The 124,001-nt window shown below is 38.7% G+C and overlaps 11 protein-coding genes, 4 long non-coding RNA genes and 1 pseudogene across 20 annotated transcripts; 10 read left to right on the plus strand and 6 right to left on the minus strand.

Annotated features, from left to right (window-relative positions):
* Positions 1 to 10,075: 10,075 nt before the first annotated feature.
* On the minus strand, positions 10,076 to 21,946 carry LOC112182868. Its single transcript, XM_024321427.2, has 9 exons — positions 21,386 to 21,946; positions 16,330 to 17,434; positions 15,747 to 16,025; positions 14,593 to 15,657; positions 13,839 to 14,510; positions 12,449 to 13,294; positions 11,759 to 12,340; positions 11,051 to 11,674; positions 10,076 to 10,943 (listed from the first exon to the last, which is right to left on the minus strand). The coding sequence occupies exons 1-9, from the start codon at positions 21,889 to 21,891 to the stop codon at positions 10,302 to 10,304; spliced, it is 6,321 nt and encodes a 2,106-aa protein (XP_024177195.1). The 5' UTR covers positions 21,892 to 21,946; the 3' UTR covers positions 10,076 to 10,301.
* A 4,551-nt stretch (positions 21,947 to 26,497) lies between these two features.
* LOC112183643 lies at positions 26,498 to 29,562 on the plus strand. 3 transcript variants are annotated; one of them, XM_040513038.1, is made up of 2 exons: positions 26,498 to 27,416; positions 29,285 to 29,562. In XM_040513038.1, the coding sequence occupies exon 1, from the start codon at positions 26,644 to 26,646 to the stop codon at positions 27,385 to 27,387; it is 744 nt and encodes a 247-aa protein (XP_040368972.1). In that variant the 5' UTR covers positions 26,498 to 26,643; the 3' UTR covers positions 27,388 to 27,416; positions 29,285 to 29,562. The 3 variants fall into 3 exon arrangements, with proteins under 3 accessions (XP_040368972.1, XP_040368971.1, XP_040368973.1); XM_040513037.1 differs by having other exon boundaries at positions 29,320 to 29,562; XM_040513039.1 differs by lacking the exon at positions 29,285 to 29,562 and adding an exon at positions 27,571 to 27,863.
* Positions 29,563 to 29,800: 238 nt separating this feature from the next.
* LOC112198948 lies at positions 29,801 to 31,805 on the plus strand (annotated as a pseudogene).
* Positions 31,806 to 40,212: 8,407 nt separating this feature from the next.
* LOC112180310 lies at positions 40,213 to 42,070 on the plus strand. Of its 2 annotated transcripts, none has more exons than XR_002928192.2 (4): positions 40,213 to 40,644; positions 40,753 to 40,804; positions 41,239 to 41,426; positions 41,901 to 42,070. It is a non-coding gene; the product is annotated as an uncharacterized LOC112180310 (long non-coding RNA). The 2 variants fall into 2 exon arrangements; XR_002928191.2 differs by having other exon boundaries at positions 41,904 to 42,070.
* A 216-nt stretch (positions 42,071 to 42,286) lies between these two features.
* LOC112180302 lies at positions 42,287 to 45,318 on the minus strand. The gene is made up of 2 exons (XR_002928188.2): positions 44,850 to 45,318; positions 42,287 to 42,796 (listed from the first exon to the last, which is right to left on the minus strand). It is a non-coding gene; the product is annotated as an uncharacterized LOC112180302 (long non-coding RNA).
* Positions 45,319 to 50,057: 4,739 nt separating this feature from the next.
* Positions 50,058 to 50,756, plus strand: LOC112198957. Its single transcript, XM_024340037.1, has one exon. The coding sequence runs from the start codon at positions 50,058 to 50,060 to the stop codon at positions 50,754 to 50,756; it is 699 nt and encodes a 232-aa protein (XP_024195805.1).
* A 21-nt stretch (positions 50,757 to 50,777) lies between these two features.
* LOC112198966 lies at positions 50,778 to 51,395 on the plus strand. The gene has a single exon (XM_024340044.1). It carries the CDS (start codon positions 50,778 to 50,780, stop codon positions 51,393 to 51,395), a length of 618 nt encoding a protein of 205 aa, XP_024195812.1.
* A 4,557-nt stretch (positions 51,396 to 55,952) lies between these two features.
* Positions 55,953 to 57,892, plus strand: LOC112198973. The gene is made up of 4 exons (XR_005807687.1): positions 55,953 to 56,021; positions 56,107 to 56,893; positions 57,387 to 57,577; positions 57,666 to 57,892. It is a non-coding gene; the product is annotated as an uncharacterized LOC112198973 (long non-coding RNA).
* A 145-nt stretch (positions 57,893 to 58,037) lies between these two features.
* On the minus strand, positions 58,038 to 61,155 carry LOC112174934 (probable RNA helicase SDE3). Of its 2 annotated transcripts, none has more exons than XM_024312726.2 (4): positions 61,006 to 61,155; positions 60,003 to 60,892; positions 59,423 to 59,653; positions 58,038 to 59,154 (listed from the first exon to the last, which is right to left on the minus strand). In XM_024312726.2, exons 2-4 carry the CDS (start codon positions 60,597 to 60,599, stop codon positions 58,180 to 58,182), a joined length of 1,803 nt encoding a protein of 600 aa, XP_024168494.1. In that variant the 5' UTR covers positions 60,600 to 60,892; positions 61,006 to 61,155; the 3' UTR covers positions 58,038 to 58,179. The 2 variants fall into 2 exon arrangements, with proteins under 2 accessions (XP_024168494.1, XP_024168495.1); XM_024312727.2 differs by having other exon boundaries at positions 60,959 to 61,117.
* Positions 61,156 to 63,791: 2,636 nt separating this feature from the next.
* On the plus strand, positions 63,792 to 67,503 carry LOC112175060 (EEF1A lysine methyltransferase 4). Its single transcript, XM_024312734.2, has 6 exons — positions 63,792 to 64,053; positions 64,177 to 64,290; positions 64,397 to 64,465; positions 65,098 to 65,187; positions 65,275 to 67,022; positions 67,373 to 67,503. Exons 1-4 carry the CDS (start codon positions 63,864 to 63,866, stop codon positions 65,100 to 65,102), a joined length of 378 nt encoding a protein of 125 aa, XP_024168502.1. The 5' UTR covers positions 63,792 to 63,863; the 3' UTR covers positions 65,103 to 65,187; positions 65,275 to 67,022; positions 67,373 to 67,503.
* LOC121051980 (eEF1A lysine and N-terminal methyltransferase-like) lies at positions 63,829 to 73,811 on the plus strand. Its single transcript, XM_040515746.1, has 4 exons — positions 63,829 to 63,847; positions 73,151 to 73,361; positions 73,485 to 73,568; positions 73,660 to 73,811. The coding sequence occupies exons 2-4, from the start codon at positions 73,172 to 73,174 to the stop codon at positions 73,785 to 73,787; spliced, it is 402 nt and encodes a 133-aa protein (XP_040371680.1). The 5' UTR covers positions 63,829 to 63,847; positions 73,151 to 73,171; the 3' UTR covers positions 73,788 to 73,811.
* Positions 67,203 to 70,378, minus strand: LOC112174908 (probable RNA helicase SDE3). 2 transcript variants are annotated; one of them, XM_024312723.2, is made up of 5 exons: positions 70,272 to 70,378; positions 69,940 to 70,158; positions 69,157 to 69,853; positions 68,561 to 68,791; positions 67,203 to 68,308 (listed from the first exon to the last, which is right to left on the minus strand). In XM_024312723.2, the coding sequence occupies exons 2-5, from the start codon at positions 69,945 to 69,947 to the stop codon at positions 67,334 to 67,336; spliced, it is 1,911 nt and encodes a 636-aa protein (XP_024168491.1). In that variant the 5' UTR covers positions 69,948 to 70,158; positions 70,272 to 70,378; the 3' UTR covers positions 67,203 to 67,333. The 2 variants fall into 2 exon arrangements, with proteins under 2 accessions (XP_024168491.1, XP_024168492.1); XM_024312724.2 differs by having other exon boundaries at positions 70,225 to 70,365.
* Positions 73,812 to 79,716: 5,905 nt separating the features above from the next.
* Positions 79,717 to 89,943, plus strand: LOC112174981. The gene is made up of 4 exons (XM_024312729.2): positions 79,717 to 81,586; positions 88,776 to 88,880; positions 89,104 to 89,275; positions 89,392 to 89,943. The coding sequence occupies exon 1, from the start codon at positions 79,777 to 79,779 to the stop codon at positions 81,214 to 81,216; it is 1,440 nt and encodes a 479-aa protein (XP_024168497.1). The 5' UTR covers positions 79,717 to 79,776; the 3' UTR covers positions 81,217 to 81,586; positions 88,776 to 88,880; positions 89,104 to 89,275; positions 89,392 to 89,943.
* A 205-nt stretch (positions 89,944 to 90,148) lies between these two features.
* Positions 90,149 to 91,183, minus strand: LOC112175029 (germin-like protein subfamily 1 member 7). Its single transcript, XM_024312733.2, has 2 exons — positions 90,977 to 91,183; positions 90,149 to 90,848 (listed from the first exon to the last, which is right to left on the minus strand). The coding sequence occupies exons 1-2, from the start codon at positions 91,119 to 91,121 to the stop codon at positions 90,295 to 90,297; spliced, it is 699 nt and encodes a 232-aa protein (XP_024168501.1). The 5' UTR covers positions 91,122 to 91,183; the 3' UTR covers positions 90,149 to 90,294.
* Positions 91,184 to 93,120: 1,937 nt separating this feature from the next.
* LOC112175074 lies at positions 93,121 to 95,265 on the minus strand. Its single transcript, XR_002926297.2, has 2 exons — positions 95,019 to 95,265; positions 93,121 to 93,801 (listed from the first exon to the last, which is right to left on the minus strand). It is a non-coding gene; the product is annotated as an uncharacterized LOC112175074 (long non-coding RNA).
* A 16,405-nt stretch (positions 95,266 to 111,670) lies between these two features.
* On the plus strand, positions 111,671 to 114,201 carry LOC112174997 (quinone oxidoreductase PIG3). The gene is made up of 6 exons (XM_024312730.2): positions 111,671 to 111,993; positions 112,190 to 112,369; positions 112,705 to 112,786; positions 112,913 to 113,020; positions 113,137 to 113,295; positions 113,790 to 114,201. The coding sequence occupies exons 1-6, from the start codon at positions 111,742 to 111,744 to the stop codon at positions 113,984 to 113,986; spliced, it is 978 nt and encodes a 325-aa protein (XP_024168498.1). The 5' UTR covers positions 111,671 to 111,741; the 3' UTR covers positions 113,987 to 114,201.
* The last annotated feature ends 9,800 nt before the right edge of the window (positions 114,202 to 124,001 follow it).

Here is a 124,001-nt window from a genome sequence, read left to right on the forward strand (position 1 = left end):
ATTCATTGATGAGAGAAATTGGATTTGAAGTGAAATCTAGCATCCCATTTAGGTGAAAGAGGAAGAAAGGTTTCATTGTGAGGATTGGTACTCCAATTCTTCAAGATGCCTTTGTCTTTCTTAGAAAACTTTAGCTTCAATTCTGGATGAAGCATCCAACATCTATCCTTTGTGTGACCAATGCCACTACAGTGCATGCACTTCAAGTTTGGACTCTTTCCCTTATAGACTTTATCCTCAGCTTGCTTATGATTTGAAGCATACGCCCTTGTATCTGCAATGTTGGTCTTAAATTTTAAGTTCATCACTTTCCTTCAAAGTCGTTCTTCTATCTGAATAGTGCCACACACACTTTTGAAGGAAGGCAGCTCGGAGTTCATAAGGATGTGGCTTCTCAAGTCTTCATATTCTGAGCTTAGATTTGCGAGAAGTTGGAAAATATTGTCTTCTTAATCCCTCTTCAATAGGACATTAGTATCTATGGTGTGAGGTCAATATACATCTAACTCATTCCACATACTTGTTAGGCTTCCAAGATATTGAACAAATGACTTCTCCTCTTGTTTAAGGCTAGCAATATCTTTCTTAAGTTGAAAAACACGAGCAGAGTTGTTTTGGTTTCCATACATCTCCTTGCATACATATCCTTGACATGCTTCCACATATGCATGGATGATTTTGAGTAGCTAAAAATTTCAGCAATCTTCGGCTCCATGGGGTTGAGCAACCAAGACATAACAAGCTAATCTTTGCAAAACCAAGCATCAGAAGCGGTGGAGTTGATTTTAGGAATTTGTATGAGTCCATTGATATATCCAAGCTTTGATCTTCCTCCAAGTGCCAAAGTGACAGCTCTAGACCAAGGAAAATAATTGTATCCAGTTAATAAAACTAAACTCAAACATTGATTGGGATTACCCTCAACTTCATAAACACCTGACATGTTTGGATTGGAATTGGTAATGAAAGGATTAACATTATCAGGACCAAAAGAAATTTCTTCAGCTATCTATAGCCTAAAGAAATGAAATCAATCCACAAGAAGGAAAGGAAGAAACAGAAAACAGGATACTAATATTCCTGCTCTGATACCATGTAGAAAAACATAATTTGATGGAGCAAGTTTTCTATTGTGATGAACCTTTACAGGAATGAAAATACATATAGACAAAGGAAAGAGAAAAAGATCTAATAGAATTCAAATAGGAACAAACGTGAAATGCAAGATGGCAAGATGCCATATCTGCATCAAATCTTCTCTAAATTTTCTCTGTATCAAATCTTCTCTAATCATATCTACGCCAAAACTATACCAAATCTTCTCTAAATCTTCTCTCTAAACGTATCTACACCAAAACTTCAAAAATATCTACACTACTTAAAACTTCAATAGTATCTTTTCTTCTTCTTTGACTAACACTTGTCTCAATCTCCTAAAAGTCCAACTTGATTGATGACCAAATTTCCTCTAATATATATATATATATATATATATATATATATATTATACAGATCCTATCCAGAGCGATGCCTAGCTCTGAAATTAAAGTGTGAGGTTGAAGTTTAGGGTCACTTTTCTGTCTCATATCCACATCTCGACCGTTCAATTTTTAGGTACTAATGTATAGATCATCTCTGCAAAATTTCAGCCAAATTGATGGTCGTTAAGGCATTGATAACTGCCTTAAAGCTAGTACGGTTCAGGTTGGACAGATTTAGTTTGTCTATTGGTTTAAGCAAGTTAGATACCTTAAAGAGCATTAATATATTTGGCTGAAATTTTGCAGAGATGATCTATACATTACTACTTAAAAGTGAATGGTCGAGATGTGGATATGAGACCGAAAAGTGACCATAAACTTCAACCTCGCACTTTAATTTCAGAGCGAGGTATCGCTCTGGATATATATATATATATATATATATATATATATATATATATATACACATATTCTATCCAGAACGAGGCATCGCTTTGAAATTTCAGAGCGAGGTTAGGGTTTAGGGTCACTTTTCGGTCGCATATTCACATCTCAACCGTTCAGTTTTTAGGTACTAATGTATAGATCATCTTTGCAAAATTTCAACGTTAAGGTATCTAACTCGCTTAAACCAATGGACGATATGAATCTGTCCAACCTGAACCGTACTAGCTTTAAGGCAGTTATCAATGCCTTAATGACCATCAATTTGGCTGAAATTTTGCAGAGATGATCTATACATTAGTACCTAGAAACTGAACGGTTGAGATGTGGATATGCGACCGAAAAATGACCCTAAACCCTAACCTCGCTCTGAAATTTCAAAGCGATGCCTCGCTTTAGATAGGATCTGTATATATATATATATATATATATATATATATATATATCTATATATATATCTATATATATATATATATAAGAACTTAAATGTGTTCATGCTTAGGAAAAACTGCTTCAAAATTATGTACTTCCAAACAATTCCAACAAGGCTGAAAATTTCTCTTCCTGCTTGCCATGACTTATGGGGATCAAATCTTAGAGCTTCTTATTATTATTATTATTGTTTAAAAGTCTAAAAAAAAAAAATTATTGTTAAAAGAATTTAATCTCTTTTTTTTTTTTTGAGGGAAAATGAAGATATATATATTCCTGTGATAAAAAATCATAATGACCATATAAGGTCAATCTAGGGTCTCCGAAGATCACCCATTATATTCATTGCTTTAGTTAGGCAAACTTCCTAAAGGAAGATGCAAAAACTAAACTCCAAAAAGGAAAATGCAAAGAAAAACAACTAACAATTATATTATTCCTATACAACCCTAGTTCTCCCCATCTGCCCTGACTAACTTAGGGCCTAAGACCTCTTGGTGCACCCTTCCACTCTACCCGGTTGTGAATAGCTTCAAAGTAGAGTTGTGTTGAGTCCCGTCCAAAATAGGCTCGCCAAAGGGCCCAGCAACTAATCCAGCCCAAGTCAAAGAGAGGAAGGAAAGTTGCCTTGACCCAATAGGCCCAACCCACTCCGACTACCCTCATCCTTGAACCCAAACCCAATAGAATTTAATCTCTTTTTTGAAAGAGATGTTGGAAATTAAATTTCATTAAATGAATGATATGCCACATCATTTGGGATGCAAATTTGAATCCATAAATTTGGGATGTGTAACATCACTCATAAAATTAATACAAATCATATATTCAACAAAGTCCATGAAGTTTGAAAAGCTTACGCACAATCTTTTAAAATGTGAATTTTTTTTTTCCTTTTATTAAAGAGGATCAAAGGATTTCACTCATACCATATGGTGACCTCAAACCCTAAAATGTGAATTGTGTTGAAGGAAAATCAAGTTTAGTGTGCCTTATCAAACTAGGAATAGGAATAGGAGAGAAGGTTCTAGATTTCCCAATCCTACACGGATTGGTATTCCTTGTAACATTAGATTATGCACTTTGTAATCCCTATATATAGGGCTCCTATTCTCTATAATGATATACACTTCTCTCATCAATCTCTCTCAATACCAATATACTTAAACACGTTATCAGCACGACTCTAGCCACAAAAACAGAAAACTAAAAACCCTAAAAAAAAATTCTTCTCACCGAAACCTGCCGCAAGCACTTGCCTGCAATTCTCTGCCTACCTGCGTGCCTACTGCCCCTGCAGCACCTAGCCCCTTGCTAGCCCGCCTGCTCCTGCAGCCCTCTCGGCCTGCCTACCTGCCAGCGAGCCCCCGCGCCCAGTTCGCTGCCCTGCAGCTCCGCGCCCGTGCGTCTACCCCACGCTGCCCCTGCAGCGTCCCCGCACGCACACCTGCGCACACCTGCGCCCGCTGCTGCCCCGCGCGCACACCTGCGCCCGCTGCTGCCCCGCGCACACCTACGCACCCTGCTTCCCTACGCACACCTGCGCACGCTGCTGCCCCACCTACTCACCCGTGCACCTGCAGCCCTACACCACTGCTGCTGCTCCTGCAGTTTGCCTCCGCTGCTCCTGCACCACTACTACCACCGCAGCCCCTGCTGCCCCGCATTCGCTGCACGCCTCTACTAGGATTGCTTCGCTCCATCACGCCTGCATCGACACGCGCGTGATCCAAATACAAGTAAGTATTCAAAAGAGTAAGTTTTTTGAAGTTCCTATAATTCGGAATTTATATTTCTTATTCTTTTCTCGGGGACTTGAAAACCTCCCTTCTTCTACATCCCACCTTTCTTATAACGTGGGTTCGATCTTTGAGAAAAGCGGAATCGTGGGGATTCACGCAATTAACGAACTAAGAGCGTTCGTAAGACTTCGGACTAAGAGCGTCCGTAAGCATCGATTAACGACCATATAAACATCATTGTTTCGGTATAATCCAATTATTCTTGGAAATCGATTTCTTGGTAGCATAGCTCGGAAATCTTATTATTTAGTTGTCGTGGAAGCATTGGCTCTGAAACTAACTTGTCCCTGTTTCATCTCTCGGGATGTCAAACATGAACAAACTCGATTTTGTTCCATTGGATTATGCAGGCAAAGGATATTTATACTGGGCCATTGACATTGCGACCCATCTTACTGCCCAAGATTTATTGCATACAATCCAAGAGCTTTGTCCTATAGAAACAGCTCCAGACCCTCAAACTGAGAAAGATAATTCCAAGGCACTTGCCTTTATGAAACGTCACATGGATAGTGACCTCCAGTTTGAGTTCATAAATGAGGATAGCGCTATAAAGCTTTGGCAAGCGCTTCGCGAACGATATGGCAATATTCGTGACTCCATCCTTCCGAATACAGAAGCAGAATGGAACGATCTTCGCTTCTCTGAATTTGACACTGTCATGCAATTTTATTCAGAAGCTCTCAGCATCAAAGCAATGATGCATCTCTGTGGAAAAACAATCACAGAAGACCAATTGATTGAGAAAACCCTCAATACCTTCCCCGTCTATGCTATGAGGTCCTCTGACTTATTCCGGACTCATGTAAATGCAAGACGGATCACAAGTTTCCAACAGCTTATTGCAGCTATGGCCACTGCTGAAAGACATGGCAATGAACTTGTGAAAAGAGAAATTGATAGGCTTCAAGATAGCTATCAAGAGCATCGTCCTATGGCTAGAGAAAGTCGCCATCGACGTCATGATCCATACGATCGAAATGCTCAAGAAGGTAATCGCTCAAGGCGACAATCCCACGACCGTAGGAGGCGTGATTTTGAGGGAAATAGGGTTGGAAACCATGGAGCCAACGTTGGCCATGGGCACCACTTTCCAACGCCACCAGTCCTAGGGACTATGCATATTGCGCCAATGCGCCTCAATCAAGGGAGAATCCTCTTTATGGTGTCTATTTCTGATATGGAACGTCTGATCAATGGACCTGAATTTGCAATGTACCTACGAAGGTAGTCGCATCATGGTGATCAAGACTTCGAGTTCACAAAGACTTTAAATCTGGCGATGAAGACAAAATACCGCAGATTTTTATTTATAGTCTTTTATTTTTCCAAGAATCATGTAATGGCAATTATGCCTTAAATCAATAACATGACTTATTGTATTAACTTTTTCCCTCTAGGCGTACTCAAGAGTACTTGTGATGTCTAGGCAAGGTTTGATCTGAGAGAACGGTTTTAAAAGTGAGCAACGCTCCACCAAAATCTCACCTTACCTTACCTGGTCACAACAAAATTGAAATTACCGAACGGATTAAGTGACTACGATTTGTCTACTATTTGATTTTATATTGGATTAGATTTTAGTCAAGAAACTTTGATGTAATCATTGGCTATCATTAATAAAGTATCGACTTATTTTATTCAAATGTCTTGGACATATTCTAAATTCGAACTTTATTATTTTTCAGTATGTTTCCCGGAGAGCTCGAATGCCTCGTGGATAGTGCCACTACACATACCATCCTTCGAAACAGGCAGCTATTCCTATGGATGGCGCCTACTCGATCTTCTGTGACTACGATGGCTGGACCATCTCAATTGATTCATGGTCGAGGACCAGCTCAATTTATGTTGCCTAATGGCACTACTTTGAATGTCACCGAAGCTCTTTATGCTCCTAGGGCAGGAAGAACCCTATTGAGCTTCAAAGATATAAGAGCCAATGGTTTTCATGTGGAAACACATTGTGAGAATGGACAAGAGTTCCTTTGCATCACCTCTAATGACTACGGACATAAACGAGTCTTAGAGAAACTTATGTGTCGCTCTAGTGGGTTGTATGCAACCACTATTCGAGTCATTGAATCCAACCATGTCATGAGAGATGATTTATGGGATTCCGACACATATAGGCTTTGGCACGACCGTTTGGGACACCCAGGTCGTGACATGATGATCCGTATATTAAAGACTTCACACGGACATCCCTTTTTCAGAACGAAAGGAAGTAAAAATCGACATTTGGATCAAGGAAGAGCACCTGCGCCTCACGGCGCCTTCCCCCTTCAAGTCCGGCCACCACTAGCCGGCGCCGCCATCCCCCTGCGGCTCCAGGGTGGCTTTGACGCCACCCCTGCTCCCCTGACTCCAATTTCTGCTTCTAAAGTCAAAAGTGACTTCATGGCTCAACCAAAATCCTCATTGGTTATTTCTAAAGCCCATTATTCGTTCTGCAAAGCCTGCTCTTTAGCAAAGTTAGGATCGAGACCATCCTATGCAAAGGACACCAAAGAAAATATACCATTCTTGCAAAGAATCCAAGGTGATATTTGTGGACCTATTCAACCACCATGCGGACCATTTAGATATTTTATGGTGTTGGTTGATGCATCGACATGCTGGTCACATGTCATGCTATTGTCCACAAGGAACGCTGCATTTGCTAAACTCCTAGCACAAATAATTAAGTTACGGGCTCACCACCCTGATCATCCCATTAAGTCTATAAGATTAGACAATGCTGGGGAGTTTACATCGAAGACTTTTGATGATTATTGCATGTCCATTGGGATTGATGTTGAACATCCTGTTCCTCATGTTCATACCCAAAATGGTCTCGCAGAAGCCATCATTAAACGACTACAAATGGTTGCTCGAGCATTGGTGATGCGCACCAATCTCCCTATTTCTGCTTGGGGCTATGCAATATTGCATGCAGCTGTGCTTATTCGTCTGAGGCCCACTGCCACCCAACCCTTCTCTGCGTCCCAGATGGTTACTGGGTATGAGCCTGATGTCTCACACTTACGCATATTTGGGTGTGCAGTCTATGTGCCTATTGCGCCGCCACAGCGCACCAAAATGGGTCCTCAAAGACGATTAGGCCTTTATGTTGGATATGATTCTCCAACGATTATCCGCTACATAGAACCCTTGACAGGCGATCTCTTTACCGCTAGATTTGCGGATTGTCACTTCGATGAGACAGTCTTCCCATCGTTAGGGGGAGATAAGAACATCAATGTTCAACAGGAACGACCGGAATTGTCGTGGTCTGTCCCCACTCTGTCTCATCTTGATCCCCGAACCGCACAGTCCGAAATTGAAGTGCGGAGAATTCTCGATCTTCAGAACGTAGCAGAATCGATGCCTGATGCGTTTTCTGATATCGCTAAAGTGACGAGATCACACATACCTGCGGCAAACGTGCCTGCAAGGATTGATGTCCCTAAAACTAGAGGACATGACGCTAACTCAAGAGGATTTGAGCATGGCGCCAACGTCCCCCCTCACAGTGATGGTGACGTTGTGGCTAGGCCCATGGCTCCTGCCAGGAAGCGCGGGAGGCCTATAGGTTCGATGGATTCTCGCCCAAGAAAGAAAGCGAGTTTGGCACAGAATAATCCATTAATCATCGATATAAATAATCCATCTCATGAGAATATTCCGGATTATGGTTATGTCCAAGAGACATCATTGGGGGACGCTCCAATGTCAGAACCAACTCCAGAGAATAGAGAGATCTCCATAAATTACACTAGTGTACATGAGATGATGGATAGAAATTCTATGGCGATTGATGATGCATTTGCATATCATATTGCAAAAGGAATTATAGAATATGATGATATCGAACCTCGCTCTGTTGAAGAATGTCAACAAAGAGCGGATTGGCCTAAATGGAAAGATGCAATCCAGGTTGAATTGGATTCACTAACAAAGAGACAGGTATTTGGGCCTGTAACGCAGACACCCCCAAGTGTAAAGCCTGTTGGCCATAAATGGGTCTTTGTTAGAAAGCGTAATGAGAAAAACGAGGTTGTTAGATACAAAGCCCGCCTTGTGGCGCAAGGTTTCTCACAACGCCCTGGAATTGACTACGAGGAGACATATTCTCCCGTAATGGACGTTATAACGTTCCGCTACCTTGTCAGTTTGGTAGTTTCCGAAAAACTTGACATGCAGCTTATGGATGTGGTTACAGCATATCTCTATGGGGATCTAGATTCAGAGATATATATGAAGGTTCCAGATGGACTTCAATTACCCAAATCAAGTGGCTCTAAACCACGGAGCGCGTTTTCAATAAGATTAAAACGCTCACTATATGGATTAAAACAATCCGGACGGATGTGGTATAACCGTCTAAGTGACTACTTGATTGGGAAGGGATATATTAACAATGAAATATGCCCATGCGTGTTCATTAAAAGAACAAGTTCCGGATTTGCAATCGTAGCAGTTTATGTCGATGACATGAACCTAATTGGAACTCTAGATGAGTTAAAGGAAACTGCTAATTACTTGAAATCCGAATTTGAGATGAAAGATCTTGGGAAAACACGGTTTTGTCTCGGTTTAGAACTCGAGCACCGTAGTGATGGAATCTTGATCCATCAGTCTGCATATACTCAGAAAATTCTAAGGCGCTTTAATGAAGATAAAGCAAAGCCTGCAAGTACTCCCATGATCGGCCGTAGTCTTGAGCCCGGAAAAGATCCGTTTCGTCCAAGGGATGAGGACGAAGAACCCCTAGAGGCCGAAGTGCCCTATTTAAGTGCAATAGGCGCATTATTGTACTTAGCTCAATGCACAAGACCGGATATCTCATTCGCAGTGAACTTGTTAGCTCGACACAGCTCTGCGCCAACACGCCGCCATTGGATTGGTGTAAAGACCATCTTTCGATACCTAAGAGGTACGATTGATATGGGCCTATTCTATCCCTACAGAGAGAAAAGGAATGACGGAAAATTGGGATCGGACCCAAAAAGGCAAAACGCCCCCGTCCATGGAATGGCCGCCGGCCATGTTGCCGGCGCCGGCGCCGCCGCCGCTCATGGTGGCCGGCGTCCTCCTATCTCCCTCCATCAAAACGACAATGATGTCTTGATGGGCTTTGCTGATGCAGGGTACCTCTCTGACCCTCACAAAGGTCGCTCCCAAACAGGTTATGTCTTTACCATGGGAAGCACTGCGATATCTTGGAGGTCTACGAAACAGACCCTTGTTGCTACTTCCTCAAATCATGCAGAGATTATTGCTCTACATGAAGCTGTACGTGAATGTGTATGGTTAAGGTCTGTAATTCGACACATTCAAGGAAGTTGTGGTTTGAAGTCTACCACAGATGACCCTACATGCATTTATGAGGATAATGCAGCTTGTATTGAACAAATGAAGTTAGGTTTCATCAAGGGCGACAACACCAAGCATATATCGCCTAAGTTCTTTTATAATCAGCAACAACAATCACTTCTAAAGATTGAAGTGAATCAAATCCGATCAGAGGATAATGTAGCGGACTTATTCACTAAGTCGTTACCTAAATCCACCTTCGAGAAACATGTGAAGAGCATCGGATTGAGAAAGTTATCCGAACTCCCACGATTGTAGCAATCAGGGGGAGATATCGACATCAGGGGGAGTTATGATGTCTACATGTTCGATCTCGAAGAGTGAAGGACGTGTTGTGCTCTTTTTGTCCTTCGACCAGGATTATTTTTGTCCCACAGGGTTTTTGTTACCTGGCAAGGTTTTTAACGAGGCAACGGATGAAGCGTCACTACCAAGTTTGAGCGGCACAAGGGGGAGTGTTGAAGGAAAATCAAGTTTAGTGTGCCTTATCAAACTAGGAATAGGAATAGGAGAGAAGGTTCTAGATTTCCCAATCCTACACGGATTGGTATTCCTTGTAACATTAGATTATGCACTTTGTAATCCCTATATATAGGGCTCCTATTCTCTATAATGATATACACTTCTCTCATCAATCTCTCTCAATACCAATATACTTAAACAAATTGAACCTGAATGAATTGTATCTTAAAAAAAAAACCTAAATTGTAGGGATGACTTGCCAATAATTAGAGGACGAGTTGTACAAGTAACAAAATCTGCCAACCAAATGCAGGAGCAGAAGTTATTCCAGTATTCGTTTACCCTTGACATCATTGAGCACTCTTTCAATGTGAGGGAGTTCCTCAATGCTGTTGTCTATTTTGCTCGATGATTCCGTCTCACCGTGATGGTATTGCTTATTTTTCCCTTTATTATCTGACGACAACGCCATGTAGTGCACTAGGGTCTGTTTAAACTCTTCCTCATCACGCTGATGCATAAGATGAAGCCCACACATGTGCACACTAAATACTTTGTGATCACTTGCAATTGAAGCCGTCAGAACACCGCATTCATTCAAATGATCTGAAAACCACGCTCGTGGTATATAGGATAGCCAAATGAATCCTCCAAGATGCAACCACATGAATTCTTCATTGGTGGTGCAGTAGTCATGGAGAGACTCTAGACTGCCTCTCTCTGATTCCAAATGACATATCAGGTGGTGGGAAATTGCTTGAATGTCCAAAGTGTCAAGGTCGTCAATCGGATGCTCCATGACCGAGAAGTATGAACATACAGCCAATCCTATCCAATCACTATCTCTGTTTAGATTTGGTGGTAGCGGGATTGTCACGGTTGAGCCACTTCTTTGATCGCCTAACCACTCTAGATTTATGCTTGAAGGGAAACAAAAATTGAATATTGAGTGGCGATCAAAGTGCTGTAAAAGAGGACAGATAAGTTGTCAAGGTGTATAGAGAGAGAGAGAGAGAGAGAGAGAGAGAGAGAGAGAGAGAGAGAGAGAGAGAGAGAGGGAGTCATACGTACCCCTTTCTTGTAATTCAACCATTCTAATCTTTCAAGATGAGGTTCCACAACGAAGCTGCTAGGAATGCTTGATGATCCTGCATCACCTGCAGGGCATTGCTTGTCATCTCCTTTATTGCCAGGCAGCGAGGTCATACAGTGCAATATGCTCTGCTTAAACTCTTCCATATCATGCTGATATACACAACGGACCTCACAGTTATGCACCCTAAAGCTTTCATGATCACTTGCAATTGAAGTCTCGAGGACACTGCATTCATTCAACTGATCCAAAAACCAATCTCGTGGTATATAGGATACCCAAATGAATCCTCCAAAATGCAACCACTGGAATTCTTCATTGGTGGTGCAATAGTTATGGAGAGGTTCTATACTACCTCTTTCTGACTCCAAATGACATATCAGGTGGTGGGGATTTCCTGAATGTAATTTTTCAAGGTCGGCAGTTGGATGCTCCACGACTGAGAAGGATGCACATAAAGTCAATCCTATCCAATTAGCATCACTATGCAAGTTTGGTGGTAGTGGGACTGTTACTGAGGAGCCATTGCTTTGATGCCCAAACCACTCTAGAGCTACAGTTGCAGGGAAACAAAAATTATGTACCGAGTAACGATCAAAGTCCTGTGAAGGAGGAGAAACAAGTTGTTAGATATATATAATAGGCTTATCATTAGGCTTTTCTAATATTTCAAGATGAGGTCTTACAATGTAGCTGCCAGTTCTAGGAGATGATCCCACCTTGCAGTCCTGGAATTGCTTTTTTTTCCCTTGATCAATATCAGACAAGGAGGTTATGTAGTGCATTATGGTCTGCTTAAACCCTTCCTCATCTTGCAGATATAAAAGACGGAGACCACACCTATGCACACACAAGCTTCCACGGTCACTTCCAATTGAAGCCTCCAGGTGGCTGCGTTCATTCAACTGATCTAAAAACCACCATCGTGGTATATAGGACAACCAAATGAATCCTCCCATATGATATAACCACTCAAATTCTTGGTTGGTGGTGCAATAGCCATGAAGAGACTCCAGACAACCTCTATCAGTTTCAAGAAGACATGTAAGGTTGTGAGAAATTTCTTGATCCAAATTGTCAAGGTCGGTAGTTGTATGGTTGAGGACTGAAAAGTATGCACATAAAGCTAGTCCTGTCCAATTGGGGTCATCATACAGATATGATGGTAGAGAGATTGTTACAGAGGACCCACTGCTTGGATGCCCAAACCACTCTGCAATTTCATTAGGAGGGAAACAAGAATTGTATTTCAAGTAACGATCAAAACCCTGCAAAATGAAAAATATACAAAAGACGTACGTTACATTAGAGAGAGAGACAGAGAGACAAAGGGAGACAGAGATAGCGCAAACAGTCAAATTAAAGCTTTTATATACCAGGATCTGATTATCCAAGCGCATGTTATTGAAACGGTCAAAGGAAGGGCCAAAGTCCGGTAGCTGAAACTTGAAATCACCAATTGCACTTGTTTCGTCCCCATGAACGGGCCTTCTTTCTCTTTCATGTTGGGAGCCGTCAGCAGGAAAGAAGATAGAACCTCTAAAAGTCAGAGTAGTCTCACCGGAATCTACAGGCCCCAAAGCCACAGGAAGACGAACTTGGCGTAATGACCTGCCCTCACTGGATTTAGCTGCCTCGAGCAAATTCGTAATCATAGCTGTCATTCCAGCATTGTTACCTAATTTCGTGGCAACTGTCAAATCACCAATTCCGTAGTAAACAGGCTGACTAGTCACAGCGCAGTGGGCAATTGTTTGGACTAAGCCGTTCAAGTCTTGGTCGTATACTAGATGCATCCCACATATATCAACCTGCACACCTAGAGTGGTGGATCCAAATAAAGCTTGAATGCAACGACACCGGTTCAATCGTTCTGGAAAACGTGCTCGTGGTACATGAATAAGAAGGAGTCGATTTGACCCCATCAAATTGTCATCGAAGGGGGAACGTAACACTAGGCGATGTATCAATTGGTTCGGACCCACGGCTTCATTAGATGTATGAAATTGACACTCAAAGAATGATAATCTGTGGCTAAGGCTAACACCTGGAGGCAAAGTGCAAACAACATAGAGAGCAAATCCTACCCAATTCTCATCATTATGCAGCTCTGGAGGAAGAGGGGAGCTCACTACACAACCAGTACCTTGTTCACTAAACCAAGCTAATTTTTCTCCCAGAGGCAAAATAAAACCATAATCATAGCGACGTGGGTTGCCCCCCTGCAAGCAAAGACATACATACATTAGTAAACAGTGATTTTTGTTTACTCATGCGTCATGACATTAGTAAATCAGCTGTCTGATCTGGATACTATTCCCTAGGTTCCTAGTGTTGATGTTAAGTCCTTCTTACTTCAACTATGAAGTATTAAAGAATCTAGATATTTTGGTCTGTAATCAAACTATTAATCTGGTTTAGTAGCGGATCCTTGATGACCGCAAGTTGGTTAGGTAGGGTTAATTTGTGTATGTACTATATAAGGGATAACCTTATCTTGAAGTGGTAGAGAACTAGATACGAGATTACAAGCACCTAAGTTGGCTGCACTCTCTTCTTTCTTGATTCAGTTGACTTCAACATAAACTCCTATATATGTTGTGTTTGTGATTGTGGTGTGCTCATTCATATCAAAAATATCAGTTTTAACACCTAAACCAGGAAATTGCAATGGATGTGCATGCGTGGTTTTGTGTCTGTGTATGAGAGAGAGAGAGAGAGAGAGAGAGAGAGAGAGAGAGAGAGAGAGAGAGCCAAACATGATACCTCAAATAGTTCTTCAACCAACGACACCACGTTTCTTCTCAATTGTCCTACAAGCCTGGCAGAAGTGCTATTAGTTTCTTGTTTTTGTACTTCTGGTTTAGTTTGAATCCTGCTCGTCGAAGGAATACTTCCCATTGCATCCACTAGATACCTATAACCTTTATTGCAATTGTCATGGTGAATATTCATTTTCTGGACAAATTCTGCCACTTCTTCCAAGTATATTAGACTCGCGGCACACCCTGTCACCTCCACCTCTGGGCTGCCTGGTACAATTGTAGCTCGGATGAAGCGTTTATTCGAAATTTCTACAAAATCACTTCTTGGTGTATAGTTCCAGTGCATAAATGATCCAACCCAATCGCAATCAGGGTAATTATGCACTAGGGGACGTTCAAGAGGATCTTCCGTTGTATAGAAATGAATACGGAAATTGCGATTCAAGTTTATTTGCGTTTGGTCATCAAGGAAGACATATGTTGTATCCAGAGAATCATGATGCTGCGTTACACAAGTAAAACACAGAGCAAATCCCATCCATGTACAGTTATCATCCAAATCCGGAGGCAGTGGGATTGTTATAGATGATCCAGTACTCCGACGGCTCAACCATGCAGGAGTATCCTTTGATATATAACTGTATTCAAAATTACTACCGCGATAAATTGCACCCTATAAAATATAAGGAAAGAAAAATCAGCAAAAAAGAAGAACTTAAATTAGTACAGTAACAAGAGGGAGATAGAGAGACGACCTCGAAGAATGTTTGACAGAATGGCCTCCGAAGATGTGGATCAGGTAAGTCAATCCACTGAGGCTTGGCTTCACCACTTTGGCAATTTATAACACTAAATCCTGCAGCAGTGGAAGTCCACACCGTTAATTTATTCGAATGTGTTCCCTGTAGGAGAGGACAATTCTGTGCCGTTACAACTCTTATACTTGATGGAAGTCTTGGCAATGATTGAAGGTTGCTACAATTATCCAATACAAGGTCTTCAAGCTGAGAAAGTTGAGAGATACTTTTTGGTATGGTCATGAAATTGTTTCCACTTAAATCTAGATACTGCAAAGAGGATACGCTTCCAAGATCATCTGGGATTGATCCTTCACACAGATTGCAGTTGCGAAGGTTTAATTTCTTCAAAGAGCATAAACCAGATGAAAATGAAGCAGGCAACTCGAAACCCACAGAGGATGGCAGTCCCTTACAACCAGCAAAAGATAAAACTTGCAGGTTTTTCAGATGTAGAATGGAGGAAGGAAATTGTGGTATAGCACTCCCACCTGCATGAAGCTCCTCTAAGTATTCTAAACACACCAAGCTTTCCGGCAACAAGGCAAGATTTGAACACCCTGAGAGGTTCAATATTTGAAGTGATGTCAAAGCGGTACAAATGACCTCTGGCAGACAAAGAAGGTTCTTGCATTCTTTGAGATTGAGCAGAGTAAGGCCAGTCAAATGTTTCATTGATGTTGGTAGCTCTTCTATAGCTGTCCCATTTAAGTGAAGTTCCCTTAATTGTTTCATTTCTTCCCCAAATTCTGGAAGGTTTTTCAGTTTGGAACATCCCGAAAGAATGAACTTTGTGAGAGATCTCAAGTTGATACTGTTGGGAAGAAGAGTAGTAAGGCATTCACAACCTTCCAGATTCAGCAAAATGAGCCGTTGCAGCACTCCAACAGAGAGGTCGACCTCAGACAATCTGGTACAACCTTTGAGGATTAGCCTCTCAAGCTTTGGCACTTTATCAAAGTCAGGGGTCTTGATCAAGTATTCACAGTCAGTAAGGTTGATTATCACCAACTTTTCCAAAGGCTGTAAAGAAATGGACAAGAAAAGTAGCAGGTAAATAAAGTGGATATAATTAGCATTTCAAGGTAGACATGCAGGATAAATAATCTTACCCTCTCAATTTCTTCCCACAATTGCTCTATTTCACTCTGATACAAATTCAGTTCAACAAGTTTATCAGGTTCAAAACATGAAGGCAGAGATTTTAAAGGATATCCGTGCCATTCCAAGAAGCTTAACTCATTTGAAAGAAACTCAAGGCATCCAGAAAATATCACATTGTAAATTTTCAACATTCTTAGACTTTCCATGTTTGCGAAGGGGTCTGCCTTCAAGTGCACGTTGTCTTGTTGAGGCGAGCATAAGAAGATACCTTTGACAGCATCTGTCCCCTAATAGACACAATAGAAACAACAATTTTCAAATGTGAAGTAGAAGCATCTTTGACAAGTCATTTCAGCAATAAATTGATGAAGGACCAAAAAATAAAACCGGAACCGAAATATACTCTTACTTAAAAAATTTATAACTAAAACAGTTTAATCTATTAAATATGAAACATAGGCATAACTTGAAACCAAAACCCATGCATGCTTTCTCAAACTTCATGAAATATTAGTAGCCACTAGCCACAAACTACAACATTCTGCAGTATAAGGAGTATTGTACTGAATGATTCTACGATATATTTCTCACCTTATTATTCCTAAGTAAAGGAAGGGCATCTGTATGAAGCCACAATCTGCTGCGCTTTCCTGGCTTTTGGGACTCTCCTCGAACAATTTCTCTGCCCATTTCTTGAAGTAAATCATGCATCCACAGTTTTCCTCCTATAATACTCACTAAATATCTCTCAAGGAGGATATTGATACTGATGTCCGGATAGTAGCCACAACTCTCAAATATCTTTTCTACACGACATGCATCCTCGCCTTTGAAGAAACATGCAGTGTCTAAAAATATTTCCTTCTCTGCTTGATTCTCTAATCCATCAAAACTGACTTTGAGAATATCAATGATTTTCCTCTCACCAGAATAATTGTAATCTTTCAATCTATTAAGCTTACTAGACCATTCTTTTACACTTCTTTTGAATAATGAGGAACCCAAAACTACAAGAGCCAAAGGAAGACCATCAATATAGTCTACAAATTTGTAAGCCAGCTCAGCAAATCCATCCAAAGGATGGTCTTTCTTAAATGCTTTCCGACAGAAGAGCAGAAGAGCTTCATCTTCAGTAAGTTTCTCAACCTTGTATATTTTGGGCTCATAGTTTATCAACAACCTTTCATCTCTTGTAGTTATGATGATTCTACTACCAGGACCGAATCGATCATACAAATTATCACCACTGCCAGCTACAGACTCTATTTGTTCTAATTCATCCACGTTGTCAAGAACGATAAGCACTCGTTTGCCACGCAATCTCCTGCTTATGACTTCATTGACATTCTTTATGTTTACTTTTCTATTCAACAAGTCATCACAAAGTTGTTCTTGGATATGAAATAAACTTTCACTCCTAGATATTTCTCCAACCTTAGAAATGAAACTAAAAGCTTCAAATTGATTGCGGATTCTTACAAAAAGAGCTTGTGCAACGGTTGTCTTACCAATCCCTGGCATGCCACAAATCCCAACTACACAAATTTCTTCCGACTCCATACACAAGTTCAATTCAATTTCTTTCACACGATCAATACCAACAAAGTCCTTCAAATCATTAGAGAATATATGGTTTGTGTAATTCAATGCACCAAAAATGCGTTCAACTATCCTTTGAATCACTTCTGTTTCGTGCCTGCAAAATGGATATAATATCATGTAAAGTATCGTGGCGAGTGAACTAATGCTTAAAGATGAAGAAATGCAAAAGTTACAATCAGCAAAATGATACATGCATCTGTTTCAATTATCCCAGGATACTAGGGATGGGAATAAGGTGAGTTGGAATACCATCCTCATCCCCAAGTTCATTCTCTGCCCCTTCTCTATTAAGGGAATAAGACCTCCATACCCGCCTTAATCTCTAATAAGAATTTAATTAATCAAACATTGTTTTTCTTATTTTCTTATCAAAACTTAAAATCAAGATACATAAATTTTTAATTTTAAAATACATACCAAAATGGATCTCGATTTGACCAAAAAAAATATTTTTATTATAACGTTAAATTACAAAAGAAAATGTAGGCACAAAAAAAAAGAAAAAAAAAAGATAAATTATTATTGGGGCCATTTTGGGGATGAGGATCAAAATATCATCTCTGCCTCATCCCTGATTTAAAAGAAAAAAAAATGGAGATCGGAAATCTCTATCCCTATTCCCCAATTATCTCCAAATTCCTCCCCCATTAGGGTCAGGAATCCAATGGAGATCCGCCAAGATTGTGAATTTTTTCCATCCCTACCTAGGACACAAAGCATCTAAAATGGTGCATAATATTTAGAAGGGAGAATATCACAAATGGTCACTTAACTATGACCCATTCGACACTTTGGTCACTCAATTTTCAAATATATTACTTTGGTCACTCAACTTTAATTTTGTTATTCACTTTAATCACTTCATTAATGGTTTTCATTAAAAAAAAAATATTTGCCACAATATTAATGATATTTTCATCCAACCAATTGTGAAAAATTGAGAAATCTGTATTAGAATGATTGAGAAAAGTGATTAAAATGAGATAAAATACCCTTTGGCTGACTAAAATGATTGACAGAGTAATAGTTGAGTGACCAAAGTGATATATTTGAAAATTGAGTAACAAAAGTGTCGAATGGGTCATAGTTGAGTGATCATATATTTGTGATATTCTCTCTATTTGGAAAATTAGAATACCCACAGGATTTTGTTTTTGACATATACTATACAAAGGGCCTTTCCACAAAACATCTTTATTTTTGGTCCTTTTAAGAGATTTTTTGTGGGAGTCATTAATTTTCGGGTCCTTGATTCAAAGCACTCTTACTTGCCCCAGCAACAGATTTTTATTCCCACTAACCCAATTTCAGAATTTAAATGACAAATCTATCCCCAGCCTAATTAAATAATTATGCAAATGCGACTCAAATTCTCTCTCCAACCAGCATGATGCATTCTCTCTCCTTCGATCTGAAAAATTATCTCTCTCTCTCTCTCTCTCTCTCTCTCTCTCTCAGCCATGAAGGTGCAGCCGGCGACTAGTTCGTGCAGCGTGCTCGGAGTTCCGGTACGTCACCTCCGTGCAGCTAGCTTGAAGTTCAGGTTCGTGCACCGAGCTCAGAGTTCGAGCCATCAATCATGCAGCCAGCGGAAGTCGGTTCCGGGTCTGCATCCAGAAAGAAGGGAGAAGAGGATGTGGGTGCCCAAATCAATTTTTTTAATTTTTTTTTTTAGTAAATTGAGGCAGATTTTTTTTTTTGGGTAAAATGGGGGTAGAAGGAAAGAAAAATGAAAAAAAAAATGTTAGGAGGCAATAGAGGTCTGTTAAATGTCTATTGGGGGGTAATAGACGTCTATTGGAGGGTAATATACGTTTTGAATTGATGTAATCTCTTTGTTTTTTTTCTTTAATCAAAGTTTTAGTTGTCTAATTTTAGGGAGATCGACTAGTTCATATTCCGGTAACCGAAAGTTCTATTGGGGGCAATAGACCTTTTCGGCGACCTATGTGATCTCTAACGACTTCTTTGGGGACCTTCGACTACATTTTCAGAGAAGTCCGGTGGGCAGCGACCAGTGACCGGAATCCGGCGGCTTGTGACCGAAATCCGGCGAAGTCTCCTATGGCTTCTCTCTCTTCCATTTCTCTCTCTCTCTCTCTCTCTCTCTCTCTCTCTCTCTAAGTAACAAAGAGGTGAGGGTAAAATAGTCTCAAAAAAATAAAAAAATAAAAAAAAACTTAATGGGGTATTAGGGAAGACTTTCTTAGAGTGCTTTGAGTAAAAAGGGAATTATAAAAACCTTAATGGGGTAAATGGGAAAAGAAATCCCTAGAAATGGGTAAATGGACAAATACCCAATTTTTCTCATTTATTTATTTAATGAAGAGGGACATAAATGGAAGGTTGATGAAAAAATGAGACAAGAAAATATACGGGATATTGACCATTTACACAATTTGAGCCTAAAAATTATCCACTTACTCCACTAAAAAGTTTTTAATCTCATTTACCCAATTTAAACATCAACGACAGTTTTGTTCTCATTTTAATTAACAAACTACTCTCTCTCTCTCTCTCTCTCTCTCTCTCTCTCTCTCTCTCTCTCTCTCTCTCTCTCTCTCTCTCTCTCTCTCAGTTCATTGCAGGAACTTCGCCGGCCAAGACCCTATGGTTGAACTACTCGGCCACAAAGTCCGATTACGTCCTTTGCCATCTCCAAGTTAGATTACTTCCTTTTCTTTATCTTTCTCCGTCTCCTCTCTGCCCCTCAATCTCTGACCGGCGGTGTGATGGATTGGTTGTCGTCGCCGTTGACCTTAACTTCATCTTTGATTTCGAGCACCACCGCCACGCGAAGAAGATGCAAGAAGAAGAGGATCGTCGCAATTGCAGCCTCTGTAAGTCCTAGAGTTCAGGTCCGGGTTTTGTTCCTGGTCGGGGCTTGCACCGGCATCTGTACGAGACCTCACGCCAACCACTTTAGTCTCGATCCAGCCAGTCCTTCAACCTCATCGCCCAAAAGTCGTCCTTTCCGACCTTGCTTCCCTATTTTCGTCGCCGACAAATTCAGCGTCTGCATTGCAGGTTTCGACATTTTTTTTCTTTTTCTTTTTTTGGTTTGAGATCGACGGCGTCTACACCATTATTATTATTTTTTTTGGGCAGACCACATGCTACAAGTTGTCTAGTATGAGAAAATATGCAGAAAATATGTTTTAATTCCTGTTATGTACTAGAATAACATCTATTTTGTAGATTTGTAACTGAATGTACTAAGGATTAACTGATATAATTATTTTGTTGGGGCAATGAACATTTTATTGAGAGGCAATAAATATATTATTAGGGGGCAATAAACATTTTATTGTGGGGTAGTAAACATTTTATTGGGGGCAGTAGACATTTTATTGGGGGCAATAAACTTTCTATTGAGGTTTATTGGGAGGCAATAATATTCTCCGGTGATCTATGAGATCTTTGACAACCTATTTAGGGACATCCGGCGATAGTGAAGGGATTTCGGCGATCTTCAATCAGAGTCTGACAATTACTGCCAGAATTCCGGCGACGGTGACCGGAATCCGGTGAAGTCTTTGTTGACTTAGAGAGTAACAAAGAGAGGGAGGGCAAAATTGTCTCAAAAATATACCCAAAAAAATAAAATAAAAAATACTTAATTGGGTATTAGGGCAAAAAATATGTAATTTGTTGGGTAATTGGGAAATCTTATAAGATACTTGGGTCAGTGGGGTTAATGTAGCTCAATTTTGGGTAAATGGACATTTTCCTGAAATATAAGAGTAAGCATTAAGTAATTAAGGCATGTATTTAAAATTTCTCAACAAGCATGCCCATTCAAAAATTGTGGCGAATTTTCAATTTAGGTTGAAGTCTAGTCAGGCTACTGTGTTACGAACTATCTATCTATTATCTAATAAAACCTGTTGAGACTGAAAATTTATGAGTATCAGTTTTTTGAAAGATGGACAAAATATGCCATGAATATAAAACTGTACTGACTAATGAATGAAAAAAAAAAAAAAAAAAAAAAGGAAAAAGAAAGAAAGAAGAAGTAACAGGGCAAAGGGCCGGGGAACCTTACCTAAAATTTCTTAAATCATATCCGGAGAGGCCAGCGACTTGAATCAAAGATTTTCTCCATCTTGTCACCTTTCCTGTGTCCCCTACGAAATTGTGTTCATGTTGAGCGAACGCTTCTTCAAAAGAATCTCCGGTCTGCTCTCGTACTTGAGATGGTGTCACGTCATAGAACACAGGCAAGATTATGAGTCCCCCGGGCTCATCCATGCGTTCAACCATTTCCGCTAGTTCATCTAGGCACCATGTTGAGGTTGCATAGTTTTTTGAAAGAATGATGACTGAAATTTCTGATTCCCGAATTGCTTTGGTGAGTTCCAACGAAATGGGTTTCCCACTCTCAAGTTGTTCATCATCCCTAAAAGTGTGGATTCCATTAAGAAATAAAGCCTTGTATAGGTGGTCAGTAAAACCTTTTCGGGTGTCCAAACCTCTAAAACTCAGGAAAACCTCAAATTTCCGTGGACGAGTGAAATGGGGCAAAGTTGAGGAGGTTTGAGTGGTGGTCATGGGAGAGCCACTGGTAATGGCAGGTTTGGCAAGTTTGAAAATAGTGTTTGCAGAACCAGGTAGCTGGGAATGATAACTAATTAAACTGAGTAATGAGAGCAATATATATAGGGCAAAAATTTGTATACCTTGTTTATTGTTTATTTGAAAGCATCTTGCTCTGATTGGTGCAAATTGCATACGCTGCACTTGAAAACAGCACAAACCCTGGTCTAAATCAATATTGTTATTTTATCAAAGTGCTCGGAATACTATAGCAAACAGCCAAAATAGCAGTAGGCGATCAAAAAGACGAGAAGAATAATAGCAAACAGCCAACAGTGTCGGTCGATTAATACAGAAGGAAATTAACGAGTAGTTTCTCAGTTATGCTACTTTCAAACCTCAATTATTATGAGTAACATTATTTTTGTATGTGATAACCATAAAGTTAATTTTATAAACTCAACTTGGCTGGCATTCTCATGTGAAAACATCGTCTGAAACCGTGTGGGGCTAGAAGATTAATATACAAAATAAATCAAGTTAAGATGCAATCTACCTAATCTTAAATTGTATTCTACTATTCTTTATTGCAAATTTATCAATTATTAATTCATTATTAATACTATTGGAAGAGACTTTTTCTCTATCTTGCTCTGAAATCGATTTTTTTTTTTTTGTTACAAAAGGAACCCACAGAGGCCCAAAGAAAAATGAAAGAAAAGAAAAGCTAACTAGGGAGCAACAATAATCCCAGTTCTTCTAAGTCTAGAAACACCAGCTAAGTCATCCAAGAAAGCATTCACAGCATGAGTAGGAGGATCCTCAAAGATTATGAGACCAGGAGCATGCTCAATACTCCTTTTGGCTAGAGCATTAGCTGTCATGTTGCACTCCCTAAAAATATGGCTAATTCTAGAATTGTCCAAGGTAGATATGAAATGATGACAACCCTCCACAAGAGATCCAAGAGGGTGCAGAGATAGATCAAATCTTTGCAAGAGATTAATAAGGATGGCAGAATCAGACTCAATTTCCAGATTGGAGATGAGCAGATTTCTAGCAGTTTTGAGACGATAGTAGAGCCCCCAAGCTTCAGCATCAAGGATAGCACCAATACCAAGGTTAATTTGGAAGCCAGCAATCCAATTGCTAAGATGGTCTCTAATAAGTAATAACACCATCGGCACCAATTGAGCCAGAAGAAGCAATTCTAGTGCCATCATCGATTTTTAATCATTCTCAAAGTTTTTTTTTTTTAATGAGAAATGACAACTCTTTTATTGATTAGCGGAATTATATATAACGATTTACGTACGTGGGGCTAGCTAATAAAAAAAATCATTACCTAAACAATTCAAGATTTTTAAAAACAATGAAGCACATCCAAACTTCGTTCAACATCAACCATGAGACATCAAAATACGCACAGATGAAGTGAACAATCCCTAGCGTCATATCTCAACAAAAGTCGAGCTTGGTGCCGTTGCAAAGAGCAAAACAACACGAAACATGGACTAGGGACAGGTCCCAAAACCATCATCCAAGCAGCCCAAACAGTTAGCCTTAGGGTGCCCAAACGGAAGAGCCCAAGCTCGAGGCCCCGTAGTATTCCAATTGTTATGGACACCCAGCCGCAGCTGGGCACACCTCCAAGCTGACTGATGCCCAGAACTCGACCAAGCTGACTGATGCCCAGCTAGAATCAAAAATCCAGATCCAAGATCATATCCCAATCCAGTCTGCCCGAGCGCATAGAGAGCCGCCGCGGCCATCCCGGCTTCCAGCACGCAGTCACAGCTCAGAAATGACCAGAACCCCGCCGACCTCTCATGGCCGCACACCAGAAGCTAGATCCCAAACTCCTTCCACGAACTGCCACTCACCCTTATACACTGGCGACGAAAGCTAGGCCTGGCAACGTGCTGGTATAGTGCGGGTACGGTGCGGGTTCTTAAAGGGTCGTGTTTTTAACGGGCCGACCCGGTAAGAACCCGTTAGCTTAACGGGTTTCGCGGGCCAAACCCGGCGGGTTTGCGGGTTTTCCGTTAGAACTCGTCAAAACCCTAAACATTCTTTTTAATTTTTTTTTTTAACTTTTTATCCAAGCAATTAAAACCAATTAAGACATATATATCCCCTTCATTTGCTATTTTCTCTATATGAACTTTTTTGGTTTTCTATTTTGAAATTTTTTATTTTCTGTCTTTTTAGATTTTTTTTCCTTTCCTTTTTTGACAAAAAAATAATTCACAAATCACAATTATACGACGATCCAACGGTCGGACCCTCACAGATCACCAAGAGGATTATCTTTACCGATTTATACGATGATCCAACGGTCGGATCACCTAAAGGATCATCTTTACCGATTAATACGATGATCCAACGGTCAGATCCTCATGGATTGCCCTTAGTTTCATCATCTCAAAATTATACGACGATCCAACGGTCGGATCGTCCCGGATCGCCCTTAGAATCATCCTCACAAAATTATATGACAATCCAACGGTCGGATCCTCATGGATCTCCTTTTGAATCATCTTTGCACAATTATACGAAAATCCAACGGTTGGATTGTCCCAGATCACCTTTAGAATCATCCTCACAAAATTATACGACGATCCAACGGTCGAATCCTCACGGATCTCCTTTTGAATAGTCTTTTCACAATTATACGAAGATCCAACTGTCATCCTCATGGGGAATAAGAAAAATTATAAAAATGCCTTGGTTGAAAAAACAAAAGAAAAAAAAAAGGGAACCCGTATGAGTAATGGGAAATGGGTTTTTGGAAAGGATTTTTAGTTAACGGGTTCCAATGGGTTTAGCCCGCAAAACCCGTTAATTTGCGGGTTTTTTGAGTGCGGGCTTTTTTTAGCCCGGATTAATAAACGGGCGGGTTTGTGCGGGTTTTTAGCGTGCGGGTATAGTGCGGGTTTGCGGGTTACGGGTTTAAATGCCAGGCCTAACGAAAGCCATGCTCGTGCGATAGACCACTCGGAGCTCCAACCCTGGCCACCAGAAGAGAAACTTATGTTTTTTACTCTTCTTTTGCTTATGATACGAAGAGATTCAAATTTGCTCACCACTATTATTTAAAATGGTGTTTATTACCATTCCATAAAAAGCTATCATGTGTGATAATTCTTTATCATGGCTAACCATAGTTAACTTAATTTATTATTAATTAATAATAATTATTAATTGCCATAAAGCTGGGCATTATTAATTACCTATATTTCTATACCTAATAAATCAAACGATGATCCCGGTCAAGAGATAGTGTTTCTCTCTCTCTCTCTAATATCTTATCCTTTACAGAAGTAGATTCTTCTTAAATAATTTTCTCTTAAACGGATGTTCCCATTTAAAGATCTAATCGCACCCACCTTAATAAATGTTAATACAACTTTAAACCACGCTTGGTCTCCTAGTACATTCAAGAACACCACTTTTTAACCCTTCATTACACTATGTTTAATCCTCCAGCACATTCAACGACTCTAATAAATCTGTATAATTTAAAACATAAATTAATAACTAAATTTAAAAAGAGATTCTTGAAATGTTAAATGATTCAACGGAGTTAACCCCTCATGCACTTCATCACAGTGTCAAAAAGTTGAACTTCTAGAAGAGAAAAGTTGCTGAAACAAAAAGCAAACAATGAATGGGAACACCATGTATGGATGCACACCAATTGTTTAGCCTTCATTTCAGATTTTACGGCGGTGGACCTTCCGGTTTCCAAAACCAAATTTCTTTTTCCATTTTTGGTCTAAAGTTTTCAAAAGCTGAACGCACAAAGATGTCTGTGAGTTTTTTTTTTTTTTAATATCTTATTGTTATTATTATTATTATTTTTTATAACAATGTCAGTGAGTTATTATGAAGAAATACAACACAACAAATAATTGGCTGATGGGGCTGCTAGCTGTACTCCCTAGGACATCTTCACCTACGCGGGTATCTTAAAAAGGCTAAAGAAAAAAGTGGTTTATGGCCTAAACAAAAAAAAAAATTTGATTGATGTAGTCGTATTCTACGCTACTATCACCTTCTTTGAAAATTTTGAGCTGGGCCTATTTCGTCAATGAGTTGACGAATTTGAAATTAAATTATGCAATGCTGGAAGATTGGTAGAGAATCAATCCATTCTTCAGAGAGGACAACACCATAATGGTTATTTAAATTAGTATACACAACACACCACTTTACTGAATGGTGGAATTGTAGGTTCTTGAGATTTTTTGGTTTTTTTTGTTTTTTGAGATTTGAGAAGTTGTGAGTTGAAAGGCTCAGCTTGACCATGACTAAGAACTCTCGCGCGTGTAAGTGGATATTACAAAGAAAATATTTACCTAGGATTCATTACGGTACATTAATATATTGATACAATAAGTGACCAATCCAATTAAGATCTAGATTAACTCTATGCATTAGAGACTAGTTTGGGACTGCTCCACCTTTGTATCAAACTAAGTGTATATGCGAGAATTATTCAGCGCACCGACGGTGCAAGTGAACCTACAGTTAATATGCAATCTCAACCATTCATTTAATCCGGCCGTTCATGTGACACTAACCTCCACACTAACGCCGTTAAGAATTGAAACCCAAAAATATTGCTGGTTACCATGGTAGAAACAGAGATAGGTAAAAAAAACTCTCTCGTCCTCTGGAACCCTAGGAACCTTGCCTTTCACTTTTCTCGTTCTCGTCCGGCTGCGCCGCGGCGCTGGCCCCTGTCTCTGGCGGCGCCGGCGCATGATAGATGCGGGTGGACGGGATATCTGGTTTGTGAGAGTATCTTTGGCTCGGAAGCTGCGGTCGGAGAGGGATTTCATTTGCCTCTCTTGGTGTACGGAGGCGGCTGCATCTGGGGTTGGGATCAGATCGGATTTGGATCCCGTGGTGTCTTGCGGCGGTTGGAGGGGAGGTCAGGCTCGATGGATAGTAGGATCGGATCGATGGGTTGACGGGTTGGTGGAGGGAAACGGAGCGGAGGCGGATCTTTATCGGATCGGAGTGGGGATTGCTGGGCGAAATCACGACGGTGGATTGGGTGTAGCAGAGCCATTCCGGATTGGTGGATCGGGATCGCTGGTTGGTGGTGGGTTGGAGGAGGGCGGTCGTGCTGGCCTGTTTACTGGATTGGATTTTCGATCTGGATTTGGGCCATACTGGTTTGGGAGTTTGATGGGGTGTGGGATCCTTCGCTGTTGGTCCATCAGCGGCGGGATGGCGTTGGTGGTGAGGGTCCGACCTTGGGGGAACTGCGGCGGCGGTGGCTGTGGCGAGGTGCAGCTGCTAGCTTGGACCGGCGGTAGCTTAGGCTTCTTTATCCTCTCTTCGTTTCAGCAATTACACAATGCCATAAAATTTTTCTCTTCCGTGTTCACCTCTCTTCATTTCGGAAATACCGTCTTCATGACTGTGGTTTCATCTCTCTCTCTGACTGCCTTCATCTCGCCTCTCATCGGTGTTCGAAATCGAAGCCTCAATCCTTGATGGCTGGCTGCTAGGCAATTTGATTCAGGGTTAGTCTTGTATCTATTTCAGTTTTAATTTCTTTGAATTTGATGAATGTTTGAGATAATATTGTTCTGGGTTTGACGGATATGAGATCAAATATGCTTGAGTATAGTTCGTTTAGATCAATTATGCTTGGGTAATGAATCAATGTGGGTTTAGGTTGATTTGGGAAAATGGGAACCAAATCGAGCTGTTTTCTTCCAGTAGCTTCAATTTCTTCTTCCTCTTCCTCTCTTTGTTCACTCAATTCAAACATGCCCGACTCTCCCAGAAGTGGAGGATATATGGGAATTGGAGATGTGATCTCAATTGAAGCTGCTGAGAGAAGTGGAGGATATTATGAATGGGTGGACATCTACTGGAATTTAGACTCATGAACTCTCTGTGTGGTTCAATTTTGGTGCTGACATTTATTAACTACTTCAAATGTTGTATATGCAGTTCATTCTGAATATGTTGCCTATGATTCTGTTCTAGAGTTCAAAATACGTGTCATATATGCTTGCATTTTATTAGGTTCATGTGGTTTGACCTCTATTATATAATGTTAATGATATATATATATATATATATATATATGATCATCGTTTTTGATGTATGAAATGTATAAAAGTACAGGCATATAAGTTGTTCTGTTGTTGCATTCTGCATATATCGTACAGATCGATTCCATTGCTTAACTCTCTACTAGTACCTTAAGTCAGTAGGTTATGCTCAGAATGTTTTTGTGCGATTGATTCGACAATTCCTCATGCATGGCTTTAGCCAAGATATCATATGTTGATTTCTCACTCAATTGTGGGTTCACTTGGTCACGTATTCTTCAAGTAAGATGTGATCAACAATTATAGTATCCATCTTTTTTTTTTTTTTTTTCCTTCCTTTGGAAAAGAGAATGTAGTGTTGCTTCTGTGTCGCTTAAAATGAAGATCTAAGAGGCGTTTCAGCTTAACCTAATCCCTTCGGACCTACTACGTTGGCTATCTAATCAAGTTCAGGGAAACTAATCAGACAGAGATCTTCTAAAAATGATGGAAATGCAGTTATTGAGAACTTTGAAGTGATGCTGCGGGTGATGTTTGCACTCCTAAGGATGCTAGGGGTCCTGGCATAAAACTCTGCATATTTGAAATACAGCCCTTACGAATAGGCATATGTGGAATATGCTAACTGATGACGTTGGATCAGAAGCTATTTTCTCAATGGCAAGAGTTTCTGGTCTATCATTTCTGCACACTATAGGCGATGGTAGGAAGACTTTACTCTAGCATGATAGTTGGCATCCTTTTGGCGCCTTAATTATCTGTGTTTTAGCAATGGGTTTTTGGCACCTTAATTATATTTTTGTATACCCAAAACGAGTAGCTAGGTTTTTGTTTGAATTTGATGTGGAAATTTGGGAGTTATGATTCTTTTGGAATATGAATGATGTGTTACTGAGGTTCCATGAGCACCATGATATTTCTACCATTTCCTTCTCTTACACTTTGGCCAATATGAGTTCATTATCCTCATTACTGTACTCGTCTCTATCATAACTTTAGTATGCTTTTTGAAAATGAAAATGGTGATTTTTCACGGATTGCATCTTCTGGATAACAACCACTCTTTCTAAATGCAAATTCTTTGGGATTGGGTGTTTAAGAGGATGAGGTAGAATGCCATGACGTTTACAATTTGTATGGAGAATTGTTAGAAATGGTTCCAAAGCCTGTACTTGCTGTGCTGTTTCTTATCCTTTAACCCCTACGGTTTTGAATCTCCCTCCAGTTTATTATTAATTCTTAACTTTGTGGATGGCTATCAATATTTTGTTACACATTTTGAAAGCATACTTGTCTCCTGATTTGAGGAAAGTTTGAATTCTTTGAAGGACTAATGAAGTTGACTTGATGGTGTTTCAAATAGAAATAACTCAAATGGAGTCAGGAAATTGGAAGGACAAGATGTGCAGGTGTTTCTTTGTGCTTGCTGCTCTCAAGTTCCCTCCACACAAGTGGCCTATAGAAGCAAATATATGTGCATATCAATTTCTTGTTAGGAGCCACAAAACAAAATAATGTATCGTTGTTTTCTCTGTGTGCCAACTACAGAGACTGATCTACACCTAATGATTTTTGAGTAAATATGTGTAAATCTCATGCTTGTCAATGACAATTTGTAAAATAGTTAATCATGATTCTTACAATAAGAGTATTATCTAACATGTAATAAACCTTCTCTTCACTCCGGCGGTCTGGCCATACTCTTTGCTATCATCACCTAGAACCTATCTTGTACATGTCTAGGAACTAGTAATATGCGTACCTCCACTTCGTCACAAGCACTAAAGGGCCAGAAACTCCCCAAAATCCTGTTTTGAACCCAAATGCAACAGAAACATAAAACTATGGAAATTGATGCTCCATCTCTACATCTTAGGTGTTCATATCAGGTGTGTCAATCCCTTAGTTGTCTGACACTTTTGGAAGTGTGGCACCAGAGAGTTTCAGATCTTCCTTAAACGCAGAAACACTAAAACTTTGGAGATAAGTACTTGATGAGTTGGATGGTTCAAGTGGTGGGATAGAGATGGATAATGATGTAGAAAAAGAATATCATGGTCATGGACTCATGGTGCACAAGAAATAGAAACAATAAGAACGTGGACATTTACAAAGTTTAGAAACATTACTCAAAGTTTGATGAGTGTGCGTAATAACGTGGACATTTAAATATGTCCATATATTAGTACAATAAGAAATAGAAACATTACTCAAAGTTTGATGAGTGTGCGTAATAACGTGGACATTTGAATATGTCGTGATATTTTTTGTGGTTACTTGGTTCGAACTAGAAACCAATTGTTATTAATGTTACTAATATATTTGTCTAAGTTATTTTTCAAATTATACAATATTAATCATATGGTCACCATGATTTATAAAAATTGAAAGTTAACAAAAATTAATAAGGACATAATAAAGATTAAAAATAATAATAAGAGCATTTGAACAACATTGTATTACCAAACAATTAAGGCAAAATAATCTCTCATGTCCAATTTAGTCATTCTACAAAAAAAAAGCACAAGCCAGTTTGAGTTTACCAAACACTTTACCACTGCTTTTGCCACTGACAACACCTATAAAAAGCCAGTTTACCAAACACTCAGCTACTTTGCTTTTCAGCCACTTATTCTCAGAAATAAGCAGAAGCCAGCTTTTCTTCAAAGCACAGCCATACCAAACATAGCCTTAGAACGTCAAGAACATTGAGAAAGGTCCTTACTTTCCCATGTTCCTCTATTCAATTTCTGCTTAATTCATTATCATTTGTTATATATTGCTTATACCATCGTTTTTTCTTGTAAATTTGTATTGAAAATGGACTATAATGTTAGTAAAAGACCCATTTCATAGTTATATTGAATACTCTGTTCGGGTGTTGTAAACTTGTAATGTATATATTGAAGTAAGACTTGTCTAGGGATTCAGTAACTTGTGTTTGTTATATTCGAATTGCGTTCGTGTCAATCAATGTTATGGTTTTAATGAGCTTGATAAGCATGATACTTGATCAATTACTAATTTTTCTTATATTGGACATGGTCGAACTGAGGTTTTTGCAAATTATTGAAGCATTTTTTGGATGATTCTGCGCAGTAGTTGTGTTGATTATGAAGTTTTGTTTGTTTGAGTACTAGTTTTTAGCCTGTTGTTTTGATATCTGTTCTGTTTGATAGTTTGTGCTGATTTGGTTCGCTGTGCCAAGGACAGGAGGCTCAGGGTGAAGGGACCAGTGAGGATGCCTACCAAGATTCTGCACATTACCACTAGGAAGTCACCCTGTGGAGAAGGTATGTTTCGGTGAACAGAGCTTTGGTTAGCCTATGGATTCATATCTGGTTTACTGCATGCTAGATAGATGATGCTTATGTCTCAATGATGTATAGCGAGTGTTTCTTCTTTTTTGGTTCTTCACTCAAAAAGTAGGAAGCTTTCTAGTTTATGATGAGTTAGAGAAGTGTAATTTGTTTTTGATGTTGGTCTTTTCATACAATCATGGTCTCTACACTTGCTTGTTGGCATTAACTGTTTGTTTGTGATTTGCAGGTACCAACACATGGGACAGATTTGAGTTGTATGGGCATAAGCGTGTTATTGATCTCTTCAGCTCTCCTGATGTGTGAAGCAGATCACCTCCATTACAATTGAATCTGGTGTCGAAGTGGAGGTCACAATTGCCAACCAATAAACATCTCACCTTAAGATTTGGTCTAGTTTTCCTAGTTAATTGGAGATGTTCCATCCATGATGTTGTTCTTTTGTTATTTTAAAGTTGGAGACTTGGTTGTGTACGCATGCAATGGGACGATGGTTTTGATATGATGCAATGGGATGATGGTTTTGACATGGGCAAGTACATAAAAAAATTACCGAAAATTCTTCCATGCTCCGAGCTTGCCATGCTTGGGCACGTCAGCATAATATGGACCGCTGGATATCATATCTGAAATCTAATGGTTGAAAATGTTCACCGGGTAACCTGCTCTCCATGGATACAAATTTGGTTGTCATCTTCTTCTTCCTTTTCCTTTGGTACCGACACCCAGCAACAACTGCAACTTTTATTATTTTTCCATCTTCATGCAAACCCAAAAGACCCAAGAAGAAATTGACAGAAACTCATTTCAAGTCCAAAGAAGCTTTTCCAAAGCTGCAATCCAATCTTGAGAGATGTTTCTACAATTTGATTGACATTCAAAAAAATAGGCAGACAACCCAGATTTCTCTTCCACCTTGAATTCAACTCTCAAATTCAAATATGATCATCATTGTCGTCGTCCTCTGATAACCCATCTTGCCATTAAAACCAAGTAAATCCACACTGCAAGTCTGCAACTGCACTTGCCATTAATCGAATTTCAATTAAACTGAATTTATAGTCCAAAACCATGCATCCGTCAAAAATCTCATGTAAAGGAAGAGTGGAACATGACCCATTTAGTTTTTGCTGGGTGTATTTATGAAGATGAATTTCTTAAAGATGAGATTTTGATGGTTTTTTTTTTTTTTTTTTAGAATAAATTTTGATGGATTTGGTTTGCTGGCTTCCGTCAGGAAAGAGGAACTGATTTTCTCCTTTCCTTCATTCTCTTTCATCATTATCATAATTATTTTTTTTTTTAAAGTTTTATATAGTTAACTATGGTTAAATTATTCTCAAAAAAAAAAAAAAAAAAAAACTATGGTTAAATTTAAAGGACATGTGGCATTAATTTAGAAGGTGGGCAAAAGTAAAGGTTCTAAAGGTTGGCTCGTCTGGATCGTCCGATCTGACTTGGCCCTATTTATTGGCCCGAAATAAGAATTCATGGACGGTTCAAATGAAGAGGTGCTGAGATCAAAGTTCCAGATCGCACCATCTAAAATTTCATTTTTATTAAGCTAATTTAACAAGCTTCAGACTTCTGAAAATTATATATAAAATTTAGTTCAGGTGTCCGAAAAAATTCTCGAAAATTTTTACTAACTCATCGTGCAGCGTACTTTATTATAGTGTCTCAAGCCTTGTATTTCGGTTTCTCGGTCAAATATAGTTACCTTTATAACCCTATATTTATATATCAAATTTCTCAAAGGACAGCCTCATCAAGGCATACAAAAATGGGGAAACAGATAGTAGGATGAGAAGATTTGAATATTTTATGCTTGTTGTAAAAAATTCAACCAATTTCATTATTGTTTCGACATCGATCCATTTGGTCAACCGATTATACGATTACACTTCCCCAAGGGAAGCCGAACCACGAGGGGATAAAATTTTCTAAATTTTTACATTGATTGATATAGCTCATACTCGCGAGAGTGTAAGAATTGGCAGCTCGGAAAAAGAAGTTGTAAATGAGCGGTTATGTGCATATTAATTTTATGTGGTATTTAGGGTTTAAGGTTGACCTAGAAAATCGAGACCCAAACAAAGAGAAAAATAGCTGAAATTTTGACTACAACAATTTCTTCTTGTCATGATAACATCAAACGGTCAATTTAATCAATTCTATTTCCTCCACATTGTTACTCACGGAAGATGCATTTTTTTATACAACTAATAAACAAGCTAGACCACATTAGTAGACATATAAAGATTTTGTGCGATCCAAAAAAATAAAAATTGGAAATAGATAAATTTGACATTACCCATCTATTTATAGTGTATTAATAGGTATTGTGTAAAAAAATTAATCCGATCCGCTGTCATTTCGACATGAAATAAACCAGTCAACTCTTTAAAAGTTTTTACTTCCCTAAGGGAAGTCGACCCTTGAGGAAATAAAATTCCCGAAAATTTTACATTAGTTGATATAGCTCCTCCTACCCACGAGAGTGTGAGAGCTAACAGATCGAAAAAATAAGTTACGAGTGAGCTGTTATGAAAAATATATTTTTATGTAGTATTTAAAGTTTAGGGTTGACCTACTAGATCGAGACCCAAACGACACTGAAAATAGCTGAAATTTTAACCATAACTATTTATTCTTATCATGATAACATCCTACGTTTTATTTTGATAAAGTCTATTTCCTACACATTGTTGCTCATGGAATTTATACTTTCATTACAACTAATAAACTAGTTATAACATTAGTAGACATAAGAATTTTGTGCGATCCAAAAAATAAAAATTGAAAAATTGACAAATTTGACATTACTCATCTATTTATAGCGTATTAATAGGTACTGTGTAAAAAAATTAATCCGATCCGCCGTCATTTCGACATGAAAATATGAAATAAACCGGTCAACTCTTTAAAACCTTCTACTTCCCTAAGGGGAGCCAACGCTTGAGGAGATAAAATTCCCGAAATTTTTATATTAGTTGATATAGCGACTACCTACGAGAGTGTGAGAGCAGACAGAATAAAAAAATAAGTTACAAGTGAGTGGTTATGAGCATAAATAGTTTTATGTGGTATTTAAGGTTTAGGGTTGACCTACTAGATCGAGACCCAAACGACGCCAAAAATAGCTGAAATTTTGACCATAACCATTTCTTCTTATCATAATAACATCCTACGGTCGATTTTGATAACGTATATTTCATACACATTGTTGCTCATGGAATGTATATTTTTCATCACAACTAATAAACTAGTTATACCACATTAGTAGACATAGAAGAATTTTGTGCGATCCAAAAAATTGAAATTAGAAATCGATAAGTTTGAACTTACCCATCTATTTATAGCGTATTAATATGTATTGTGTAAAAAAATTAATCCAATCCACCGTCATTTCGAGATGAAATAAACAGGTCAACCATTTAAAAGCTTCTACTTCCCTAAGGGGAGCCGACCCTTAAGGAGACAAAATTCTCAAAATTTTTACATTAGTTGATATAACTTCTACCCACGAAAGTGTGAGAGCTAGCAGATCGAAAAAATAAGTTACGAGTGAGCAGTTATGAGCATATTAGTTTTATGTGGTATTTAGAGTTTAGGGTTGACCAAAGAGATCGAGACCCAAACGACAACGAAAATAGCTGAAATTTTGACCATAACCATTTCTTCTTATCATGATAACATCCAACGGTCAGTTTTGATAAATTGTATTTCCTCCACATTGTTCCTCATAGAAGGTATATTTTTTCAATACAACTAATAAACTAGGTTAAACCGCATTAGTAGGCATAAAAGGATTTTGTGCGATCTAAATAATCAAAATTGGAAATCGATAAATTTGACATTGCACATCTATTTATAGTGTATTAATAGGTATTGTGTAAAAAAATTAACCCGATCCGCTATCATTTAGATGTCAAATAAAGCGGTCAACCACTTATACACTTATAACTCCCTAAGGGGAGCTTAACCACGAGTAGATAACCTTTCTGAAATTTTTATATTAGTTGATGTACGTCATAGCTATGAGAGTGTGAGAGCTGACATATCGAAAAAAGAAGTTGCGAGTGAGCGGTTATGAGCATATTAGTTTTATGTGGTATCTAGGGATTATGGTTGACCTAGTTGATTGAGACCCAAACAACTTCGAAAATAACTGAAATTTTGACCACAATTATATGTTCTTATCATGATGACATCCAACGGTTGATTTTGATATAGTCTATTTCCTCCTCATTGTTCCTCATGGAAGGTATATTTTTCAATACTACTAATAAACAAGTTAAACCGCATTTGTAGGCATATGAGGATTTCGTGCGATCTAAATAATCGAAATTGGAAATCGATAAATTTGACTTTACCCATCTATTTATAGCGTATTAATAGATATTGTGTAAAAAAATTAACCCGATCCGCCATCATTTAGATGTCAAATAAAACGGTCAACCACTTAATACACTTATAACTCCCTAAGGGGAGCTTAACCACGAGTAGATAAACTTTCTGAAATTTTTACATTAGTTGATATGGGTCATAGCCACGAGAGTGTGAGAGCTAACAGATCGAAAAAAGAAGTTGCGAGTGATCGGTTATGAGCATATTAGTTTTATGTGGTATTTAGGGTTTAAGGGTTGACTTAGTAGATCGAGACCCAATGCATGATGAAAATACATGAAATTTTGACCATAATCATATCTTCTTATCATGATAACATCAAACGGTCGATTTTGATAAAGTCTATTTCATCCACATTATTCGTCATGGAAGGTATACTATTTGATACAACTAATAAACAAAGTTAAACCACATTAGTAGACATATAAGGATTTTGTGCGATCCTAATAATTGAAATTAAAAATTAATAAATTTGACATTACCAATCTATTTATAGCGTATTATCATATATTGTGTAAAAAAATAACTTGATCCGCCATCATTTCGACATTAAATAAAACGGTCAACCTTTTATATGCTTCTACTTCTATAAGAGGAGCTGAATCACGAGGAAATAAACTTTAAAATTTTTTTACATTAGTTGATATAGCTTATGCCCACGAGAGTATGAGAACTGACAGCTCGGAAAAAGAATTTGCGAATGAGTGGTTATGTGCATATTAATTTTTTGTAGTATTTAAGGTTTAGGGTTGACATAGTAGATTGATACCCAAACAACGACGAAAATAGCTGAAATTTTGACCACAATAATTTATTCTCATCAAGATGACATCCAACGGTTGATTTTGATAAATTCTATTTCCTCCACCTTGTTGGTTATGAAAGGTGTACTTCTTCATATAACTAATAAATAAGTTACACCAAATTAGTGGGCATATAAGGATTTTTTGCAATCCAACAAATCGAAATTAGAAATCAATAAATTTGACCGTTGAATGAGACTAAGGCAATATTCTACGCTCATAATAAAAATAGTATCGGCTTTCGACTTTGTTTCAAACTCGTTCCACTCAGTCAACCACACAATGATTTTAATATAACTAACGATAAACCACAATTTCCAATTCTATCTCAAATACTATGAGGATGCTTTTTATGACCATTTCTTATAAGCACTAGCTTCAGCTCTGTGATACATGTACAAAATCTAGAAATTTTTTACTTCAACCTCATAGAGAAATTAATTTCACACATTTTTTCAATTCTTTTTCTTTTTATTATGTCACTAGTGTAGTCTATTTAGAATAATAACGGATAACTTTGAGATCACAAATACTATTAATTAAATAAATTATCAAAAAACAATTCATTAAAATTAAAAATACATACACTAATAACTAAAATGACCCTTAAAAAAAAAAGATAATAATAACTAAAATAACCAAAAAAAAAAAAAAAGCCAAGTCCAAAGCAAATGGCCAGGCCCATGCGTTTTTTTTTTGCTCTTCAGAAGAAAAAAAAAATCTGAGAATTGCTGCTAACTTGCTGCCAAGTTCAAATTCAGTTCCACCGAGTTCGCAGTACAAGTTCACAAAAGATCAGTTTTCTCAACTAATCATTGTTCCTTATGGAGATAACAAAACTCAATTAGACCAAAATCCTGGCTGCTGTAGAATTCACAAACCTTAAATCTCAGGTTAAAATGTTGCCGTGAATGCGAATTGCCATTTTTGCTGCTTCCGATCAAGGATTCGATTGCAATGATATAAATTGGAAGCATGTAATTGCGACGAAACTCGAGTCAGACAAGATCTCAATCCCTTTGACATAGACCGTCTACTAATTAAGCTTTTGGGGGATTGGGAAACTGGTTATTGCTTTGGAAATTCCTTGCTCAGTAATTCAAATCTTGTTCAGATTGGGTCTGGTGCTGCTTTTGCATTTTGCTAGGATTGAATTAACCAATGAGCTTTGAAATTTTACCCACCCCTTCTTTCTACCTCTTGATGGAACCGGACACCGTCTATGCCTTTCCCATATACATTTCCCCTTAATTAATTGACACGTGCACCTCACGTGTGTGGCCCCAGACAAGACGAGCATGGGAAGCTCGGAGCATGGAAGACGTTCTCAAAAATTACTAGTTTTTAGTGTAATATAATAATAAGAATGGATGGGGATATGACCGCCAGCCGTGCCTAGCTGCATGGGTTCGAGTAGGCCTCATCAAAAAGTCTGCAGATCAAGTGGGCCAATAGAGGTCCGACTGCTCATAGAACCAAAAGCCGGCCTGGTCAATCAAAAAGCCCGCCTCGGTGGGTAGAGGGCCGGCCAGTCAAAAAGCCCGCAAAAATCCAGCCCAGTCCCCCTAAAGCCTGCTAGGCGCAGCTAGTAAAAGCCAGCTAAGCCCGGCTCGTAAAAGTCCGTAAACTATTATGTGTGTGCGTGTGTGTATATATTTATCTATAAACACACATATATCTATATATGTATATATATTTATAAACACATACATACATATATATATATATATATATATATATTTATAAACACACATACATCTATATAAGTATATATATTTATAAACACACACACACACACACATATATAAGAATGTGTGTGTGTGTGTGTGTTTATATATGTGTGGAAGTTTTGATACTTCTATATAAAATATGTGCATATAGACTCTACATATCATGACGACGGTTGACCAATTCGATCGGATTCGAAAATACGGTGAAATTAGCTAAATTTTTTACCACACTCATAATTTACTGTAATAATCTCATCCAACGGTCGGTTTTTCTATTTTCTTTGAATTGATAGAGGTTGCTCTCTGGAGTATATGATATATAAATATAAGTTTATAAGAGTAACTAAATTTGACCTAGTTGATCAAATTAGAAAAGAGAACCAAATTAGCTGGATTTTTTACAATCACCATAAAACATTACAATCTCTCCATCAAGCTGTTGGTTTCTCTAAATTCATTTTTCATTTCATGGTTGCTTTGGAATGAACCTCAACAATTTAAATGTAATGTACAAGTCATACAACTTTAGGAGGCAAATTGATATAGGCCAACATCTTTGTAATTAAAATTGAAATTTTTATCTTATGCACACGCACATTCATCGATGGGATATTTACAGACATGATGTGAAAAAATAAGCGGTCAAGCCATCGGTCAATCAATAAGACATACAAGTGACAACGGTTGACCAAATCGATCGTATTCGAAAATATGGTGAAGTTGGCTAAATTTTTTACCACACTCATAATTTATTGTAATAATCTCATCCAACGGTCGGTTTTTCCATTTTCTTTGAATTGATAGGGGTTGCTCTTTGGAGTGTATGATATATAAATATAGGTTTATAAGAGTAACTAAGTTTAACCTAGTTGATCGAATTTGAAACGAGAACCAAATTAGCTGGATTTTTTACCATCACCATAAAACATTACAATCTCTCCATCGAGCGGTTGGTTTCTCTAAATTCATTTTTCACTTCATGGTTGCTTTAGAATGAACCTCAACAATTTAAATGCAATGTAAAAGTCATACAACTTTAGGAGGCAAATTGATATAGGCAAACGTCTTTATAATTAAAATTGAAATTTTTATCTTATGCACACTCACATCCATCGATGAGATATTTACAGACGTGATGTGAAAAAATAAGCACATTTCGCGGTCGTCAAGCCATCGGTCAACCAAGAAGACATACAAGTGACGACGGTTGACCAAATCGATCGTATTTGAAAATATGGTGAAATTGGCTAAATTTTTTACCACACTCATAATTTATTGTAATAATCTCATCCAACGGTCAGTTTTTTCATTTTCTTTGAATTGATAGTGGTTGCTCTTTGGAGTGTATGATATATAATATAGGTTTATACGAGTAACTAAGTTTGACCTAGTTGATCGAATTTGAAACGAGTACCAAATTGGCTGGATTTTTTACAACCACCATAAAACATTACAATCTCTCCATCGAGCGGTTGATTTCTTTAAATTCATTTTTCACTTCATGGTTGCTTTAGAATGAACCTCAACAATTTAAATACAACTTTAGAAGGAAAATTGGTATAGGCCAATGTCTTTGTAATTAAAATTGAAATTTTTATCTTATGTACACGCATATCCATAGATGAAATATTTATAGACGTGATGTAAAAAAATAAGTACGTTTCGCGGTTGTCAAGCCATCGGTCAACCAAGAAGACATAGAAGTGACGACCGTTGACTAATTTGATCGGATTTGAAAATATAGTAAAATTGGCTAAATTTTTTACCACACTTATAATTTATTGTAATGATCACATCTAACTTTTAGTTTTCTCATTTTTTGAAATGATAGAGGTTGCTTGATATAAAAATATAGGGATATAGTACTTGGGCGGGATATTCAAATTTTCAGTCTTTTTGGGGGGAAGTTTCAATTTTGGGGAGGTTTCACAGACCCGGTATATAAATACAAATTTAATTTCTTTAATATTTCACTTTCCTTTTTGTGGTGTTCTTGGTCCCGAGTGCCGACTTAGTCGCCCATCGCAATCCCAAATCTTGCTATCTTGATTTCGAAGTGGCACCGCCGTATCCCTAATTGGAAATCGCCACTAAGGCCCATATCTCAATTTCAATTTAACTCATCGATTTTTACTAACCTTGCCCAGATGCAACATCGTCCTAACTCCTAAACCTCATGCCTCGCATCTGCCTTCGATTTCTTGCATCTGATTATTTCGTATCCCGATCGCATACATTTTAAGACTTTCAGGTTTAAGATTTACATGTATAGGCTTTCTGTTGAACATGGTTCCAACCCTCATAAGAAGGAGATGGAAATAGGTACTTGTTCATTTTTGTTTCTGATTTTGTCTACAGTCCTGTATTTATTAATAGGTTGAATGAATCAAGGTCTGTGCTGCTTGGATTTCAAGGCTTGAAGGAGGTAAACAATCACCGAACACAAGTATTACTTCTTCTTGTTTTTTTTTTTTTTTTTTACCCGAGTCTGGTTATTGATATATGTGTTTGTTGAATTGGTTTGTGTTGTAAGGATTTGCGAACTTGGAGGTCGAAGAACGACTCACGTTGAGGTCTGTTGCGATGTAAGTGTTTTTATAACGTTTTACACACTTCAAAAGCATGCATTTGGATTATGCTTCCATTTTCTATACTGCACATTTTTTAGGTTTTTGTGTGATCCATGCTTAATTATTCGGATGAGTAATGTAGGCATTAGTGGTTCTTTTGGCATTTTTCATTATCAGTTATTTACTGTTGTTCATTTTCTATTTCATTTCGTGGTTGTTGATTTAAGGATTACTTCTGTTCTCATAACCTGCCAATCCCCTCCTCCTGAATGTATATGCAATAATATCCCTTACTTTTATTGTGATGTTGTGTGTATAATCTTGCTGGGAAAATTGAGTTTTATGAACTTGTCACATCAAAATTTATTTAATTGGGATTTTATTTTCTTTACATGATAGTGATTTACTACCTAAGTTTTCTCATTCCAGCTTTTGGTGCCTCTTGTTAGCTCATACAGGTATGAGGAGGTGAGGTGAACATGAGTGGCAAAATCAAAGGCTAAGCTGCTCCATGAAGTGATCTTGGGGCAGGAATACAGTCATCTGGGGATATCAGGATATTGGCTGCATGGAGCAACGAACAGATCAATGCAACTCTGAATCATTACAGATATGACTTTGGGAGTGATATAACAAGGTATACAAATCTGTTGTATAACTATCCCTTGCTAGGTATCCTTAGATTTCTTGTCCTGGTCATGATTCCGTAATCAGCTTAGCAAAATGCCTTTGTTCTTCTTTTTTTGATCCTCGATTGAATTTGGGACAGCCTATTGTATTTGGGTAGTATGTATTATGATAAACCCTGAGGTTTTATATCCTCGTTTGACTGTGAATGACGTTGTACTGTTGTAGTTACTATGATGGTAAAATTTTTACATGCTTTTATTATTTATTTGGAGATGAGTCCTTATTGGTTTGCACCCAAGCGAATTTTGATCTAAAAGCAACGAGATTGTGTTTGAACACATTTATTTTTAGGCAGATTGTGTTGTTTCAGTCTTTTGATCCTCTGTTTTGGTGCCCTTGGCTACTTTCTTTTGTTGTTGTTTGGTGTTTTGCGCTTTATGCGGTACTGGAAGATCTAATCAAGCATCCAAAATTATTGTAGCAGGATCTTTGAGGTATTGTAGCTGTATATTATATGCAACCCAGATGATGCGCAAACTGAAGACACAGAGAGAACAGTTTCAGACCCTTACATAAGGAGGTGTTCTTTTGGATTTTTAAATTTGAATTTTTTATTGTCGGAAAAAAAAAAAGAACCTTGTACTGCGGAGAGAATAGAAACCATGCAATAGCCAGACATGAGGCACTTACTGGTTTAGCGGTGTCCAGAAGAAGACACGTTTCGCCACTGTTTGTTTCATCAGAGCTGGAAATTTTTTAGGGTTGAGGGTTTAGCAATGTCTGGGGTTAGACATTATCACCTCAAATTCTGATGGTTACCCAAACTAAATTGAGATTGGAATTCACTCTCACCTTTTCTTGACTCTGTACTTGTATCATGGTCTATTGGTTGGTTTTCAGGGAATATGCCAATATGGTATGAAAAATACTAAATGCTGAAAGCAATTACACATGGCACAATCTTTGATTTGTTTACAGTAAGTATTCTACACCCTGGTCAAGGTGAAATGCCTCCACATGTGCCTAAGCTCTCTTCAACATCATACAATTCTACAGACTTCCATGCATCTCAAATCTATTGAAGGAGCACACTGATTTGCTTAGGCAAATTACAAATTTAGAAGCAAATTACAAATTTAGAAAATTTGTTATGTACAATGAAGCACAATAGCTACATGCTTTACGAAGCAAAAACTGAACTTAGGTACAAAAAATTTGTAAAAAGGGCTTCAAGTAACTACTCTGTGCAGCAACAAATAGCAGGACACTTTGAACTCATGTAGAAATATTCTCACGTGTCTAGCCATTGCCATTGTTCCAAATGCATTAAATAGAATCTGCGTTGCAAAGTAGGGGTCACTTTTAATGACCAAACTCCTGTCAAAACACAGATGCCACATCAATATCAAAACCACTGCAAGATCATTTCCAGTTATATTACTGGATGAAGATCATAATTACATACATCAATGTCATCTATTTCACTTTTCATATAAGGTTTAGTTCTATAGGTTTCGGGTTTCATCAAATCAATCAGAGATGCAACTAATCAGCAGAAAGCCACAAAGGAAGGAAGAACACCATCACTGGAACCTTGAGAGCTATGCCACAGTGCAGTAATTCAGAACATGAACTATAAGGCAGTAATTCACTATAGTTGAAAGTTATGATTTAATCAGTACCTTCATATACAAAGGCAAGCACTTGAACGATTTTAACAAAAGCAGTCCATTTTGGACGTTTAAAATATTGTCATATTCAATTACTGTTTTCCCACCATACCCAACAATTCTTATCCACCAACCAATGGAATGTTGTTAATACATTTCCAAAGTTTTAACACTTCTTGGGGATGATGATTTGCTACATACATAGCGAAAGCTCATACAATATTGGACCTGTACAAAAATAAACCAGTAACTTTTGGCCTTTTGCCTTTCCTTGTGAGTTTTATTTTTAATTTTTTTTTGATAAAAATCACTTGGTTATCAGTTTCACAGCTATACAATTATTTGAATTTGAAGAAGCAATTCATCTAAATGTTCGAAGCCAAAATGTCTGACACGCTATCTTCTTTTGGCATAATGAATTGACTGAGGTTACAACATAACAAGAGTAGCCATACTGTCAAAACGAATTATATATTTATATAAAAACACAACCCAACAAGTGACTTAATCACTGAAGCAAAGGAGCATAAAGTATAATCCGTCACATCTGTATCTGCAGCTGAGCCAAGATTATGCTAAATATGGTATTATACACAAAATATGAAGCCATGCAAGACACTTTGCCAATCCTATCTAACAGATTCGCAAGCCTTAATGGACAAACTGAGAAGGGGCCACTCTCATTGTCACTTATCGATCACACAGACTGGAATGACTTTGTTAATACGGTCATAGCCAGTTTCCTAGAATACCCCCATGTTCAATGCTAATTTTTTAAAGCTTTATACTGGATTGCAGGACCAGGACAAATCCATGTTCAACCAGTTTCTCTTAGTTTAATAACCCTCAAATGACCCATACAACTCTCAAAGCTAGGAGATGTTGGAGAGCCAATGAAACAAACAACGCATGGGTTTACCTGAAAGTCCTTAACCTAGGAGCCTAGGATAGTTGAAAAACATATTCTATCAGTATCTTAACCCACTAGGTTTCTTCCTTATTCTTCAGCTAATCAAATACAATCATCATTAGAACCATATATGCTCCTGAAAGTCATTTAGAACTAATGTTCATGTCAGCTGACTCAACTCACCTTCCAAATCATCATCTAGGACATTTTATGAGAGGAATCATACCAAGTTCACTACCAAAAGACTAAATGAAGAGAATGAAATGTCCAACTTGGCAATTATATAATGAATGGTTTCCCTAAAAAATAAAAAGTAGTTGCACTAAAAGGGTCCCAAAGATGTCACTTAAGAATTCTTTCTACTTACAGTATATGCAGAATGCAACCTTAAATGCTCAACAAAGCAAAACACCCATTTACAGAGAAAGGCCTTTTCTTTTCAAAGTGGTAAACTTTCTCAGCAACCAAATAGGCCATAACAAAATGGAAACAAGTTATAGCTAAAATTCTCACAAAATTGAATATGGGTTTGACTCCAAAACCCTAGATTAAGCCCTAAAACCGAAAAAGAAAACTGGGGTTTTGAACGGAGAGGGAGCTCAGCTCAAAAGCAAAGAGCTTTTTCAAAGCAACACGTCACCATCACCACCTAAACCGAAGTCAGTTTCCATTTTTCAAAATCGTAGTTCACAACCCAGCCTCAAAATCATTTTCAGAATCAAAATGCACAAACTCAATTATATTGCAACCAGAAAATAATTCTTGTATGTCAAATTTTATTCACCGATCAAGAAATCACCTGGAAAAAATCAAATTGAATCAAATTTAGACCCAAGAGCAAACGACTTACAGGGGAATTTGAGCTCCGTGGATTGAATGCTTAGAAGATCTCCAGATTCGGTATTGAATTGGGAACTAGGGTTTCGCAAGTGAAGATAACCTGAAACGGAGGGACACCCATCTCAACCTGGAAGGAAAGAATTGGGCTTCGCCTCAGGAACTATTAAGAATTGGTCTTCACCTGTTCTTCTAATTCTTTTTGTTCGGAGGGACCCTTCAAGAATCGAGACTAGAAGGACAGGTGAACAGATTTGATGAACGGCTCTGTCTTCTCCATGCGCACTCCGAATCATTTGATTCAATTTGACGAACGGCTCTTGTGTTCTGCATCAACATCAGTGAACAGATTCTCTGCTAGCTGCAAACAAGAATTGAAAGATCGGGTTTGTGAATATAAGGTCGATGACAACCACAACTGGTGCTCGTGGTAAATTTTGTTTTACTACGCTTTTCTTTTTTTGTTCTTCGTTTCAGTTTTCAACGACCAGCAAACGTCTGTTAGCGCACGTGACTTGCACACTGCTGGTGCAAGTGACCCGACGGTGCATGGAATCCTCTCCGGTGTATATGATGTATCGATATATTAATGTACTGTAAAAATGGTACAACTTTTCATTTAACACAAAACTCATAGATTAATTGATGATCCCAACAGAGTTGAGCTTACAATTTCTAATCACTTCCATGATGATGAAAAAGGCTACAACGTCCTGTCCATAATCCGAAGTAAACTAGGGAGTAGGGAAGCAAGTTGAAAGTGTGATTAATGAGAAAGGTCAAAATTTAAATACTATTAATTGACACTAAAAAAACAAAAAGAAAGAAAAAGAAGAAGAAACTACCACACAAAGTCACAAACACTCAGCAAAAGAAATAAAAAAAACATACCTAGAAGGCATAGGTTGATGGTAAGAAGGAACATAGATCTTAAAGCAAGATTTGTTTAGAGAAGAGGATCCTCTCCTAACCTTCTAATCTACCTAACCTACCTAAGCTTTCAACTCCGTAATGACACGTGTAAAAACAACATCTAATGGTTTACATGGTGCCACATAGTGTTTGACATCAAAATCCAATACGCCCCATACTTTTCTCCCAAAAACCTCAACTCTCCTCAACATCGCGCTGGGGGAATCTCTTTCTCCGCCTTGGCCTCCCCGTCATCTCCTCCCTCCTCTCCTCCCTCGCCGACGCCAAGTTCCAATCCTTCCCCGGCTCTGTCCTCATGACCACCGCCCGCGGAGAGTTCTTCTTCAATGACTTCGACCTCGCCTGGGCCCAAACCGGCGGCTCCTTCCCCTCCGCCGACTCCACCAGATGGTCGTCACCTTCAAGGCTGTTGTGGTAGCAGATCTACGGAGGGAATATTCTCTCTCTCTCTCTCTCTCTGTGTTAAGTTTTTGACGGTCTATAAATTTCTTTCTGGGATTGGTTGGGATTCAATTGATGGGATGGAATTGGTTGGCACAAAATTGAGGTTGACTGCTGATTATCAATTGAATTGCTATTGTTCAAACCATGGCCAAAACCTAGACTGATCATCAATGATACAGAACATATTGCTCGAGTTTTTTCTTTGACCATGTGGTCAATCCTCCTAGAGCATTGGACTTGATGGGTTTTGATGAAAGAGTTGCAGAAGGCCTTATCGTAGTAACAGTAGATGAAGGAAAAAGGGATTTGCTTATAATTATTGGGTTTGATGAGAGGGCTGTTAATAAATGGAGGAGTTCTTTCGTTGGATACTTGATTTCTGCAGAGTTGTTTCCACTTCTATTGCGCAAGAACTCTATATTCAGGTTGATAGATTATGCTGGTTCTCTATTTTTTGACTGCCATTATCTGCAAGACCCATATAAAAAATAAACGTGGTCAAATTCCCTACTTTAGATATTCAAGAAATCAACGAAATCAACCAAAACCCAGAATAAGAAGAACAGATCGAGGGGGAAGAAAGAGAGGCGTGAAGGAAGAGACGAATAGAGAGACAAGAAAGATAGAAAAAGAAAGCTTGTGGACCGTTGGATGCATTATGTCCACGTGTCACTGCCTAGTCAAAAGCTTAGGTAGGTTAGGCAAATTAGGAGATTAGGAGAGGATCCTCTCCCTTTGTTTAGGGGTAAAAAAGAAGAGAGGAACATAAAGCTCTACAAAGAAGGATAATGGATTCCATACTATTATGTATGTGAAATGTTCAACAACTTAATCTGACAACAGAATCGTTTTACTCAAGATAGATTTCTCGGAGAAGGTTCACATGGTACTCAAGATTTCTAGGAAATAAATCTGCAAACTTTTTGTTCCTAGAGCTTTTATATGAAACAAGTGGAATGGAATATCACACAATGGAGCTCATGGTATTCTGAAATCCCCAGTGCTACCAAAACAGTTAGGTACTTAGGTATAGAATTTAGAAACCCATGTTTTCCATGACTCCAACCTTTTGGAACATGTAAGATTTAAAGTGATTCTCGGCAATTCCTCTTCTGGAAATGTTTCCAATTCTGAACCCATAGACTTGAGAGATGGGAGAAGCGTCGGCATCTGCTCCACCAGTGACCCACACCCCCACCCCTTTTTTTTTTTACACCTTCTTTTCGGCTATTCAAATTGATCATGGAAGATGTCAGTCCGAAAATAACACTGAACCAATTGTCTTTGTCATGTTTATAATTTAGTAAATGACTAATTTCAGTTTATCCCCCTGAGATTTAAGGTCGTCATTATGTTAGTCTCTATAGTTTTAATTTAATCAGTAACACCTTTGTACTCTCCAAATTCATCAACCGTGTCCAATTTTTGGACCTCTGTCCAAATTGGATGTTAAATCTATTACGTGGGCTCCCTTTAGGGGGTAAAATGGTAATTTTTGCACATTCTAGCTCTAAATTGTTTTTAAAAAAAATTCCTTTTTTTTTTGTTTATTCATTTTTTTTTAATAGGTGGTTGAAAAGTCACTCGTTGATCTATGATATTTGTGATATATCTCCGATAAAGTGAAGAATTTTAGGATATATCTCCAATAAAGTGAAGAAATATTTATAAAATATGATTAAAAAAAAAAATAAGACTCAGTAATTCTCTAAATGCAAATCTGTGTGAAGAGAGATCTCCTCAAGGAAAATCTGGGTGAGGAGAAATCTCCTCAAGGTGAATCCAGGTGACCAGAAATACTCTCAAGGCAAATTTGAATTTTGGGATATATCCACAATAAAATGAAGAAATATCTGTAAAATATGATTAAAAAAATAAAAATAAAAAATAGAAAAGACTCAGTAATTTTTTAAATGCAAATCTGTGTGAAGAGAGATTTCCCTTGTTCTGGGTGAGGAGAAATCCCCTCAAGGCGAATCCAGGTGAGGAGAAATACCCTAAGGCAAATCTAGATTTTGGTATATATCCTCAATAAAGTGAAGAAATATATGTAAAATCTTATTAAAAAAATAAAAAGACTAACATTCGTATGTAATTTCAATAAATTGACTCTTTCAAAAATAATATAAATATATCTCCGATATTTCTGATATCTAGTTGTTTTTATGAACTTGTGGTGTATAGGTTGAAGGCACTTTAAAAAAAAAAAAAAATTAGAGCTAAAATGTGCAAAAATTATCATTTTGCCCCCTAAAGGGAGCCCACATAAAGGATTTAATTTTCAATTTGGACGGCGGTCCAAAAATTGGACATGGCTGATGAATTTGGAGAGTACAAGGGTGTTACTGATTAAATTGAAACTAGAGGGACTAATATGATGACGATCTTAAACCTCAGGGGGGGTAAACTGAAATTAATTATTCAATAAATAACACTAAACCAACTTAGTGTTTGAACACAAGACATGGAGATTCTACATCTTAAACGTTCCTGTAAGAAGAGCTAGTGCATCAGCTGAACCACTTGTCGTGATTGCTCCAGTAAGTGACCTGTCACATTCATACATAATTAGCTGGGTCATGTTGGGCAAATATAGTCAGTGACCTTAAAAAAAGCCCACCATTATTGTTTAATTAAGCCCAAGCTGAAGCCCATTTACTCTCTCAACTTAAAACCCTTCAAAGTTTGTTTCTCACTGTTTCGGTTCACTAGTATTCACCGACCACCACCACCACCGTGAGTCCATACCCACCATCGCCGGAGTGAATCAGCAGCAGAAAAGATGATGAGGGACGTGTCGAGCTGCAACACGTACGATTACGGAGACGCCCAATACTGGGACGCCCGCTACGTCCAAGAAGGTGACTCCTTATTCGACTGATACCAGCGCTACTCTGCTCTCCGCCCTTCCATCCGCAACTTCATTCCCCTCACCTCCTCTCCTGTTCTCGTCGTCGTCTCCGGCAATGCCGGTAACTTCCCTCTTCCTCTGATTCTCCTTATTTTCTGCTCTATTGGGTAGTTCAATCCTAGGATTTTTGTCAATACTAGGAATCGAATCGAATATGATGGATTGAATTCTTCATGTTGTTAGTTATGTCCGAGGACATGGCGAAAGATTGATATGAAGACATAATGAACATTGACATCTCATCAGTGGCTATCAACCTCATGAAGACCAGAAACAAGCACATCCCTCAGTTGAAATGTAAGAGCAAGTTCACCCGTTGGGTCACCAGGGCACCAGGGCAGGAAACTATTCACTGCCACTGGATCTTTGCTTCCACCCATTGGGTCAGGGTCACCAGTCAGTTACTGTTCATCGAATATTTTATAAATTTTTTTTTGGAAAATGAGAAATGTATGATGTAATAAATAGTATTGATAAACAATTTGAAAATGCAACCAAAGAAAATTTTATTGGTAGACAAATTATATGTCCACCGACAGTTTTATCATATATACACTACCGACAAAGTTTTTGAAAAGTGTGAAAATATTTAAAACTCCACCGACACTTTTATCATGTATACCACCGACAAAGTTTTTGAAAAGTGTGAAAATTTTTTTAACTCCACCGACACTTTTATCACATGCACACCACCGACAAGTTTTTTGAAAAGTGTGAACAAAGTTTAAAATCCACCGACACTTTTATCACATGCACACCACCGACAAGTTTTTTGAAATGAGTGAGTGATAACCCACCGACGCTTTTATGTGTGGAAAATTTCAATAAATAGACATGATGTTTTCACTACATACACACACCATCCGAGCTTAACAAAACTTCACCCTTTTCATATCTCTAGCATTACATATTTCCTAAATTTCCCTCGTTGCAATGAACAATTTGTGGGATCAAATTCGACGGTCTCAGGATGAGGATGATGAAGAGATGATGGCCACCAACGCCATTGTCATGGCTGCAGTCGCTCAAGAATCTGAAAACCAACACCGAGGGCGCGGTTCTCATCCGGGTCGTGCACCAAATGAGGAACGATTTAGAGAAGAAAGGGGCAAAGGTATGTTGGCCGACTACTTTGTCGACCGGCCAGTGTTCAAAGATGCGGAGTTCCGAACACGTTACAGGATGAGTCCCAATCTCTTCCAGCGTATATCTACTGACCTTTGCCAGTATGATCGTTACTTTGTTCAAAGGTCAGATGCTACTGGCAAAGTCGGACTGCTTCCGGAGCAGAAGATGACAGCTGCCTTGCGAATGCTTGCGTACGGTGCAGGGGCAGATCAATGTGCTGAGTATTGTAGGATGGCGAAATCCACCTCCGTTGCAGCCCTTCAGCACTTCACACGAGGAATTGTTGATCTTTACTCAACACAATACCTCCGCGCTCCAATTGCAGCCGACCTCAGACGACTTCTTACCAAAGCTGAGAGGAGAGGTTTTCCAAGAATGATTGGGAGCATCGACTGTATGCATTGGCAATTGAAGAATTGTCCGACAGGTTGGGCTGGAGAATATAGTGGTAGGAAACAGATCCCTACTATCATCCTGGAAGCAGTCGCATCTTACGATACCTAGATTTGGCACGCATTCTTTAGAATGCCTGGGGCATGCAACGACCTGAACGTCTTGGCAAAGTCTCCATTGTTTGATGAGCTTACCGCCGGTACAGCACCTCTTGTCCAATTCCAAGTTAACAACAGAGCTCACAATCTAGGGTACTATCTCGCCGACGGTATTTATCTTCGATGGGCGACTTTCTTGAAAACTGTTCGAAATCCTACACGCCCCAAGGAAATCGAGTTTGCAAAGGCTCAAGAGGAGTATAGGAAGGATGTAGAAAGATGTTTTGGTATATTACAGTCACGGTTTGGTATTGTTCGAGGAGCTGCTCGTGGGTGGCATAAAGAGGACCTTCGATACATTATGTTGACGTGTATTATATTACACAACATGATTGTCGAAAATCAACGACCTGAAGATAGCGATGATGAGTTGGAGTCTGATGATGAGGAGGTTAATAATATGAGGCCCAGGATTGCTGAGGTATGGGAGGGACCAACCGGTAGAGACTTTGATCCTGTTGGTAGAGATGCTCATCATATGAACGGATTCATGGACCGCTACCAACAAATTAGATCTGAGCACAGTCACTCCAACCTTCAGGAAGACCTCATTCAACACTTTTGGGAATTTCAAGGCAATAGGCGTATCTAGATCTGCTATTTGTGTGTGTTTTCTATTAGTTTTTATGTTTTTAATTATGTTTGTGTGGTTTCTACTTTAGTTTTAATGTTTTTAATTATGTTTGTGTGGTTTCATTTAGCTTTTCATTTGTAAGGGCATTATTCAAATAAATTTTAATTTCATCAATCTAATATTACATAAGTCAAAAACCAAGCATTGGAATCATAACAATACAATTATTTAAAATATATAACTCCCTAATTTTCCTAATCCTCATCTTCATTAGGAATCCAATTTGTGTTGGTGGATTCACCCGAAGAGAAAGGTGGGGAAGGGACACCACCGGTGAATGGTGGTTGTGGGAAGCCACCGGGGAAAAGAGATTGTGGATAATACCCACTGGGGAATGGAGGTTGTGGATAGCCACTGGGGAAAGGAGGTTGTGGATAGCCACCAGGGAAAGGAGGTTGTGGATAGCCACCGGGGAAAGGAGGTTGTGGATAGCCACCAGGGAAAGGAGGTTGTGGATAGCCACCAGGGAAAGGAGGTTGTGAATAGCCACCAGAGAAAGGAGATTGTGGATAATACCCACCGGGGAATGGTGGTTGTGGGAAGCCACTGGTTGCATCTTCAGCTTCTTTCTCTGCAATTTTTTTTTGTTTTCTTTGCCAGTAATTCTTTTTGGTTGGCGTCATCTTACTTGTGTCCATCTCCATAATACGCTCTTCCCTCTCTTGAATTTTGAATGCCTCGTTTCGCATATCCATTTGCAAGCATATATAATCTCATTGTTGTTGGTCACGGAGATGTCGAGCATATTCCTCATCACGTTTCTTCTTGGCAGACATCATTGATGTTTGGTTCGTTGCTATAGTCTCCACAGCGGATGTCAGAGGACTGGAATCATTAGATTCTTTCTTTCCTTTCCGAAGAGCTTCTTTGGCAGCCTTCTTTCCTTGAGGCCTCACCGAAGGATTGGGAGTTGCATCGGCGTTTACCTCATCTGCATCTATGTCCAACTGGATATGAGAATCAGGAACGGATTGTTGTGTGTGCATCCGTTGAGTTCCTCCCCTGGAGGTTCCTCCAGCCGAAGATGAATGGTTTGGAATGTCATCAAATTATTGAAACCCCTTAACAATCTCGTAACATTCTAAACTAATGAAATCACCTTTTTTTTCTTTTCCTTTCGATTTGGTCATCGCAGCTCTCCACAAATCTTGTGCTTGACGTCGCTATTTAATTTAAACAAAAAAGTATAAATCTATTAGTACAAATATAAACGAGGTACAATGTATCAACTATTTAAGTATAAATTGGTATAATGTATAATTTAAATAAAATGAAGTATAAAGTTTGATTATAAAGTACTAATTTGAAGTATAATTATCAACTAAATTTTAATATATGAACTAATAATTTAAAGTATAATTATCAACAAAATATTTCAACTAATAATTTAAAGTAAGATGTATCAACTAATTAAATTTTAATATACACTAAAAGAATCATAAAAATTAAAATTCGTGTTACACTACAAATTCATACCTCATCAATCATATTCGCACCACTCTTGTACCAAATTTTCGCTTGCCTTAATGCACAATGCCAAGCATAAAGTTCGACTTTCAAGGTTTTCCACCTCCCTTGAAAATCTTGCAATGATCGGACATATCCATCCCAATGTTCGGCATAGTGTTGGCGTACCTCTATCCATAGATCATCTTTTCTTCGTTCCGTACCCTTTGCCGGATCTTTGCTAACATCCTTCCAAGACTTGCACAATTGAATGTCTTCACTAGTTTGCCAACGTGTCCCGTCAATACTTGGATCTCGTACGGGTTGGACAATCGTATTGCCTCGTACACTCATATTGGAATAAAAAAATTGTAGAGTATGAAAGCTATGAGGAGAAGGAAAAAAAAATTTTGAGGAAGAAAGATGATTTTTTTGGTGTGAGAAGTAAAATAGGAGGTGAGGTATTTATAGGAAATTGTGGTTAATTTTTTTTGTTACCGTTGTAATCTAACGGTTAGTTTTTTTTTTTTTTTTTTTTTTTAAACCTCTTGTACCAACCGTTAGATCCCTTCAAGGCTCAAAATCAACGGTCCAAATCTGTGGACCGTTGCATTCAAATTGCAAAGTAGCCCAACGGCTACACGCCATGTCGCACCCGACTGCACCCCCACGCCACTAGACGACAAAAGCGTGGCGCCCAAGCGCCTGCTGTCCTGTCGCCGCTAGAAGACAAGCGGTTGGGCTTCACGTCTTCGGCTACGCTCGTCTCCCCTGTCGTCTTCTTCTTCGGCCAGCCTGGCAGCCTGGGTCACCGGCTCAGTCACCATGGTGCCCGAGATGGTGCCTTCGGCCTCCCCCTGTAGTCTTGCCCCAGATCCGGTGGAAGGATGAACAGTGCAAAATTCCTCCCCCCCGGCCTCCTTTTGACGTGGTGCCCGGTCAAGAACAAGCCCGGTGAACTTGCTCTAACCAAACTCCTCGTTAGAATCTCTTGATTCATTGATGGTATGATGCATGTTGACATGTTTTTTTTTTAATGATTCCTCCTGGCCATTGCTAATTATATCGTTTCTCCTTATGTTTCTAGTGTGGCAGTGATGCTACTATTAGTGCTGCCCGAATGCTAGGGGAAGTGAGTAGGTTGTAGACTCTGAGACTCAAACATTCAGTTGCAGTTGTTTATACTAGGGCTTCATTTCCCACTTCTCTTCTTCTAATTGATTAACAATTTATTGTTTAGTTATATTCCTTTACTAACCATGGTTCTTTACTAATCATGGTTGTATTTGCTTGCAGGCTTCTTAAACCTGGAGGGGTCTATATTTTGGTAACTAAAACTCACTAGATTTAATTCTTTCTTTTATTGGAAGTTGAAAGTACTAGTGTGTAAGAAAGATCAAGATAACGTAGGTGTTTTAATTTACCGATTGACTCTGGCAACTCAGATATTGTATAACCCTTGAAAGAGAGCGCTCGCAAGTACTGCAATTTTGGAAGTAAATCAGATGTAACCTTATAAGTGGCAGGAATGTCCTCAGACGTATACATTTAAGGTCAGAGTAGGTTTCAAACTTTTGAACCCTGTGTCATACCTATCAAGAATGTAAGATGAATAACGTGCCTTGAGAGGGTATTGAAATTGCATGTTATTCTTCAAGTCTTCCTCCAATCTAAAACAAGTTTCTCCTGCTGCCCGTCGTGCTAAATTAATAACAAGGTCATGCATTACATATTTCGAATTGTTCTTGCTTGACTTTTGGAATAATGACGTGGATAGTAGTGCTTGAAAACAAATAATTGCCTATATCTTCCAGTTGGACCAGACCCTCTTTCATCCAAAGATGGACCAATTGCTTCTTCCCAAATTCAGTCATTCGGAAATACTGAACAATAGGCAAAACAACTAATACATAATTGAACCAGTATTCATGTGGTCCTTTCTCTAGTTTCCAGACCTGATAGACCACTGCAAGACGAACATGCAGAAGAATTGAGGCCAAGTGCATATGCTGGAAACATAACAATTTTAGCCTTCCTGTTGGGAATCATAAATGAGAATAACACTAGAATCATTTAAGAAACAGAAGAATTGGTCAAAATTGCAGCAAGTATCACAAAAGTAAATAAAGGAGAAATCTACTGGAGAGTTGCAGACATGGTCCTCCCAACTTCGCCTGCTCGAAGAGAGTGATTTGTAATTCTACGCGATTGATTTGAGTTTTTCAAAGTCAATGATGACATATCTTCGTGTCGTGATCTGTCAAAGAGAAGAAGGGTAGGAAAGACGTTTACAAGGTATGTGTAGGAGGGTAAAATTAAAAGCTTCCCTGCTGCTGCTGCTGCTGCATGTCCGTCCAAGGAGGGGAGGGCTTCGCCTCAACTCGAGTCACTAAACCTTACCCAAAACCTGAAGCCGCAATCCGAAAGTTCTAAACTTGACTATACCCAGCTAATCTCTCTCTCTCTCTCTCTCTAAATATGTGTTTCTGTAACTTATGGCTTCATTGCCACTCTCTAGTAAACAGCCTTTGTTCTGGAACATCTATTGCCACTTTCTTTAGAATATTATGACTGGACTGGATGTGCATTGATGTACAGGTTTCTCATGAAGAATTCAGACAGTTTTAGAAATCAAAATTGTTGATGAAAGTTCTGGGTTTTCTCCTATGTTGATTATAATACATTTCGAGATCGGAGTTTATACATTCTCCTATTATTGGTTTTCTGATTAGCTAGCGACAATAAGAATGAAGCAGCTAATGTAGGTGTTTACTTACGAAATGTTGAAACTCTAATATTAAGAACTATTTCGTATATTATTTGAAAGCTTATAATTCCAGATAGTTCTTTATGTATCTTTTACTGTCTGATTCGAGGGGATGAGTACTCCACAGGGGAAGTTGAGGACTTATTGAATTCAGCTTATTAGTTTTTTGAACTTCTATTGAATGTGTTTAAATAGTTCAGGACTTTTCTATGCTCCATTATAGATTTCTTTTACATTATATTGGTTACATAATGTGTCTGTTGATTCCATTTATTCATCAGTGTAAGCAGCAAAAAAGATGGGCTGATGGGTCACAGAGAGCTTCTAAAGTAGTTGCATACTATGGCTTGAAGGAACCACCTTATAAATTTGTAAGTACAGAATCCCTCCTTATAATTTTTGAATTATCATTTTATTATACATTCCTTGAGTGACCTGCCACTGTTTCTATTTTAGGATGATTTGGAACCCTATATGAGTAAGAGGACATTGGAGGTTCATTGGGGAGACCATCATCGTAACTACTTGGAAGGTTTGAAAAAACAGCTAGAGAAGAGTGACATACTGTATGGCTACACTTTTGATGAACTCGTCAAAGCAACATATAATAATGGGAATCCCTTAACTGAATTTAACAACGCTGCTCAGGTATCAACTTAGATTGTCAGCTTACTCAGCCATATATTACTCGTCAATGATAGGAAACATTCAGCTATGCAGAGGAACATTTTAGAATAAAATATAATCATGTAGCCAGGAGACTATCTTGGAATGGCAGAAATGGTAGAGGTATAAGTAGAGCAAGAGTGGAGCTGGGTGATAGGTTGATGGAGAAGAATCTACTACAAAGTAGGACTGTAAACTGAGCACGCTAGATCCTGGCTTTAACTTATTCAAACTTTTTATTTCTTTGGTTGATTATCCTAAAGGTTTTCATGGTGTTTCATACTGGTTAAATGTTGGAAATTTCAAACTTCAATCGCTACCAAAGATACGTTGTGGAAAGGGATGTGACACCTTTTGCATTAGTTTGGAAGTTCATAGTTGTTTCCATCCAAGTTGGGAACTATGGGATCTTGCAGGCCTGGAATCATGACTTCTTCTAGGAATCCATGCAACCTGGAGGATTGGACATGCCCAAACTAGGTGTAATTGAGCAGATTGAAAAGGATTTTGGTTCCAATACAAGTTTCAGAGAGAAGTTTATAGAAGCAGCACTAAATTTGCTTGGCTGGTTTGTAAGGTAAGTTCTTTCTTAATTCAATTTCTGCATCTGTGTTAATGTGGTTGGAATTCTTAAGGAATGAAAAACCCTCCTTAATGGTGTCATCTCTAGGATGTATAGCCGTTAGGATGTATGTTTTAGCTGCTCTTTGTTTTTCTGTTCCCTCTTTGCTGAGGTTGTTGCTTTGTTAGCTTGTTAGCTTTTTTAGGTACTGTTCCTTGTTGCTTGTCTGGTTTTGTTTAAAGCCAGGGTTCTTCTATATAATCATTCATTAACCAAAAAAAAGAAAAACCCTCATTTGGAGCTTTCTTTTAACGCGTCTTGTTATCCGTCATTCTGTTGAAGGACAATGATATGCAATAATCTATATCATGATTCTTGCAATAGAAGTGCAAGAAACTACAGCGTATATCATGTCACAGATCTTGAAATTTAGATAGATAACAATTATGATACAGTTATCATGTAGTCATGACTAATTATTATGCACTCATGCTCGACATTGTTCCAGAAGATCGCGACCCACCAAGTGTCTGTACAAACCAGCTAAGGACATCATCTTGTGGCCTTGTTTTGCGAATAAACTCCAGTCATTACTAATTATTTTCCTTGGTTTCATTTTTGCCAGTAAAGAGAGAAGAGAGACAACTCAAGATAGTTAGAACTTCAAATGCCATTTCCCCACTTGTCTGGGATGACATAGTAAGTAAAGCCGATGTTTCTGAATACTGGTTTTTTACTTTTTCAATTATTTTAGAAGTTGCATTGATCGTCTTCTCTTATTGTGCAGCTGATAATCTGTTTCGATATGTGGGAGGCGTGTTAATGACCTCTCTCTCTCTCTCTCTCTCTCTCTCTCTCTCTATCTCTATCTGCTTCTATATATACTTCTCTTCTTCTCCCTTTGTGGAGATGAAGATGAAATTTGTCTTCAGTATGCTGATAATGTCTTTACTTGCTTTCTTGCAGTATGCTTATTATCTGGATTACAAGGTATGTGTTTACTTGCTTTTCTTGCAGCAAGCTTCACTTTCTGTCCAGAACCTCAAGTATTTTATGAATGATCCTTGGGTGTCTTGCTGTCAACAGAATGACAGAGGAAAGATTGTGGTTTTATTTCTCTGTTTATAAGCAGTCTAACCAGATAATCAACTAAAAATTATAAAAAGCAAATAGCTGAATGCCTTGTGTATTTGAAAAACGAGTTTCATACATGATATCTACAGAAACTGTTTTAAAGTTCGATACATAAAAACTATCTGCAGCACTTGAGACCTGAAATACTCAAGCAACCAAAAAAGAACTCAGAAAGGTCTTGTTTGGTACTCTGACTTTTGGTTCAGGTCTAGTTGTGTGATGAACATTGGACTGGGGCTTCTATATGGCCTGAGCTTGCAGAGTCGTTCAAAGTATGAAATCTTGAGTCCCTTTTTCCTTGCAATGTCAGCGCGAACCCAGAGCGGACTATTTCCATGATTACCAGTAACTATAACACTAGTGGCCTTGACAGCAAAGTTAGTCAGGGCGACCAATGTTTCCGGCTCAATAGCAGATGAAGCATCCACCAGAAAAATATGGCTAAAATGTCCAGCAGCTATGCCTTTATCATGTAGTCGGAAGCTACTCACGAAAGTTGAGAAAATCACTTTGTATTCCCGGAGTTTCTCTATTGCAGGACAAGAAAAACAAGACTCTTTGTAAAGGGATGAGCGGAGGATGTCCTCAGGTACCTCATCTCTCTCTCGGAATGCAGCATTGGCACGAAACATAGTCGACTCTGGAATCACCTTCACCAAGCTTCTCATCAGCATATCGCAGCAGCTGTTAGTAGGTGCACAGATAAGAATGCGATACTCTGGTGACTTCCGACATAATTGGTATACGGCTTCACTAACAACCACTCCAGTTCTTGAAGGTTCTCTTACATATGCAAAAGATTTGGCTTCACAGTCCGGACCAGTTACTACATAAGGTGGTGAGCCCTGAATCCTTAAGATATGTCCGACTGCCGAACGTTGATCTTGATCAAGCTTATGACCGGTAGTAGAAAGCAGAGCTGGTGCAGTAGGAATGCTTGCTCGTGAGTCACAGTCAGGGAAGAGGAAGTTCTGAAACAAGGCATCTGATGCAGCTTTTACGGCATGGTGGGCTCTTTTCAAACAAACTCTATTGAATGAGAAGCTGATATCATATTTTTTGTTGGAATGATGATAAGAATAAAAGTCATCCTCAAATTCAACCAAAACGCGATTGCTCCCAACAACTTTATAGATGAGGCCCTGTACATATGACATGCATGAAACCAAGGTTAGAATGATAATAATGTGGATATATAACTGAAATTTAACTAGTACAGTCTACACACTACTATAAGCCTATAACCATTGTTTCTTTTTTGATTCTCTGAGTAAATGAAGCAGATTCAGGATAAGATTCGGTTTGACAATCTGAATGGTAAATCAGAAATGCCAGGACCTAGTGAAGTAGAACTTGGTGATAAACAGAATCCAGCATATGCAAGGGCATAAATGGATGTTCAGAGTTTACCTTAAAGGGCTCAGTAGTACTATTACTCACTGGTCGTGCAAGGACCAAGTCCCTTGATAAGAGGAATGGCCGTTTCTCAGGAACACGATCAAGCTCAAATGCTACAAAGGTTTTGTCTTCCTTATCTTCCTTTTTCCGATTTTTATAAAGTGCTTCCTTTTTCCGGTTTTTATAAATTGAACTTTCATCCAACGCTAATGTCACACCCTTCAAAAGGAAATCACTCCATTTCTGATTCAAATAACAGCATTAGATTTGTTGTTTTTAAGCCAGCACCAAAAAGCAAACAACATCCGGAAAATCACATGACAAGATTTCAAATCACAAAAAGCTACATCTATCTAAAGGAGGTGGAGTGTTCAAACACTCCCTAAAGGCCCTCAACAAATTACCCTTGATTTAAGGAACAAACCATAATCCTACTGAACTTAAAAAAAATACTCTATCACTCCTATGTACAAAGTAAGGGACGTAAGCTATGAACAGTAAGGCATGGTCTGCAGCTTCCAATAAGTGTATATCTAATGGTTTGAGATATGCAACAGGGTAATAAGATTTATGCATGTAATAATTAGGGTACCTCCAAGTAGAAATCTTCAGAATATAAGAGAGCGGCAAAGTAGTCCTTGTATGTTGTGGGAGATAATGGGCGATTCAGAACTTTGGGCGCAATTTCTTTCTTGATCAAGGCTTCGATATCCTCAGGAATCATGAATACAGGTAATGGATCCTTTTCAAGACACACAAAAGCTGTTCTCTTCTCATATTGTTGGTGTTGACTTATATCATCATTATTTGAGGAGGAGGAGGCTGGGCGTAGAACTGACTTAAAGACAGGAGGGCACTTTGGGGAAAATGGAGATGAAGATGGTTTAGAAGAATATGCTGGGGGTTGTGGGGAAACTGGAGATGAAGGTGGTTTAGAAGAATATGCTGGGGATGAAGGTGGCTTAGAAGAATATGGTGGGGGTTGTGGGGAAACTGGAGATGAAGGTGGTTTAGAAGAAGCTGGGGATGAAGGTGGTTTAGAAGAATATGGTGGGGGTTGTGGGCAAGCTGGAGATGAAGGTGGTTTAGAAGAATATGGTGGGGGTTTCGGGGAAGATGGAGATGGTTTAGAATAATATGGTGGGGATTCTGCGGAGGCAGGATGTGGTTTAGAATTAGATGACCCCATCAGGACGAAACTTGGCTACACTTTAAGAAGGAAAAATAATGGAGTCATAACGTGAAGTCAAAACCTCATCATAGTTGGGAGGTTGCAAGAAGAGCAATAGATCTGGTAAGTCTGATCTGAATGAAAATATGTTGAAAGTTAACTAGTTATACATGCAGTATGTAACTATGTATGATGAATTTGTTGTTTCCTCTCCGGTACTTCAGGGTGTGCAGCTATCCTCCCTTCGCCCCTACAGCTGCGTACCCTTTCTAGCTAGCTCTTAGCAGATCAAGTGTTGAGGTTTCTTCGATCTGCAAAATCCATAGTTACAAAACTCAAGAATCTAAGAAGGTTTGTAAGTTTAAGCAGAATCATACCTATGTTACCAACTCGCAGATACAGTTTTACGATCGAATTTACGTACCAGTGGCTGACTGACTATACAAATTGATCGATGATCAGACGAAGAAAGGAACACAGGAAACAAAGACCTCGTTGGCGAGCCAACGACTGATCACCGCTTTGCTTTTCTACTCGCAAGTACGTGGAGTATTTGCTTAATAATTAAGTAAAGCTTACTTTTTTCAAAAATAAAAAAATATAAACTGAAGATTCTGAGTCTAAGCATCCTAGTGCATGCACAGTCAGGAGAGATTCCTTTTTCGTTCGTTCGGTTCGGCTAAAACTCGAGTTTCCATGAGTACCAGATTCTGGTGCACTTGGCAAGATATTAGTGGGAGCTGCAGAGTAATCGATCGGCTACTAAGTAGGCATCTGAATCAAACTCTCGCGCGTGCAATTTACACGAACGAACCGAATCTATCGAACCGGAACCGTTTGTGTATATTGTTGTAAATTGCAGTTTTGAATGCCTTAATGATCATCAATTTGGCTGAAATTTTGTAGAGATGATCTATACATTAGGACCTAAAAACCGAACGGTTAAGATGTGAATATGTGATCGAAAAGTGGCCAAAAACTAGAAATCCGTACCTAAGCTATGCTTAGATAAGGATGTCCTTAGCTAAGAAGGACTGTATATCAGGCATTTCAGATTACCACTTTATCAGGAACAACACAGAAGGCATCTCAAAAGATCAAAGAAACTTGACATTTCTTCACTCTAGTCTTCTCTGATAAAAAAAAAAACTAGCAGCTAACTAATAAATGATCCATCATATGATCGAAAATATCAAATTAAGCAGAGAGTTGACGTTCCTTCAATTCTATTAAATTTCATACTTATACAACTCCATGATCAAGAATGCTGGAAAATTAAAGAAGACCAAAATGTTTGCACAACACAAAATTCAAATAAAAAATTAACAGGATTGAAGGAGCACCAAATTAAGGTCCATTTAGGTGTGATCTGATTTTGTTCTCATCTTACTGAGCCTTTCAAAGTATGATGTCTTCAATCTTTTGGTCCTAGCCATACCAGACCGCACTTGATTTGGTTGATTATTGGTTGCACCTGTTACTATAACAGCTGCGCTCTCATCAATGTTTTCAAATGCGAAAGTGAAGGAGATGGCGTCTTATTAGTGCCTTGCAAGGCGAGTGCCTCAAGGCGGTGGGGTGACAGCTAAAAATTATAAGAAAATACATAAAAATATAAACAAATAAATAAGTTATCAGATTATTGAATTCTTTGGGCTGTTGGGGCTGAATATGTAAATGGGCCATTATCTTTTGCAAGTTAGAGACCTACATTGGGTTGGCCCAAAGAAATTTTTAGAAAAGGACTTCTATAAAACGACGTCATTTTGGCTGAAGGAAAAGGAAAAAAAAATTACACGCGACTTCATCTTCTTCCTTCCACCGCCCGCCGCATCAAACCTCGCCTTCGACAAAAATGGCAGCCCCAACGCTTTTTTGTATGCTTTTCCAGCAGCACGCCCTAGTTTAGAACGGCGAGGCAATTTCAGATCACCTCAGAAAAATAGCTGAAATGTCCAGCAGTGACGCCTCTATTGTGTAGCTGAAAGCTAGTAACAAATGTGGAGATGATCAGCCTGAACCTCTAGAGTTCTGCGAGTGGAGGACAGGAAAAACACTCGCCGTCATGATCACATGAAGGGGAGAATAGCAATAGGTACCTCATCTAACTCTCGAAATGCAGCATTGGTTTGATAAATGTCATAGTCTGGAATCACCTTCTTCAAACTAATCGTCAACTCGTCGCATGTGCTGTTTAAGGGGGGCGTATATGAGAATACGATCATCTGGAGAGTTTTTATAGATTTGCAATGCTGCATCTTGAACAAACCTCTCTTGTTTTTTTTTATAGTTTATACGGTTTAGATTCAATTTTTCCTGTATGAATTATGGAGTGTTGGCCCTTTACAAGTTAGGGCGTGGCGGGCCATAAAAGCCCAAAATCTTTCTAACTGCAGCCTTTGATGTGGAATCATTGGAAATGATGATCTTTCCTGGAACACAATCAGGAAAGATGTAGTTCTAGAACAAAGGATATGATGCAGCTTGAACTGCAGCGTCAACTCTTTTAAAACAAAGTCTGTTAAATGAGAAGCTGATGTCATATCTGCGTTCGCATGATGCTGATAATGAAAGTAATGTTCGAAATCAACTAATACATGACTGCTCTTCACCACAATGGATTACACACAATGTAGCTCTGGGCATTCTAAAATCCTCGGTGATATAAAACGGTTAGGTACTTAGGTATAGAAACCCATGTTTTCTACGACTCCAACCTTTCGGAACATGGGATGATATAAAGTGATTCTTGGGCAATTCCAGTTCTAGAAATGTTTCCAAGTCTGAACCCATAGACTTAGAGAGATGGGAGAAGCGTTTGCATCTGCTCCACCAGTGACCTTAGGTTCCGTTTGGGATTGCTTCGCTTTTTAAAAATCATCTTTTGTTTAAAATTTTAGATTTTATTGTGTTTGGTAAATAAATAAAAAGCAGCTTTAATTAAAAGTTATAGGTCACTGGCAGCATATTTTAGAAGCAGGCCAGATGTTGCTTTTAAAAGCTGTTGTGGATCAAAACACACTCTGAAACTGTTTTCTGTATTAACAGCACTTTTAAAAATATTATTTATCAATCACGAAACAGTTTTAATTCATAACTGATTATTATCACAACACAGCCGCATCAGTTTTTTTTTTTTTTTTAAAGTCACAGCAATCCCAATATTCATCGGATCAAGTTATATAGTCCTGTGACCTTGAAAAGCCCACTATTTCGGTTCACTAGTATTCACCGACCACCACTGTGAGTCCACCACCCACCGCCGGAGCGGCAGCAGAAAAGATGATGAGGGACGTGTCGAGCTGCAACACGTACGATTACGGAGACGCCCAATACTGGGACGCCCGCTACGTCCAAGAAGGTGACTCCTTATTCGACTGGTGCCAGCGCTACTCTGCTCTCCGCCCTTTCATCCGCAACTTCATTCCCCTCACCTCCTCTCCTGTTCTCGTCGTCGGCTCCGGCAATGCCGGTAACTTGCCTCTTCCTCTTTTTCTCCTTATTTTCTTCACTATTGGGTAGTTCAAATCCTAGGACTTTTGTCAATGCTAGGAATCGAATCGAATATGATGGATTGAATTCTTCATGTTTTTAGTTATGTCGGAGGACATGGCGAAAGATGGATATGAAGACATAATGAACATTGACATCTCATCAGTGGCTATCAACCTCATGAAGACCAGAAACAAGCACATTCCTCAGTTGAAAGGTAACCAAACTCCTCGTTGGAATCTCTACCCACTACAGTTCTATGTTGTATTGTCAATGGTAACTTGGCATTTTTATTTTTTGTTTTGTTTTTGATTCCTTAATAGACAAGCAAATGGATGTGAGGGATATGAGCTTCTTCCCAGATGAATCCTTTGACGGTATTATTGATAAAGGTACAGAGTCTGTTTATTTGTTGTGGTTGATTTTTAAAATACGCGGTATCGTATACTAATGTGTCTTCTATGGCTTCATTGCCACTTTCTAGTAAACAGCCTTTGTTCTGGAACATCTATTGCCACTTTCTTTAGAATATTATGACTGGACTGGATGTGCATTGATGTACAAGTTTCTCATGAAGAATTGAGACATTTTTAGAAATCAAAAATGTTGATGAAAGTTCTGGGTTTTCTCCTATGTTGATTATAATACATTTCGAGATCGGAGTTCATACATTCTCCTATTATTGGTTTTCTGATTAGCTAGCGACAATAAGAATGAAGCAGCTAAGCTATTGTAGGTGTTTGCTTACGAAATGTTGAAACTCTAATATTAAGAACTATTTCGTATGTATTTGAAAGCTTATAATTCCAGATAGTTCTTTATGTATCTTTTACTGTCTGATTCGAGGGGATGAGTACTCCACAGGGGTTGAGGACTTATTGAATTCAGCTCATTAGTTTTTTGAACTTCTATTGAATGTGTTTAAATAGTTCAGGACTATTGTTTCAATTTCTATGCTCCATATAGATTTCTTTTACGTTATATTGGTTACATAATGTGTCTGTTGATTCTATTTATTCATCAGTATAAGCAGCAGAAAAGATGGGCCGATGGGTCACAAAGAGCTTCTAAAGTTGTTGCTTAATATGGCTTGAAGGAACCACCTTATAAACTTGTAAGTACAGGATGCCTCCTTATAATTTTACAAGTGATCATTATTATTCTGCATTCCTTGAGTGATCCGCCACTGTTTCTATTTTAGGATGCTTTGGAACCGTATATGAGTCAGAGGACATTGGAGGTTCATTGGGGAGGCCATCATCGTAACTTCTTGGAAGGTTTGAACAAACAGCTAGAGAAGAGTGACATACTGTATGGCTACACTTTTGATGAACTTGTCAAAGCAACATATTATAATGGGAATCCCTTAACTGAATTTAACAACACTGCCCGGGTATCAACTTAGATTGTTAGCTTATTCAACCATATATTACTCGTCAATGATAGGAAACATTCAGCGATGTAGAGGAACATTTTAGAATAAAATATAATCATGTAGCCAGGAGACTATCTTGGAATGGCAGAAATGGTAGACGTATAAGTAGAGCAAGAGTGGAGCTGGGTGATACGTTGATGGAGAAGAATCTACTACAAAGTAGGACTGTAAACTGAGCACGCTAGATCCTGGCTTTAACTTATTCAAACTTTTTATTTCTTTGGTTGATTATCCTAAAGGTTTTCATGGTGTTTCATACTGGTTAAATGTTGGAAATTTCAAACTTCAATCGCTACCAAAGATACGTTGACACCTTTTGCATTTGTTTGGAAGTTCATAGTTGTTTCCATCCAAGTTGGGGACTGTGGGATCTTGCCGGTCTGGAATCATGACATCTTCTAGGAATCCATGCAACCTGGAGGATTGGACATGCCCAAACTAGGTGTAATTGAGCAGATTGAAAAGGATTTTGGTTCCTATACAAGTTTCAGAGAGAAGTTATATAGAAGCAGCACTAAATTTGCTTGGCTGGTTTGTAAGGTAAGTTCTTTCTTAATTCAATTTCTGCATCTGAGTTAATGTGGTTGGAATTCTTAAGGAATGAAAAACCCTCCTTAATGGTGTCATCTCTAGGATGTATAGCCGTTAGGATGTATGTTTTAGCTGCTCTTTGTTTTTCTGTTCCCTCTTTGCTGAGGTTGTTGCTTTGTTAGCTTGTTAGCTTTTTTAGCTACTGTTACTTGTTGCTTGTCTGGTTTTGTTTAAAGCCAGGTTTCTTCTATATAATCATTCATTTACAAAAAAAATGAAAAACCCTCATTTGGAGCTTTCTTTGAACGCGTCTTGTTATCCGTCATTCTGTTGAAGGGCAATGATAAGCAATAATCTATATCATTATTCTTGCAATAGAAGTGCAAGAACCTACAGCGTATATCCATGTCATAGATCTTGAAATTTAGATAGATAACAATTATGATAAAGTTATCATGTAGTCATGACTAATTATTATGCACTCGTGCTCGACATTGTTCCAGAAGATCGCGACCCACCAAGTGTATTATTGTTACCAAGTGTCTGTACAAACCAGCTAAGGACATCATCTTGTGGCCTTGTTTTGCGAATAAACTCCAGTTATTACTAATTATTTTCCTTGGTTTCATTTTTGCCAGTAAAGAGAGAAGAGAGACAACTCAAGATAGTTAGAACTTCAAATGCCATTTGCCCACTTGTCTGGGATGACATAGTAAGTAAAGCCGATGTTTCTGAATACTGGTTTCTTACTTTTTCAATTATTTTAGAAGTTGCATTGGTTGTCTTCTCTTATTGTGCAGCTGATAATTTGTTTGGATATGTAGGAGGCGTGTTAATGACCTCTCTCTCTCTCTATCTGTATCTGCTTCTATATATACTTCTCTTCTTCTCCCTTTGTGGAGATGAAGATGAAATTTTTCTTCAGTATGCTGATAATGTCTTTACTTGCTTTCTTACAGTATGCTTATTATCTGGATTACAAGGTATGTGTTTACTTGCTTTTCTTGCAGCAAGCTTCACTTTCTGTCCAGAACCTCAAGTATTTTATTAATGATCCTTGGGTGTCTTGCTGTCAACAGAATGACAGAGGAAAGATTGTGGTTTTATTTCTCTGTTTATAAGCAGTCTAACCAGATAATCAACTAAAAATTATAAAAAGCAAATAACTGAATGCCTTGTGCATTTGAAAAACGAGTTTCATACATGATATCTACAGAAACTGTTTTAAAGTTCGATACATAAAAACTATCTGCAGCACTTGAGACCTGAAATACTCAAGCAACCAAAAAAGAACTCAGAAAGGTCTTGTTTGGTACTCTGACTTTTGGTTCAGGTCTAGTTGTGTGATGAACATTGGACTGGGGCTTCTATATGGCCTGAGCTTGCAGAGTCGTTCAAAGTATGAAATCTTGAGTCCCTTTTTCCTTGCAATGTCAGCGCGAACCCAGAGCGGACTATTTCCATGATTACCAGTAACTATAACACTAGTGGCCTTGACAGCAAAGTTAGTCAGGGCGACCAATGTTTCCGGTTCAATAGCAGATGAAGCATCCACCAGAAAAATGTGGCTAAAATGTCCAGCAGCTATGCCTTTATCATGTAGTCGGAAGCTACTCATGAAAGTTGAGAAAATCACCTTGTATTCCCGGAGTTTCTCTATTGCAGGACAAGAAAAACCAGACTCTTTGTAAAGGGATAAATGGAGGATGTCCTCAGGTACCTCATCTCTGTCTCGGAATGCAGCATTGGCACGAAACATAGTAGACTCTGGAATCACCTTCACCAAGCTTCTCATCAGCATATCACAGCAGCTGTTAGTAGGTGCACAGATAAGAATGCGATACTCTGGTGACTTCCGACATAATTGGTATACTGCTTCACTAACAACCACTCCAGTTCTTGAAGGTTCTCTTAAATTTGCAAAAGATTTGCCTTCACAGTCTGGACCAGTTACTACATAAGGTGGTGAGCCCTGAATCCTTAAGATATGTCCGACTGCAGAACGTTGCTCTTGATCTAGCTTATGATAGGTAGTAGAAAGCAGAGCTGGTGCAGCAGGAATGCTTGCTCGTGAGTCACAGTCAGGGAAGAGGAAGTTCTGAAACAAGGCATCTGATGCAGCTTTTACTGCATGGTGGGCTCTTTTCAAACAAACTCTATTGTATGAGAAGCTGATATCATATTTTTTGTTGGAATGATGATAAGAATAAAAGCCATCCTCAAATTCAACCAAAACGCGATTGCTCCCAACAACTTTATGGATGGGGCCCTGTACATATGACATGCATGAAACCAAGGTTAGAATGATAATAATGTGGATATATAACTGAAATTTAACTAGTACAGTCTACACACTACTATAAGCCTATAACCATTTCTTCTTTTTAGAGAATCTACCAGAGTTAATGAAGCAGATTCATGATAAGATTCGGTTTGATAATCTGAATGGTAAATCAGAAATGCCAGGACCTAGTGAAGTAGAACTTGGTGATAAACAGAATCCAGCATATGCTGAGTTTACCTTAAAGGGCTCAGTAGAACTCTTCCCCACTGGTCGTGCAAGGACCAAGTCCCTTGACAAGAGGAATGGTCGTTCCTCAGGAACACGATCAAGCTCAAATGCTACAAAGGTTTTGTCTTCCTTATCTTCCTTTTTCCGATTTTTATAAAGTGCTTCCTTTTTCCGGTTTTTATAAATTGGACTTTCATCCAACGCTAATGTCACACCCTTCAAAAGGAAATCACTCCATTTCTGATTCAAATAACAGCATTAGATTTGTTGTTTTTAAGCCAGCATCCAAAAGCATACATCATCCGGAAAATCATATAACAAGATTTCAAATCACAAAAAGCTACATCTATATAAAGGAGGTGGAGTGTTCAAACACTCCCTAAAGGCCCTCAACAAATTACCCTTGATTTAAGGAACAAACCATAATCCTACTCGACTTAAAAAAAAAAACCTCTATATCACTCCTATGTACAAAGTAAGGCACAAAGTAAGGGAAGTAAGCTATGAACAGTAAGGCATGGTCTGCAGCTTCCAATAAGTATATATCTAATGGTTTGAGATATGCAACAGGGTAATAAGATTTATGCATGTAATAGTTAGTGTACCTCCAAGTAGAAATCTTCAGAATATAAGAGAGCGGCAAAGTAGTCCTTGTATGTTGTGGGAGATAATGGGCGATTCAGAACTTTGGGCGCAATTTCTTTCTTGATCAAGGCTTCGACATCCTCAGGAATCATGAATACAGGTAATGGATCCTCTTCAACACACACATAAGCTGTTCTCTTCCCATATTGTTGGTTTTGACTTATATCATCATTATTTGAGGAAGAGGAGGCTGGGCGTAGAACTGACTTAAAGACAGGGGGGCACTTTGGGGGAGATGGAGGTGGAGATGGAGATGGTATTGAAAAATGTGTTGGAGGGTGTTTTGGGGAAGATGGAGATGAAGATGGTTTAGAAGAATATGCTGGGGGTTGTGGGGAAACTGGAGATGAAGGTGGTTTAGAAGAACATGCTGGGGATGCAGGTGGTTTAGAAGAATATGCTGGGGGTTGTGGGGAAGCTGCAGATGAAGGTGGTTTAGAAGAAGCTGGGGATGAAGGTGGTTTAGAAGAAGCTGGAGATGAAGGTGGTTTAGAAGAATATGGTGGGGGTTCTGCGGAGGCTGGATGTGGTTTAGAATTAGATGACGTTGGCTGCCGCTGAGGTGGCGTTTCAGGGGATGATGATGATGGTGTGGGTCTCTTATTTTCAAAGTATTCCCACAATAATATTGCTGAAGCCCCAATGATTATCCCCAACCTGTTAAGCCAATTAAACCCCATCAGGACGAAACTTGGCTACACTTAAAAAGGAAAAGTAATGGAGTCATAACGTGAAGTCAAAACCTCATCATAGTTGGGAGGTTGCAAGAAGAGCAATAGATCTGGTAAGTCTGATCTGAATGAAAATATGTTGAAAGTTAACTAGTTATACATGCAGTATGTAACTATGTATGATGTATTTGTAGTTTCCTTCAGGGTGTGCAGCTATCCTCCCTTCGCCCCTACAGCTGCGTACCCTTTCTAGCTAGCTCTTAGCAGATCAAGTGTTGAGGTTTCTTCGATCTGCAAAATCCATAGTTACAAAACTCAAGAATCTAAGAAGGTTTGTCAGTTTAAGCAGAATCATACCTATGTTACCAACTCGCAGATACAGTTTTACGATCGAATTTACGTACCAGTGGCTGACTGACTATACAAATTGATCGATGATCAGACGAAGAAAGGAACACAGGAAACAAAGACCTCGTTGGCGAGCCAACGACCGATCACCGCTTTGCTTTTCTACTAGCAAGTACGTGGAGTATTTGCTTAATAATTAAGTAAGCTTACTTTTTTCAAAAATAAAAAAATAAAAACTGAAGATTCTGAGTCTAAGCATCCTAGTGCATGCACAGTCAGGAGAGATTCCTTTTTCGTTCGTTCGGTTCGGCTAAAACTCGAGTTTCCATGAGTACCAGATTCTGGTGCACTTGGCAAGATATTAGTGGGAGCTGCGGAGTAATCGATCGGCTACTAGGTAGGCATCTGAATCAAACTCTCTCGCGCGTGCAATTTACACGAACGAACCGAATCTATCGAACCGGAATCGTTTGTATATATTGTTGTTAATTGCAGTTTTCAATGCCTTAATGATCATCAATTTGGCTGAAATTTTGTAGAGATGATCTATACATTAGGACCTAAAAACTGAACTTTTAAGATGTGAATATGTGATCGAAAAGTGGCCAAAAACTAGAAATCCGTACCTAAGCTATGCTTAGATAAGGATGTCCTTAGCTAAGAAGGACTGTATATCAGGCATTTCAGTTTACCACTTTATCAGGAACAACACAGAAGGCATCTCAAAAGATCAAAGAAACTTGACATTTCTTCACTCTAGTCTTCTCTGATAAAAAAAAAAATTAAACTAGCAGCTAACTAATAAATGATCCATCATATGATCGAAAATATCAAATTAAGCAGAGAATTGAGGTTCCTTCAATTCTATTAAATTTCATACTTATACAACTCCATGATCAAGAATGCTGGAAAATTAAAGAAGACCAAAATGTTTGCACAACACAAAATTCAAATAAAAAATTAACAGGATTGAAGGAGCACCAAATTAAGGTCCATTTAGGTGTGATCTGATTTTGTTCTCATCTTAATGAGCCTTTCAAAGTATGATGTCTTCAATCTTTTGGTCCTAGCCATACCAGACCACACCTGATTTGGTTGATTATTGGTTTCACCTGTTACTATAACAGCTGCGCTCTCATCAATGTTTTCAAATGCGAAAGTGAAGGAGAAGGCGTCTTATTAGTGCCTCGCAAGGCGAGTGCCTCAAGGCGGTGGGGTGACAGCTATAAATTATAAGAAAATACATAAAAATATAAACAAATAAATAAGTTATCAGATTATTGAATTCTTTGGGCTGTTGGGGCTGAATATGTAAATGGGCCATTATCTTTTGCATGTTAGAGACCTACATTGGGTTGGCCCAAAGAAATTTTTAGAAAAGGACTTCTATAAAACGACGTCATTTTGGCTGAAGGAAAAGGAAAAAAAAATTACACGCAACTTCATCTTCTTCTGCATCAAACCTCGCCTTCGGCAAAAATGGCAGCCCCAACGCTTTTTCGTACGCTTTTCCAGCAGCACGCCCTAGTTTAGAACGGCGAGGCAATTTCCAATCACCTCAGAAAAATAGCTGAAATGTCCAGCAGTGACGCCTCCATTGTGTAGCCGAAAGCTAGTAACAAATGTGGAGATGATCAGCCTGAACCTCTAGAGTTCTGCGAGTGGAGGATAGGAAAAACACTCGCCGTCATGATCACATGAAGAGGAGAATCGCAATAGGTACCTCATCTACCTCTCGAAATGCAGCATTGGTTTGATAAATGTCATAGTCTGGAATCACCTTCTTCAAACTAATCGTCAACTTGTCGCATGTGCTGTTTAAGGGGGGCGCATATGAGAATGCGATCATCTGGAGAGTTTTTATAGATTTGCAATGCTGCATCTTGAACAAACCTCTCTTGTTTTTTTTTTTAGTTTATACGGTTTAGATTCAATTTTTCCTGTACGAATTACGGAGTGTTGGCCCTCTACAAGATAGGGCGTGGCGGGCCATAAAAGCCCAAAATCTTTCTAACTATAGCCTTTGATGTGGAATCATTGGAAATGATGATCTTTCCTGGAACACAATCAGAAAAGATGTAGTTCTAGAACAAAGGATATGATGCAGCTTGAGCTGCAGCATCAACTCTTTTAAAACAATGTTTATTAAATGAGAAGCTGATGTCATATCTGCGTTCGCATGATGCTGATAATGAAAGTAATGCTTGAAATCAACTAATACATGACTGCTCTTCACCACAATGGATTACACACAATGTAGCTCAAGGCATTCTGAAATCCTCGGTGCTATAAAACGGTTAGGTACTTAGGTACAGAAACCCATGTTTTCTACGACTCCAACCTTTCAGAACATGGGAAGATGTAAATGATTCTCGGGCAATTCCAGTTCTTGAAATGTTTCCAAGTCTGAACCCATGGAGTTAGAGAGATGGGAGAAGTGCCTGCATTTGCTCTACCACTGACCTTAGGTCCCATTTGAGATTGCTTCGCTTTAAAAAAAAAAAAATCATATTTTGTTTAAAATTTTAGATTTTATTGTGTTTGGTAAATAAATAAAAAACAGCTTTAATTGAAAGTTATAAGTCACTGGCAGCAGATTTTAGAAACAGGCCAGATGTTGCTTTTAGAAGCTGTTGTGGATCAAAACACACTCTGAAGCTGTTTTTTGTACTAACAGCACTTTTAAAAATATTATTTACCAAATACGGAACTGTTTTAATTCATAACTGATTATTATCACAATACAGAGCATCAGTTTTTTTTTTTTTTTAAAGTCAAAGCAATCCCTATATTCATAGGGCCAAGTTATATAGTCCAGTGACCTTGAAAAGCCCACCATTAGGCCCAAGCTCAAGCCCGTTTTGTGTCCGAACTTAAAACCCTTTCAGGTTTGTTTCCACACTATTTCGGTTCACTAGTATTCACCGACCACCACAGTGAATCAGCAGCAGAAAAGATGATGAGGGACGTGTCGAGCTGCAACACGTACGATTACGGAGACGCCCAACACTGGGACGCCCGCTACGTCCAAGAAGGTGACTCCTTATTCGACTGGTACCAGCGCTACTCTGCTCTCTGCCCTTTCATCCGCAACTTCATTCCCCTCACCTCCTCTCCTGTTCTCGTCGTCGGCTCCGGCAATGCCGGTAACTTCCCTCTTCCTCTTTTTCTCCTTATTTTCTTCACTATTGGGTAGTTCAAATCCTAGGACTTTTGTCAATGCTAGGAATCGAATAGAATATGATGGATTGAATTCTTCATGTTTTTAGTTATGTCGGAGGACATGGCGAAAGATGGATATGAAGACATAATGAACATTGACATCTCATCAGTGGCTATCCCTCAGTTGAAATGTAACCAAACTCCTCGTTAGAATCTCTACCAACTACACTTCTATGTTGTATTGTCTACAGTAACTTGGCTTTTTTTTTGATTCCTTAATAGACAAGCAAATGGATGCGAGGGATATGAGCTTCTTCCCAGATGAATCCTTTGACGGTATTATTGATAAAGGTACAGAGTCTGTTTATTTGTTATGGTTGATTTTTAAAATACACGGTATCGTATACTAATGTTGTCTTCTATGCCTTGATAATATATTGCTCTGCTGTCACCACTTATTGCACGTGCGATCTGTCGAAACCTTGATATAGGTTGCTCTGCTTATTCAGTCAAGTCATTTACAAATAGAAGATTTACTGGTTCAACTATGAGACACCAATATCGAAATAAGACCTTAGTAAATAAAGCTACCAAATGGAATGTTTCCAAAAAATTTCAGAAGTCATTAACCTCCAATGATCCCTCAGCTATGATCCTAAATGATTCTAATAGTATTAAATCCTCAGATGTGGTTAGTAATAGAAAAATAGACGGCAATGTGAAGAGAAGTTCAAGAAAGAAGAGTAGAAAGAAGGGAAAGCAGAGCAAGAAAATTGCATGCAATGTTGGCTCTACTGACCACGAAGTGATTTCTGAGGAATATGGCAATGTAAGCTCAGCTTCTGAAACCTGTGGTAACAAGGACGGGGATGGACCAGCACCATCTTCCACTGCACCAGAAATTTCATTGCTAGATTCTAAGAATTCCAGTGATGAGATAGGCACTGTGAGTAATTTTGAAAATCATATTGTACTGGAAGACTCTGCGTTTCCCATCTTAGATGGGGTGGAGGCTATTCAGCATACAAAGGCAAGCTGTTACAATGATCTCTATACCAAAGGTTACTCTGAGATGCATGACTCCTACGTTTTGGATTCAATTTCAATTGGCTCAAACAGTGATGGTAGTACTAATCTTGGTCATGATGAAAAACATACTGAGAAGGAAATGTACAACAGATATTAAAAGGTTTAGAAACAAGGGATGGAAATGTAGTATTAAGCACACCTTAATTGATGGCCAATACCATGTATTTATATTCAACAGAATACTAGTGATCACTACAAGTCGTTACAAAAGATAGAGTATAACTCTATTAGATTTACATATACAATTGATAAGCATGATAATCATACAGATAAATATTGCAACAGATTGCTCCCATGTTGTTGATGGCTATTAGAAGAAGGTGGGATAAGGTTAGGAGACTTGAGAGATAGAGTTGCCTTGCATGCATGCATACGTGAAGAAGGCAAACATTCCTTTGGTTTATCATGCCCCCGCAAGCTGGCAGGGCGAGAAAGAACTGGCAGCTTGGAAACAAGAAAGTGAAACCGTGGAGCAGGGAGTCCCTTAGTGAAGATATCAGCTAGCTGATCTGTGGTAGAAACAAAGGAAACTTGAAGCTCTCGGTTGACAACCTTGTCCCGCACATAGTGATAGTCGACTTCAACATGCTTGGTGCGTCCATGAAAGACGGGATTAGAGGCAATTGCAATGGCAGAGATATTATCACACCAAATACGGGGAGAGTGAAGGAATAGACCAAGATCACAGAAAATAGAGCGGAGCCATGAGATCTCTGTTGCAGTATAAGCAAGTTGCCTATACTCAGCTTCTGCACTAGAACGGGAAACGGTTTTGTGAGTCTTAGAGCTCCAGGAGATCAGATTAGGACCCAGGTATACACAATATCCACCAGAGGAATGACGAGTATCAGGATCTCCAGCATAGTCGGCATCTGAGTAAGCTTGAAGTTGAAGAGAACCTGGTTTGTAAAGTAACCCATGAGTGATAGTGGCTTTAAGATAGCGAAGAATCCGTTTCACAGCTGTCCAGTGAGTTGTAGTTGGTGCTTGCATAAACTTACACGCTTGATTGACAGAGTACGAAATGTCAGGTCTAGTAAGCGTGAGATATTGGAGGGCTCCAACAACACTTCTATACTCTGAGGGATCAGAAAGACAATTGCCTGCATGTTTACTCAACTTTTGACCACTAGGGGCTGGTGAAGAAATTGGTTGCACTTCATGCATGTTAGTACGTTTAAGCAAATCAACAACGTACTTTGTTTGTGTGAGAGAAAGATGAGAGCCATGATAGGTTGCTTCAATGCCAAGAAAATAATGTATAGGACCAAGGTCTTTCATAGAAAACAAGGAGCTCAACCGGTGAATAAGGCTATTAATTCATGAAGAAGAGTTGTTGCCAGTAATAAGAATATCATCCACATAGATGAGAAGGATGAGAAAGACACCATCATGACGATAAGTGAACATGGAATAGTCTGCCCTTGATTCTTTGAACCCCAAGTCTTCAATGTAGTCAGCAAAGCATTGAAACCAGGCCCTAGGAGCTTGCTTAAGACCATATAAGGAACGCTTCAATTTACAAACATGGTTGGGATAGGTTGGATCAACAAAGCCAGATGGTTGTCTCATGTAAACGTCCTCAGTGATATATCCATGCAAAAAGGCATTATGAACATCAAGTTGCCGAACATGCCAACTGTGACTAACTGCCAAAGCCAAGACAAGACGAATTGTGGAATGTTTGACGACCGGACTAAATGTTTATGAGAAATCAATACCTTCTTGTTGATGAAAGCCGTTGGCAACGAGGCGTGCCTTGTACCGTTCTATTGAGCCATCAGCACGCTTTTTGATTTTGAAGATCCATTTATTGGGGAGGACATTCATAGAGGGTTTGTATGACACCAAATCCCATGTACCACTATTATGGAGCGCAGTGTATTCTTCAAACATTGCTTGCCTCCAATGTGCATGTTTAGCAGCTTGTTTAAAACCTGTAGGCTCAACGACATCATTAAGAAGAGAAGCATGCAGCGCATACTTAGGATTGGGTTTCCGAATCCCATCCTTTCCACGGGTGATCATGGAATGTGGATTAGGTATGGCACTGGCACTTGGTTGTACAGGCACGGGGTTGGGTTGAGGTTGGGAAGGAAGATGTGAGAGACTGGAGGAAGGATTAATTGGAGGTGGTGATATTGGTTGTGAAGGTGACGACAAAATAGGAGAATTAATTGTAGAGGAGGTCAAAGTTGAACCGGGTTGTTGTGGAGTAGATGGATTAGGTTGAAATTGTGGTGGAATGGATAATGATAAAGATCTAGAATTATCTTGGGAGGCAGACGGTGGAGTAGGTGGATTGGTATTAGTAATTAAAGGATATGGATGAGAAGAAACAGGAGGAAAAGTAAGAGGAAAGAATTCTAAAGAATGTAAAGTTGAAGAATTACCAGGAGAGGGAGAATTTGTCTCACAAAAAGGAAAGCAGCCTTCATCAAACACAACATGCCTTGAGAGATAGACACGACCTGTAGATAAATCCAAGCACCTATACCCTAGATGATTTAAAGAATATCCCAAGAAGACACATTTCTTTGACCGAACTTGAAGTTTTGAGGTGTTGTAAGGTCGTAAATACGGAAAACAAGCACAACCAAACACCCTTAAAAATTGGTATTGTGGTTCACGGTGAAACAACTTAGTATACGGTGTACTATATTGAATAACAGGAGAAGGAAGTCTATTTATAATATAAATAGCAGTGTTAAAGGCTTCAACCCAATAAGTTGAAGGAACATGAGCATGAGCCAGGAGAGTAAGACCAGTATCAACTATATGACGATGCTTGCGCTCGGCAAGACCATTCTGCTCAGGGTGTTTAGGACAGGAAAATCGGTGACAAATGCCATGATTAGCTAGGTATTGGCTGAGAGCAAGGGAGGTATATTCACCACCTTCATCAGTTTGAAGCATTTTGATTTTAGTGGAAAGGAGATTTTCAACTCGTTTATGAAAGTGGACAAAAATTGAGTATACTTCATTCTTGTTTTTCATTGGGAAGATCCAAGAGTATCTAGAGTAATCATCAACAAAAAGAACATAATACTTAAATCCTTGAATTGACATAGTTGAACAAGACCAAACATCCGAATGAATTAATTCCAAAGGATAATTTGATACAGACTCAGATAATTGAAAAGGAAGCTTAGTACTCTTTCCTAATTGACAAGACTGACAAAATGACATTGACGAAGGGCCTGAGACAGGCACACTTTTATTTGACAGAATCCTAGATAAAATTTTGAATGAAGAATGTCCTAGCCGAGAATGCCAGACATGAGCGGGGACCCGTACACCAACAAAAGCAAAATGACGACCGGGATCAAGATCATGTTGTGATTGAAGGCGCAACGGATAGAGACCATTTCTACTCCTCCCCCGAAATAGCGTCCTCCCTGTTTTTAAGTCCTTAACAAGAAAAATGGTAGGAGAGATTAGAAAATAACAATCATTATCAGAAGAAAATTGGTAGAGAGAAAGGAGGTTGGTAGAAGCGGTAGGACAATGGAGAATATTGTTTAGCTTAAAGGATTGGTTACCGGTAGTGAAGAGAGAGGAACCAACATGAGAAATAGGTAAAGCAGAGTTTGTACCTATACCACCAATTTGGTCAGTGCCATTGTATTCTCTTGGGAACTGCAGAGTATTGAGATCAGAGGTAACATGGGTGTTGGCTCCACTATCAAGCAACCATGTAGATGATGACGGTGTAGAGACAGAGGCAGCCAAAGCACTGAGTTGCTTAGTGGGAACTCGACCTTCAAAGGAAAGGTTCAACCTGTTGTAGCAATCTAAAGCTGAATGACCGCTACGGCGACAAATTTGGCAAGAAATTCTACCAGATGATGAGGTGGTTGTGGAAGGGTGAGGACCAAGAATAGATGTTCCACCAGTGGAGATAGCACGTCCTCGAGTACCAAATGGAGTTGGTGTACTCGATCTGCCAAAGCTAGAAGGAGGATAAGGAGTACGTCCTCCAGAAAATGAAGTCTGATGACGACCTCTGCCTCTCCCACGGCCAGAGTTAGAGATATGGAGGGCTGTCAGTTGAGAGCTGAGGTCAAGAGCACCTTGATGTTGATCAGCCATTCTTCGTTCCGCAGATAAAAGTAAGGCTTCAAGAGAATCATACGTGATAGGGGTATCACGTGCTTGAGCAGAACTCACTGTGGTCTCATAGACTGGACCAACGTTGTTCATAATAATAGATACTAGATCTGCATCACCCATAGGGTGGCCTGCAAGGGCAAGATTATTTGCAATGGAATTAATCTTGTCAAGATAGTCAGAGATGCTGAGATTGCCACGGAAAGTACGAAGGAGATCACTGCGGAGCTGCAGAACCCGATTCTAGGATTGAGAGGCATATCTCCTAGCCAAGGATCTCCAGGTGTAAAAGGCAGATGTGGAACGAGCAACCGTTGCAAGTACAGAGGGAGTGAGAGACCCATTGATCCAACTGAGTACAGTCTGTTCTTGAGCAATCCAATTTTCATAGTTGGGATTGACAGTGTCAGAAAGATTGCCATCACTATCAGCAAGGAAACATGGAGGGCAGGGATTAGTGCCATCCACAATGCCCATGAGTTTGCGACCCTTGAGAATAGGAGTGATCTGAGCCAACCAAAGAGGATAGTTGGTCCGATCTAACCGAATGGATAGAAAATGAGATACATGGCCAGAAGAAAAATCATTTCCAGCAGGAGAGGATTGTGAGGCATTGACAGAATGATGATTGTTGAGGGTGAGGGTTTGGGAGGAGGTGGTGGAGGAGATAGTAGAGGAGGAGGTTGAACTGGTAGTGGTCATCGGGAAAAAAAAATTGTAGTTTGTCGTTAGACACTATAAGCTCTTGATACCATAAAAGGTTTAGAAACAAGGGATGGAAATGTAGTATTAAGCACACCTTAATTGATGGCCAATACCATGTATTTATATTCAACAGAATACTAGTGATCACTACAAGTCGTTACAAAAGATAAGAGTATAACTCTATTAGATTTACATATACAATTGATAAGCATGATAATCATACAGATAAATATTGCAACAGATTGCTCCCATGTTGTTGATGGCTATTAGAAGAAGGTGGGATAAGGTTAGGAGACTTGAGAGATAGAGTTGCCTTGCATGCATGCATACGTGAAGAAGGCAAACATTCCTTTGGTTTATCAATCTGACCCAGCAGATTTGAGTTCTTGAAAGGGATATTTTACTCATCAAAGGTCACTGAATGATGTTGTAAACACCTATAACCACACTGAGGACGCAGGGCAGGGTACTCATGATTTTGGCAGTAGTAGCGACATGAAATTTGTTGTGCCTAACAAGAGAAGTAGACAAAACAAAGTAGGACAACGGAGTGCAAATGTTCCCAAATCTGGTAGTGTTGGGAATATGCGTACAGGGGTCTGGCAAAAGGTCCTGAAGAATGATGCCAATGATTGCACTGGTGAATTGAAGAAAGCAAGTTCTGTTTACTCAAGGCTTGATCTCCCTTTGAGAGAGGCTCCCATGCTCAATAAAACCTGTAATGCTGTTGATATTAATGTCTTTTTGAAGAGTGAAAATAGGAAACAGCAAAAAGATAAGGTCTCAAAAAAGTTGAAAAGAAAAAATGCTCCAGCATTGAAACGAGAATACAATTGTTATTCGAGGAAGGGATCTCATGCTAGCTTGGCTGGCTCAGATGGTTCTTTGAAGCTTCGGATGGATCAGAGTGATATATCAGATATCTTGTCTCAGGTGAAGGACAAGAAACCTAGTCGTCCAACGGCTCGATTCCAGAGCAGCAAAGTAGAATGCATGAACTCCGTATCAGTTCAAAGCATGCAGCTCTGTCCAAATGAGATTGGTCATCTTGAAAATGTGTGTAAAACCGTCTCAGGCATGAAGAATCAAAATGTAGGAAATCAGGATGGCTCAATGCAAAAAACATGCAATTCCTGGAAGGAACCAAGTCTGCTTCAGGTGCATTCTTCAATCTACCTTCCTCATCTACTTTATGATGCAGCAAGTCAAGAAGTACAGAGACAAATCCCTCTTGCAGAAAGCAGCAAGCAAAACTGGAGTAGTTCTGGATCTCTTACACACAAGTGGATGCCAATCGGGTTGAAGGACTCTGAGTTGGCAAGCTCTGCTAGATCTGAGAGTTCATTGCTTGAACATTCTGATGAGGGAGCTTCTAAGAGATGGACGATTAAAGACACTGTTAAAGGCAATGTGGTTTCTAAAGCTGCAGTTGAGTCCATGGCTCAGGGTTCTGGACATGTAATTCGTTCTTCTGATGACACAGAGGGCAGGCTTCCTACATCAAATGCAGTTGAAGAGGTGGCTGACAACAAGCTTCATGCAGCTAACTATGTGAATAGTTATGATGTATCCAAAGGTCTAAATGCTTTTGAAGCTTATTCAAACAGAGTATTAGAAGCAGTAAATAATGCTTGCAGGGCACAGCTGGCATCTGAAGCTGTTCAAATGACCACTGGTCATCCAATTGCCGAATTTGAAAGACTTCTGTATTATTCATCTCCCGTTATCCATCAATCACCTAGCCACACAAGTTGTCACACTTGCTGTTCATGGAACCAGGTTGACCAGGTTGGTGGTGTGTCATTGTGCAGACATGAGACACCAAATGTCACTTTAGGATGCCTATGGGAGTGGTATGAGAAATATGGGAGCTATGGGCTGGAAATAAGGGCTGAGGAACCTGGGAGTCCAAAGAGATTGGTGCTGATCGTTTAGCATTTCGTGCTTATTTTGTCCCTTATTTGTCAGGAACTGAGCTTTTCAGGAATGGTAGGAGTATTGGTACTGGAGATATTGACAATAGACTTCACAATCATCAAGTGTTAAGCGCATGCTGGAGTGGTGAGATATCCAGAAAATCCTGTAGTATTGGTAGTCTTCCAATATATTCACTACTTTTTTCTCATCTTGATTGCAAGGAAGATGCAGTCATCCCACCACTTGTAAACGAACTGGGTATTCCAGAAGCTTTTGCCAAAGATGCACCTGTTAAATCAGCTGACACAACAGGTTTCAGTGATTTAGAGCTACTTTTAGAATATTTTGAATATGAACAACCTCAACAAAGACGACCTCTATATGACAAGTAAGTGTTATTACACTTTTTACTGAAAGTTGTGGTCATTGAATAACATGCTTTAGCAATACCACATCGGTACTTAAAGCAGCCTTTGCAGAGACATAGACATGGGGTTTTGAATCAATGGATTTTTATGTTCTGATGAGTTACTAAGAGAGTAGTTGTACAGAACAAATCAAATACATGTACATCTATTGTCTCAAACTTCATTTTAGTTGGAAACTCATTTATATAAAAGCACTTCCCGTAAGTACATTTAACTCTCTAGTCGATGGATATCATGATTTTGTTGTAGGAGAATAGAATTGTGTGTTATCATTGATAATAGGAGCCCTTTAAATAGGGAGTTACAAGGTACCCAAAAGGTAATAGAATCCGATTACAATTGAATACCTAAAACACATTCCTATTACAACTCTAAACCCTAGTTTGTAGAGGCACACATTATGTCGATATCCTTCAACACTCCCCCTTGTGCCGCTCAAACTGAGTGATGACGCTTTGATTGTTGCCTCGTTAAAAACCTTGCCAGGAAACAAAAACCCTGTGGGACAAAAATAACCCTGGTCGAAGGACAAAAAGAGCACAACACGTCCTTCACTCTTCGAGATCGAACATGTAGACATCATTCCTCCCCCTGATGTCAATATCTCCCCCTGATTGCTACAATCATGAGAGTTCGGATAACTTTTTCAATCCGATGCTCTTCACATGTTTCTCGAAGGTGGATTTTGGTAACGACTTAGTAAATAAGTCCGCTACATTATCCTCTGATCGGATTTGGTTCACTTCAATATTTAGAAATGCTTGTTGTCATTTTGATGGAGGGGAGGAGGAGCACGGAAGGTGGCATTTTGCCTTGTGGGGTCCGATCCCACACTTCCGTCATCTCTTTCTCTGTAGGAATAGAACAAGCCCATATCAATCGTACCTCTCAAATATCGAAAGATTGTCTTTATACCAATCTAATGGCGTTGCATTGGCGCGGGGCTATGTCTAGCCAACAAGTTCATAATAATTGAGGTGTCCGGTCTTGTGTTGTGCTAAGTACAATAATGCGCCTATTGTACATAAGTAAGCACTTTCGCTATTAACACGTCTTCGTCATCATCCCTGGGACGAAACGGATCCCTTTTAGGGCCAAGACTACGGACGACCATGGTGCATCTTTGACTTTATCAAAATGTCTCTTGACAAGGTATACAAGTTCTGAATTTAGACAAAACCGTGTTCTCCCAAGGTCCTTCCTCTCAAACTCGGATTTCAGGTGTTCAGCGGTTTCCCTTAACTCTCAAGGGTTCCAATTATGTTTATCAACATAAACCGCGACAATTGCAAATCCGGAACTTGTCATGGAAACGCGTGGGCATAGTTCATCATATCCCTTCCCAATCAAGTAGTCATTTTAGTGAGCATTTCAACCTCGTTGCAAATGCGCTCCGTGGTCTAGAGCCACTTGACTTGGGTAAATAAAGTCCACAATAACCTTCATTATATTATGTATCTAGATCCCCATAGAGATACATAATGACCACATTCGTAAGCTGCATGTTCAGTTATTTGGAAACTACCAAACTGATAAGATAGTGGAGTGCAATGACATCCATTACGAGAGAATATGTCTTCTCGTAGTCGATTCCAGGGCGTTGTGAGAAACCTTGCGCCATAAGGCGAGATTACCATCTCCTTTTCTCATCACGCTATCTAACGAAGACCTATTAATGTCAATAGGTTTTATGTTAGGAGGTGTTGGCATCTCAGGCACGAAATCCTTCCTCTTCGTTAGTGAATCCAATTCAACCTGGATCGTATCTTTCCATTTAGGCCAATTTTCTCTACGTTGGCTTTCTTCAACGGAGTAAGGTTCGATGTCATTGGTCTCAATAATTCCACGTCCTCATGTACACTAGTGTAGTTCGTAGAGATCTCTATATTTTCAAGAATTGGTTCTAACATTGAGGCGTCCCCCAACGATGTCTCTTGGACATAACCACAATCCAAAATATTCTCATGAGACGGATTATGAGTATCAATGATCAATGGATCAAGTTGTGCCAAACTTGCTCTCTTCTTAAGGCGAGGATCCATCGAACCTATGGGTCTCCTAGTCTCTCTAGCGGAACCCATGGCCTATGACGCCATTATGCCACCTTTGTGGCGTCACCATACTACCATCCATGGTAGTGGTGCAGTACCCATCTTCTCTGGGTGGCACCATGTCCTCTTGTGGGGACATCAATCCTTGCAGGCATGTTTGCAGCAGGTATATGTGATCTCGTCACTTTTAGGGGATCAAGATGAGACATAGTGGGGACAGACCACGACAATTCCTGTCGTTCCTGTTGAACATTGACGTTCTAATCTCCCCCTAACGATGGGAAGACTGTCTCATCAAAGTGACAATTCGCAAATCCAGCGAAATAGAGATCGCCTGTCAAGGGTTCTACATAGCGGACTTATAGTTGGAGACTCATGTCCAACAAATATATATATATGCATTCGTTGCAATGACTCATGTTGATGCGCTGTGGCGACGCAATTGGCACATGAACCGCACACTCAAATAAGCTTAAATACGAGATATGAAACTCGAACCCAGTCACTAGCTGTAACGCAAATAAAAGTTGAGTGGCTGCTATGAGTCGTAGACGAATTAGCATAGCTGCATGCGTTATTGCATAACCCAAGCGGAAATATTGGTGCGCATTACCAATGTCCGGGCTACCATTGTAGTCGTTTAATGGTGGCTTTTCCGCGAGACCAATTGGGTGTGTACATGGGAATATGATACTTGATATCAATACCCAATGATATGCAATAGTCATCGAAAACTGTCGATGTAAACTCTCTAGCATTATCAAGTCAAATTGACTGAATGGGATGATCTGGGTAGTGAGCCCGTAGCCATATGTTATGTGCTAGGAGTGTAGTATAAGCAGCATTACGAGTGGATAATGGCACAACACGTGACCAGCGTGTTTGCGTATCAACCATAAAACATCTATATGGTCCGCAAGTTGGTTGATCAAATCCATAGAATTCCCTTAGATTCTTTGTGAGAATGGAATTATTTCCTCAATCTCCTTTGCATAGGATGGTCTCAATCCTAAATAACAGGCTTTACAGAACGAAACATGGGCTTTATAATCAACCAACAAAGGTTTTGGTTAAGCCATAGTGTCACAATAGACTTGAAAACTAGAGAGAGTAGTTTATGGCGTCAATGCCATGTATTTGCCACAGAGGGTAGGCGGCACTGGCCATGTATGGCCTGTCTTTGCACAATCATGGCGCCATGAGGCACATGTGCAGCTCCTCGAACCAATTCTTGGTTCTTACTTTTCTGCGTTCTGAAAATGGATATCCGTGTAAGTCTTTAATACACGGATCATCATGTCAAAGCCTATATGTGTCAAAATCCCATAAGTCGTCTCTCATGACATAGTTGGATTCAATAACTCAAATAGTGGTTGCATACAACCCACTAGAGCGACACATAAGTTTCTCTAATACTCGTTTATGTCCGTAGTCATTAGAGGTGATGCAAAGGAACTCTGTCCATTCTCATAATGTGATTGACATGAAAACCATTGGCTCTTATATAATAAAGTTCGAATTAAGGTATGTCCAAGACATTAAGTAAAAGAATTGACACTTTATTAATAGCCAATGATTACATCAAAGTTTCCAAAGTCTAATCCAAAATAAAATCAAAGTAAGACACATTGTAGTCACTCTATCCGTTTGGTAACTCCAATCAAATATGACCAGGAAAGTAGAGAGAGATGTTGGTGGAGCGAGGCTCTCTTAAGTACCAATAATCTCAATGACTTTCCTAGACATCACATTTCTGCCACATAAGAAAGAGTTAATACAATTGTCATTTATTGACTAAGGCAAATTGCCATTACAAAAGCTCTTGGAAAAATAAAAATGACTAATCTAATCAAAGTCTGTTGCATCCATGTGCACTTCATCTTCAGCTTTGAAGTCCTCTATGGTGAGATTGACATCTCCACCATCTTCTTCTTCTTCTGCAAGGTACACTTCTTGCTCTCTCAGGTCCCTATATGCCCTGTATCTTTCAGCTAGTTCCTCACTTGCCTTGTATTGCTTGAACCAATGCTCAATTGATCCACATCGATGACACTCATCATTGCGGTTGCCTCCCTTGAATTGAAGTGCATGTTGTGCACATTGCCGGCGTTCCCTAGGAGGGTTGGTGCCACCACCACGACCCATTGAGCCACCATTACGGCTAGTGATACCACGACCCTCTCTCCCACGTGTAGCATTACCACCATGTGTATCCACACCAAACTTGCGGTTTCCTTCCTGGTTAGGGCGGTTATATGGGCCCAAACGTCCCTCATGTCCCCCATTCTTAGGGTACCGCTCCTTGCGCCCTCCTTTGGGTGTATTATAATTCGCCTCATGAACGCTCTTAGTTCCAATGGGCCTTGAATTATAATTCCTCACGAGTATGTTATCATGTTTCTCAGCTACAGATATAATATTAATAAGCTGATGGAACCTCGTGATCCGTCCAGCATTGACTTCAGTACGGTATTGCTTGGATACCACAATGGCTGAAACAGGGAAGGTGGAGAGAGTTTTCTCAATTAGCTCTTGCTCTGTGACAGGTTGTCCACAAAACCTCAACATGGACTGTATGCGAAGAGCTTCTGAATTATATTCAACAACAGACTTGAAGTCAGCAAAGCGCAGATTGTTCCATTGAACCTTCAAGTCAGGGAGGAGGGAATCTTGGACATTGCCAAAGCGCTCTTCTAGCGCTACCCATAGCTCTCTTGCATTCTTGATCGACATATACTCCAATCTGAGTGCCTTATCCATATGTCGTCGCATCAAGATAACTGCTTGAGCATGCTTTGTAGATGTTCGGTTGAACTCAATATCCGAGTTAGGTGCCTAGATTATGGGTAATATTCCCTTGGAAGTGAGATGATTCTCAACATCGGTTACCCAACTGTGGTAATCCGAGCCTGTTGAGTCAAGCATGGGAAAGTCGAGTCTAGGTTCATTCGACATCCTGAAAATAAGAAGAGAAGATATATCAGTTTCGGAGCTAAACTTCCACGAAAACTAAAATAATAAGATTTCCGAGCTATGCTACCAAGAAATCAATTTCCAAGAATCTCTTTTGGATTAGACCAACAATGATGTTTAATATGGTCACAATTTGATGCTTACGGACGCTCTTAGTCCAAGCATTGTGAACACTCTTAGTTCACACGAACACTCTTAGTTCGTTTAATTATGAACACTCTTAGTTCATACGAACACTCTTAGTTCGTTAAGCGTGAATCCCCACAATTCCGCTTTGTTAAGTACTCAAAAATCATTTGGCAACATATATTCCAATATTATGCAGAAAATAAAAGGAATTTAAATACAAGAAAGCAGCAACCTTAATTATAAAAACTTACGTGATTGTTCTTAACTTGAAGACACGCGCGTGTTGATGCAGGCGTGTAGTTGGAATCTGGTCGGAAATTGGCAGTTGGTGGCTGCCCTTCTCCCTTCCTTTTTTTTTCTTCTTTCTTCCTTCTCCCTTTTTTTTCTTTTTTTCGGGCCCAGCCCTTCTCCCCCCCCCCCCTTTTTTTTTTCCCTCCTTTTTTTCTTCTGGGCCGGCCGGGTCCTTTCTTTTCCTTTTTTTTTTTCGGGCCAGGTTCCTCTCTTTTTTGGGTCTTCTTCTCTCTCTTTTTTTTTTTTTTTTTTTTTTTTTTTTTTTTTTTCTGGTTTTCCTTCTTCTGCGTCGTCTTCTTCTGGTCTGCAGTGATGGGACGTTTGCAGATGCGGTCGGTGCTGCAGGCGGCTGCGAGGCTGCTGGGCTGCGAGTGTGCGAGGCTGCTGGACTGCTCGGCAGGAAAGCTGAAAAGTTGAGGCAGGGAGGCTTGGGCTGCTGCAGATCACGGAGGCTGGTGGCAGCAGTCTGCTGGGCGCGGGGGCGCTGGAGGAGAGGCCGGACGGGCTTGGCTGCTGGAGGCTGAGGCTGGGCTGGTGGTGGACGGCCGGTATGGAGTTTTTTTTGTTTTGTTTTGTTTTGTTTTTTTTTTTTTTCTGTTTTGGGTTGGCGGCAGAGAAGAAAAAAGATTTTTCTTCTAGGTTTTTTTTTTCTTCTAGTGCTTACTTATGTACAATAGGCGCATTATTGTACTTAGCACAACACAAGACTGGACACCTCAATTATTATGAACTTGTTGGCTAGACATAGCCCCGCGCCAACGCAACGCCATTAGATTGGTATAAAGACAATCTTTCGATATTTGAGAGGTACGATTGATATGGGCTTGTTCTATTCCTACAGAGAAAGAGATGACGGAAGTGTGGGATCGGACCCCACAAGGCAAAATGCCACCTTCCGTGCTCCTCCTCCCCTCCATCAAAATGACAACAAGCATTTCTAAATATTGAAGTGAACCAAATCCGATCAGAGGATAATGTAGCGGACTTATTTACTAAGTCGTTACCAAAATCCACCTTCGAGAAACATGTGAAGAGCATCGGATTGAAAAAGTTATCCGAACTCTCATGATTGTAGCAATCAGGGGGAGATATTGACATCAGGGGGAGGCATGATGTCTACATGTTCGATCTCGAAGAGTGAAGGACGTGGTGTGCTCTTTTTGTCCTTCAACCAGGGTTATTTTTTTCTGAAGCTAGGGTTAGAACTCGTGCTGATAACGTGTTGTAGGAGAATAGAATTGTGTGTTATCATTGATAATAGGAGCCCTTTAAATGGGGAGTGTAAGGTAATAGAATCCGATTACAATTGAATACCTAAAACACATTCCTATTACAACTCTAAACCCTAGTTTGTAGAGGCACACATTATGTCGATATCCTTCAACAGATTTGACATTTTGTGGTATGAGCATAGCACGTGTTAATACCATATACTGTAAGATTTTTTTTTTTTAAAGTTTTATATCCACAGTTTTACTTTATTGTTTATTCTTCCATCATATGTTTGAATGTTTTTCTACCTGCTGGAAATGCTTTTTAAGATAGTAGGCACAAATGAGAGATTTCTTTTGTGTTTCTCAGTTACTATAATATTGAGCATCTGCATGTTTGTGTAAGTATCTACTTTTTGGATCTATCATGATCCTTATGAACTTTATTTTGACCTGTACTTTCAGATGATCTTATTCTGTTCCCTCCCTTTCAGGATAAAGGAGCTGGTTAGAGGTGATGGACATTCACATTCAAAAGTGTATGGCGATCCAACTACACTAGACTCTATAAATCTAAATGATCTACATCCCAGATCTTGGTTAGTAATACAAACAGATTCAGACCTTTACATTGTAAATTAATCAATATTGTTTGTAATTGACCCTGTTAGGTTCATAGCTAAAATGAATATAATTACTAGTTAAAGATTTTCAAGGGGAATGCAATTGACACTGATGAATGAACAGTACAAAATATCAGCTTTTCTGAGTTCCTTAAATTTCTAAATAGCATGTAACTTTCAAGTGCGATCTGATTTTCAGGTATTCAGTGGCATGGTATCCTATTTACAGGATACCTGATGGCTTCCGTGCAGCATTTTTGACCTACCATTCACTTGGTTGTCTGGTTCGTAGAAATGCCATCTTTGAGTCTCGTAGTGTGGATGACTGTATTGTATCTCCAGTTGTGGGTCTTCAGAGTTACAATGCTCAGGTAGTTAATGGTACAGAGATTGTGAAATATTGTGCAGTGTATTTTAACATGTAATTCAAGCATACTGTTAGATCTGTGCAGCTTTTTTGAAATATATACTTTATGTCAACAAACAGAGTGAATGCTGGTTCCAGTTTAAGGCCCTCAGCACCAGCACAGACAACATTATCAAACTTAAACCCTTGTGAAATACTGGAGGAGCGTTTGAGGACACTTGAGGAGACGGCATCTCTTATGTCAAGAGCTGTTGTGAGCAAAGGAAGTATGACATCTGTAAACAGGCATCCAGACTACGAGTTCTTCCTCTCTAGGCGGCGCTAGCGGCGACGTATTGAAATTTTCTGTAACTGATTTTAACAACTCATAATTAAACTAGTGTCAGTTCCCCATTAAGCTTATCTACATTCAAGGTAACATCTAACCTCAGGTAGGCAGAAAGGGTGACCAACCTTTTTCTTTGTTTTTTTTGTCACATACATGTATAGATAGCCTTTGAATTCCTTCCAGGATGCATGTGAGTGCCTCAGAATATAATGCAACTCTTTCAGGGATTTGGAAAGGTACTGTAGTGTTACTGAAGAAAGGTAGTGTAGTGTTATCAGTTTAGCTGCCTCCTGATAATGTTGTAAATATCTTACAGAATACATGATCTGTAAATAGCGTTCTCAGTTTGGAGTTTTTATCCAGTCACTGATTCATATGAGATGAAAACTTCTCAATCTCAATTCAATGAGAATTCTTATATAAGCCTCTCATTTGATTCTCTTTGGTAGAGTTGTTTGTTTTTTGTAGAATGAATTATAAATTTTAGCCTAGTTCTTCTCGATCAATTGTCTAAACTGCAAGCGATTTAGAGATAGAACACACAGCCTCTTTATACGATGCAAGTATTTATTAATAATCAGCTTCCAATAATCCACTGATCAAGGAAGAGGTACATTACACAAGCAACTGCAGTCTTATTTTGTATTAAGCTTAGATATGTGTCGTATAATATGGGACATATGGCCAGCATCTTCTTAATTGTTGTCATACCAGAACTGGTTCTGGAGATACTGAACGACATTTTTGTCCACTTGGAAGGCCTTGGTGAGAACATCAGGGTTGATTGACGGGTTGGAGCCGAACACTGCTTTGGCTATGGTGGTGACACCAGGAAACTGGCTGCTAAAACTGGAAATAGCTACAGCGTTGACCTTTCCGATGTTAAGCTGGAAGTGAATTTGAGCAAATGGGAAGACAAACACATCTCCCTCGTACAACACTTTGCTGAAGAGGCGGTTGCCGTTATCATTGGATGTGACGAAGCCAACGTAGAGAGTGCCTTCCATGACCCTAAGGACTTCCGTGGCCCGAGGGTGGATGTGAGGAGGGTTTAGTCCACCAACTGCATAGTCTATGCGGGCGAGGGATACCCCAAGAGTGTTCAGTCCTGCTATTTGCTGCACATTCGCCTGGGTGACGATGGAACCAAGCGGATTTGATGTGTTTCCGCGCATCCGGAGCCCGGAAAAGAAGAAATCCTCTGGTGTTACCATCTTTGGGTCCTTGCAGAATCTCCCATTCACAAACACTGCAATATGGAACATCATATCAGAACATGCATGCATTCATGCAAATACGAAAATTAATCATATAATCCTCTTATCCTCATATATATGGGAAATATGATATGTACATATGCTAGTGACTACTCTATACCAGCAGAAATATCAGTGTTGGTGGTGTTAAGTGCTACACAGAAATCTTGGAGAGGACTAGGATCAAAGGCAGAGACAAGGTGGAAGGTTGCCAATGCCAATAGGGCAAAAGCAGCAGCTGTAGGGCAATGAGCACCTTTCATCATATCGTGATCGCAATACTCGTATATGATAGTGTTTTGTATAAGAGAGAATTGGATCGAGGTGGATGAAAATCTTGAATGGAGGAAATGCCTATTTATAGATGGAAGAGATGGAGAGAAATACAATTGAACTAGTCTTGGATTTGCCACGTCTAAGGAGGCAGGTCGTAACTCAAAATAATTAACTCCTTAGTATTCAGAAGCAGGTAAAGACTTGGATTATATTCTGTACTAATTGTAAGCTAATTGACCCGCTCTCCGCCATATTCATAAAATTAACAAATTATTATAGGATATTATCCGTTTCACCCTTAAAATGTGGCTTTTGTAAAGGCCGACACTCCAACGTTGGGTATGAGCTCAGCTCGATCAGTGAGATAGGAATTCTGTTAGTTTATACCACGAGGAAGATGAGAGGTGGAAACAAAAATATATACGAGAGTACATTAGACGTGGCTAATGGGATTAACCATATTAAAAATTTTAGGTAGTAGTTTTATTTTTTATTTTTTATTTTTTTTCAAGTGTTCCAATGTTTAGTCATATGATTCCTTCCAATATTTCTACCAAACAAAACGATAATATATCAACCACTTAACATCAATACATCATTCCGGCCGATAATATTGTTGACGATAACTACCCAGAATTCACCCTCCGAAGTCTTCTGATCAGGCATTTCCACAAGTTCACCTGCACCCTAGAAAGTAGCCAGAAACACGCTTCAAATTGAGGGTGCAAGCCTTTTTACCTCTTACCTTTTAGCATTAAGAAGACGAGTATACTAGTAGTAGTAAGTTTCAATTGACTATTTTTTTTTTTGGGGTCTTGCTAGATGAATCCATCAAATATGTAAATATATCTAGCAGACAGCATTTAAAAAATAGTCATCTAATTTCCACTTTTAATGCCATAATTGTACCCAACAATCTTCATCCCTTCCCCCACCAACTCTCCATCATATTGTTCCAACCTTCAACATTGATCTCTCCTTAGTGCCCATACGATCCAATTCTATATAAACTTTAAAGTTATTGATGATTTTATCAATTGTCTGACTAAGAATTTCTCCATCAAAAAGTTTCTTTCTTAGATGATTCATCTAATTGTAGAATTTTCATTTGGGACTTTAGGTGTTGAAGATTTCAACATTTCGAACATTAGATTATGGGTTTCTTGAAGTGGCAGTCACCATTAGTCATAAATTTTTTAGTCATTTGCTCATACATAGCATAGCTTGTGTGTTAATCTATTTCAAGCTCTTCTAATTGAAAGACTTCGTCACGAGAGAGGGAGGGAGAATCATTTGCTCATATATAGCTTAGCTTGGGTGTTAATCTATTTCAAGCAAAAAAATTGATTTAGTGCTGCAATCAATGTAGTCGTATTCTGCACTACTATCACCTTCTTTGAAAATTTTGAGCCGGGCCTATTTCCTCAATGAGTTATCGAATTTGAAATTAAATTATGTAATGCTGGAAGATTGGTAGAGAATCAATCCATTCTTCAGAGAGGACAACGTTATTTAAATTAGTATACACAACACACCACGTACTTTACTGAATGGTGGAATTGTAGGTTCTTGGGATTTTTTTTATTTATTTTTTTTTTTTTGAGATTTGAGAAGTTGTGAGTTGAAAGGCTCAGCTTGACCATGAGTAAGAACTCCCGCGTGTAAGCTGATAGTACAAAAATGATATTTATCCAGGATTCATTAAGGTACATTAATATATTGATACAACCAGTGGCCACTCAATTAAGATCTAGATTAACTCCATGCATTAGAGACTAGTTTGGCATTGCTCCACCTTTGTAACAAACTAAGTGCACATGATGTATCGATATATTAATGTACTGTAAAAATGGTAGGACTTCCCATTTAACACAAAACTCGGAGGTTAATTGATGATCCCAACAGAGTTGAACTTACAATTTCTAATCACTTCCATGATGATGAAAAAAGCTACAACCTGGTCCATAATCCGAAGTAAACTAGGGAAGCAAGTTGATAGTGTGATTAATGAGAAAGGTCAAAATTTAAATACTATTAATTGACACTAAAAAAACAAAAAGGAAGAAAACGAAGAAGAAGAAGAAGAAAGTACCACACAAACACTCAGCAAAAGAAATAAAAAAACATACCCAGAAGGCATAGGTTGATGGTAAGAAGGAACATAGATCTGTAAAGCAAGATTTGTTTAGGGGGAAAAAAGAAGAAGAGAGGAACATAAAGCTCTACAAAGAAGGATAATGGATTCCATACTATTATGTGAAAAGTTCAACAACTTAATCTGACAACACAATCGTTTTACTCAAGATAGATTTCTTGGAGAAGGTTCACATAGTACTCAAGAGATCTAGGAAATAAATCTGCAAACTTTTTGTTCCTAGAGCTTTTATATAAACCAAGTGGAATGGAGTATCACACAATGGAGCTCATGGTATTCTGAAATCCCCAGTGATAGCAAAGAGTTAGGTACTTAGGTTTAGAATTTAGAAACCCGTGTTTTCCATGACTCCGACCCTTTGGAACATGGAAGATGTAAAGTGATTCTCGACAATTCCCCTTCTGGAAATGTTTCCAATTCTGAACATAGACTTGAGAGATGGGAGAAGCGTTGGCATCTGCTCCATCAGTGACCCCCTTTTTCAGTAAGATCCTCCAATTCAGCACGCTCTTTTTCTAAAATATAAACAAACAAAAAAGAAAAATATTAGAATGACATAAAGATTGATAACTACCAAAACAAAAAGATGAAAAAGTTAGCAAATTTGACAACTACCAACTGTCGGTTTCCGAAAATTGAAAGAAGAGATAAAACATTATACACCATCACTTGCCTAGCAAACTTTATTTATTCAATAGAACAGTAGAAACGGCACTACAGCAAGACATATTCAGTCAGATTATAATATCAGATCTGAAAGCTATATTCTCTTTTGTCAATGACCTTGTATTACTACCTAACATTTTTCTTTTCTTCAACTAACTCAGAAAATATCTAAAGCATCTTTTATCATTCTAAATTCTAAACATAAAGAGGCCTATTCTTAGAGCACTAAACATGCAACTGAACTTAAACTATCTAAATATGCATATGCATCTGTCGTCATTTGAGCAATGACAGGCAGCCCACAACTTATGCTTCCCTTCTCGCTCTGCTTTGCTTCTCTTATTATATGACCCTAAACCCCGCAAAAGCTAAAGCAAAAAAACACCTGGTCAACCACTTATGCTTCCCTTCTCGCATCTCCCTTCCTCTTTAATTAAGAGAGGTTTATCATAAACAAAACTTTTTTGGCAAGCTGCTTAAGAGATATATCAGAAACATGGGATTGTATAACAAGCACTAACAAAATTGAATAATGTCAAAATCTGTTTCTAAGTGTCTACTGCATACATCATCAATTTAACAAAGAAGAAAGCTATCTATTAAGCAAATACAAACTCCCTGCAACCTCTGATAACATTTAGTCATTTACATACAAAGGCTAATGAATATCTCTAATTCCACACTACATCAGAAGTAATCAAATATTCACCTGATATGCACTACAAGTCTACAAGAACGAGCTGAAAAATTGGAATGGCTTCTAGAAAGTAAAGGAAAAAAAACCAGCACCAAAAGCAAAACCACACCATTATTCTCTTAAACTCAGATTCAGCAAACTATTAATTGAGAGAAGCAACAAAACAGTAAAGTGGGTTCTATATATTTTGTTGTTTGCGATTGTTGGTGAACACTACAGAGAGAAGCAACAACCAAACCCAGTGATATAAATTCAATGATTTAATCCATCAAGATCCATACTTTCAACAACAAAAGAGCACAGATTAATCAAAGCAATAAAGACAAACTGAGAACTGAAGAGAGAGATCAGAGATGGTAACTTCACTACCTTGTTTCCACCCAAATCCCAATAAGCACTTCAGAACCCAATCCCAGGCATCCCAGCTCAGATCTCTCTCACTCTGAAATTGTGGGTTTGGATGAAAAAGAGAGAGATGGAGTTATGGAGTCTACGAGAGAGGCAGAGAGGGTGAGAGAGCCATCGTTGGATATACTTGGATCGCTTCTTTCAACAGAGTAGAAAGGGTTTTAATTTTCAGAAATAACTTAACGGGTTCCAACCGGCCTAACGAGTCTAGCACGGCATGGTCCGTTAATTTACGGGTTTTTGGAGTGCGGGCTTTTCTTAGTCTAGATTAATAATTGGCGGGTTCGTACGGGCTTTTAGCGTGCGGGTTTGTGGGTTGCGGGTTCAAATGTCAGGCCTATCTGGAGGGGTCTATATTTTGGTAACTAAAACTCACTAGATTTAATTCTTTCTTTTATTGGAAGTTCAAAGTACTAGTGTGTAAGAAAGATCAAGATAACTAGACCTATAAATGGACCGGCTTTTAATCCGGACCCGCTCCAGATCCGTGGTTATTGGACGGATTTGGATCGAAAATTTTGATCCGTTGATCCATTAATGATCCGAATCCGTTAACTCATTTATTTAACGGATCAAATATGGATTTAGGTCGATCCGATCCGTTAATGATTCGGCCAGTTTTTATAATAATAGAATATTATTTTTATTAATATATTATTATTTTTAAAAAATATAAAATATAAAATATGAGGTATAATGATATAAATTTAATATTACTATTTAAAATTTTAAAATATTTGAAATTATAAACGGGTCGGATTAGCGTTATCAAGATAAGTAGATAACGTAGATGTTTTAATTTACCAACCTCTGGCAACTCAGATATTGTATAACCCTTGAAATAGAGCACTCGCAAGTACTGCAATTTTGGAAGTAAATCATATGTAACCTTATAAGCGATATGAGAGCCCAACGGTATCTGAAAGTGAAAGTGGCAGGAATGTCCTCAGACGTATACATTTAGGGTCAGAGTAGGCTTCAAACTTTTGAACCCCGTCATACCTATCAAGAGTGTAAGACGAATAACGTGCCTTGAGATGACATTGAAATTGCATGTTTATTCTTCCCATTTTCCTCCAATCTAAAACAAGTCTCTCCTGCTGCCCATCGTGCCAAATCAGTAACAAGGTCATGCATTACATATTTCGAATTGTTCTTGCATGACTTTTGAAATAATGACCAGGATAATAGTGCTCGAAAACAATCACTACCTATATCTTCCTGTTGGACCGAACCTTCTGCCATCCAAAGAAGGACCAATTGCTTCTCCCCAAATTCAGTCATTCAGAAATATTGAACAATTAATAGGCAAAACAACTAATACATAATTGAACCAGTATATGTGGTCCTTTCTCTAGTTTCCGGACCTGATACACCACTGCAAGACGAATATGAAGCTGTTGAGGCCAAGTGCATATGTTGGAAACATAACAATTTTAGCCTTCCTGTGGGGAATAATAAATGAGAATAATACTAGAATCATTTCAGAAACAGAAGAATTGCTCAAAATTGCAGCAAGTGTCACAAAAGTAAATAAAGGAGAAATCTACTTGAGAGTTGCAGACATGGTCCTCCCTCCCAACTTCGCCTGCTCGAAGAGAGTGATTTGTAATTCTACGCGATTGATTTGAGTTGTTCAAAGTCAATGATGACCTATCTTCGTGTCGTGATCTGTCAAAGAGAAGAAGGGTAGGAAAGACATTTACTTCATACTCCTTTGTTTATATAGGAGGGTAAAATTGAAAGCTTCAGGAAATGTACCATACCAGATGATTACAAGCTGTACTTGACAATTGAAGAAGATAACTTAGAAGATGAAGATGATCCCATTTCAGTTGCAGAAGCTATGCAGTCAATAAATAGTGAAAAATAGAGATTGGCAATGGAGGATGAACTTCAAAGTATGGCTCAGAATGGTGTATGGATTTTGGTTGATAAACCACATGACTCTAAGCCTATTGGATGCAAATGGGTGTTTAAAACAAAGAGAGATGCAGATGGCAAAGTGGAAAGATTTAAAGCAAGACTAGTGGCTAAAGGCTACAATCAGAAAGAAGGAATTGACTATAATGAGACTTTCTCTCCAGTTTCAACCAAAGATGCATTTAGAGCTGTCATGGCTCTAGTAGCACACTTTGATCTTGAGTTACACCAGATGAATGTCAAGACTGCATTTTTGAATGGTGATTTGCATGAAGAAATTTATATGTTGCAACCAGATGGTTTTGCAGAAGATGAAAGCAAGGTTTGCAAGCTCAAGAAATCAATATATGGTCTTAAGCAAGCTTCCAGGCAATGGTATCTCAAGTTTGATAAGGTAATCACTCAATTTGGCTTTTTGGAAAATAAATTGGATGAGTGTATTTATCTTAAGACTAGTGGGAGCAATTTTATTTTGCTCATTCTGTATGTTGATGATATTTTACTTGCAAGCAGCAATAGTTGTTTGCTGAAAGAAACAAAAGCTGTTTTGTTGAGTCAGTTTGACATGAAAGATATGGGAGAAGCACATTAATTATGTGCTAGGCATTGAGATAACTAGAAATAGAAAGCAATATGCTTTAGGTTTATCTCAGAAAAATTATGTGGACAAGATATTGCAGAGATTTGGGATGCAAGGGTGCAAATCAGGTGATGCACCAATATCTAAAGGAGATAAGCTGCACAAGGGTCAATGTCCAAAGAATATGTTGGAAATAGAGAGCATGAAGAATGTACTATATGCAAGATTGGTGGGGAGCTTGATGTATGCTCAGATTTGTACAAGGCCTGACATTTCATTTGCAGTAAATATGCTTTCAAGATTTCAATCAAATGCAGGCCATGAACATTGGATAGCAGGTAAGAAAGTTCTGATATATTTAAAAAGGACCAGGAATCATATGCTGGTGTATAGAAGATTGAATGAGAAAGAACTTGAAGTAGAGACCTACACAGATGCATCTTACAAATCAGATATGGATGATTTGAAATCTACATCTGGTTATATATTTCTTCTAGCAGGTGGAGCTATTTCATGGAAAACTGCAAAGCAGACTTTGACAACCACATCAACTTTTCAAGATGAGTATATTGCTATTTTTGAAGCAACAGGACATGCATTGTGGTTGAGGAATTTATTTCTCATTTGAAGTTAATAGGTTATGTAGAAAGGCCTATGGTGATTTACTGTGATAATGCATCAGCAGTCTTCTTTTCAAAGAACAACAAGAGGTCTTCAAGTTCTAGAAATATTGATGTTAAGTACTTTGCAGTGAGGGAAAGTGTTAGAGATAATGAAATAGAAGTTGTAAAGATTGGGCAGATCCATTGACCAAGGCTTTACCAGTGGCTGAGTTTGTAAAACATGCTGCAAATATGAGAGTTGCAGACATCATTTGATATTGAGGAACATATCAGCATTATCTCACAAGTTAGTATTGACTAGTATTTAAGTTGTGATATGATCAATAAAATGCAATTATATTATTAAGGTTTTATCCAATTAATTATCTGCTAAAATCAAGTTGTACAACTTTCAGTTTGCAATTTATTGAATGGCAATATATATAATGCAGATTGTGATAAAATTTATAGTGGAATATAATTTGCTTTACTTCTATTAATTTAGAAATTTTGGTAGGACTTTAAACATACAAGTGTATAATTGAATGCATTCATAACACAAGTGTGTTTATACGGTTGCTGTAACTGAGATTCATGTGATTTTAGTCTGCTGCATTGTGATCTTGGAACACTAGTGTTTATTCTTATTCACTGTGATGTTCTTGGGTTCCTTGTAGTTGGACATCATTGACAGAATCTAGATTACCAAATTTAAATAACCAAAGTGTCTAAACTTGCAGTGCACATTTTAAGTAGATTAGTTCTTATGTGAGTGTATAAATATGCATTCAGCTACAATTACAAATCAATGTCAAGTTCAGTGGGAGATTGTAAGCAAACTAGCATTGCTTATGGAATAAGACATTGATTAGAACTTGTATTCTGCATATACATTTCATATATATGTAATTAATCTAAGTTTAGACTATGATATAAGCTGATGAAATATTTCATTTTGTGACAAGGTTATCTGGTATTTGAATTTAAACTAAGTTACAGTTGAAAGAGCAGTTAAAGTTTGATAAGCAGTTGAGGTATTGCAGTAGTTTCTTTATGGATGAAACTGATTTGCAGAGTTGCTATATATATGTCAGATTGATCCCTTCTGATGCATGTGTGGTTCTTGCTTTAGTCCCATATACTAAGAGAACATAAGGGTGAAATCAGGAGAAGGCTATCATGGACAATGGAAGTGCATCGAGTAAGACTTTGCATTAATGTTCTTGTGTTCTTGTTTTCTGGAGATTCAGGATTGATATAGCACTTTCAATCGTAATCATATAATTTACATTTTGTTGATTTTCAGTAATCTTAGTTACATGTATTGATCTAGTATAAGTTCTTAAATATATGTTTGTGATTCTTCAAGTTTGCTATTTCTAACAAATGCACCATTCCGTAGCAATTTCGGATATCTAATTCATGGAGTTGCTTAAAATTTGATATTGCAACAACCAAGGCCTCACATCCAGATATCTCAAGCTTCGCTAATGAATCAATATGCTCTGGTAAACTTTCCAAAGGGGATTTCTCTTTTTCTGTTTTACATCAACTCAGAAGCTGGAATGCAAGAAAATTTTGTGTTGCTCTCATTTTTGGAAAATAAAAGACGTCACTCATGAGCTCAAATGATAAAGATAAGGGTAAAATCCTCATATAGTATCCGAATTATCACGAAATGCACTTTTGGTACCTACAAATTTTCAGAGAGTCCAGTGGTACCTGTACAATCCCTCCGTTTGCTCTTAGGGCAACTCCAACCTTGGGGTTCAAAATCAGAATTTGATCAACTATGAGACTTTTCATCTCCAACCTTGGTTTTTAGAGGGGGCTGGTCTCATAAAAATGGGACTTGGGCTCATTTGAAGTCTCCAAATTGAGACTTTTCCAAGACTAAGACTGATGAACAGTGGTCTGGGACCACAAGCCCGGCTGACCCAGCCCAAGAGAGAGAGAGAGAGAGAGAGACGCGCTGGAGAATGAAGAGGAGAAGGACGCGCGGAAATAAAAAGGAGGGAGGAAGAGCACACGCGCAATTGCGCTGGAGAGAGAAAAGTGACCTGCATGCTTCCTGTTCCAGTGGGCCCCGCCATGCTGGGCTGTCTGTTGCCGACTGTTGGGACATGCAACGGTCAAAAAACGCACGGCTGAGATTGCTTCATTTTGAATATGGATGGTCCGATGTGCCTTTAACAATTTTCCATTCATAAACACATCTTCTTGTTCTTAAATATATCTATATATATATTTTTTTTGTCTTGTGAAAAATGGCTCCAAGAGGGGATTCATGGAGACACAATGAAGAAGTTATTGTTTGCCGAGCTTGGATCACCGTTGGGGGTGATGGTTCCGTCGGAAAAGATCAAATGTCAGAGTTATTGTGGAGTCGTGTTTGGAGGAGTACAATGCTCACAAACCGGCAGTTTGCATGCATAGAACAACTTCTAGTTGCCAAGCTCGTTGGAAGAAAATAAGTCCGGCATGTATGAAGTGGTGCCAAGCTCTTAACAAGGTCGAACACTTTCAATGAAGAAGCGGCGAAAATATAGAGGACGAGGTAATTATATTGAAATATGTTCAATAATGATTATTTTTTTATTTCTCATGTAGTTGTTAAAAGTAAAATGTTCTTATATAGTTTATTGATCGATTTATACTAAGCTAATTTTTTAATTAATATTTTATTTACTTAATATTATATGTAGCTCATGAATGTTAAATCAACGTACTACAACACAAATGGTTGTGATTTTGTGTTTGAGCATTGTTGGAGAGAGTTGAAAAATACGGAAAAGTTTGGGAAAATTCCATCAATGGAAAACACCCACTTTAGTGTTCCTAATCAACTCGATTTGGATATGTGAAGTGTTTGTGAATTTGTGAGAGATGAGGATGACAATGATCCCATATTTATGGACGGTTTGAGTTGATATCATTAGATAAGATATGACACGTGGCGGACAAATACTCAACCGTAATTTGGACAGCCAATTAGAGATTGACACGTGGCACTGAAATCATATCGAAATTCGGCTGCCAACACAAAACATCAAAATATATTCTAAATAGTTTGATTCTTTGTCATATATGCCGACACAAAAAAAAAATTTTAACTTTTTTAAAATTCATTAAATAATAAGAATAATTTTTAAATATTTTGATAAAATGTTAAATTATGTTTTTTACCTAATTTAATTAAATTAACATATTTTAATATAATATTCATCAAAATTATACTCATATTATATTTTAGTCAATAATAGTGAAAATAGCACTCCCATATAGCACCTCATGGTTGGAGATGAGAATTGAGTCTTATATGAATAGTGCAACAAGGGGGTGCTAAAATGAGAATAGCACCCCCAAATGGTGCCAATGGTTGGAGTTGCCCTTATAGTACATCTGTCCATTATTCCGTTAAAAAATGCCTACGTGGTCATGTGACATTCATGTGAGTAAAGTGGTAAGGGTAAAATAGTATTTCATTCATATTTAGAAATTATTGAATTTAATATACTGAATATCTATAATTAAAAAAAAAAATTTGACACATAAAAAAGGAAAAAAGAATAACATCCAATTTATTCTTCACTGTTCCCGGGATACTTGAGGCAATTAATTATTATTATTATTGAATAAAGGGCTGGTGCGGCTGCCCTCAGCCTTGATTAATGAAATTAACGAATACAAGGGGGGGCATTAAGCCTAAATCCCTGATTACAATAAGCAACTAGAGTATTTCCCGAAATAATATCAGGAATCTCTACATAAGACATGTATTCTAACAAGCACCAACTAGTAAAGAGTGCACTATTGGCTACTCCATTTGCTTTGATATAGCAGTGATATAACGGAAAGATAACTCGATATGTAACCCGATTACAACGTAGCATAATTACTATAATCTCAGCTTTCCTACTATGTTGCCGCCAGATGATAAATCTGACGACACTTAGCTTCACCCTGCCACAAGGCGAAAGCGACCATTTGATGAAGCAAACTCGCGGCCTACCTAGAGCAGACAAGGCACTTTGAGTGCATACACAGGCACATAGCCCGACTAGTCCTACACAACTATTGTAGGAACTTATTTCTCGCAAAAAGCGGAAACATAGTAAATAGCATAAATAACAAACAACTTTAAAATAAAAAAACCTTAATGGACCTAGGGTGAAGCCCCAGGCCCAAAAACCACTAGGCCTAAGACCGGCCCACAACCGAAGTAGGTCAACGAGGGCCCAGATAGTGGATCCAGCCCAAACACGGTCCTGCACAGGAAGCACCACCGCCGCCTTCCCATCTCCCAGATCGCCGCTCCGTGGCCGCTCTCGGACCTCCACCGCCGTCGAACAAGCGTCGCCGACAGAGAACCAGCAGCTGTCATCCTCCACCACTACACCTGACAGGACCCGCCCCGGATTTCACCTTGAAATCCGAAGTGACCCTGCGGGGCCCACCTTAGAAGAAATTCTACCAAAAGTTTGGCGGAACTTCCCCTAAAATGGGCTACCCAAACCTGTAGAAAACTTTTACACTCCTCAATCGATTCATCCTTATGCTCCTGGAGCCACCCTGCTCCCCAAATCAACATCAGTCTCCAATTCACAAAACACGCATCCCAACTCAAATATCATAAATCCCATAGGTAATCAGAGCAATTCTAACAGAAAGGTATAAGAGGAAAACCTAATTCAACGACAGATGCGGAAGCCATGCTGTTGACTATGCCTCAACTCCGTGTACGCCCGACCTCAACCAATTCGCCTGCAAACTGGGCATTTGAAACCGAAGGGCCCAGGGGAAAGTACATAAAATACGTTAGCGTGAGTGGACAAAAATAAACAATTTTTAAACCAAGTGGATTTTATACTTTCCATATATATATTTCCTTAAAAACTCTCGATGCATGTAACGATTCAGAAAACAATTCACGAGAAGCCCTGCTCAAGAAAAACCGATTAGCCCCGCTAGTCACAAACATCCGAGAGGAAAGATAGAAACTCCGATACTCGACAGGATAAAACCAGCCCCGCTGGTTACACGGAAATCAGACTAGTCCCCACTAGTCGAGAAATGGTAAGATATAAGGAAGAGATATCACCATACGGGAAATGGAGCCTCTCAGGCTCTACCTACCCTCAACTGCCACTCACACATAGATTGTGCGAGGAGGAGAACTAATAACCTCAACTTCCACTCACACATAGATTGTGCGAGGAGGAGACCAAATGACCTCGACTGCCACCCACGTGAGGAGGAGAATAAATCACCTCTACTGCCACTCACCAACACAAAGTAGGTGAGGAGGAGAACAAGCTACCTCAACTGCCACTCACCAACACAAAGTCAGTGAGGAGGAGACCTAATAACATAACCCGCGTATGGTGAGGAAAAATCATCGAAAACCAGTAAATCCATGTAGCTTCCCCATATTTCTCGCGATATAGAAACCATGTATTCAACGACGTGACCCCGCACGCCAAGATTACTCTCAATCTCAAAATGGATAAGTGAGAAATAGGAATAAATCGACGGCGTGTCCCACACGCCCAAAATATTCTTATATCTGTAACCGAAACCGGAAATTAATATAAGCAAATCCCATTTCCAAAAAAAAATCTCTCAAAATCTCCAAGAAACCAACCAAATCCAAAATCCTTAATTAGGCACTTCCGATGCCAAAACCAAAGGTCAATAAATAAATGAGAAAATCCAACTCCATCGAAACTCATCTCGAGAACCTTCCAAGAACTTAAATCGGCATTTAGAAATATACTTAATTTCGGAAAATTACCTCGGAAATAAGCAATTTGTCAAATAATATTATAAATCATAATCAACCTTTGAAACTCATTATCAAGAGCAAATCCACGAGATAAACAGAGATCGAATTTCCGAAAATCAAATCATTTGCTCAATAAGTAATATGATTAAAACTAGAGCATTATTTAAGAAAATAATTGCATGCATCAATATTTAAAAATAAAAGTCCACTCACAGTACTATTGGGCAACCACGCAAACGAGTTCCTTCATCTAACCGTAGCTCGCGATATTGCCCTGTACACAATTATATTTCCGTAAACGGCAATCCGATAAAATAATTACGAACTTAAACGAAATCCGAAAATCCCTATCTCCAATACTTCTCAAATTCAACCCAAATCTCTTCCACAATTCTAATTCCTCAATTTACATATTCCATAATGAAAACGAGGGAAATCCGACGGCCGGATTTCCCATAATTCCACCACAAAACTCCAAACTTCGAAAATTCACAAACAATTCCAAACTCCTCCAAAATTCACCAAACTTCATATATAAGCTCTATGATAATTATAGAATTTAACTAGCTAAAAATTGAAATTTATAAACTACCCTAGCCGCCGCTACCGCCGCCCACAGTGGCGGCGCCGCCGCCACCATCTCCGATGGCCACCAAAATTTGGCAGTAGCACCTTCTCAACTCACTGATTCAACTTCTCAACTACAACATTCCCAAATAACAATTAAAAACGGCCGAAATCGATCAATGAACAAAAACCCAGAAATCCTCAAGAACCCTAGAATTTCAATTCGTCGATTCAGCATCTACACAATAAATCGTGATACAAGGCCATAGGGGAAATGATCAGTGATGAAAACCGAACCTTCGACGGAAAAATGGGGACCGAAGGTGGCCGGAATCGCCGGAAATCGGCAAAAGTTCCAAACTGCAGCCGGAGGGGTTTTTCCTTCGATCCGTGGTTTTCCGGCCAAATCGTGGAAAACCAAGGTTGCTAGGGTGCTCGGAGGGAGGAGGCGCTCCTCTGGTGACCGGTGGCACGCCGGTTGGTGGCCGGAACCGCCGGAAATCGGAGGGAGAAAGGAAAGGGTCGAACCGGAGAAGAGAGAGCTCGGGGGGGGGGGGGGGGGGGAGGAGAGAGAAAGAGCTGGGGTGGGTTTCCGGAAATGGAAACCTACCCTGGGTAAATTTCTATTTTAATCAAAATTTTACCATGAACAGTAACTTCCTTATTTCGCTCATAACTTTCGCATACAAGCTCCAATTTTTACGTACTACATATGCACGCGCTCGGTTTAACGTCCTCTACAACTTCCATGAAGAACATTTTCTCAAATTTTGACCCGAACAAAAAGTCAACTTTTAGGGCCACTAAAAGTACTAAACCGAAAGTAAAAGTGAAAGTAAAGGTCGTTTACCGTCCCAATGACTAGTAAACCGGTGAATTTAGGTTCGGGACGTTACAATCTCCCCTCCTTATAAAAATTTCGTCCTCGAAATTTCATACTGTTAAAGTAGAGGTAGTACACATATACTAATCTGCAATGCAACATCCTCAACGAAGGTAGTACTCAGATCATAACAAAGTGGGGATGATATCGCACGATCGATATGCAAGTCTGCTCAACTCATGTAGAAACTAACTTTAGATCTAGTCCAAGAGGTGGTCAAATACAATAAGGGAATCGACATTTAAAAAGCAACAGTCCTCAAGCAGAAATATGACCAGTCACTGTAATCTTGAATACCGCAAGGAATAATCGTCTCGCCCATCAAGAAAACCAAGATGTGGAAATAACGATATAACCCACAACCAGAATGAACTTCTTTTCATAGTCCCCAAAAGACTAATCAAAACAATATCTGATCCAATGTTTCCAAAACCTTGAAGCTTGTCGACTTATCCTTGGTCAAATTTTTCTCTTTTATTTCGAGCAAAACTATGCTCATACACCTTGGTTAGGTCAACGACCCAAAATGACAATTTCTAAAAATCTCACCCTACTTATATCTCTCAATTACTGTCATCACTTCTCACTTGCCATCATCAGTGACCCAAGTCACTTGAAAACAAATACTCTAGCCATAACAACCCAGAATAATTATTCAATTTTCTCTGTAAATAGTTTCCAACACTGAGGTTCCCAAAGAACCACCAAAACTTCCAATAATATTTCAAATGTTACTTAACAACCAATCACATCACAAAACATCTTTCCCGAAACTCGGTTCAAAGTCAAAACCACCATTATTACCAAGTCCATTTCCACCCACAATTCTGATTTCCGAAGCAATCATATCATCCAGAGACAGCCCAAAGCTATTGTCGCTCGTCTCAGACACTCAAACACAAACTCGAACTCCGGTTTCTGCACCTTAATCCCTGCCCCAACAAACTTGTTGGCATCAAGGAAAAGACAACCACAGCATTTTCCTCGAATCACATTTCGTAGCACAACTCGAAACTGTAGAGTAGTTTTACTCTACCATCACCAGGGATAGGCGCAAGACAGTTAACCAATGGAATACGCAAAGAAAACCCTAGGAGGTCGGCGTACAAGAGGCATAGCACCAGAAGAGAACCAACTAGCTTTATACCTTACACACTTGATGAATACCACAGCACCGAAGAGCACACGATGGGGAACCGCTGCAGCCGGGCCATCACTCGAGAGGTACCGGGCAACACCAAGTATATAAGGTAACAGAATAGAAACGAGTCTACAGAACCTAACAACCTAATGCTCTGATACCAACTGACAGGACCCGCCCCGGATTTCACCTTGAAATCCGAAGTGACCCTGCGGGGCCCACCTTAGAAGAAATTCTACCAAAAGTTTGGCGGAACTTCCCCTAAAATGGGCTACCCAAACCTGTAGAAAACTTTTACACTCCTCAATCGATTCATCCTTATGCTCCTGGAGCCACCCTGCTCCCCAAATCAACATCAGTCTCCAATTCACAAAACACGCATCCCAACTCAAATATCATAAATCCCATAGGTAATCAGAGCAATTCTAACAGAAAGGTATAAGAGGAAAACCTAATTCAACGACAGATGCGGAAGCCATGCTGTTGACTATGCCTCAACTCCGTGTACGCCCGACCTCAACCAATTCGCCTGCAAACTGGGCATTTGAAACCGAAGGGCCCAGGGGAAAGTACATAAAATACGTTAGCGTGAGTGGACAAAAATAAACAATTTTTAAACCAAGTGGATTTTATACTTTCCATATATATATTTCCTTAAAAACTCTCGATGCATGTAACGATTCAGAAAACAATTCACGAGAAGCCCTGCTCAAGAAAAACCGATTAGCCCCGCTAGTCACAAACATCCGAGAGGAAAGATAGAAACTCCGATACTCGACAGGATAAAACCAGCCCTGCTGGTTACACGGAAATCAGACTAGTCCCCACTAGTCGAGAAATGGTAAGATATAAGGAAGAGATATCACCATACGGGAAATGGAGCCTCTCAGGCTCTACCTACCCTCAACTGCCACTCACACATAGATTGTGCGAGGAGGAGAACTAATAACCTCAACTTCCACTCACACATAGATTGTGCGAGGAGGAGACCAAATGACCTCGACTGCCACTCACGTGAGGAGGAGAATAAATCACCTCTACTGCCACTCACCAACACAAAGTAGGTGAGGAGGAGAACAAGCTACCTCAACTGCCACTCACCAACACAAAGTCAGTGAGGAGGAGACCTAATAACATAACCCGCGTATGGTGAGGAAAAATCATCGAAAACCAGTAAATCCATGTAGCTTCCCCATATTTCTCGCGATATAGAAACCATGTATTCAACGACGTGACCCCGCACGCCAAGATTACTCTCAATCTCAAAATGGATAAGTGAGAAATAGGAATAAATCGACGGCGTGTCCCACACGCCCAAAATATTCTTATATCTGTAACCGAAACCGGAAATTAATATAAGCAAATCCCATTTCCAAAAAAAAATCTCTCAAAATCTCCAAGAAACCAACCAAATCCAAAATCCTTAATTAGGCACTTCCGATGCCAAAACCAAAGGTCAATAAATAAATGAGAAAATCCAACTCCATCGAAACTCATCTCGAGAACCTTCCAAGAACTTAAATCGGCATTTAGAAATATACTTAATTTCGGAAAATTACCTCGGAAATAAGCAATTTGTCAAATAATATTATAAATCATAATCAACCTTTGAAACTCATTATCAAGAGCAAATCCACGAGATAAACAGAGATCGAATTTCCGAAAATCAAATCATTTGCTCAATAAGTAATATGATTAAAACTAGAGCATTATTTAAGAAAATAATTGCATGCATCAATATTTAAAAATAAAAGTCCACTCACAGTACTATTGGGCAACCACGCAAACGAGTTCCTTCATCTAACCGTAGCTCGCGATATTGCCCTGTACACAATTATATTTCCGTAAACGGCAATCCGATAAAATAATTACGAACTTAAACGAAATCCGAAAATCCCTATCTCCAATACTTCTCAAATTCAACCCAAATCTCTTCCACAATTCTAATTCCTCAATTTACATATTCCATAATGAAAACGAGGGAAATCCGACGGCCGGATTTCCCATAATTCCACCACAAAACTCCAAACTTCGAAAATTCACAAACAATTCCAAACTCCTCCAAAATTCACCAAACTTCATATATAAGCTCTATGATAATTATAGAATTTAACTAGCTAAAAATTGAAATTTATAAACTACCCTAGCCGCCGCTACCGCCGCCCACAGTGGCGGCGCCGCCGCCACCATCTCCGATGGCCACCAAAATTTGGCAGTAGCACCTTCTCAACTCACTGATTCAACTTCTCAACTACAACATTCCCAAATAACAATTAAAAACGGCCGAAATCGATCAATGAACAAAAACCCAGAAATCCTCAAGAACCCTAGAATTTCAATTCGTCGATTCAGCATCTACACAATAAATCGTGATACAAGGCCATAGGGGAAATGATCAGTGATGAAAACCGAACCTTCGACGGAAAAATGGGGACCGAAGGTGGCCGGAATCGCCTGAAATCGGCAAAAGTTCCAAACTGCAGCCGGAGGGGTTTTTCCTTCGATCCGTGGTTTTCCGGCCAAATCGTGGAAAACCAAGGTTGCTAGGGTGCTCGGAGGGAGGAGGCGCTCCTCTGGTGACCGGTGGCACGCCGGTTGGTGGCCGGAACCGCCGGAAATCGGAGGGAGAAAGGAAAGGGTCGAACCGGAGAAGAGAGAGCTCGGGGGGGGGGGGGGGGGAGGAGAGAGAAAGAGCTGGGGTGGGTTTCCGGAAATGGAAACCTACCCTGGGTAAATTTCTATTTTAATCAAAATTTTACCATGAACAGTAACTTCCTTATTTCGCTCATAACTTTCGCATACAAGCTCCAATTTTTACGTACTACATATGCACGCGCTCGGTTTAACGTCCTCTACAACTTCCATGAAGAACATTTTCTCAAATTTTGACCCGAACAAAAAGTCAACTTTTAGGGCCACTAAAAGTACTAAACCGAAAGTAAAAGTGAAAGTAAAGGTCGTTTACCGTCCCAATGACTAGTAAACCGGTGAATTTAGGTTCGGGACGTTACAACACCCCCAAAACTCGAGTGCCCAGATCCCTAATGACGAGAAGCACCAGAAATCGAACACCCACTGTCTTCCTTCCCGAACCGACTGTCGTCCTCCCACATCCCTACTGCAAGATCCGAAAGCCCGACTAACTCCACACAGCCGGACACCGCCTTCTGCCGCGCACCCCCTCCCAATGCAGTCACCGCCATAAATCGAAATCCAAATAACTTGGACCCTCGCCGCCCCATTCTCCGATCATCAAACCAAATCCCAGACCCCACATCCCGCCCGACCGCACATGTCGCACGCAGGCGAGGCCAAAGGCCTACGCCAACGCCGCAGTGCAGCCGGACGAGAGCTAGAGAAGACGGCGACAAACTTTGGCTAACCTAGCGCATGGAGCACGTACTAAGAGAGAAGTACGTTGTTTATTCTGATGGGGCAATTAATTTAAGTACTCTTGGTTTTGTTCCGTTTCTTTTTTATGAAAATTTAATATATATTAATTTGGGTCAACTAATAAGATAACTTTTTTCTTGAACAATTAATAGGATTAATCAATGGAGATGGTAGGTAAATCTAGATATTCACTAAATTCAATTCTAGGTTTTTTTTTTTTAACCTAGTTTAATTTATTTTAGTTTAGTTTAATAAAAAATTTGTAAAAGAAATATAAAAAATAGGTGTTTTACGATTTTACCCATAATTTAACAGAATAATTGACGGAAGTACTAAAATGGCTAACGGAGGGATAATACAGGTAACACTAGACTCCCCAAAAAGTGTATTTCGTGATAGTTCAGGTACCATATAAAGATTGAGTAAAACCCACCACTAGGGTCAAAACTTTTCTTCACCGGACAAAATGATACCCAACTTTCAAAAGTGATCAAAATGATACCTAAATTTTTAAAAGTGATCAAAATGATACCTAAATTTTTAAAAACAAATCAACTTGATACCCAACTTTCAAAAGTGATCAAAATGATACCTAAAGTTTTAAAAACAAATCAATTTAATACCTCAGTTTATTTTTTAGGGCTAAATACTAGTTACTACTCTGTGGTTTAGGTCCAAAATCAATTCAGTCACTGGACTTCTAATTTCAATAAAAACACCCCTGTATTTTCAATTTTGATCTAATAGGTCCAATTCATTAATATTCTGTTATGAGTTCAAGTTATAGTTAGATTATTTGTTGAAAAACTATTTATTTAATAGATTTCTAATAGTAGGACTCACTCCAAAATTGACTATGCAGACCACCTCAACACCACATCATAACACATAGGCCATATATGAGCCACGTCAACAAGTTAAATGACTCAATTGTCTGAAGACTAACAAATTGGACTTATTAGTTCAAAGTTGAAAGTGCAGGGGTGTTCTTGATGAAATTAGAAGTTTAGAGATTGAATTGATTTTGGACCCAAACTACGTAGTAGTCAGTATTTAGCCCTTTTTTTTTTTAACTTCTTTGTTAAATCAAATGCAAAATCAAGCACAAAAATTGAAGTGATTTGTGGTCAGAGGGCCATCAATCATCTATAACCCAATCTTCTTCTTCTATAGAATTAAAAAAATATATCTTCCATTCAATTTCAATTCTACCATCAATCATAGAAACAAATAAAGTTCGGATGTTTCCCAACTTCTAAAGAAACAAAGAAAAATGGGAAGAGAGAGAGAGGCAGAGATAGAAGAAGAAGAAGAGAATTAACAAAGTAAAATAAAAAATAATTGAAAAATAGTTTTTTGTGTAAAATATTATTATAACCCCATAAAATACTGCACCACACGTGATCAATTTTAACAAAAAGTTACAAAAAATTAAACTGAGGTATCAAATTGATTTGTTTTTAAAACTTTAGGTATCATTTTGATCACTTTTGAAAGTTGGGTATCAAGTTGATTTGTTTTTAAAAATTTAGGTATCATTTTGATCACTTTTAAAAATTTAGGTATCATTTTGATCACTTTTGAAAGTTGGGTATCATTTTGTCCGGTGAAGAAAAGTTTTGACCCTATTGGTGGGTTTTACTCTATAAACATTTTACCCTAAAGATAAACCATCAGGATGAAACGACGATGGTAATATATATCCCTACTTCCCCGACACGTCGTTTTATCACCGTTGAATGATATGCTAGCTTGTCTTCTTCCTAGTCAGATCATTCAGACACAGTTGAACTGCTGAAGCTCAAAACCAATGAAGGCGGTAGTGGTAACGACCCCCGGCGGACCGGAGGTCCTCCGAGTACAAGAAGTAGAAGACCCAGAAATCAAGGACGACGAGGTTCTTATCAGAGTCGAGGCCACCGCGCTGAACGGAGCCGACACTTTTCAGAGGAAGGGACTGTACCCACCACCTCCGGGGTCCAGTCACTACCTGGGCGTCGAATGTTCTGGAACCATCGAGGCCGTCGGGAAACACGTGTCAAGATGGAAAGTGGGCGTTCAGGTAATCTGGAAAAAAAAAAAAAAAATTGATCTTATGCTTTGTGTTTGGTTTCTGAGAGGAATTGGTCAGTTTTGGATGTAAAGTTTAGAGGCATAAAAATGTGATGACATTTTCTAACAAGAGATTGGAATCAGTAGTATTCAATGACCCTATTGTTACATTCGGTTAGAGAAATGAGATTTGACGGATTATGTAGGTGTGTGCTTTACTTAATGGAGGAGGGTATGCTGAGAAGGTGGCTGTTCCGGCGGGACAGGTTCTACCGGTTCCACCTGGGATTTCTTTGAAGGATGCTGCGAGCTTTCCGGAGGTAGCGTGCACTGTCTGGTCCACCATTTTTATGATGAGCCGGCTATCTTCAGGCGAAACACTTTTGGTAACTTGCTTACATATTGTAATCTGGTGTATTAATGTTACGTTGGAAATGTTGTTGTATAAGTTACAAACATCTCTGGTTGCTTTTTGTTTCTGTATTGAATCACTTGCAGTATTTGGTTTTCCCAAATTGTAGCTTGATACTTTTTCGTGATGATGTATGGAATGTGCTACTAGAAGTAAATTTCTATCATGTCGATAGCATCTTTATGTTGGTATCTATGGCACTGTTTTTCTTATATTGTCTTGAACAAAGCTTTAGATCTAGGCATAGAATAATTGAACAAGTGAATTGCTTTAGCTTTGTGTATCTCCATAACAGAGGTGAAATCTCAGGTTCATGGGGGTTCCAGCGGAATCGGTACGTTTGCTATTCAGATTGCTAAATACCGGGGAGTAAGGGTATTTGTCACAGCAGGTAAGCCATACATTTTCATATGTGGAACAGAATCAGTTTTCAGTTTCTAAGCCATACTTTTTCACATGTGGCACAGAATCAGTTTTCAGTTTTTCACATTTAAGGTTATTGATCTTGGATCATCAGGTAGTGAGGAAAAGTTAGCAGCTTGTAAGGAGCTTGGGGCTGACGTAGGTATCAATTACAAGACGGAGGACTTTGTTACACGGGTAAAGGAAGAGACAGGCGGCAAAGGTTTGTTCTATTTATTAACACCCTATTAATATTACGCAAGAGCATTACTATACCTTTTTGTGTTCTTTCAGTTACTGTTGAGTATGAAAAACATATTGGTATATGCTTATTGGCAGGTGTTGAAGTCATCTTGGATAGCATTGGGCATGCCTATTTTAAACGTAACCTTGACAGCTTAGCTTTTGATGGGAGGCTTTTTGTCATTGGGACCCTGAGTGGCGCTGTCTCAGAAATAGATCTTCGTATGGTGCTTTCAAAGCGCCTCACCATCCAAGGTACCAAAATTTTTACTTGGTTTTAGTACCGTAGGCTTTTGCCCTCATATATTGTTTTTCAGAAATTTCTCATATACAGATGATAGAGTATCTATGATAGTTTATGATGAAATCTGAGTTTCATTTGAGAGGAAAATACTTTGTGGATACCCATGTTTGAAAATGATTTGTAATTTTTAAGTATCCTTGTTGTGGCTGTCAATATCAAGCATTTCCAGAAGTTCTCTTATCCTTAGTATTGTGACCTTTTATGGAGTTGATGTTTCTTAATTAGCACAATGTGTTTTCTCCAACTTCTGTTCCTTTGTTCCTTAATAGTGTTCCGTCAGTACATTACTACATTTCAGTATTACATGTCATCTTGCATATCTGCTTCCACAACAGTGATCAAATCTTGAGTTCAGTATTAACACCTTAGTGATAACCCTCCTCTTTTGCAAAGAGTTTCCGCACTTTGTTTAGATATCTCTAAAATATTGTTGTTGTGCATGCAGCGGCTGGTTTGCGATTCAGAAGTCCAGAAAACAAAGCAGTAATTGTTAGAGAGGTGGAGGAGAACGTGTGGCCTGCAATTGTGGCTGGCAAGGTGAAAACTGTTGTCTACAAGCGTTTCCCATTATCTGAAGCCGCTGAGGCTCACCAGCTATTGGAAACCAGCCAGCATATTGGAAAGATACTACTTTTTCCGTGATGCTTCTGACCTCATGCACCCAGGTTCTATGTTCTGGGAATAAAGCAAAGGTTAATGTGACTGTGGTTCTGCTATGTTTATGCTGTACTCTTCTTTTCTGATACATGAAGCTTAGTCTATCATACGGTTTGTAATTTCGTGCTTCATGCTAAACTGATTCATCTCGGTAAGTAATGATACTGTATACTAAATATTTGTGTTCTTGCCTAGTGTTAGATTAATGTTACTTATTTCTTCCCCAGTAAAGTGCCAAACAAAATGATAGGGACAATATATATCGGAGTGTGAGTATTATTTCACAAATCTGAAGCACTATAAATAGGGGACCAAAGGAAAATAAAATTCTCTCAATCCTTTCCTTGCAAGGCAAGCTTGTGAGTCACCGTTGACCAAAGACAAAGCCAACTAGACCGTCGGCATAAATTGAGGTTGAGGACTGAAAATGAAATTAGTAATAACAACTAGGCCTCAAGAAGAGACTCCCAGTAATGGAGTCACCCAACTAGTGTCCATATGATACTATGTTCTCGCCAACGGCGTCAAGAGGGCTTCTCCGGTCATGTGCGTTGCTGCCTTCCCCACCACCTGTGCTCTCGAAATGGGAAGGATCAATTTTCTAATTTTGGAAAGTGATTAGGTTGAACTTTTATAGAAAGCAAATAATGAATGGAAATTTCTTGCTTAGAACTCTGTTTTTGGTGCTTTGATATATACATAGCCATTACCATTACCTTGATATGAGATTTATTCAGTGCTTTGTGTGAAATTGTTTTCTACATTTTGTATTAACCTTGCATTGGCATTATTAAGGTGAAGATAAGGCGCAAAATCTTGTATTAACCCAAAATCTTCATCAAGAATTTGTTTGGTGAAGATAAGGGGCATTGAGGTGTGTGGTTTTAATATTCCGTGGGCATAGTTGTTGTTGTTGAATTCTCTATATACTTCATCTTGAATAATAAGTATTGAAAGAACTTCATTGTTGTGTTAATTTATGTCTGGATTCCATATTTTACATGCAATGTATTATTGTACATTTAAAACTGAATTTACTTCTTGATCTATTACATCGGTCAATAGCTACTCAATCCCGGTTTAGTAAACTTAAAACAGTTGGTAGACAATTTTGTGGTCCTTATATGTAATTGTATGAGTAGAGTTCATAGCATAAAAAAAAACATGAATTGGTGGTGTAATCGGTCTCTAAGAAGACCATCTTGGATTCTCGATCACTCTCTGATATATCAAATTCTATCAGGGATCTTATTAATTTGCTCAACTGCTTGGGTCCCGCTACCATATCGGTTGTTCTAGCGCTTATCTTGTCCGATGAGGTGATTTTAGGGTGTCACTATTGATGTCTAATTTGTTTCACTTTATAGTAGTCACTCTTTCCCTTAATCTTTTTGGTCAAAGGCTATTGAAGCACGTCTTGGTAATTGCAAGGACTATCACTTCAAAAGTATGTAGTAATCTTTGCAAACAAGTTACAGAAGAAAGCAAGGGTTAGTTATGACCACTAATGATTCCTATCATCGAGAGAAAGAGAGAGAGAGAGAGATTTTGTAACTAGATAGTTCATAGTTGATGTTATTACAAAATCTTATAGAATCGTCATTTCACTCTTTTCTTTTCTTTTTTTGGGTTAAATGGGATGATGGGGAATTTTTTTTTTTTTTTGAAGAAACTTAAATAAAAGTGTCCCTTGACCGATAGCACCAAAATACACTAAAACTAGCCCACTTACACCACTTAAATAAAAATAGACTGAATGATTATCATGGATTTTGTGGTCACTCACCATTGGATTTAATATCACGGGTTGAGATTAAAAGAATTAATTTAAGTTTTTCAATCTCAACCGTCAAAATTAAATTTAACGGTCGGTGACCACAAAGTTTTGGATCACCTGGTGATTGTGTGATCATCGTTGAATAAAATCTGTATAGTGCTTGAAGTGAGTACGCCCACCTTTTGAAAAGTGTCTTACAAATCAAAATAAAGTAAATCTTTTAAAAAGTGTAATCTAATTTGCTAGATCATATTTAATAGGGTTTTTGTCCATTTACCCGATTTCTAAGGATTTTTTTCCCATTTTGCTCCATTAAGTTTTTTTAATTCCTCCTTACACAAAACACTCTAAGGAAGTCTTTTCTAATAAACCATTAATTTTTTTCTTAAGACTATTTTACCCTCATCCCTTTGTTACTTAGAGAGAGAGAGAGAATGGAAGAGAGATAAACCATAGGAGACTTCGCTAGAGCCCCGGATTCCGGTCACCGATCGCCGGATTTCAGTCAACTTTCGCCGGAATCCGATCACCGATCGAAGGATTCTGGTCATTGGTTACCAACCACCGGACTTTTCTGAAAACCTCACTGGAGGTCCTCAAGGAGGTCATCGGAGATTTCATAGGTTGCCGGAAAGGTTTATTGCCCCCAATAGATGTCTATTGCCCCCAATAGTATATTGCCCCACAATAGATGTCTATTGCCCCCCCAATAGAGGGGCAATAAACCTCTATTGCTCCCCAGTAGATGTCTATTGCCCCCTAATAGAACTTTCGGTAGCCTGAATAGGAACTAATCTTTATAAAATTAGACAAATAAAACTTTGATTAAAGAAAAAAATGAAGAGATTATATCAATTTAAAAACGTCTATTGCTCCCCAATAGACATTCAAAACTTTTTATTTTCTTTCCTTCTATCCCATTACATAAAAAAATAAATTAATAAATAAATAATCTGATTTGAGCACCCATGTCCTCTTCTCCTTTCCAATTGCAGTTGAACTCGAACCCAATAGTTGGAGTCGAACCCATGTTTACACTTGAGGCCTACGTCTACCCAAAGTTACCCAAAAAAAAATAAAATTGGGCACCCACGTCTTCTTCTTCGCCGGTTGCAGTCCAATTCCAATACTCTATCCAAAACTCTAACACAACTCTCCAATTCACCACCGCTATCTCTCAACTCCTTTCTCGAATCATCCAGTAGCTCCGCCCGCTCTTCGAAACCATCACTTTTCGCTTTCTCCTTCTCTATGCTCTCCAAATCGAAACTCCCCCGCAAGCCTCCGAAATCCTATCGATCAAGCTCTGAACTAGCAGCAGAAACTCGGCGCATAACCGCAGACTGGACGTGGACGAACAGATGGTCGGTGACAACGGTGACTTGGAAAGAGTTCACGAACGAAATCGAGACCTGCTGCTCGGCGCCTCCACCAATGTTGAGAATGCCCTACGGTTCCCAGTCGGCTGAGCCACTTAGAACTTTGATTCTGGATGTAGGAGTTGGGAACCGGATTTTGGAGGGGAGAGAGAGAGAGAAAGGAGAGAGAAGAGAGAAGAGAGAGAGAGAGATCTGCAAAATGAGGAGCAAGGACAATGATGTAGTTTGTTAATTAGGTGGAAGGTAGAAAAGTCAATTTACTTTAAATTGGGTAAGTTGGAATAAAAATTTGTTGTTAGGGTAAGTGGGATAATTTTGGCTCATTTTGGTGCTTTTGGTCAATGACCTTATTTAATATGGAAATCTAACTTTGCTGAAAGTGAAATTCAACACATTTAAATGTGAGCCAAATTATGAAGGAAAAATTTTAAGAACTATACACGACATACGGGCCATTTCGAAGTTCGGTACATTAGGTTTCAAAGAACTAATATTGGTACATGAAGTTACAATTTCGACACACTTTTAGTACATGACGTCAATAACACTGTCAACTCTATGCAATTATTCAATTTTCAAAGGGTGATTTTGGATTTTCCTCTCTCTCTCTCTCTGAGCTACTTCAAGCTACACATTTTCTTCAAAAGCTTCATCCCATCATCAGTGATCTTACCACACATCTTCAATACCAATTTGTTGAGCGTTTTCAAGGTAGACCCAGTTGCCAAACAACTCAATCCACGATCGGTAACGTTGCAACATCTCTTCAACTTCGAAATCGTAATCGAAGACAAAGCAATTGCTCTAAGAGCTGGATCCCCAATCAAGTTATGTCCCAATTCCAAAGAGTGATGATCGGGAAATGGGAAGAGATGGTGGAATTGTGAGATTGGGGACTTGGGTCTGATGGGTTTGTTGAGAAGTTAGATGGGTGTATGGAGAAAAAGCAGAGGAGAAATGAGTTTGGTAGGTGAGGTGTTTGGGTCTCAGTTGGAGAGCCAATATTGTTGGTGAAAACAAAGAAGACTAACATGAAGAAGGTATTGCGGAATTTGGGGTTTTAAGAAATTGGTTTGGCCACCGGTGAGGTAAAAGTGGTTAGGAGGAAATGTTATTAGAGACATGTAACCAACTTCAACCTTAATTATGCATTTTCAGTTTTGATGGGTTTGTACATACTCTCTCTCTCTCTCTCTCTCCCTCTCTCTCTCTCAACAACCACACCTTAAGAAGCTTGCTCTTCCCAGATTTCTAGATCATGAGCTCCTTCAGCAGCACCACCAACTTTGACAACCTGATGCTCCAAATCCTCATGGGTGGCCTTCAAATCCGACCCCCAACCACCACCAACAACAACTCCTTCCTCTCCCAAACCCTCCAACACCTCCTCTTCGAAGCTGCCAATCTCTTTGGCAGCGACGGTGACAACCACAACAGACCCAGCTCGCCAAGGAGGAGTCCAAGCTTGGGTAGATTGAGAATATGTAATGGAGTATTGTGTACTCATTTGGGGAGAGAGAGAGAGAGAGAGAGAGAGAGAGAGAGAGAGAGAGAGAGAGAGAGAGAGAGAGAGAGAGAGAGAGAGAGAGAGAGAGAGAGATGATAGGAGCATTTTAATGAGAGAGAGAGAGAGAGAGAGAGAGAGAGAGAGAGAGAGATGATAGGAGCATTTTAATGCGATGTTTTAATAGTTATTTCCTCATATTTTACTTAGTTATTTCCTTAAATAAATAAATTTTAATTTAGTTTCTATGTTCTAGGTACATCGGAGAAAATGACAAGGAAATGAGCTTAAAGGCACATGAGAAAGATGTGAGACGTTAGAGATGACAAAGGCAAGGCACAAGGGATGCAGAAATGAAGAAATGAAGTATTCCTAGTCTGATTAGGAATCCCAATCAAAGTAGGAATCCTGATGAAGCTAGGAAACCTGAGGGCACTAGGAGACCATGTGGCTTCAAGATGACTCAAAACTCAAGATTCTTCTACAATACTTGGGAATTTTTGGCAAAATGAAGAACCCTAGATATTATAGGGTCTTAGAGGTAAAATGAGTCATTTTTGGGCATAAATACATGATTTTCCATGAAAATAAAAGAAGATTCAAGAAAGTGACGTTTTTGAAGTTATCATGGAGAGTTTTAAGAGATTTACAATATTCAGGAAGATTGAAAACAGGTCCAAATACATTCCTTGAGCTCTACACTCCATCCTTGGCAGATATTAAGGAGATAAATCAGAAAATAATCATGTAATTAATGCAAAAATAATCTCCCTAGAATCAAGGTGCTAATTTGAAGGCTTCTTATTGGTTGAATGACATAGGAAGGATGATGTGAAATTATCTGATTGGCTAATGCTATGTGGATCAATCTTGAAGGCTTGGAGACCAAGTTGTCATCCTCCTATAAATAGGAGCATCATTGACACCACTTCTCTCATAATTCTACACACAAAAATTCTCTCCGTTCTCTAGTCTTCTAGCTCTGTGACTCAACCAAGGAGGAGAAGAAGTCATGCAATACATCAAGATCCTAGCCGTCATCCACCCTTGTGTCATCCCTAGAAGATTGCTTGCTTTCAAGGATCTTCAAGTTCTTCGTCTTAAGGCTGTGTCATTCATCTTTCACGGTGTATTTCATACTTTGTTTTCCTTTGTTTGATTCGTAGAGTTATGAATTCTAGTTAACATGACATTAAGGAAAAAGTTTAAAGGCCCTTTATATGTTTTGAAATAAAGTTGTGATTTCTATATGTGGCTTTCTATGTTGCTTATGTGATATTGCTTAATTGATTTTGGATTACAGAAAACTTGTATATGTTTATATTCTTTGGTGGCCAACTTAGGATATATGCATGTAATTGGAGCTAGATTTAGGTAAAAATTCACCTAATAGTTTTGTGAACCTATTTCATAAGTAGTAAAGGCTTTGGACAAAAGTCAATTAATTTAGGAGGATTGCAAATAGATGAACTTTTTCTTACTAGGTTGTGCACTTTGGTTGACATCCTTTCTTTGTTCTTCATGCATTGAATGTGTTCTTTAGTAGCTAGCTTTCTAGACTACGATTGCATGTTCAATAGGATTGATCTAAGTGCTTTCACTTAGATCAATTATTCAAGGAAAGTAAAATATGGGAAATCGTTTGCTTATTAACGTTTCACATGGTCAACTTCTTTCTCATGACATAGAAAATCAACTATAGGAATTGTAATTGGATTTCTTGCATATGGATGTGGTTTTGATCTCTGTTCCTTACGTTCCACCCTTGTTTATATGTTTTTGAAGGAATGGATGAATTTCAAAACTTTTTAATTAGTGCGGAATTAGTTTAACTATTAAACTACTAACTAAACATAAAATCCATTCATTTAACCCATGGTCTTGGCTTATTGTGATATGTATATAAACATAGCATGCATAGTAAGGAAGAACAAAGAAGTAGTTTATTTTCTACTCACCATTGGAGCGTGATTTTAATCTGATCCAAGTGAACCACCAAAGATCCTCTCCTTGATCTCTCCTTGTGTGTGTTTCCTCTACCTTGAAGCACCTTGAATTAAGAACTCCTTCTTGTACTCCTTCTTTTGCTTGTAATCTTCTCCTTGATGTAACAAGTAAAGCCACAAAAGGATATGGCCTCTAAGGATCTTCACCAAGTGAATCAAGAGATGAAGAAAGATGAAAGAAAAGAAGAAATTATGCAAGTGTTCTTCTTTCCTTTAATTTTGTAATGGACCAAGGGAGAGCTCTCTCTCTCAAATCTGAAAATAATAGTGTGGAGACACACTTATTATTATGTCCATGCTTTCACTTTTATATAATAGGAAATAACTCCAATTACTAAAAGAAAAATATTGACTTTCATAAACCCAATATGTTGGCTGGTCCATACATGTTATTGGGCACTAAAAATGTGTCTTGGGCTTTCATTTAAATCTCACTTAGTGAAGCCCAGGTCTACACCAAAAAACCCAACAATCGTTTAGGCCCAATAGGTTCGGTTTTACCCGAAAATCCTAATTATGTCCAAATAATAAATCTAATTAATTATTTGGTCATAACCAACTCTTGTTTAATCTTCTTCATATACAATCTCAAGGATCCACTTATATGGTGTGCGATCTCTTAGGTTCTAATTAACAAGGCAGTAAAGTTTATAGAAACCATTCTATTTTGTTTACGAATCAAAAACTCCATTTTTGATTCTCCCTTGTTATTAGGATTATAAATGTTTATTAATCCTCGGGACTTCACAAGTCATGAGTGACATCTTGCAACATATCATGACTACCCTAGTTAATGTAGAATGACAAAGAACCTATTCAATTGGAATTACAATACAATACGGTCCTTCTCTAACACTATGTTCTAAATCACATCATCGGGGTACGGAATTGATATGTCAATCCCCTAATGTGATTTTCATTCTTATGTGATTCTTAGAATGTGATTAGAAACTCCTTTTTAATCTCATTCAATGCTTTGGCCAAAGACTCATTGAATCACATCTTTGAACATACACCTTATTTACTTAAGGATAGAGATTCCTTATTGTACACTCACATGTCTCCATGACCGAATTGATTATACCAATGAATGCATCTATTATATCCATTAAGGGACACAATATTATTGCATCATCAAGAGATAATCCATTCACTCATAAGACAACTATGGTGTCTCAGGTCAAAGGACTAATTTGTATTATTGCAATTTAGAGTTCAAGTTTGACATGTAAGTAAGACTCCATACAAGAACTCTAATGATCGCGTTCAGTGTACTCTTTAAGTTAAGAGCACCCACATACTTGTATTAGTGTCTCTACACAAATGACAAGAGACATATCATCCTCCATATTGAGCATACATAGTATGTGCTAGTCTTTCCGGATTATCAATGTCCAAGTGATAATCCTATAACTAGGAACTTTTTAGGATAAGAGTGTGAAAGAGTAAAGGTCTCACATATCTAACTCTTTAGATTACTTTCTCTTTAACTCATATTCCTTGGACCTTGTTCAATCAAATCTTAAATACAAGCAATGAACAATAAACTTGCCCTTTTGATTAATAATAATTGCAATAATAATTACATCAAAATGATTGTTTTAGGACACAATTCCTTCAGTTTTTACATTTTCTTTATTTTATTTATTTAATAATCCTAAACCCCCCTTATTTGTGTTTACTTGTATATATCTTCATTCTTTGTTTTATTTTTGTAAATAATACTTTATGATTTTTATTAATTCTTTATTTATTTATGCAATTACATGTGTACCCTCAATCCCCGACTTGAACGATCGATCCTTACTTATTCTATACTGATAACTACATTTTGTAGGGTTAAATTGTGCGCTTGTTTTTAGCGTATCAAGAGAGAGAGAGGGGGAGAGAGAGAGAGAGAGAGAGAGGGGGGGAGAGAGAGAGAGAGAGAGAGAATATTTTTATGTTTATTTTTTTCATCAATAAGGCTTGAAGAGACAGATTTGCCCCTCAGAGTTTGACGGAAAGCACCCTAAATAATAGAAAGAGTAACGACATACACGTATTTTGGGTCGGAATTGCAACTTCATGTACTGATATTAATTCTTTAAAACTTGATGTACTGAACTTTGGAATGGCCCATATGTCATGTACAGTTCTTAAAATTTTTCCACTGAGGTGTGTGGTTTTAACTACGATAAAAGTGATTTTGATTGCATTCGGTGGCCATAGTTGTTGTTGAATTCTCCATTTACTTCATCTTGAATAATAAGTATTGAAAGAACTTCATTGTTCAGTTAATTTATGATCCGAATTCCGTATTTTACATGCAATTAATGCATTATTGTACATTTAAAACAGAATTTGCTTCTCGATCTATTATATCGTTCAATAGTTACTCAATCCCCGTTTAGTCAACTTAAAACAGTTGGAAGATGTAAAGTGATTCTCTCCAATTCCCCTTCCGGAATGGGAGAAGGGTTTGCATCTGCTCCAGCAGTGACCTTTTTTTTTATATTTTTTTTGGTTAAATACTATTTACTCCCTGAACTTTCAGGGAAAAAACAGTTCAGTATCTGCCTTTTCAATTTCACACGTTTACTTCATCATCTCTCAATTTTAAACTAATAGGTCAATTCCGTAAAAAAAACTCTATTAAAATGTCTATTATACCCTCAATTCATCTTTTTTCTTTTTCTTAATTAATTTTTTTTATCTTTTTTTTTTCCTTTTCTATTTATCTCTTCTTCTTCCACCTCTCTTCTCCTTCAACATCAAAATTTCTAAAGCGACCAAATCAATCCGAAACACAAAACCTCTCTTCATCTGCTCAATAAAAAAAAAGGGGAAAAAAACAAAACAAAAGAGAAAATTTTTTTTTTTAAAAAAATTAATTAATTAATTAAAAATTTGAGGGTAGAATAGACATTTTTGGTCGGAGAATAACAAATTGAACCCATTGGTCCAAAATTGAGAGATGAGGGAGTAAAAATGTGAAATTGAAAAGGCAGGGACTGAACTGTTTTTTCTCTGAAAGTTCAGGGAGTAAACAGTATTTAACCCTATTTTTTTTAACCCTCTTTTCGGCAATTCATAATTTAGCTCGATCACGAAATAAAATCCAGTACAGTTGTATATCCAGATATCCATGACATGCCTACTAACATAATTATGGCAAGTAAGTGTCGGGTTTCAAATTTTTTTAAACAGTAGTGTTGATATTTTTGACGTTTCACCTTTTAAGCTATATTTAAAGTAAGTTCGAAATTAGATTATGAATTTTTGATAGTTATCGATATTTATCAGTGTTCAAATCATCACTCAAAATTTTTTTGACATTTTCTTAAATTTGAAT

Source organism: Rosa chinensis, chromosome 1 (assembly GCF_002994745.2).
Source record: "Rosa chinensis cultivar Old Blush chromosome 1, RchiOBHm-V2, whole genome shotgun sequence".
In the NCBI taxonomy this organism is placed as follows: Eukaryota; Viridiplantae; Streptophyta; class Magnoliopsida; order Rosales; family Rosaceae; genus Rosa; species Rosa chinensis.

Excerpts from the sequence above, each read along its gene's own strand:
- LOC121051980 (XM_040515746.1), top strand. The coding sequence starts at position 73,172 with ATGATGAGGGACGTGTCGAGCTGCAACACGTACGATTACGGAGACGCC. Across the intron at positions 73,362-73,484 it reads CGTCGGCTCCGGCAATGCCG|TTATGTCGGAGGACATGGCG; the intron begins GTAACTTCCCTC and ends TCATGTTTTTAG. Across the intron at positions 73,569-73,659 it reads GGCTATCCCTCAGTTGAAAT|ACAAGCAAATGGATGCGAGG; the intron begins GTAACCAAACTC and ends ATTCCTTAATAG.
- LOC112175029 (XM_024312733.2), bottom strand. The coding sequence starts at position 91,121 with ATGATGAAAGGTGCTCATTGCCCTACAGCTGCTGCTTTTGCCCTATTG. Across the intron at positions 90,849-90,976 it reads CAACACTGATATTTCTGCTG|TGTTTGTGAATGGGAGATTC; the intron begins GTATAGAGTAGT and ends TCCATATTGCAG.
- LOC112198966 (XM_024340044.1), top strand. The coding sequence starts at position 50,778 with ATGCCTGGGGCATGCAACGACCTGAACGTCTTGGCAAAGTCTCCATTG.
- LOC112174981 (XM_024312729.2), top strand. The coding sequence starts at position 79,777 with ATGAAATTTGTTGTGCCTAACAAGAGAAGTAGACAAAACAAAGTAGGA.
- LOC112174934 (XM_024312726.2), bottom strand. The coding sequence starts at position 60,599 with ATGGGGTCATCTAATTCTAAACCACATCCTGCCTCCGCAGAATCCCCA. Across the intron at positions 59,654-60,002 it reads CTGAAGATTTCTACTTGGAG|AAATGGAGTGATTTCCTTTT; the intron begins GTACCCTAATTA and ends TATTTGAATCAG. Across the intron at positions 59,155-59,422 it reads GTACTACTGAGCCCTTTAAG|GGCCTCATCTATAAAGTTGT; the intron begins GTAAACTCTGAA and ends TCATATGTACAG.
- LOC112183643 (XM_040513038.1), top strand. The coding sequence starts at position 26,644 with ATGATAGATGCGGGTGGACGGGATATCTGGTTTGTGAGAGTATCTTTG.
- LOC112175060 (XM_024312734.2), top strand. The coding sequence starts at position 63,864 with ATGATGAGGGACGTGTCGAGCTGCAACACGTACGATTACGGAGACGCC. Across the intron at positions 64,054-64,176 it reads CGTCGGCTCCGGCAATGCCG|TTATGTCGGAGGACATGGCG; the intron begins GTAACTTGCCTC and ends TCATGTTTTTAG. Across the intron at positions 64,291-64,396 it reads GCACATTCCTCAGTTGAAAG|ACAAGCAAATGGATGTGAGG; the intron begins GTAACCAAACTC and ends ATTCCTTAATAG.
- LOC112198957 (XM_024340037.1), top strand. The coding sequence starts at position 50,058 with ATGAACAATTTGTGGGATCAAATTCGACGGTCTCAGGATGAGGATGAT.
- LOC112174997 (XM_024312730.2), top strand. The coding sequence starts at position 111,742 with ATGAAGGCGGTAGTGGTAACGACCCCCGGCGGACCGGAGGTCCTCCGA. Across the intron at positions 112,787-112,912 it reads AAGGGTATTTGTCACAGCAG|GTAGTGAGGAAAAGTTAGCA; the intron begins GTAAGCCATACA and ends TTGGATCATCAG. Across the intron at positions 113,296-113,789 it reads AAAGCGCCTCACCATCCAAG|CGGCTGGTTTGCGATTCAGA; the intron begins GTACCAAAATTT and ends TTGTGCATGCAG.
- LOC112182868 (XM_024321427.2), bottom strand. The coding sequence starts at position 21,891 with ATGACCACCACTCAAACCTCCTCAACTTTGCCCCATTTCACTCGTCCA. Across the intron at positions 17,435-21,385 it reads TATGATTTAAGAAATTTTAG|GCACGAAACAGAAGTGATTC; the intron begins GTAAGGTTCCCC and ends TCCATTTTGCAG. Across the intron at positions 15,658-15,746 it reads TGTGGGAAGAAATTGAGAGG|CCTTTGGAAAAGTTGGTGAT; the intron begins GTAAGATTATTT and ends ATTTCTTTACAG.
- LOC112174908 (XM_024312723.2), bottom strand. Across the intron at positions 68,792-69,156 it reads CTGAAGATTTCTACTTGGAG|AAATGGAGTGATTTCCTTTT; the intron begins GTACACTAACTA and ends TATTTGAATCAG. Across the intron at positions 68,309-68,560 it reads GTTCTACTGAGCCCTTTAAG|GGCCCCATCCATAAAGTTGT; the intron begins GTAAACTCAGCA and ends TCATATGTACAG.